Source organism: Callionymus lyra, chromosome 18 (genome assembly GCF_982586985.1).
Source record: "Callionymus lyra chromosome 18, fCalLyr1.hap1.1, whole genome shotgun sequence".
In the NCBI taxonomy this organism is placed as follows: domain Eukaryota; kingdom Metazoa; phylum Chordata; class Actinopteri; order Syngnathiformes; family Callionymidae; genus Callionymus; species Callionymus lyra.
The window spans coordinates 23,217,021-23,320,640 of NC_141835.1; the positions used below are offsets into that span (position 1 = coordinate 23,217,021).

General features: G+C 38.0%; 2 protein-coding genes across 4 annotated transcripts; one reads left to right on the top strand and one right to left on the bottom strand.

Annotated features, from left to right (window-relative positions):
- The first annotated feature begins 8,686 nt into the window (after positions 1 to 8,686).
- Positions 8,687 to 14,393, top strand: dio2 (iodothyronine deiodinase 2). The gene is made up of 2 exons (XM_087779831.1): positions 8,687 to 9,166; positions 10,877 to 14,393. The coding sequence occupies exons 1-2, from the start codon at positions 8,942 to 8,944 to the stop codon at positions 11,465 to 11,467; spliced, it is 816 nt and encodes a 271-aa protein (XP_087635957.1). The 5' UTR covers positions 8,687 to 8,941; the 3' UTR covers positions 11,468 to 14,393.
- A 5,865-nt stretch (positions 14,394 to 20,258) lies between these two features.
- Positions 20,259 to 94,215, bottom strand: nrxn3a (neurexin 3a). 3 transcript variants are annotated; one of them, XM_087780076.1, is made up of 26 exons: positions 94,077 to 94,215; positions 89,837 to 89,934; positions 85,182 to 86,216; positions 80,051 to 80,071; positions 79,590 to 79,616; positions 78,822 to 78,833; positions 64,428 to 64,729; positions 64,157 to 64,180; positions 61,212 to 61,373; positions 48,722 to 49,015; positions 48,494 to 48,641; positions 47,666 to 48,049; positions 44,965 to 45,168; positions 43,551 to 43,577; positions 42,385 to 42,504; positions 42,034 to 42,154; positions 41,398 to 41,658; positions 40,766 to 40,956; positions 40,034 to 40,207; positions 37,676 to 37,795; positions 32,884 to 33,065; positions 31,773 to 31,944; positions 31,142 to 31,231; positions 30,454 to 30,761; positions 30,066 to 30,147; positions 20,259 to 21,067 (listed from the first exon to the last, which is right to left on the bottom strand). In XM_087780076.1, the coding sequence occupies exons 3-26, from the start codon at positions 85,864 to 85,866 to the stop codon at positions 20,763 to 20,765; spliced, it is 4,416 nt and encodes a 1,471-aa protein (XP_087636202.1). In that variant the 5' UTR covers positions 85,867 to 86,216; positions 89,837 to 89,934; positions 94,077 to 94,215; the 3' UTR covers positions 20,259 to 20,762. The 3 variants fall into 3 exon arrangements, with proteins under 3 accessions (XP_087636202.1, XP_087636203.1, XP_087636201.1); XM_087780077.1 differs by lacking the exon at positions 64,157 to 64,180 and having other exon boundaries at positions 94,077 to 94,214; XM_087780075.1 differs by lacking the exon at positions 64,157 to 64,180 and having other exon boundaries at positions 78,765 to 78,833; positions 94,077 to 94,214.
- Between the last annotated feature and the right edge of the window lie 9,405 nt (positions 94,216 to 103,620).

Sequence of the window (103,620 nt, forward strand, 5' to 3'; positions counted from 1 at the left end):
TGAGTGAAATTCCAGTGGATACTGGAAAACAAGGCATTCCTTAGGTCATCAAAAATGAATAATTCAGAAACATTGGCAAGTTTTATTGGCCTATTAACATGATCCGACATAAGAAACAAATGCCACAAATCCCACAAGCGACTGAATGATTATGAACATTCCTAATCTTCTCTCAACTTCAATGCTCAACTTGTGTTGCTCAAGAAATGACGGCTGACAGGAAAAATTTAGGGCGCATAGCTCAGCGGGATACCCCACTGGGGAGTGCCAAATTCAAACTAGTTTTCCAACTTAGAAATATGAAACGTCTGACTTTACAGGGTTTTTTTTAAATGTTTATTTTATCATGAAACTTCGCCGCCTGTTTTATCGTTGTAATTGTATCTTTGGCTGAAGCAATGACGCAATACTGTCAGCAGATGGTGCCAATGTCCTCACAACGTTAAAGGGTACCACAGATGATATCAGGGTGTTTACCATTTTGACATTTTAGCGAAATATGTGTTATTGTTGGTGTTTATTTACAATTTATTTGTTAATTTAAATTATTTATTAGTTCAAACAGAGACATCAAACCAGGTCTTATTACAAATCACAATAATTGCGTGGAAGAAAGGAAAGAGCATCGCTGGAAGTAGTCAGCCATGTTTGTAGTACGACATATTTTAGGATGTCCTCTTCCATTTTACACCAAGTTGCTTGGATAGGATTCCTTTTTGGCTGTACGCCTTAGACCTGACTTAAGACAACGAGGTAGAAAACTAATTAAAATTGCAATTATAAGGTGGTCAGATTTCAAGATGTCAGCCAAATGTTCGACTACATTTTGTCTTGATTGTTAAATTGAAAGCATTTAATATGACCTCACTGCAGGTGTTAATAACTGTATCGTACCAGAATGCTTTTAATCTGTGATGGAGTGTGTAGTTGTGATAAAAATGTGTAATGTTCTAGAAGGAGTTACAGTATGCTTGACGACAGACCACCAAGCTACCTTTTCTTTTGGCTAAAACTTCTTCATGCCTCACCAGACCAGACATTGTTACACTTGATGGTGAAATGTGCCTCCTGGTGCACTCTGTTGACCCAGATCATTACTGTGCTCATAGCATTTCAATCCAGTAGCAACAGGGTGTCTTGTACTGCCCTCAAAATGGATTCATTTATCAACCTGTTGCATTTGGGTCCATTTAAAAAGAGTAAAAAGGCATATGAATGGTGGCATTCTGCAACAATGTTCATACCTTGACAGCAGAACAAAGTTCTGTTCATGAAAAACCTGCAAGACCTCTCCACAACACAAAGAGGAGCTTTTCCCTCACAGCTGGCTCAAAGGTCAATGTGTAGAAGTGTCAAATCTTGAAATATAATCCTTGACCAGTCATTACTTAAGATCATTAATTAATTTGAATGGTTTGAATGAAGGCGCATTTGTCAAAAAGCTGTAAACCACTTGCCACCCTTAAACAAAAGCATGTATTAAAATATATAACTTCTTCATTTGTAAAAATTAAAAAAGCCCACAAAAACACTATAACATAACAATTAACATTGAATATGCTTTTTCGATTTGAGGTGAGCAGAAGAAACAGATTAGATATTATGATTCCAGAAGTATGTTAGGATATCCCTTTGGTTCAGAAGTTGTTTTCCGTTGCCCATGACTATATGTTGAAATATGAAAGTATATAATGTATACTGATCATCTTAAAATCAGGATAAAGCACTTACGGCAGTCATTATTAATATTTAATTATACTCTTATATGTCAAATATTACCGGAACTGAGGCTGTGTCTTAGATGTTGACATGTTAATATGTTATTGCACTTTGTTCTTGTTTTTATGAATCTATTGTCTGTGTTGCTTAAGCTGGACAAACCAATTCCAGAAGGAGATCTCCAGAGGGATTAATAAAAATCCATCTATGCTAAAGAACCCTGTGTCAGTAACATAACTCTTATTAACCATTCTTATTTATTCTACCGCCCTGAAGGGGTGGTAAAACATTCACAAAATTTTACAACTCAATGTTGCAGCCAGGTGTCATAATCAGAACACCCCTTTAACCTCTTGCCACGCTCATCCTGGGTGGCATACTGTATCTCAGACGTCACAGTCACAAGTAGATCGGGAGCATATTGTGCCCATGACCAAGACCTTTAACTAAGTACGTACAAGCTCATGGCGTGAAATGGGTTGAAATCAGAAGAAGTCAAGAGGATAATTACGTGTCTGTTGTTCCCTGATTACACAAATAATGAGAATATGCTGTGGTTTTAAGTATGCCTCACTGATGGAATCTTGGCTTTGCATTATTTGCAGATTTCTTTCTTTTTTGCAGATTTGAGTTATCTCCTTTTATTTTACCAGCAGTTAAATTCATTTGATCAGTCCTGGAAAAGTCAATTGCATTGTAGCGCATTGAACTGCTCTTCCTAATCTGTAAACAATGATGTGGGTGTGTATGTGTGTGTCCCAAAAAGTGCAGTTTTATTCTTTGCTCACACTGAAACATCACTCATCATACATTTTGATTACTTTATCACGGAGGGTCTCTGTCTGGAACCGTCTTCACTCTTCATTATAGATTTGGTCCGGATTGTGGCCTACCTAATATAACTGTGTCCTGATTTGTTGCATATCTAAACTGAACTATACACCCACATGCGTCGTCTCTCATCTTTCAAAGCTATAACACTTTTTACCAAGTTAATGTAAACAATGATTTCTAGTGTCTATCCGGAATACTGGCAGAGAGCACAGTTGGACTCCTTGACCCGTCGTGTCAGACGGGCAGCAAACAACCAAATAAATAGAGACTGGTTTGTTTCATTGATGCTATCAGATATGTTTGATCAAATGGTCAACGTGTTCCTGTGAGCTTATTTTCCTGCCAGGAGATGACCAACACAGAGCCTAGTAATACACAACTTCTCTGTTGTACATTATATTTTTAGAGATGAAGAAAGTCTTTAATAGAACTTAATTAAATTAAATAAACTGGATTAATTTTATAGATTTGACAGAGAATAAATGTAATTATTTAGTTCATTAAATAAATATTCAATTCAATTGTATTTATAGTGCAAATTTATCTCAAGACATTCTTACAGTTTAAATAACACTTTCGGGCAGAACCACTCTTAGTGTGAAAGACCCGCTTATGCATAAATGCTATTGGCCAATAAGAATTTACAGTTATGTCACGTCTTAGATCAAAATGGAGCAGATTCTAAAACTGTGCCTGCTGCCGAGACATGAAGGATTGGACTCCTCAATAGAATTATTGCTCTAGTTCAGTCTAGCTACAGTTCTGAATAATTACCGGAAGTTCTTAGTTTTTTCAATGAGTAAAGATACAATAAAAAAAGTAACTCTTCTTTCTAATAAATTAATTGTTGACAGAAACATTCCTGTTTCCCCACTGGGATTTAAGCCTGTAATGTCCTACTCCATAATCATATTTACTACTATTTATTTTTTTCGCCTCCACATCCTCTGACACATAATTTCAGCCTTCTTATTTCAATATAACTGCACCTGGGTATTTCTTGTACTGCCTCATAAGAAGGTTTCTAATTACATGCTTGTCTTAAACAAGATACATATCCCCTCTGGCAGGTTTATGACCGGCTTATTAATTCCATATCCTTGATTTTACCTGTTAAAACACATCTGCTCACTGATTATCTGCAAATGTTAACTAGCGCCTATGTGTCATTGCTCTCGTTTACTAGTGATGAGCAAATGTCCCCAAAATTTTTACAAGAAAAGAGTGTTCATTTTTCACAATGTGTGTCAGGACATAAAGGTGAGGATGTGCCTGAACAATGCTCCTAGGGAAGGGAAAGGTGTGATGGTTTCATTCTGGTCTTCCTTCAATAGATAGCTGTCACCACTTGTGGTCTGTACAGTTGTGTGTCGGGTAAAGAGGTTCCAAAAATCAAACTTGAAAAGTACACACCTTCTGGTCTATGTTGTCCTGAAATATAATCTAAAACTCATAGATTTTAAATATGAGTTAAAAATAAATTTGAAATAGATTTGTTTTATGCTCTTCCAGCTTTCCTTCTTGGCTTTTCTAAAATTCTCAGCAAGTAAATGGATTAGATGAAATTCTCCATGGCCCAAACCTCCCCGAAGTGCCAGATGTGTACTCGGTAAACACTTTTATCAGCCTGAAAATACATATTAAACAAGCATGTTGATGTGTGGCTGATCCACAGATGTTGATAAGTAATTTCTACACACACAAGCCCCAAATTAGTGTTTTTGCAAGTTCACCAGCAAGTGTGTGAGAAGTGATTGATAACAAAGTTGAACGCTGACATCAATAAAAATGGACAAAAATAAGACGTCATCAACTTCACTCAGTACTACATTCAATCAACAATCGTTATATATACAACAGGAAGCAGGTCTGAGACAGCCATTTTAGGGTTAGACTGGACTATTGCCGTCTCTGTTCACCCTTCAACCACTCTCTGTGTAAACACAGCTATCAGCAAGTGTGTGCACATGATATAACCTTACACACTGTTACTGAGGGTTAATTAAACACATGATGTCTGCTGTGCAGAGTGAGTGTCTGAGCCTCCATGTCCTCTTGCATAAAGTTTACGGTGTACAAAACACATATACACGTATGCACCACACGTATACACGTAGATGGAAAAGTGACCACACAAGTCAAATTCAATCAAAAGTTTGACTCAAAAAAGAATCCCTTCATGTTGGTAAATAAGTTTAATTCAGAAATTAATTCACTCTCAAGTCACATGTCAGTGGACAGGACACACTGATCACACAATTGTACACAATAAAGTAGGTGTGGTAATAGTTCAAATTGAAAATAAAAATTTCACTAATTTTCTACTCAGCCTCATGTCCACTTAGATTTGGGATTATTTTCAGAGAGCGTTCCTTTTTATAGTTATAGGCAAAAATGCAATCTTGATTGTGCTTGTATGTAGTCCAAGAGGTTTTTAAGACTATGTAGAGTTTCTAGGAAGATGTTTCGCCTCTCATCCGAGAGGCTTTTCGATTCCAACTAAGCTGGGGTTTAGGAGCCAGTATATATCCTGCTAAGAGGGAGGAGCAGAGACCAACGGGGAGGGGTTTGGAACAATGCATGGACTGAAACCCATCAGGGTAGAAACACATTAGTGTGCTGAGGCCCGATGAGGGTTGTTTACACCTGGGGAGGGTCATATGTAAAGTCCATGTTGTATTAAAGCCTCGGAATGGAGAATTAAATAACTGCTGCCTGAAGAATTTCCCCATTTAAACACTTGCCTAGCAGCTAGCCTAGCAGTGTCCGGTAAAACAAGCTTAAATGTAGACTTGTTTAAGTTAAGAGAGGGAAAGGGCACAGGCTGGTAGCCTAAAGCTGCGATCTAGAGGGACATGTCGCTAGCTAAAGATGTCAATGAATTGTGGACACACTTGACCCACGGAAGGCACCAAGAGGCAGAGTGATGAGCCGAGAAGAGCATAGAGCAGTCTTCGGCTTAGACTCAAGACTAAGATTTATGACGAAAGGAAAACTGTAGGCCACAGTACGAAAATATGTCAACAAGAATCCTATGATGCTTGGATAGCATATTGACACAAAGTTCGGCCTTCTCTAGGGCTGAAGAATATAACACTATTACCTGGGGAGGGAGTCCAGGGAGATGTGGGACCAAGGACAACTAGGGACCAGGAGTGTCTAGAAGACTGGCAGAAGAGGCTGGGATGATTTTTCTCAGGCACAGAGACTGAAGCTTCTTGGAAGTGTTGTCTGCCTCAATAGTCAATTGAAAGGAACATTCTGTAGAGGTGAGCTGATTAAAGGGGTCGGCGTAGCAAACACATACTGATGAGTACAATAGAGGACCAAGATCAATTTAGGAGACGCAGAAATCAAAACATTAGTTGCCCCTTGACACCGGCCAACCTCAATGCCTCCTTAAACTGCACTCGGCAAGATTGAGAACAATGTGTCAGAAGACTTTAACTGCGATGTCGTGGGTACATGTGACACTCAGACTCTCCGGGCGGATTGTCCACACGAAGAAAAGAGCATCATTATAATAATAGCTAGAGAGATTTACTGGGTCATGACTGTTTTACACAATATTAAATCATAACAGAGAAGACTTTGACCTGCACATCTCAAACTATTACTTTTTACATCAACTTTGAAAACAATGTTGTTCATCTCTGAAAAAGTAGACCCTATGAAAAAGAGAAAGATGACAAGAGCAAAAAAGATTTTGTGACCCTTCTTCCCCTGGGTCACATCCTCTTTGAAACACTGTGAAAAGGATCCTTTCACATGATATAGAGTAGTTTATACAAAAACTATAGTGACCGGTCTGGTTGCTCTCCAAAGAAAACCAAAAAGTGAATGTAAAGTACCCGATGAAGGACAAGACTGGCCACAGGGCTCTGAGTCAGTCTCTTTTCATCCAATAACAACAGTTATTCAAAAGCATACACAGGCTTTGGATGTTTTTAAACACTATTTCCTCACTCTCAGATCTGTTACAGCAGCATTTTTTTTTATTAAATCCTATTAAGTCTGCTCGGATACAACCAATAGACTTTGATGTATCCTTAATTATCCTTGATTTCAGCATGCTGGGGTGAAGGCAAACAACCAGACGTTGAATATTAGGTAAAAAGGGAAGATCTGGCAAGAGGTGTACATGAGATTACATTTATTTGGTATGATTTAATTAAACGACTGCATGAATGAATAAAGGGGAACAATTTAATGCGGATATGTCTGTGACTTCCTTCTCTCTTTTCATGTTCCTCCCGTCGATTTTCTTTCCGAATTTGAATCAGAAATGTGTGTGTTTTGTGTGTATTCCTGCCAACTAACTGGGACAGAAAAAAAAGGAAAGTTGGATGTTTCTGTATTAGCTAGGTGAAGCAGATGAATGACAGATTAAGTCTTTCTTTAAAGTAATTTTTATTTATATTATATATATAAAACACATGAACCAACGGCAGATACTTTGTCAAATTGTGTCAGATTGTCTAAACTTGATTCATAAAACATGTTTTATTCATTAATAATAAACTATAGTTAAAAAACTGTATATGGAAAACCAATGCCAGAAACAAGAATCAGTTCCAAGTGTGAATTTTAAAGTATTTTTTAAATTATTACTAAAACATTAATGGAATGACTTAAAAGCCTATCATGAACATTGGGGTCAACTCCATACTGCCTCAACAAAGCAAGCCTAATGTTTGCCAACAGAGCCACTAGGCCTGCAGCATCTTTCCTGTTTAGGGACACATTGTTACCATTTGATCCCAAATGTGCCAGAGAGTTCTTAAGAGCTTAACGCATGCCTGAGCAATCTAGTGCGTCTGTATCACGAGAGCTGAACACGCAGAACATCATATTCTAGTGCTGCCAGGCCAAAGAGTGTCGCCTACCAGCATGTGTGCTACCAGCCCGATCTCCATTCTCAGCCTATCACACAGGAGAGACAAGGTGGAAACAGAGCAGGAGATTATGTCATCGGAAGCAGGCGCCAAATGAATACACACAAAAAAAGTGCTTTTGATGTTCGTTCAGCACATTTGGGGACACAAAGTCTAATGCACGCAACCTCAATAGCTTCAATTGTGCACCACATGACCTCGTTCTCCTTTTGGCCTCAAAATGTCACATATGTGTGGACCAGATATGTGCTGCTCTGCAGAGGAGAAGAACGATAAGTTCCAAAAAGAGGAGCTGTACGATCACTCATTTACAAAGCTGAAAAAAGTGATGCATGAATTCAAATTTCTGATTCATGTCCTTCAAGATTAGACAGTTGTATTAATTTATTATTCAAGTTCTACAGCAAAGCAACTGGGTGACGAATTCTATTTTTACACAACTAGTTTTGTGTATGTCTGTGTGAGTTTGCATCCGTGTGTGTGTAACCTTGTACCAAAGGTCCAGGGTTTTTCGACACATCCTTCATGATTTCATATTTCCTCATTTGTCAAAAACATTTATCAGAACTAAACCTTAAACCAAATGTTTAAACAACTCCAAAATCAACACAACATACACTAAGTAACTAGGAGCAGGGCGATTATTTTCAGAATAATCTGTTCCTTTTTAGAGTTATAGGCAAACATGTTGCGTCTGGAGGTCACTTTTCTTCGTCTTCATCTTCGACCATAAGACTCACTCAAAAACATCAGAATACATCTGCGGTGCTAGTCTCTTACATTTCACATCTTGTATTGAAGCATGAGAAATTGTTCAGAAAGAAAACGTAGATAAGTGCATGAAATTCTTTAGCCACAGACTCTAGGTCAAAGTTGTACATGTGCAGTAGTTCCTCTTCAATGCCAATAGATCACCATTCAGCTCCGGCCTACTTCCAATCCGTGTCTTGTAATTTACTTTATTTGCTGATAACACAATTTATTTTGTTTTCCATGACAGTAGGTGGTGCTATTCAGCTGCCCCAATGCATTTTCGAACTGCAGAATTAAAAAATAAAATAAAATGAAAAAAATATTTTTCAAAATAGAAATGACAGTGCCTTAGAATGCCTGACTGCAACATAACTTAGTATTTGTATTATTATTTTTAAACAATAAATGTGCAAACGCATTTCGTGTGTGTGCTTGCACGCACGTGCGTGTATGCGAGGTTCACACCCACACAGTAGAAGCTCGGCGTCGTGGATTATCAAGCGTCCGTCTGAGTCAATGGAAGTGGGCTCAGGGCGGCCCTGGAACATCTGTTTCTGACCATTGTAAAAAAAAAAAAAAAGAAAAAAAAAAGGCGCTGGTGTTCCGGTGGGCTTGAACCACTCGCTGAACACACCCCCATGTCATGAATGAGGTGGAGAGCTCGCGACCGCGCGTGGAAGTGTGAGATGACGGACGGTCCGGAGTGAGCACTCGTGTTCCCACAGTCTGCGTCCAGGATCATGGGGGTGGCCAGCGAGGACCTGCTCGTCACACTCCAGATCCTTCCCGGGTTCTTCTCCAACTGTCTCTTCCTGGCGCTGTACGACAGCGTGGTGCTGGTGAAGCGCATTGTGTCGCTCCTGAGCTGCTCCCGGTCCGCCGGTTCCGAGGACTGGCGCCGTATGCTGACCTCCGCCGGACTGCGCTCCATCTGGAACAGCTTCCTCTTGGACGCACAAAAGCAGGTACAACTTGTTTTTTTTCTTCATCATGAGCGCTTTGTGAACTTGGAACAGAACTCCGTGTTCCCAGCCGTGGATCAAAGTGGATTTCGATTTGGACTTGATTCTGGCTGGTTGTTATTGACCGTCATTTTTTTGTGTCCCGATTATTTCCGGAAGCTTTGACTCTAATGCCAGCTCAATATTTTTGGGCATGAGATCCTATTTCATTAAAATAATCTGCCACTAAATTACTTCCAGAACAACAATCTGTGATCCAGATCCCCACTGACACACTTTCCAAACAATGATACATATTTGTGTAAATACATTTTTGTTTAAAAGCAGTGACAAGTTGTTTTTTTTTTACCATGGAAGCCAACAAGTAAACAAACGCATTTAAAACGTACACTTATCTATAGTTGTATCAAGTGAAAGAACAGGCGGATGTGTTTTTCAGCTGAGCTTAAAGCATCAGAAATATGTGCAGAAGAACAGGTGGTGTTATGCTTGCAAACATTTGACCACTGAAGGTTGATTCATGTCTGTGTTTAGCAGCTTATACAAACTTATCATGAATAACATTTGATTTTAGAGATGATCCTTAACATACATGTCAATAATAATAATCAGAATTTCCAAAATGATTTATTTATTTTACTCTGCAAAGTTGCTACTGTTACCAGCAAAAAAATAGAAATTGATTTGGTCTCATCTTCGGGAATTTTTTTTTGGATTGTGTTGAGCCAGGCCACATGTCAGACACCAGCCTGGGCTGCATGCCAGGCAAGTCTTCTTTTGAGCTAGGGTTGGTCACTTAAATCTGATTGTTCAAAGAGCCCGCGACACGAACCTAAACTCAAAAGTTCACGTCTACGATTTTTATATATTTTTTTATATACAAAAACAAATTCACTAGTGATCGATTTGTTTGTTCTGCTCAACAATCTGAACTCTTAAGTCCAAACGTTTGAGTTCATACGTTGCAGGTTAACATGATTTAGTTGGGGAAGTCCTTTGGTTAGTCAGGTAGTAAGAAAGTTGTTATAACTTATTTACAGACTGTTGTTTCTCAGCTAATATCAATAGTGTAAGTCAATGTTGAGGAATGTTCAGGTTAGATGGCCTCCGGAAGCAGAGATTCGAGTTCCTCCTCTTAAGGATGGATGTATGCAGAATAAAACTTAAAAAATAGTCACTAAAACTTACTTACTGACATAAAATTTAAACACTGCCACAAAAAAACTACAAATACTTCTTCACAACATAGGTCTCTACCCCCTCTTTTTTGTATCCGCTCCAAAGGTGCAGCCCGTCGTTACACTTTCATGGCAGAAGCTGCAAAAAAGAAAACGGAATGGAATACTAAATTTTATTTCACATTTTATCTTTCCCATCAGCCGCACCAGAGGACGTTTCATAGGTTTGGTAGTGCATTGTGCTCTCTTTAGGACCCTAGCATAGAGTACTAAGAAGTAGTCTGAGTCTGGATGGTTTATCTGACCCTTTTGGCAGTGAAAATGTCTATAAATGGCTACCTGAGATAAACCTAGGTGGAGACATGCCATTCATCCAAGGTGACCTACTAGGCAAACCAACAAACTGGTTCTTAAATTTGTAATATTTAACATTTGGTATGTAGTCTGAAAATGGAATAAATGCAAATATTTCCTGTAAAGAAGTCACTCTTTCCTATGTTGTAAGCTCTCTCTCTATTTTTCTCTCTGTTTTTAGGTCAAGCTGGGCTGTGAGGCACCAAACTCGAAGGTAGTCAAGGTTGTGTCTGACAATTACAGTTGCGGCAAGGTCAGCAATGGAAGCCACCTTCCCCTGGCCTCCGTGTCCCTGAACGGAGACGAGTGTCGCCTCCTGGATTTCGAATCCTCAAATCGCCCGCTGGTGGTCAACTTTGGCTCGGCCACCTGACCCCCCTTCATTGGCCACCTGCCCGCTTTTCGACGGCTTGTGGAAGACTTCAGTGATGTGGCGGACTTTCTGTTGGTGTACATTGACGAGGCCCACCCCTCTGACGGCTGGGTGGCGCCCCCTATGGGCGCTTGCTCCTTCAGCGTACGGCAGCACCAGAGTCTTGAAGAGCGTGTTGGAGCGGCACGCAAGCTCATAGAGCATTTTTCCTTGCCTCCTCAGTGCCAGCTTGTGGCTGACAGCATGGACAATAATGCTAACGTGGCCTATGGAGTGTCCAATGAGCGTGTCTGCATAGTCCAGCAAAGCAAGATCACCTACTTGGGGGGAAAGGGGCCTTTTTTCTACAACTTAAAATATGTTCGTCAGTGGCTAGAGCAGAGCTATGGGAAACGATAAAAACTGAAAACAGAACGATTTTTGTACAACTGTGAGGGCAGCACTGTGGACCAGCTTGTTTGAGGAGTGTTCCGACCCAAAAAGAAGGAGAAGGAAAGTTGTTTAGATGAACTTGCAGGAAAAAATGTTTGAAAGTGCTGTTGCTGCTACACTAATATTAAGATAAGGTGCACGCTGTCTAGTCCTCCAAACGCACATACATGTGGAGGAGTGTTGAAAGTTGATATTTTATATGAACTAAAATAATTTTTATAGACATTTGGTATTAAAATATTTTATAATGTTGATCCCTCATTTTGAAAAGACACTTTTCACAATTTTTTGATATATTGAAATGCACACTTCTTACCTTTGAGACAGCTTTAATTTGTTAAGATATTATAATGAAAAAGAAAATCTTTCCACTGAAGAAATTTGAATCTTCAATGATTTGAATGATTTTTTTGAAAGTTGATGCTTTCTATGTACCAAGAATGCCCCTTCCATGTAAACAGCAATATCCCATATGTCTTAAACTCCAACTCTGGCCACCAAATGATTTCCAAGTAGATTAGTATTTATGTTGATGTAGTTGATGTAGTGATATATATATATATATAATGTATGTTTAAGAAAAGATTGGAAATTATCAATGTCAATAATTAAACAGTGACTAACAATGAGAATAAAAGTGACATAAAAAGAATTTAAGGGAGTGGGCGGTGAAGGACAAACACAGAGTACATTTTGACAGTCTGTGCCTGCAGAATGAAAAAACAATGTTCCTGTTACAAACAGTTTGGTCAATATACATTTTGTTTGACCCACGACATAGACTGTTCCCTTGAGCGATTCATTTGATACCGCTGTCATTCAGAGGGATCAATAATGTTTGTCCGGGTTGTTTTACTTTCCCATTTCCACCTTTTTGGGATTTTGATCTGCTTCCTTGCCTGCTAACGTAAACACATAGTTCTATGATGTTTTGATGATTTCTTTGATACTAATGAAAAAAACAGGTCTTGCAAAACAATAAGATGACAAGCTGAATACAATTCTAATATTATTTTAATGATTATTATTAAGAATAATAGTTACAAACACGCTAATAAGCTTAATACAATGAATAGGAACCGAGTCTGTATGAGTCATCTTTAAATATGCAACTCTATTTTTTCTAACTTTAAATGTTTTTTTTACTCACTTCATAAGTGTTGTTCAAGCAGCATTGCTATGTTATCGAAAGATTATGTGAGAGCTGATCTTGTGATGATATTTCTCTGACTCGAAAAAGTCTTAATCTGTGAACAGTGATTTTTAAGGATAGTTGCTGTAAGTGGAAGGGAAAGACGTGACAAATGTTTTTGGTCATTCATTTGGGTTTATTAGCCTTGAGCATACTAAGATGAAGGCTCTGTGAATGGATTTAAGGTCAAGATTTAAGAGTCCTTATGGTCATTATCACAAAATTATGTTGAGGCTCTTGAATTAAAAAAATATAAATATAAATAAATAATTCACAAAACAACAAAGAAAAGAGTCAGTGTAAAATGTCTAGCAAACCTTTCATGTTCAGCTTTAGCTTTTTATGTTCTCACAGATTGTTTCAGGATCATTTGCGGTTCTAATTCAACTTCCTCATTCATAAGTTTGTCCAGAGATCACCCTATTGGCAGGGAACCCGCCAGAAGAGACCGGTTGTCAAGCTTAATTAGGGCTTAACCGGGTCCAAATCGCCTTCCTCTTCCCTTTCTTTTCAATATTATACGTCCGTCCCGTCACTTCCTCGACTCCTCCAAGGAGAAAGATTCACTTTGTTCACTTTAGTTAGATTTTCCCACTGACGTCTTCTCTACTCTCGAAAGTTGCCATTGATGTTTGTTGTTGATGAGGTGAAGAGAGGTTGGGCATACAAAGCACCACTTTGACCCCAGAGACGCGGCTAAAAGCCCGTCCAGCCTCTGATTTGGATAAAACCACAAAAGCACTTTGGTCAAGGTTAGAAAATGAACCCTGGTCCAAAAGGGACTTAAGGATAATTGGACCTAAGCCAAAATCGGGTCAAATAGAGAGAAAAGAAATACGGACAGAGGCTAAACACACATTTATGATGGTTGGCTAATAACTTTGTAGCACTTTAGTGTTTTGCACAGAATTTTGTTGTAGCTTATTCCTAATCCAAGTTTAGATCATGTCTTGGAAGCCAGGACCTTGTGAAGGACCAGTGCTTGACATGTGTCCTCAGAAATATAAAATGTCTTAATGTTAAGAATATAAGTTTCATCTAGCTGTCAATGTCTGTGGATTAGCACCAATGCAAGAGGCAGACGCTAACATGTGCTCACTGAGACACACAATATGACCAGACAATGTTAATTATTTATTTCTTCACTACTGAGAAATGTTTCCAAAATTCTGACTGACCGACTTAGATAGTGTGTCTTGTTGATATTAACAATGGAACTGTGTCTATCAGACGAATTTAAGTTGTTGTCAAGATCCTTTCAGAATATGATAATATTTTGGCGATTTTCTTCTTGAAATTTTTTATATTGTTCAAGCCACCTCTGTGTTCTCTCATGTCTGCTTTAGCTCAACATAAAACTCATCTTTCTTTACATTCTTTTTCTATTTAAGTGTTTTGAGTGTTTCAGTCAGAGAGTGTCGAGGATGCTGAGACGGTGTGTCTCACGAACAGATTTGGCATCACATGGATCTTCTTGTCCCGTCTTCTGTGCTGCAGGCGTGTGAATGAAGACCTGGGATGAAAGAGTTTCGGCTCGTCCCTGGTTGGAGAGTACGGTCACACCTGCTCCACGGAGGACAGAATGATGGTGTCAGTGTCACGTCTCGTAAAATGTTTTGTTTGTGTTGTCGATGATTAATTGCTGCTTAGTTGTGTATTTTTTTTAATATAGTGTTAAATAAAGATAAAGAAACCACTGTTTGAAGTCGCTGTCCTGCCTCTTTTTTCCCTAAAGTTTAAAGGGTCAATTCCATATGGAAATAATATCCATCAGGCTATTTAGGTCAATTAGAGGCGTAACGAGAGGCAGTGGGCACGTTCTGTGAGAAAATCAGGACCTTGAAGTGTAAAATCTGAACCTCACAAACTCCTCTGGCTAACCCCCTCTTCATCCAGCCTGACCTTTTGTTTACACTTCTTAACACATTAATCCACAGAGCAGACTGAGAGAGTACAATTGCGTTGATCCTTCTTTTCTCCCCTATAGTTAGTTGAAAGCTTAGACTTGAAAAAAAATACCTAGAAAAATATTGTCTTGTCACGTCCAGAATGAGGTTTGAGGGTCACACATTTTGGCAATGCCCCTTTAAAGTGTAGACAAAAACCTGGTGAGCTTCGAACAGTAGGACTTTATTTAAACGTCAAATGGATCTGAGAGTACGACAGGATACAATGTTGGAAAGGAAGAGACGAATTAGCAACACAGATTGCAGAACCAAGGACAAGAAAGACATTCTTTGAAAAAGTTTCTATAGCATCAATGTACATTTCCGGCTGAACTTTCACTCACTCTCACACACGTACATCAAGTTTGCTATATGTTAACAGCCTGATTTCATACCAGCTTAGCTCTCCATCTAGGATCACAGATACCAGACATGTTGAATCAGTTCGGCCCTGGCCGCTGGTCCAGTCTGGTGTTACTTCAACGTATCTAGGAGTGGTCTGCTCTGACCTAGAAGTTCATGTCCAATCTCCTTGGCTCAAATTGCCAAACTCAAGCGATGGCTAGATGGATAGATCAACTGTTCCGTTTAACCATGGTATGGAGTTCCTTCAAGACAATTTTTCAACACGTTTATTACCACAAGGATGGCTAAAAAGGGTTTTACTTCTTGATGCTCGCCCTCTAACCGAGCTTCGCTATTAGTTTACCTTTGAGGCCCTGCCTTGTCCCTGAGAAAACTCAATGAACCCGCCACCCAGATGGGTGCAGCCAACTTCCTATAAAAGGTGGGGAATACCCACTGAATTTCTTCCCTTTTAACTCAGGACAAAGCTCCTGACAGTGGAAAGAGAAAGATTGCAGCAAGTGTAACACAATGGCAGGTGAAATTGTGAACATCAACGTGTACATGTTTGTGTGTATGACATGCAAAGCTACCCTGGAGAGTGGAGAAACACATCACCTCTGTGTCATTTGCCTATTCCCCAATCATCACTGATTGTGTGGCCTGCCGAGCGATTCCCTGCGGAAGTGATTCAACAGGAAGTGTTCTCGGCTTGTCGAGCCACGCTGCCTCGTCCTCAGAGATCATGAGCTGATTACGACGAAGTTGACTACTGGCATGTTACGAGACGAATCTCTGCACTCGGTTACAATCCGTGAAGGGGTTGATCGCAGCGATGTCCGAAGGGGATTTGTCCCAAGTTGGAAGAAATCTGGGACTACGGGCTGAGGCTTGCAGCGTGAGAGTATTCGTCCAAAAGGACCTTCAGGCGCAACAGCGGAGTGATACCGATGACTCCTTGACTCCAAAGGAAACACACTCAGGGCTAGTGGAGAGAGCACTAAGTCAGGGCCAGAGGGAGTGAGACCTTAAAAGACAATATGTCCGGTGGGACTTGGTCAAGAGGCTCAGGTTGGATGTGCAAGAGCGTACAGTACCAGCTGGAGATCCCACTGAGGGCTTGAAGGCCTCACAGAAGATCAAAGCCTAGAGGCCCCTGTCAAGAACTGCATCACAAGAGGGTGACTACGAATCGAAGAATAGATCAAATTGATTTTAACTCTAGATAGTTGATGTCTGGACTACAGTCTGTTCCAGACCCCGCTGGCTTAGGTCTGACCTGACAACCCTCCCCAGCCTGTCAGAGATGCATCCGTCAACACCTGAGTGTATTGAGTGACATCGAGTTTCCAGCAACTGAGACGTCAGTGAGAGAATGGGCTGGATACACCATCACCTGTTGTGAGCACCAAGAAGTAGAACCCCTGAGTCATTAGCTTCATAGCTTCAGGTTCATCCATTGGTGCGAAGCCATCTAACCACATTTCCCAGCTGCCCGCCCTGTCTCAGTGTCTCAGCTGAGTTTCAGTAGGAGGTAGTGTGGTGGGTATTGCCCACCTCTTATAGGAAGTGGACTGTACACAGCTGGGTGGCCAGTTCATTGAGCTTTCTCAGAGACGAGGCAGGGCCTTCAGTATTAACCCAAAGCGAAGCTCTGTCAGAGGACTTCGCACCAATCAAAGAACCTTAAGTTATGAAGGCAATTACTCAGGGGTTATCATGTCCTGGTTTACACATGTTTTGATAAAATACCATACCAAACCAGTTTTCCATTCACCAAAAAGTTTCCCCCAAACCCTTTGAGCAATAGTATAATCACTGGTCTAAACAAAAATAGCAAATACTAATATTTAAACACCTAGGATGTTATAACTTGTTTTTTTTTACATGTTTCTCTTTTTGACTTTGTCTTTTGATCTTGTTTCACACAAACCTTTTTTTACCAAGACCAAATGTTTTTTTGCTAAACAAATAACAATAACAGATCATTATCCACACCTGCATCTGGATTAAAGACTTCTGGTGTATGAGACTTGGCGCCATCTGACCTCTAAAACATGAAACCGCTTTATGAAGCTTCATCCGCCCATTCACACACCAATTTGCTAATGCATGCTGTTAAGGTATTAGGAGCTTTTATCTTTAAAATGTTTATCCTCCATATTAATACAGGTCACTTACGCATCACTCACATGAAGTAGGAAGGTGTAAACACATGTGAAGGAGCTGTCTCGCCTGCAGTTCAAAACTCAGTGAGAATTCTGACCCGCTCTAGTAGAAGATCTCACATTTCACCGATCCTTAAAACTCTTCACTGGCTGACAGTTTTTTTTAGGATCCATTTTAAAATTCTGGTTCTTACTTTCAGAAAACAATTGAAAACATTGTTTCTGTCTTCTCCCAGTGACCCAACTACAATGTTGTGGAACTTCTGTTGCCAAATACCACATGTACATTTGTTTGGCTCACATGATGTTTTCTGGTTTTATCTTCTGGTAAGTCTTCTGTAATGTCTGACCCACTGCAGTTTGCTGGTCAAGTGACATTCACAGACTCGGATCGTCTAGACCAGGGGTGTTCACACTTTTTCGGTTTGCGAGCTACTTTTATAATTGTCAAGTTCAAAAGATCTACCTTCATCAAATTTGCTCAACGTAAGTAGGTACATACTTTACTCAGAAGACTTGTACTGAATGAAGTGAATGGACTGATAATCAGTCATGATGGAAGGATGTGTGGATTTAATCATCTTCATAGAAATGCTGACTTACATGAATAACAAGAGTCAATCAGCCTGTAGTGTTGAATCTCAGAGAGAGAGTGCAGGATTCATATGTACTAAGAATTGAATTGATTTCCTACTAAAAATAGTCATTCATTCGAACCCAAATGTTGCAAAAAAAATATCCATGTGTAAGAATCTGTGCGTGACACGAATTAAAGCCCTTTTCCTTTGTTCATCAAAATCAAAAAAGACTTCAGACGGGTTCATCCCTTTCCATGCCTCCATTTCAATATGTCGATCATATTAAATTAAGCACAAGACTTAAATTTCTCCTTTCGGTAATCATGAAAAAAACAAATGAAAACATGAATTCCAACTAACAGTTTAAATGTATTAATTTTAAACATGTCTGACATGAATCTCACTATTGTAAATGAGTTCAGATGTGCTCCAGTGTAAATGTTTATATTTTACACACATGGTTATTAACAAGAATACTGCATTTACAGAGGCGACCAGTGGATTATTGAACTTTTAAAACATCTTCAGATGAAGTTTAACAAGAAAAAAACTGTTCATCAGTAACTTCACATCATCATCGCTTTGTTTGATCGTCTCTGAGCGTCCGTAGAATTTGTGGCTCACCTGCACACAGCTGTTTAACATGTTTGGGTTTCAGCGTATTCATATTATATTCGTGAGATAAAGGTAATTTACGAATAGTCATCATGTGATGTTGTGTTAATACAAGTGTGTTTTAAGGATGTATCCTCGATCACATGATCATGTGAGGAAAACCAGCATTTGTTGCGCTTTTATTGGAATCTGCAGGTTTTTATTAAATCACGTGATCTACTCACAACAGCTTCACGATCGACCAAGAAACTTTAAAAGGAAGATGTTTCAGAAAACATAAAAAAAGGCCAAAATGTTACATAGTGCTGCTTTAAGAGACATGGAGGTAGTTTTAGTATTAGTAGCAGTAAATAAATATAGTATTATATAAGCAGATAATTCATTTGCCATGGTTGTAAAAGTCTCAGTAGTAAAATTACTCAGTAATTGCTTTATAGTATTTTTTATTAAAAATAAGTTTTCCAAATATAAATTGATGGCAGTGAGTCAAGTTAGCAGTGATTGTACTTTATCAGTAGTAGAAGGGGGGTAATGAGAAACAGAATACCTAGATCAAAAATAATGAAACAGAAACGAGCAAAAGGAACAAAACGTGTAAGAAAATGAAGGTTTCTTTTATTTGGCTTTATTAGTGTTGGCAGTGCACATTACATTTCCGGTTGTTTTCACTGAGTCAGCACGTCACAAGAGATAAAGAAGAACCTGCGAAAGAGGAACTCACATGGATTACGTCTGCAAAAGACTGCGTTGACTGCCGGGATCCCTGGAGACTACTGCGAAAAGACGGATGTTTAATTTGTGTGTTCTCTGCAAATTCCTCAGATTGTAGATTGTCTAACTTGTGAGGACTTCTCTGTAAATGATGTATTGAAGGTTAAATCTTTTTAATATATAAATCAGTAACTGTTTTGTTTTTCTTTTTGTCATTGCTGAAATCTCACTCATATTTTAGTTCAGATATTTCATTTCAAAGTAAAAACCCAGAGATAAAGATTTTTTCAATGCCAACCTGGAGGAAAAAAACAAAGAAGGCAAAAGCATCTGTGTGAACGGAACATTTCAGAGTCGACAGCCTCCATGGGACTTTATTCTGGTTGTAAAGCATAAACCAGCCCACGACAGGAAAGCCATGATACAGAAAGGGGATCGAGTATCCGCTTGATAGGTAGATAAATATTCATGCAACTTTAGAAACAGCTGTGCTTGTATCTCTAGGCTAACAATATATTAGTATTCCTTATGAAATATCAAGAGTATTCTCCACGTTCTGACTTGAATTCATTTAACAGTTAATAGATTTTCATCATGTTATATGCTGTTAAGCCTGTACAATAGAGGTACTAAAAAATTACAACTGTCATGGTATATGTACAATTTTCTACCTACAAAGTACAATGGCTAGCATGTAATAAAATATGTAAACAAATCTCTCTTTTTTGACACAGTTGACTGTGACAGTAGATAGAATTCACACGTTCACCATTTATTTCTGGATACACATTTGGAACAATGTTGTAGTACTGCATTTGTGTTTTTCCAGACACCGCCATAGAAAAAGAGAACGATGAACCAACATACAGTTTTAAAAGACCACTGGCTGTGCCTAAACAACTGACCTCTACATTGAGAGATCCAGATTTTTTTTTCCATCCCCCACATTTAAACATCTTCAGGGGGGCTTTGTTCTCACTGAATCATCCAGATTTTGACGTAGTCCAACACGGTACTGGACTTTGTACTGGACTGGACCGCTGAGTCAGGATGGCATGCATTTACAATCACCTCGTAACTGTGAGAACCATCACACTTTTCCACAGAGAAAGACACAGTCTTGTCAGATGATGGAATTGCAAGGACTCTGGATCCAAGAGCAAAAATTGTCGCTCACTTTTTGTTTGTTTTATACACTTAATATTTTTACCTCTTGCTTGAAGCAAACATGAGTAAGACACCACATGTGTTAATGTATAAAGCATAGAAATATTTGTTCCATTCAGCAAGTCCCTTTCTTCTGTGTGCCTAATCCCCATCAGTCTGAAGTCTACATGTCACGCACATGCTGAAAATGGTCAAGATAATGACTTTTTTGTTTTCGTTATCTTACAAAAAAATAAAAGCAAAAACAGACGGATATATTTTTTTGTTAAATGTTAAGGATCACATTGCTCTAAAAGTCACTTGGGAGAATGATGTAGCTGGGTAATATCTCTATGCTGATAACGTCTCTGACCAGATAGAAGGTTTCTAAAGTTGCTAGTTAGCCGTCTCTTTATGCTTACAATAGTAAGTGTGCTTTATGTTACAGTACTTGTCAGTTCAACTACTCAGCTCAGTAGAGGGAAATTCAAGTTCCATGTTATACCATCATTTGTCATACCTCCTGGCAAGGAAAGAAGTGTGCTTTCTCTCTCCACTCAGTCACACGTAATACTCCTTATCTTTATTTTTCTGCTTTTTGTTGCTGCCTTTGGAGCTCTGCTGTTTGTCTTTCATCACAGTGCCATTGCTCTGCACAGCTGAATTGGTGATGTAGTTCCTGCTTTCGTCCACCTGGTAGGAGCCTTCATCCCTGTTTCTGTACTTATACATGGCATAAAGAAGGATGAGGATGCACAGGGCGGCGGCCGCCACAATTCCGATGACCATCCCGGTGGTGCTGCTAGATTCCCGGACCACTTCGGAGGGCCCTGGAACTCGCCTGACGCCGGGCTCTGTGGGGAGTGCTGTGGGTATATTATGGAACATGGGGGAGGTTATTAGATGGCCCTCAGCTTGCTGCTGTCTACCTCAAAGGATGTGGGCAATGGAAGCAACACAAGGCTGGACCGGGGTTTTTAGCTCACGGTTATTCATTGTACGGGGAGCCATGGTGAGGGTAGCGGTGAAGGCAGAGGTGGCGGTGGTGCGGCTCTGGTCGGCGGCTAGTGGTACGGCGATAGCTGTAGTCCTACCGCGACTGAAGACAGACGGGGTGTTTTGTCTAAAAGTCTTGGAGCTTTGTAGCCACCTTCAAAGGCCGCCGTGGTCAAGGTCATATCTGTTACTGTGGAGAAGGCCAAGTCAAAATCTTCATCAGCTGTAGGGAGGGCAGGTTTGACTTGATCGCTTCCCCAGAGCCATACCCCGGTTTCACCAAGCCATCATCATCACAATCATCGCTGCCTCGGTCCCACAAGCAAGGTACACCCGCATCAGTGGCATCGGACACGGACTCTTTGGCGGTCTCATTAATGGTGAGGTGGTGTGTTGAGGGAGAGGGAATGGAGGGTGCTTGGGGACTACAAAGGCTAATGGATCCTCTAGTACTTGATTGACTAATTCAGCTCCTAGGGTCAGAGACACACACGTACATTTGTTAGAACTGACTGGTCTAAATATTCATACAGCACCATTTAGCATTTCAAGTTAAGTCTACAGACAGAAGAAATCATGTGAGTTTTCAAAAGGCTTACAGGTGTAAATGTGAGCCAAGGAGGTCCAGCTATGGAACACAGTCAACTCACTTAGCAACCAGCCTGGCCCTTCAATCACCTTAAACCTCCATCTTCACACGTCATTTACATCAAAACATTTTTCCAGTTGCAAAGCTGCTATTTTTGTGAAATGTCATGTCATCTAGTTGAATGGAAATCAAAAAAAGTTTAATTCAAGTTCAAGAAATATGGACATAAGGTATAGAAGACATGAAATAAGTAAAATTTATACTACACTACTTTACTAAAGAATTGATTTATAAATCTCATAAATCTTTTGTCTTTCACCATTTATCCATGGATAAATTCTTTATTTGTCTCCATATGTGAATATTTGCAGAGTTAATTTTATCTATTTTTTGGCTAGCAAAAACATCTGATGCTACATTTACTTGGGGATTTCTTTAAGGACCACAGTACCTCCAGTCGTGTCTGAGGCAATGATGGGCACATAGCTTGTCTAAATTGGTAGTAAAGGGGTCATATTTGGGAGTCATTGAGACATCCGAAAGTTTAACGGAAAGCAACACTCATAAACAGCTCTGCAACTAAAAAAAATGCAAGAACAACCTCAGTTTGAAATGGAATAATGTCAATGGCAGAGAAGATTCTAGTTTCTTGGAAAAGCCTGCTAGTCTTCACATTTTAAATAATTTATGCTAGGGTTCATAATGATATGACAAATTTAAACTAAATGACTTATTGTTTCTGAAACATAGCATCGGTGTCATAAAATTTTGTCATTTAATTTGGATTTTTCCCATAAGAGGCCTCTATAACAATACTTAACACAATCATTTGTTCTCAGCACCAGGAAATGTTATGCAATAGGCACTGCAGAATGACTGCCTTGGTACTTGGTTCTGTTTTTCTATTGCTTATTTGCGTGTTCTCTTGTTGCATATTCTGTATTGTCATCACAAAAAAGTGTGGTTTTGTTTACATGATAACAATGAAAGTTTATGATTCTGATTCAATACATCTAAAGTGCTCGAAAAAATAAAGGGAACATCTATACCTCTATATTAGTTTAATCAGATTTTATCACCCCGCAGTGCTGAATTAGCACTTTGAGGTTTTGTTTCACAACCATCTCTGAATAAAAAAAATGGATCACATGTTAATAAGGTTCTCCATGAATTGCCCATAAAAAAATTGGCATCAGCCAACTCCTGTACAGTCTGAGGTAGATTTCTGTGACTGTGTTGGCAGTGGGTGGATCACATGTGATCATAGGATTTTCCTGCTGCTGGGTTGTCGCACTTATAGTGTCTAGTGATGTGTTGACAAAGCTTCATGAGGCAGTTTCATAATTTTCAGAGTCAACTAGATAGAAGAACTATATTTATGAAGTTAAAACCCTATCTTACTACAATAAACCATTAAGACTTATATATGGATAAAGTTGTTTTTGTTGTTGTATTCTTTAATAACCATTTATGCTTGTGAGTCATTGCTGTGATGGAAAACCCACACACCACATAGGTCAAAAGCAGATCTGCTTCACTTTGCAGGCAGCAACACAACATGAACATCTGTTAACATTCATTCTGCGAAGTTGTGAAGCTGCATAAACTGCGATATAGCAAGATATAAAAATTTAATATATATTTCTTTAACAGCTATTCTATCTAAACCTCACATAAAGTAAGGATGCCACCTACTTACCTCCATTAATATGATACTGCTTCACGAAGCTTCATCACACTAGCCATTTGTCACCCATGCTTTTGAGAAACTTCTGAAGGACACAAAACCTTTTCTTGCCACTATTGGTCATTTCAAATGATATAGTCTTTCATGTAACTGAACTGAAACGACTGTTCCCTTCATATTTTAAAAGATAAAAACAACTTTTATTAAATTTTTTGTCATTAAACTTGACCGATCTTAATTGATTCAGTGTGAGTCGTGACTTGAATCTGCCATTGACACAAAAGTTGATGTTAACATGAAAGAAAGTCTCCAGGAGAGGCGAATGACACATACATTTACATTCACAGCAAACAGTTTGTCGATTAACCAAAGAGCAGTTTATTTTCTTTCAGACATTGAAACACTGTCATCATCGCTCACAGGTCAACAGAGATGCAGTTTGCAACCTTTCACATCAGTGCCATCCTCAGGCATCAAACATATTGCATGTTAGGCTCTCGTGACGTCAGTTCAGGAGAATTCATATTTAATATAATTTAAGGTAAATATTAGATACTCAACTGAATAATAAAATAAAAAAAAGTTAATTAAATAATCCTTAATTATAATGTTTTTTTTATTTTCATATTACTTGCAAAGGAACTTGCAAAGTAAAGTTATTTTTTATAAATGTTACAAGTATATTCATGAAAGTTTTCTCAAATGAATGTATTTCTAATCAGGTGCAAACTGCATCATAAAAACAGGCATTCAGAGAGAGCAAAAGTAGATGTCCACTTACATCAGCAAATTGCCCGCATGATTTAGGCAGGAAGAAAGGAATTTAAAAAGAAAAGGTTGTATAACAGTATTTGGTAGCCATGTTCACCATTATTATTCACTGGAGTGTGTGCTATCTTTAACATGACAATACAAGGGAGGCAACAACACACACATCCACACCACATGACGTAAAAAATAAACACCATAATTCTGTTTTTTATGTTTCACTTTTTCCTTGTAAATAATTTGACGATATCTTTTGTCTTTATTTACAAAAAAATGTATCTACATTTTTTTTTTCTCCATTGGCAATAGACTTTAATAGAATCTAAACTCTATTAGTGTTACAGGTTTTTGCATTAACTTTCATATATTCTTTCAATGAATGGCTGGATCGTTCAAATATCTCTAAAGACAAGGGAGCAGGTGAAGAAGGGGTGGGACCTATGAACATATTACAGAGGAGATGAGGTTGATGAGGGTGAACGTGTAAGTCAGTTGCCATGTCCATGTAAAGGCAGTACGAAGCGGTCGGGCGGCATTAGAGCTTTTGGCTGTAAGGAAGGGATGGGGATATACAAACAATGAGCATATACATGCCCATCTACAGAAAAGAACAGAAGAACTCTAACACTGAGTCTGACAAACCCTAAACTGCAACTTCTTAGCCATGCAAGTTTGTATCTTACAGTCTAAATCAATTTTGTCAGAGTAAAAGCTTTCTAGAAAAGAGTGTAGGATTGGACCTGGAACTGCTTCACCTACTAAATTGTGGGTTAGGATCAGAACGTCTTTAGTTGGTCTGTCTGTGCAGTATGCAACAGTTTTGTATCTCTAATTTGCTGCCAAACTAATACACACACACACACACACACACACACAAGTTAGTCACTGAAGTAGTTCCAAATCCCCCCCAAAATAGGTCATATTAAATAAATGAATGCTTATTTAATTTGCAAATATACATACAAACATACTTGTAAAGCTTTAAAAAACATATCAACCACTGCCTAATTCATTTAATACAAAAAGTATGAACTGTTAAAAAAAGCTACCAAATGAAAAAAAGATGAGAGAACAAAGCCATTTAAATTTTTTGCACACACTACAACCAGATGCACACAATAGAAAACAGACACTTGTGAGATAGAAACTCGACCGGGGCGGTCAGACGGGCTCCTCTCTCTTGTTTCTTGATGACAAATCTAGCAGTTATTCTAAAACATGGACTGACCGTGCAGTCTGGGTGTATGTTAGAGAGAGGGAGACAGTATTGGCTGAGAATGGGTGCCTACTCAATATTACTCATTGGTTTGGATTTTAGTTGAACTGCAGGATGTTGATGCATGCTTAAAGTAAGTTGCATTTAGGGAAAGTACAAAAGAAACAACATAGAAAATCGGGGAAGGGGCTAAAGGGGGGAGGGAAAGGGTTGTGAAGGACTGACTGAAAACACATGATAGACACTGTGTCACAATTCCATTTACAGAAAATTGGAAAGGTTGCTGATATTGTGGAACTGAAAAGCAGCTTGTGTATTACATCTAACTTTCAAGAGATTATAAAGAGGGGAGATATTAATTAAGTATGATCCATAAATGATTGAGCTAAATGATTAAATAATCAACATCCAATTTAAGATCATAAATAATCAGCGCTATATAAAGTTAAAATGTAAAAAGAAAAGCATTATACAATTTAGCAGACTAATAAAAGTCCAAATGAAAACTAAAAAAAGACAACTTGCTAACTGATGTAAAGTTAGAAATGAAATATTACCCCACATTAATCACAATTAAAACATAAAGCACATATTATGATTCTGATTAATTTATCATAATAATTTGCATAATTTGTATCCTCTAATAATGACAGCCTATTTGTTTTTAAAACAGCTACGTTCCATGGTAATATAACGCAGTAAGTGGTATCTTAAACTATTATTGAAAACATAAACTGGGATTGGGACACAGGTCAAGTTGAACATGATGCAGTGGGAGGTAATAAATAAAATAAAACACGTTTTGTTTAACAAACAGGTGAGTAAAATGTGCTATGAGAAATTGTAAAGCTTAAAGCTGATATCGAGTTTGATGTTTATATGAGGCGCTGCTGAAATTGAATATCAGCATTGTGAATTAATTATAATTATTCATGTGCTTCAGTATATATCTGTATATATGATCATATGTTATCTCGTGATATCAGCTTTAAGCTGAGGATGACACACAGATCTGTTGTTTGTCTAAACCCACACAGTGCGGAAACAATCACAAATAACCCAAAATGACTTTCATAAGGTGCCAAAACTAATTTTAAAATCTGATTATGATCACTTCAAATAATAAACTATGTTTTTAGGAATACAACTATCGATAAAGCAATGTCTTTTGATGAAAGAGATCTTCTGTAAGATCTAATCAGATCACAAAATTTAATAACATAGTTTCATGAATTATGGAATTTAAAGTGGCATCTTATGAAAGAACAGAACACGGCACATAGCAGGACAACAACAGAGAACAGAATCACCATTGAAAGCCAAGCACGAACAGTGAGAACACTGAGTTGGACTCTGACTACGCTGGGATGTTTTTCAGGTCACAGTTAACAAATGGTTGCAGAAGAGATGCCGGGTACAAGGACGTTATATGAAAAACAGATGATCAAACACTTGCGTTTAATGATCAGGGTGAATCGTGATTAAAGAAAATTTACAAAAACTACATTCACTGACAAAGAGAGAATGTGATCATGGCCCAAAAAATATTTCATGCCATCTACTGTCATCCGCACTGAGCAAACAACTGATAGAGAAAAAAAGTTAGTTTTTTTTATCCATAAGCAAACAGCCAATTGTTCTCTCAAAATTGTCATAAAATAAAAATGTGGCAGAAAATATTTTCTCGTCATCGTAAATCTACGAGGTACAGATGTGAATACATGCATTCTAGGGCTGCTCAGAGGAGATTGGAATTTGAATATTTAAAAAAATTATGCAACTGTTTGAAGTATGGTGCCTAAGATAGATAGATAGATAGATAGATAGATAGATAGATAGATAGATAGAGAGAGAGAGAGAGAGAGAGAGAGAGAGAGAGAGAGAGAGAGAGAGAGAGAGAGAGAGAGAGAGAGAGAGAGAGAGAGAGAGAGAGAGAGAGAGAGAGATAGATAGATAGATAGATAGATAGATAGATAGATAGATAGATAGATAGATAGATAGATAGATAGATAGATAGATAGATAGATAGATAGATAGATAGATAGATAGATAGATAGATAGATAGATAGATAGATAGATAGATAGATAGATAGATAGATAGATAGATAGATTAATTTAGCAGCTCTATTGCAAATATCCACACTGATCCAGTTCATGCTTTGAAGTGACATCATAGAACTATGTGTTTACATTAGCAGGCAAGGAGGCAGATCAAAACCCAAAAGAGGTGGAATGGGAAGGTAAATCAACTCCCGAATGAAACCAACGAGGTGAGTTTGAAATCAGCAGCATGCTGCCGTCAACGTGAAAAGGATGCCCGGTTGAGATGACGTGAATTTCTGTGTAAACACATGACTGGATGACTGGGGCCCTGTCTTTGTCTTTCTTCACAAATCCCCATCAATCTCCAACTACACAGCACATCTTCGTTTTCAATAAGGATTGGAAAAGATTTGGGAATAACCATTGGTGTTTAGTCGAATCCTTCCTGGTGTGCAAACCCATTGCAGCATATCTTACTTGAGATTTGCACTTAATCTTTGCAACTGTTTACTAAAAAGAGAAATTTGTCTTTTAAAAAGAATAACACAATCAATAAATAATAAGTGTACTTTGTTTTATTACTTAACTTGTTAGTTATATTACATCTGTTTATGGTGTTTATTTTTTTATTAAGAATCTGATTACTATTGCTGTAAGTGTTGTAATTTAAATGATCATAATATAGAATGAAAAGACAATATATATATATATATATAAACTTGCAAGGAACCTCCACCATGTTTCATTGTTGCCTGTAGCCACTAATTTTTGTTCCGCTCTCCAGCCCTTCGGCCAACAAACTTCTGCTACAGCCAAATATTTCAAATTCTGATTCATCCGCCCAGAGAACCTGCTGCCTTTTTTCTGCACCCCAGTTCCTATGCTTTTCGTGAATAGTTTAGTCGCTTGGCTTGTTTCAATGTCGGAGGAATGGCTTTTTGGCTGCAACTCTTCCATGCCAGACTTCTCCGGACAGTAGATGGGTGTACCTGGGTCCCACTGGTTTCTGCCAGTTCTGAGGTGATGGCACGGCTGGACATCTTTCGAAAGGGAAGTAAGCTTGACGTGTCTTTCATCTGCTGCAGTAAGTTTCCTTGGCCGACCACTATGTTTACCATCCTCAACGTTGCACATTTGTTTGTGCTTCTTCAAAAGAGCTTGAACAGCACATCTTGAAACCCCAGTCTGCTTTGAAATCTTTGTCTGGGAGAAACCTTGCTGATGCAGTAGAACTAACTTGTGTCTTGTTGCTGTGCTCAGTCTTGCCTGGTGTATGACCTTTCACATTAAACTATCTTCCACAACCTCAGCTTGGTAGTTTGGCTGTTCCTCACCCAGTTTTAAGCCTATTTTAGCAGATTTTAAGCCTCTAAGTTTCAACCTCCTTGTGAAATTAATGATCATTAGCACCTGTTTGGTAATATTGGTTGATCATACACCTCACTAGAATCCTACAAAACCCCTGACTTTGTGCAAATATACCTATAAGAATTGATTCTGGTTTGAAGGCAAAGGGTAGTAATAACAAATATTGATTTGATTTAGATTTCTCTTTTGTTCGCTCACTTTGCATTTATTAATTATATATTTTTAAAGCATTCTTAGTTTACAGCTTTTTTTCCCAATCCCTGCCTAAAACTTTTGCACAGTACTGTATATCTTAATCCCCCTTCCTGATAATGTCAATGAATACCTGTCAATGAAATACTAAAATATAAGCTACAAGTTATAATAATAATAATAATAATAATAATAATAATAATAATAATAATAATAATAATAATAATAATACCACTTATCTTTTTTTTCTTAATTGTGTTGGAAAAATATACAAAGTTTGCACCCCAGTAAAAAAAATAAAGTTAGGTTTCATTCTCGTCTTGAAAAACTGTGTAACTTAAGATTTTTGCTGGAAATTCCCAAATGTTTTCAGTCTGTTTCTCTACATTATGGATTGACTCAACTGTTTTGGATATTTGATATATATCTTCTAAGTTTTAGTACAAAAAAGACAGAATAACAAGTAGAAGCAAATGTATGACCTAAAGAAAGGAAAAAAACCTATACACAGAAATTCAATGATATCTGTTCTCTATTATACGGACAGACAAGGCAAGTATCAAAATATGGAAAAGACGAAAACCAGCAAAATTTAATGGGGAAACAGAAAAAAAAACTCTTGTATTCTTGAAAATATGACGTTGATAATTTAAAAAAAGGAAAACAAATTGTGAGGACAGTTATTAGCAGCATCAGTGGTTGGTTCACCAGGAAACATATAATTTTGAGATGTATTAGCTTACTTTCCCTCTCTCGTGTCAAAATTTGTATGTGTCCTGCTGACAAAGGCAACCACTTCAGTTGACCCCATGTGCAAGTGTAGCTCATGACTTTCTCTGGTAAACTTCGAAACACTCGAGCATTCCAAAACAAATCTCGTATAGGTTATTTTAGGTTGTTTTTTTGTCTCCATCCAAGTTACACTTTGACTAACCATGGGGGTGTGATGCATTGCTGTGATGGAAGCACACGGAAAGCAAGCAAATGCAAACTAATCTAGCCCACCTGTATGACTGGTCTCACACTCCTCTAGATCCTCGTCGTCACTTGAACACTCCGCAGATGAGACAATGTCATCCGGCGAATGCTTCAGAGAGACAAATGTTGGAAACCGAATTCAGAGCAGAAACACAAGAAAGGAAAACAACCAAGGAAAGACTTTAGTAAATAAGTCATGGTCTGGAATAATATTTTTCTCTATAAAATAAATGGGTTGATAAAGCTTCATGATGCTGTATCATTATTTACGTATCATACACTAGATGTTGCTAGTGTGCAATAGATAAAATAGCTGTATAGAAAGCAAAACCGCTTGATAAAGCTTCATCAGCTCATCACATCACATTGAAACTGTTGAGAAAATTCTTCAGCAGATGTTTAAAAAGTGTCAAACCTGTACAGTAGAAGAAGATCTGTGCTTCCGTGTAGTGGTTGTGGACATCATAGTGGTGGTCTCGATGAAAGTGGTGGACATGTCTGAAGGCATGGCTGTAGTCCTGGAGGAGCCACCTGATCCGGGAACATCACCGACCAACCTTACACTGCCGTTAATCTTGATGTTAGGGTTTCCTTCGGAGGCCATGTTCAGAACTTTGAGGCCGTTGTAATAAAGGCCAGAAAGTTGGCCTTGAAACGGTCGACTGTGATCACTGCCACCAATAGCAACTGTGGCTTGTGTGTTAAAAATGGTCAGTTGACGACCTGCAAGTTGGGAGAGAGGAAGCAAAGAAAATGTGAAAAGGTACAAACCAAAGATTGCAGGAAGAAGAAGTCACATTTATTGGCCACTTCAGCCATTAAATATGAAGTTATATTTAATTTCATTGAAATTTAAAGATCAATCAGAAAGATCAAGAACAATCATGATTGTTCATAATATTTATAGTATTAGTTTAATTGATACAATAAGGTAGGACATGAAGAGGAAAAGAGGATGGGGAAGAAAGGTCAAGGTGCAGAAGGCTAAATGTCCTAAATTAAGACGTTATTGATATAATTATCTTGTACATTTTAATCTGTTGGTTAGTCTATAATATCATTCATCTTCCAGATCAAACAAGTAGAAGCAGAGAAGAAGTTACCTTTTTCTTGTAGCCACTCTTCTACAGGTCTGGAGTATTTGAAAGGTATTTTCTTATTGGCCATTTGATAGCGTTCGATGTCGCTGTTCCCTTTAAAGTTTAGAAAGATATTTATGAAGTCATTTATTGCGCATCAGAGGGAGTCAACAAGCTTTTCACATTTATATGATATTAAAAACAACTTTAAATTATTTTTATATTGTTAAGAGATTTAACCATCAAATCTTTTATCTGACTAATATTGTTTGCTGGGCTTTCTCTAGAAATACAAGCAAATACAAGCAACACTGAACTCCTTTTATCAAACCTTTTTTTTTTTGCATCGTGATTTTTCTCATGCTAAAGTATTTTCAGTTATTTAAATAATTTATTTTATGTTATGTTTTACATAATTGAAAAATAAGAATCAAATGTAGTTTAACAAAAAAATCCCATTAAATTGTCTGACATATTCCTTTATCTAAACCTATACTGCAAAGACAAAGACACAGTTTGACTGGTTCTTTATTTACTATCTTTAGTGTACTCTTATATATTTGCCCCACATCCCATCTATAGTTATAATTAAAACAATAGTCTTGTCCAACTTTCTAATTTAAATTAGAAATTGTTATGATGAAAAAAAGTGTACCTGAAGGGAAATGTTCATTGATGGACCAGTTGTCCACCTGCAGTGTGGCGTTACCACCGTTTCGTGTGAACCGCACCACATGATACTTCCCGTCATTGACAGGCGTGCTGCTCTCCTCCACATTGATGTCCACCGTTCCAATGTTGAACGTCACACCTATCTTGCCTTGTTGCTGACAAAAAGAAAAGAAAAAAAAAAGTATTAACAAAAATAAATGTTTAGCTGGACAAATTAGATCTTCACTTGAAATAAAAGCGGTGTGGACTATTTTAAAGACAAATCAAATGTAAAACCTCAAACAGAAATCTATGTGGTAACTGTTTAGTCTAACTATTATTCCATCACGTCGACTTGCCTACCCTGGAAGTTGCCTTTCTACCTTTTACATTCTTAAACCAACCATGACGTCACAGTTACATTAAAAAAAAAAAAAAAAAAAAAAAAAATGTTGTCACATTTAATACAAAATGAAAACTTAGACAACATCTACCTAACGACATAAATAGTGACATGTTTCGATGCAGCTTAAATGATAAATGTGGTGATGTTTGTATGTGAAGGTGACCTTGTGATGAGGAGGCTATAAAGCAGCATTATATAGTCTTAAATTAATTCTTCCTGCTAAACAGAAAGAGGGAAACATTAGAAAATATATATATATATATGTATTGAGAAATATATGTATATTTGTCAAACTTTTATAAGACAAAAATCTACAAAAGATAAAAGGATCATATTTTTTTTGCCATGTGTGTTGTTGGACTCCAGTAGGGAGCAGCATTGCTCTTCTCTGCTTTATGGAAGCTCCTCTCATTTTGAAGTGAGGTTTTATTTACATCAAATAAAAGAACCAGAAATGGTCATACTCCTATTCGTCCGCAAACTTGTTTGACGCTTTAATAATTTTTTCCTCTGGATATGGAAGTCCCTCTCATCCTTCTGCTTTCTATCACAGATGCATTTTATTATTTTGAGTATTATAGTATTTTATGCCTAAGTTTAGACTGATCATTTCATTTGTAACTATTCCTTGTGTTACTTATACATTCATCCCTTCTATCATTACAATAGAGCAGGATGTTCACATGTGACGACAGGTTTTGTGACTCACAATGTGCAGCATGAGATAATCCCCCAGACCCGAAGCACTGTCGATTCTGACCAGGATTCCATCTTTCAGAGAGGTGCTGAAGCCTACAGTCAGCCTGTCTGTCCTCGTGCTCGGGCGTTCATTGGCTGGCCACTTAAACGTGATCAGACCTCCTCCCTTGCCAAAGATGTAGGTCGTTCCAGCTGAAACGGAGAAGAGGAGACACGGTCAAACATAATCGCCTATTATTGTTAACACATTTATATGATATTAAAAACAACTTTAAATAGTGCCTGCACCATGACACAATTGATACACTTAACATTTGGCTTACCTTGTCTAGGTCACTAAACTGGTCTTGTTTCACTAGTAAAAAGTTGTTAGAAACATAGCTAACACTTGTAGGGGTACTTTGACATCAGTTTCATTAAGTTAAATTAATATGTAATTTACTATGTAACCATAGTTGATTACATATTAATTTAATCAATTGGGTCTGTTTTTCATAGCCTTGAAAGATAATAAAAAAAAACAACCTAAATTCCAGTTATTTCTTTATATTGCCACCTGTTTATTTTACTCTTTTTTAGACCTTTAGTGTGTTTTAGGGTTACCTTTGGTGAAATGTGATTGGCTTGTGATTTAGGTAGGTAGGTAGGTAGGTAGGTAGAACTTTATTGATCCCTCAGGAGGTCTCCTTCGGGAAATAGTTTTTTTTTCCAATTAGCCACTTAGCTTCCTCTACTGGCTGGTAACAACTGCTGAGCCAATAACTTCTTTTTTTTTACCTATGAGAGATTCTTTCTACATCATTGAAAATGACTTCCTTCAAAGTTATATTTTGTTTTTTTGAGGTGTAACCTCTGCTATGGTGTCCTCGTCTGCATTAAGAGGCATCTCCAGAAAGTTCATCTCCAAGTGGCCTTTTTTTTTTTATTCATTATCACTTCATTCTAAGTCTGTAGAATATCTATAGCAACTATTTTGATGGGAAATCCTTGGAAGGAAAATTAATTCAAATATATAAAAAACATCTTATTGACAAAGTTTTAGTTTCTTTATCCACTGCCACTCTTGATAAATTATTTATTCAATAGGGTAGAATGCGTCAACCCTTACCCTGACCTTTTAATATAGCTTGAGACTGAGGAAATATTTGTGGAAATGAGTGTTGCTTGAACTAAATGATCCTGCTCAGGGTGTTCATATATTGTCTGAGTTCTGTCTGGGTCTTACAGATAAACATAAAACATAGAACTGTTAAAGAGATCCAAATTCATAAAATTGTGATGGCTCCAGATCAAACTCCTGATTCTTTTACAAACATGTAAAATCAACACTCTAACTTTTAAAATGAACAGGTCAAAGCCACTATTTAAATCATACACTAAATTCAGCTCCTTAACTATAGCGAAATCACAACCTTGTAGCACTGTCAGTGAAGTCGCTGTCTGAGAAAATTGCCTACCAAGCCATCTAGAAAAGAACATTACTCAATTCACATCAACAACTCAAAAACATCGTGGTGGTTTTTCGTTGGCAAAGTATGTAATGTGACAAAGAAAAAAAAAGATTAGTCATCATTTAGTTACACTGTTACACAAGGAGCGGACTGAGGGAGAGTGAGAACACAATCTTCAAATGATACTGAACAGGAAATTGTTCCCAAAACCAGAGGAAATGATCCCGGTTGATAGATACAATCACAATGTACTCCATGAATTTCTAATCTCCGTTCAGGACCCTCGTGTCTACACAGCGTGAACAATTATTTGTGGGTTTCCTTTAGAATTCAGGTAGAGTTTCACATGAAATACATGTATAAACCGAGAAACACACCTTTACATGCAACACCACTTAACTCAATTGAGCATCACAGCAAAAAATATAAGCACTTAAAAAACAAGAATACATACAAAACAAAGCAGTTTATTTTGCCAGCTATCCTGAAGTGAGGAGAGAAGCTTGTTGAATATTTACAACAATGTTACTGCCTGCACCCAGTAAATATTTTTATATAATTAATAATAATTATTTATACAATTAATAATTATATATTTTTGATTTGAACATTTGTGTTCAATAAAGGTGAATCTTTATTCTAAAAAAGTGTAAATTCTATTTGTTCTGGTATTTTTGTGTGCTTATTAACAATGGTATTTTATATGTTATATGTTTTTATACTTTATATGTTTATTTGTCGAGTCAGAAGCTCCATTGATGGCATATACTTATCAGCGATCACAATCGTCCACTTTGGTTTCGGTTCATTTACTGAACACTGCAACAACAACAGTTGTCTGTGCTAGTCTTAGCTTTGTCCTTGGTGATGTCTGAAGACATCTAAGGACATCCAGAGCTATAAAAACTTAATTAATCTGTGACCTGGCTGTTGATACCAACACAACAGTTATTAATGTTTGAAAGTTAGTACAGTATTGACGCTAAATGAACAGCTGCAAAGAGCATGGGGCTCTGAAAGTAGCAACCTTTATTGTTAAAAGTCAGAACTTTGTCAGTCATTCACCCTATTGTCCAGGCCCATTATCTTGTCAGCTGGAACCACAGATGGTGATTGCGGTTCGGATTATGGTTTTGATGATCTCTATTTATTTAGAGTGCAGGAGACTTAAAACAAATAAACTGGACCAGACAAAAGATACCTCACTTATATGATGATAAATGTGAACCATATGAAGACTTGCTTTTTTGTGGAAAGAAACCCCCAAAATATTTCGGCTCAAAAACAAACTTTTTTCTTATTGCTGCAACCAAACAGGTTTTTATTTTAACAAAAACAATTATGTAATAATATTTGTGTTGATAAGATAATTAAAATAATAAAAACTAAAAACAATATTAGTATTTTTATTTTATTTTGTTTTTTAACAGCTAATTTTGTTTTTTCAGAAACAGAAACTTTTATTGCCAAAGTTGTAACACAACAAGGGAATTTGTTTTGTGGTGTCAGTACAGAATAAAAAAAATGAAATAAGATAAGCGAGAGCCAATACATAGACATCAAACATAGATGAGATCATTGTGCAGATGTTAGTCTGGAGCAGATTTCAGTCTAATAGCGACAATAATCCTGTTTAAGGCAGATCAGTGTGATTCTTGTTTTCTCATGCTTAGTGAAAGAATAAGACAACTATAAAGATAAGGATAAGAAAACATTAATCTACAGGTAAACTGCTCTAACTACAAAAAAAAAAAATTGACAGGAGAAAAGTTAAATATTAAGTATACGGAAACTATTTACACACATTTTAGGCCTAGATAATGCAGGAAGAAATCAAATTTAAACTTGTTTTCGGACTGTGCTGCAGCTGCAATAAGATTCCACACAATGGTTTCGCAATACACTTTCCAAAAACAGCTTCACAGATGGTTCTGTGTAAAACAAACAAGGAGATCCAGAACACAACAAAAAAACACAAATCAGACTTTTTAATTTAAAATTAAACATACTTTAAACCAGTGAATCGGATGATTATTGGCAGCGTCTTCCTCTTCAGTGTTGTACTCTTGAGTGAAGCTTATTTTAGGTTACAGTTTTACATTTCTCTAAATTGACTTGCTTTGCTCTCAGTTTTTCTGGTGTTGATGTGTGTTTGTGTGTGTGTGTATGACTTACTGTCAACAAAAAACACATTCCGGGTGTCTTTTGTTGACAGTAAGCTGCATGAAAAGCAGAAAGCATAAAATGCAGCTGGTGGTTGTTGAAAATATTCTAGACATTACATTTACATTTCACTGCCTATATCAATAAATGAAGTAGTCAAAACTAGTGGTGTGAACTTAGACAATCTTCTTCCTTCAAATGTTCTATTAAACAAGATTTAGCTAGTGGTTTTCCCACATCTGTGTTTATTCGCGTCGCCATCCTTTGCCGCTGTCCAGTGCTGATCTCCTTGACCCACTGAGATTAAAGCATATTATTAAAAACTAAAGGAAAAGCTTTCCTTTGCACCAGGACACTAGAGACACTTACTACCCACAACAGACACCAAGACACCAAAATGAAAATGAAATATGAAAACTGTGTGCTACCATGTAAATAACCAAGCCAGGAAGAAATGGTGAAAGTGCAACCTTTTGTAATGCAACTACCAGGGTTGCTTTCTCCAGTGCCTCAAAATCATAACCAGAGACGACACTGGTTGGCTTTTTCTTTTCCTTTTGAGGTTATTGGCCTCCACAGATAGACAGGATGTGACGAATACGACACAAACCAAGATTACAAGTGAGTGCATCATTGCAAATATAGTTCATACTTGTTCTACAAACGAAAAGGGTTGTCAGTATTCATGATTATTATTTGAAACTAAAAGTATTTTAAATAAGTAAAATAAATATAAGATGAAGAAATTAAATTAAAAAAAAAAAACAGCCAGGTCGGCAGCGCCCTCCATTGGCCAACAGCAACAAACAAACAACCCCAGAGTGCTCACTCCATAAACAAAGCAGACCGAATTCAAACAAGTACACTGTTATAACTTTTAAGATGAAGAAGAACGCACACTTAGAGCTCCTCCAAGTTGTGGTTTTTGGTCGTTGTAACAGTTATTTCCTTTTGAAATGAGAATGGTAATGGAGTATTTTTAAATAAAGAACTTTGCTAGTTAGGCCTGTATTAATTAAGACGAAATTGGGTCACTTTTTAAATATTTAAATATTTAAGGCCTAATATATAAAAACAAATATCGGGCATACGACTTGCCTCCTGGTAACCCTGATTCCAAGAAGTAATGAAAGTGGGTTTTGTGGTTGAAAATCTTCACTGTTAAAGATTCAAGTGAATGTCACTCACGGTCGTTGCACTGGGTGCCGGTGTATGACGTCATGGAACAGTCACAAGTGTAGTTCTCCCACTGTTGGATACAGATGCCCATGTTGGCGCAGGAGTCCTCCTGACAGGTGGTGCTGGGACCTAAACACAGACCAGCACACTTCAAGACCCGAGCCCTGTTTCGATCCGTCACTGAGTCATTGACCAAATCTCCTCTTTGTTTTATAGCTGGGATGACAACTCGTTCAGTTGTGGAGTTCTTTATAATAGAAATGATAAACCTTGGCGTGTTTACCACAGCAGAGACAAACAAAAAAAAGTAAATAACTTTTTTAAATGTAACGGTTGAGGATGCTTGTGAAATATTGCACTATGAACTTTATCATCGTCGCATAAAACAAAATGATCTAAAAATGCACATTTGTGAGACTTGCCTGAGTACATTTTTTGCTGAAACTCTTAAACTTGATGTATTTATATATTTTTTTATCCATTTTTTTTGTTTAAAGACATGACGTGATGTCAAAATACAGGCTCATACTTATAGAGTGGGAACGCCATCTAGTGTTTATTGTGACAATGACAACTGAACGTTGACGATCAGGGTCCTGTATTCTTTTGCCAACAGGTCAAAGCATCACGAATGGACAAGAGAATGGTGTTTGTATAAATGAGCTGATGACGTAAAATAACATAATAAATACATGAAAATAAATAAACAGACCAAAAAAAATGCAGTCATGGATATGATACAATACCAACAAATAGTGATTGATGATTTTATTTTGAAAATAAACCAAGAGAAAATTTCCTGCTGTACATAGAACGAAATGAACATGTTCACATATATGTAGTGCACACCATGGTATTAAAATGACACAAATTCATTAGTCAAACATGGCTGTCCTTACGGTCCACTGCATGACTAGCTGACGAGTATGGCAGGCAGAGTTAAGTACACAACAATGATCACAGAGAAGGACTTCCATGCAAAAAAAGACAAGAAGCAAGCTCAGTCCAGGCTGACGATGATTCAAAGAGAAAAAAAAATCACAGGAAGATGGAAACATTTTGTCCACAGTTTTGTTTTTTCTTGATCGAAAATGTTTCCTGAGCACGATTTAATGCCGCAAGGTGAGAAAAATAACAAAAACAAATAACAAAGATGATAATGTTTGGCAATTCGGCAGGTACTTGAGTCTCTTAGTCACATTGAGCACAGTACAGTAAGAAACATTCAATCCAGTCAGTGTCTATTGTTTAACACGGAATAAAATGAACAGTATACACAGCGATGATTGAGGAAAGTGTCCAGTTTTTATCTGTTGTTAAACTGTATTGAACACTTAAAGCTAAGCTACACTTCCATTGTTCCAATTGTTTGTTTCCCCCATTACTATCAGACATTAGTATTTATACATTATAGACTGTTTTGGCCGTTTTGGTCTTAAAGATTACCCAGTTTGGGCTAAAGCAGCTAGTCAATTTACCTAATTTAGTTTTATTACCTTTTAAAATGTCTCATTTCCATTAAACAAACATCGTTAGCATGCTAACGTTCACCACTTTGACTACTATTGATGTTCTGATTTAGGCTGAGATTTAAGAAAATATATATGTACAGCAGAATATATAAATATTAATTTATCTTGACTATCGCCATTATTTGTCAAGTTTTTACAAAATTGATTTACTAGTACAGCATGTGAAGGCATTTAAGGGAACATTCTGGCAAATCTGTAAGAAAAATAAATAATTTATTATCCAAATATTCATCTTTTAATTATAGAGCTACAATCTCAAGTAATAAGATGTAAAGCTAGAAACTCTTTGTGCAATTGTTCAAGTTTCAAATGTATTATGTTGTTATCTGTTCATCACAAATGGATCATGATCATGAATGTAAGAATAACCTACAAAACCCCAGACCTGTTCATGCAAACAGTTTAGCGGAGAGAGTAATTTAGTTAAAGTATAACTATCTTCAATTGTTTTGGAGTCAGTTATATCAACTCCGATTGGTATTCTTTCCTCTTGACATTTATATCAGCAACAATGTTGGCGACAGGGAGACATTGTACACTTCTTATGTTAGCCTTGACCCAGCAAGAGAGAACCGGCTCCGGTTATAATAACATATCATTTTAAAATCATTTAAAAATTAGCACCAGGCAGTACTGACTAATGCAGAACCAGAGGATTGGGCTCTGCTTGTCTTATACTAACAATGTGTGAACGAGGTAACCAGAACAGTCAACAGAACTGCAGGACCTTGGAATTGATGTAGAGGAGTGTAGCTACTGTTAGCATTCAGCAGGAAGAACGGGCTGCTGGAGTTTGTGCTGTAGAAATCGACGTCGGAACGAAGCGATGGTGTACCTTCACATCCACGCTCAATCTGCCCACTACGAAACAAGGCATCACTTAGGAGGTCTGGCAGACGCCCATTTAGGTCTACTGAAGCCAGGCAGCCCTGAAATCCCTCTCGAGAAGCCACCAACTTTGGGAGATTTCCATACATTCCTGGTCCCAGTCCTGCGATGAATAGGTCACCTGCAGAAACCACAAAACAAGTGGCTGGATAAAGAAATGCTGACGTTTGATTCTTTGAGACCAAATGGCACAACATAGGTGAGAAATCTGAACCCCCAACCACCTTCCTGAGAGTGCCCCCACAAGAAAGTAAGAAAATGTTACTTTTGCCTTTTTGACACACAACAAGAGGAAAGACATTAACTCTGCAGGTGTTTAAGGAATAAACTAAAGGGGATATTTGACAAAACCAGATTCCTGTCACTTCAAGCCTGTAAACACCCCAAATCAGGAGCTGATTCGTTAACCTTCCACACATAAGATCATGTGTACTTGTAACATCTCACCTGACAGTGGGGAACTTTTGAGGTTCCCTCAAGAAGTTAATCGCCCTGGTGGGTTTCTAATCTCCCACACACACATTGACTAGCACATCCCAATAGTTTTCTGCCTGAATGAGAGGTTAAAAGTCTTCCAAAAACTCTACTCTAGTATGAATTTTGAGCTTGGGGTGATTCTAGGATAATGAAAAATCGCAGTCATAGAAAGTGGCAACATTGTGAATAGAAGTTTTTATACCCTTTAAGTCCAGGTTTTTGGCTCCGTTGATGCTCTGGCTGGTGGTGGTTGCATCCACTTTCAGTGTGTGAGTGTTGCTGTTGTCTCGAGTGATGGCCACGTTGTGCCACTGATTGTCGTTCAGAGCTTTCACGCTTTTTCCCTTAATCAGGTTCGGCCCATTCCCAAGGTCGAACACATAATGGATGTACCTGCAAATGACACGAGACATTTTTATCTGAATGTATAACTCTTGTTTATCTTTATTATTTCTCTTCAGAATTTTATGGTAAAAATGTTTCCCAGGACATAACATACACATACAGTTAGTGAAGGTGTATTAATCTGTGTATACAGGGTATTACATGTATTCTCTGAATTGATATAGTCAAAACGTTTTTCAATGTACTAAACGTATGAAAACACTTCACATCATTAATTTTGATAAAACTGTACATTAGCAGCTTTACACCAGTAGTGGGCAGTAATACCCAGCTCAACAATATCCAATGACTAAGTAAGTAAGTAAGTAATTTGTATTTATTGAGCGCTTTTCAAGACCAGGGTCACAAAGTGCTTAAACAATCAAAACAATACTCAATAAAATACACAGCATTTTTATCCATCCATCCATCTATCTATCTACAACTGACCCTTTGACCAGCTCCACAGTGATGAAATCGTTCCCGTCTCCAGAATTGAAGATTATAAAGCCATCAGGAGAGGTGGTCTTGAACTGGAAGAAGAGGTGCATGGAGGCATAGGCCTGCAGGGTTGCCAGGCTCAGATAGCTGCTCTTGGACTTGAACGTGACCGGGTCGGCAATGATTGAGCGGACGCCGAAGCGGGCGTTGAGCTCGCAATAATCAATGTCGCCATTCTTGCACAAGTCAATGTAGAGCATTCCGTTAAATCTGTAAACAATAGAAAGGGATGACTAAAACCTTCATAGATGAGTGAGGGGATTAGAAAACATCTCAGAAACGCTGGCACTGGCTTTTTATTGTTGGGGGGTCATGAGATACGAAAACATATTTTCAGAGAACTTTTAATCATCTAGACATGCTGAGAGATGAAAAAGAACATTAAAGGTCAAACTCATCATACATACCAGAGCAGAAACACACTTTTATGTGTCTTATGTCCATGGAAGGGACGGAAATATTTTCATTATTTAAAACAGAACAGTCATATGTCTACTAGTGTTTATCTTGTATTAAACATAAATGACACCAGGCTCTGCTTTCATAGTGCTGCATTACTGTAACAAGTTCAACACCAAAGTTCACCTGAGACTTTGCAGATGTCCGATGAAACTGGATGGGATACTGGACAGAAACTTCTTCTCTGTCATGATGCCAGTCTCAATGTTTTGGAACTCCAGCCTGGTGTGGTCGCCCACCATTTGTCCTGAAGATTGGGAGGGTGAAGGGGATGGGTTGAAAAGAAAGACACAAAAAAAACGAAAAAGAAAAGAGACCACTGTCTGACACTAACACAAAAGGGCTGATTTAAGGAGGAAATCGCATTCTCAGTATTAGATGATGCAGGCTAACACAACTGAATAGCTCTAGAAGACTTTTCTAAGTCAAAGATTTTCACAGAAACATTCTCTCAGACATGCACCCAGGGTCAAGTACCTTCTGCTACATCAACATCAACGATTAGCTTGTAGGTTTTGCCTCGGCGCACCACCCGCACCGTGTGCCATTCATTATCATTGAGCTTTTGACCGGCATACAGCATCTCTGGTCCCTTGCCTGAGAACAGTGGTGACAAAGTTACAAACATCCTGACTCTCAAACCAAACCTGTGTTCTCTTGTGCCTCTGATTTGTTTGTACTTGAAAACATCTTTCTTAGACAATTTGCTTACAATCTTGAACATAGGTTTGGTTCGTGGAGTGAAAATATAAAAACAAATATGCTGTCAAAGTTTACATTAGAGCAGATTCTCCTCCTGAAAAAACCCAGTATCTATATTTGCTCTCTTGATAGCAGCTGACACTGCTACAAACATTACTATAGAATTGATGCTAGTTCCAACACATAGCATTAATGTTAACACCTGAATTTGTTGTATATTCTGAAATTCATAATTTTGTTTAATCCCTTTAAAAGTATATCAAATAACATGATGACCACCTGAATAGACTTGTAATGCCTAACTCAACCACACAACTCTCAAAAGCCACTTCTACTACGCAACTTCCCCAAGGTTAATTGTGGTCACATTATTTTTATTGTGTTGCCTCTGCCTCAAGCAATTATTTTGATAAATAAAAGATCAAATCTTTTTAGTTTTGCTTTTTAACATGACAGGTTTTATATGATGATTTCAATATATTTGGGAATAATCACATTTGCCATCTATATCGGCCCTCTAGCAAACATCAGGTCACATGCTTGGTGACTCTGACATAACAGAAAAGTAGTTCATATTTTGCATGATGTATTGTTGTTTTAAGCTCAGAGATTGTGTCACTAGTTGTCCCTCTAATTGTGTTGTTACATTGGACTAAAGCTAATTAAAGAGTGCAACATTTCAAATATCACTGCCAGAGTGTGTTGAAAATCTGAATTAAATCGTGTTGGTTTGGTAGTCTAAAGAAATACAGCTGAGCAGTCTACGGTGAGAAATTATTTAACTGTTTGTTTTTTAGACACTATCGTATTGTTCACTTTTGTGGCTTCTTCTGGAGTGACAGTGCGGGACACAGAACCTTTTAGTGTCAGAGAAAGAGACTGGGCATAATCAACATACAGTAGAACAAAGAAGGCAAAATGAAACTTGAGTGTTAACTTACTGGAGTTACAGTTTATCCTGATACAGTCTAGATGGGGAAGAATAAATGACAGATGAAATTGCATCCTTCAAGGTTACTGCTGCAGACATCCAAAAACATAACATCCACCCTTCCGGGGACGCACACATGTACGACAGCAGCCATTATCATGTTCTTGTATCATTTAAGGAACATTAAGATGAAATGAAAGTCAGTTTACAATTGATGAAGTCATGCCTGGTCTGTATGTTTATTTAGCTTATTCAAGAGCTTGCTTTCTATTTGGAGGAGAATATACACTGTAAAATGGCCACCAAGTACCAGCTACATGAGAGTTCCAACCTGTCACACGAGTCATTTGAAGATGTTTGGAGGTGATAAAAAGTGCAAATTTTGAAGGAACTTTTGAAGAGCAATACGACTTGATTTAGCTTTTTGTTTTTGTGTGAAAAACTGAGGGTTGGTCTTCATGTGGCTGGTGGGTTCATGTGTCGTCAACCGCAACAGAAAAGTGGTAGCAAACAGCCACGATCCAATCAGCACCAGTACCATACAGAGGCCTCGGAACCCCAACAACAGATCAGATGTCACTCCTGTTTAATTATCATTACAAACATCTATATAGTTGTATATAGATATTTATATAAAGAACCGTGTACCTATGGGTGACACAATAATCATATATATATATATATATATATATATATATATATATATATATATATATATATATATATATATATATGATTAACTAGTGTAAAATTACGGTAAATAAAATATTCCCCAAATATAATAGTTTGAAAGTGTTTGGGGTTGCAGCCAGCTGCAGGTATTGCTGGGCTCTGTTCTCGGGCTGTTCGCTTGACGGGCCGCAGGCTTAAGGCCTTTGAAGGGGTGAATACCATCTTTTGACCAATAATGAAGGGAATGGAAAAGACAGATAAATGGTAGAAGAGAAGTTCTACAATCCATTAATTAAGACAATCAAAGCCAGGTGAAGGTGGCAAAGTTAAGAGGTGAGCAGTTGTTATCGTAGCGTGAGTCTATGCCTCTGAGAAAGTCTCAGAACTTTTACTCAAGACTTGTTTACATTTTTTGAACTTTTCATGAAAAGTCAGTGACTAATCAAACCATAGTTGATATGAAAATGTGACTTTCTTAGAAGCTTTAGATAGTGACATGGGCTCGACTATTCCAGAGATGAGCCAAACACTGAAACACCATGATGGTAGAACCTGAGGCATCATCCATGACAGAGTTAGAGTAGCTCCATAGTTACCTGTGCAGACTGACACCCATGCAAACAAGATTCTCTTATCTACAGCGGATGAGCAGACGAGCAATGACGGACATTCACACAGAAATAGAAACACCGGGGGAGAAAGGACCTTCTCTCAGGAGTGTTGGCACTCATGATGGTGAGGGGATACAATACCTAAGTTGACTGTTAGTTTGACTCGACTGCCGTCCAGCTCCAGCCGGAGAGTGTCGGCTGAGTTACTGGAAGTGGTGGCCATGAGAAGGCCATAGGCTCTCTGCGAGCGGAAACGGAGGGAAACATCCTCAGCTTCAGTGTGCATGACAGCCGGCATCACCACCTTCATGTACATGCTGCCATCGTAGGAGAGGATGGAGGCCTCTGGCAGACAAAAAAGGTTCAAACGATTAAATATACATGAGAACTGATGACAGAAATATAATAAAAGGTATTAGGAGTTTTTTTTCAAAGTAGTAATTATATTTCTTTTTACTTACTTTTTTTTTAGATCACAGGTGGACAAATACATTTTCTAAGGGGCCACATAGTTAACTTTGACATTTGACACAAAAAAATTAAATAAAATGGTCACGTAACATGAATGAAATAAGAAAAAATAAAATGCAAAATATATTTTGAAAATGTGTTAATAGAGTAAGTAATAAGTAATAAGTAAGTAATATTTGTATAGCACTTTATCTGATCCTGAAAGAAACTGGCACGCGGGGACGCATAAATATTGTCACAGGGCAGCGTGTGGCTTCCGAGTCTGTCATTGGCTGTCTGAGATACATTTGGTCACTAATACATGCATTCTCAATTACAAACAGTAAAGGAGTCATTTTTAGGATTCTGCTATAATAATTTTAATCAACATTCAGTCAGCTACTGCACTAAGGCAGGACTGGTAGATCTGTGTTTAATAATAATTAACAGACATACGCTAATTGCGTGACACTGCACTTCAAATATGAAAGCTAATAACATTGAAAAATGTCTGATGAATTTACCACAATCTGGACTCTGTAATTCTGGAGGTATAAATTAATAAAGTATCCTTTGTGGGAGATTTCGAAAAGGTGAAAAGGTACAGGTAATATCAAAGTGACCCACTGATGCTATGAAAATCACCTCTCTACAAACGTCTGAATTAGATTCAGCAGGAAGTAATTAGGAGGTAGTGGGAGAGGGAGAAAAGCGAGATGTTATCTCATGGTTTCTACATGATATATAAAAAAGCACAAAAGGCAATTTGGGAACAGCTGATGATGTGTTATAACTTAATTGTATTTTTTCGCTTAGGTTAGACAACTGGTCTTCTCTATTTTACCCTTAATAGCATGATATAAAGGAGTCCACGCTGAACAACATCTTACTACTCATTATTAACAGAAAATAAAGAAGTAATTAAAAATGAACTGTGATATAAGTGTAAGTATCATGAGAAAAATAATTCACTATTTAATACTTTGCCTAATAAAGGATATCAATAGCATCCATAGTACAATTACTCAAATTACTTACTTACCTTAATTGTAATTGTACAGTAGTTAGTTGTAAAACCCTTTTTGATGTTATAACTGTCTAATACATGACTTAAGTATGAATACGCTGCTACTTTAGAATAGGGAATTTATTCACAATTACGAATACCTTTTTTGGAATAATTCAGATACTATATATACTAATATATTTTTCCTTTAAAAGAGACGGTATTATTAATAGTGAATTATTCATAACAAAAGAATGGGGAACTCATATTAACTATTAATAAGTGACTTATATCTGTATTAACAGGAAATTCACTACTTGTTAACCATATGTTTAATACTGCCATATGCTAATTACCAAAGAGTCCAGAAATTGTTATTAAATAATGTATGTATTTTTTGTTATTTTGCTAATGGACAGATAAAGAGAAGATAACAAGAAGATACAAAGTTGCATGGACACTGATCTCCATCCATTATTCTTCGGTTGGAGAAATCGAAAACCGTGCCAGGACAGACCAATGTTTATATTTATTTTCTGTTTCAACACTAAAATATATCTCCTTATTAGTCACCAAGTGCGGCTGGTTTGGATATAAGTGAAAAGCTTTTAGCTGGTACCTTTTCTTTCATGGCTGCATACTAGAAGGTGGAAACCGTCTGCAGCACTCGCACAGTTTACCCTCTTAAGGGCAGCCAATTCCCAGTTCAGACAGTCTTTAATCAGTGAAGTTGTTTCAAACACCTCATGGCAGCAGAGAAAAAGCAGACCATAATTTCTCCTCCTGGGGATAAAGAGTGCTGCCGTTGATCAAGCGGCAGAGCAGCAAATCGCTGAGAGCAGGAAATCTATCAAGTTGTCTCAGTGATTGAGTGTCACCTGAATGTCCCTCAACTCTTCTTTACTTATGTCATTAAAAGTAACTGACCAAAGCAGGAACTGCGTCTGCAGTAGCTGCCTATATTTAGAAGTTTCACTTCATGTTATATTTAAAGCTTTAAAAAATGTAGTTTTTATACTTGGGAGATATACTTTTAAATTTATACAGGTCATTTTCCTTTTCAGCTCAAAGAAGAAATTCTAAAAAAGGTTGTTCCTTTAGAGTTTTGGGGTAAATTTTACGGTATCCCGAGATATGATTCAACCCAATAATCCAATTTTAGAATAGTTGTCTTGTTTTATTAAATTCATTTGCTTTTTTCTTCTATATGAATTATATTATTATAATGTATGTATTATATATTGCAATAAAATCTAAAACATAAGTAAGATAGAGTACATTATACATTAAAAAAGAAGGAAGTAGTGAAATACAAATCAGGAGAATGAGGAGATTCAAGTAAGTATTTAAGGCATCTTGCGAATCCTTTTATGAACACAGGATTACCTCTCTCACAGGTCCGTGACCAGTAGCCGGTGCCAGTGCAGTCACAGATGAAGCGGTTCCAGCCCTCCTTGCAGACGCCTCGGTTCTTGCACGGGTAACTCTCACACTGTTTGCCCGGCTGTTTGTTGCACGACGGTTTGATTCCAGCGCCGTTCTGGTTCTCTGCGATCTGACGGATGTCTTTGCTGCGTCCATCGATGAAGAGGTCTCGTATGCAGCCGACGTAGCCGTAATTCAGCATGGCCGTCCACAGCTCGGTGGGCAGGATGAGGTTAGTCCGGTCACTGGGCAACCCTCCAAGGTACATGTCTCCCTCCAGGTCCAGGATCTCGCTCTCACCGCTCGCTGTGAAAGGAGTTCTCCTGCTGTTCACCGAGATGGTACCTGTGGATTGACAGCTGAGTCATCTTCAGCTATCTAGCTGCTAATCATTATACATTCTCCTGCCCAGCATTCATTTATCCATTGATTCATGAAACATACAGTACATTCATCAATGACAGTGACTATCCTTCATCCATCCACCATCGATTATCCAACAACAACATATGTTCATCTATGTATATTACATCCATTCATGCAACTGTATTTTTCTTCAGCAAATAATGCCATCGATGCATCATTCTTATAACTGTTCATTTTTTCACTCATACCCTTAACCAATTGTGCTATACGTGCTAGTGTCTATAGTTCAACTGATCATTCTTCAACTATCCATTTATCCCCAACCATCCAGTGTAATACTTGGTGTTTATTTCATTCCACCGAATGACTTTCATCTATTTAAACCCACATTTCTCATTTTTCTACATACAATGCAAGACTGACCTGATCGTCCGTCCCGTTGGATGTCCACGTGATACCAGGCACCATCATTGACCTTTGTTTGTGTGGCTTTTACTTTAATTGTTCCTGAGCCCATGTCCAACAACAAGTACAAGCTTCCATCAAGCAGCTCCACAGCAAAGAAATCCACCTGATGTTGTACAAATATTTTTCGACAGAACTGTTAGACTTCACTCACGCTTCCTCCGGTCTAAATCTTCACAGACTTACCTTGGTGTTCTTCTGGCTCCGGCTTGCGTCTTTCCGCTCCTGAGGCTTGCCATGCGTGAACAGAATAAGGCCGTTAGGCTCTGTCGTCCGAAAATCAAATGAAATGGATCCCATCCTTTTGGTGTTCCACTTGGGTAAGCTGATAAATGCCTCTGGGGTCTCAAAGGAGATGGGGTCCAGTGTTGCTACGTTCTCACACTTGTAGGACACCTCGCCCTGTATCTTCATTTTAGGATCCACAATCCGGGCTAAGCGGGACAATTCCAGACGTATGTCGTTGTTCTTATACACAACCTGGAACAAGTATGAAAGAGCAGTGAATTAATACATTGTTGTTGCCAACTTTCAACACACCAGGACCTCCTTATCATTTGAATCAGCGAAATCTTATTTTGATGCAATGATAATCTCACATTTTTCGTACTTCTTGACATCAATGTCCCAAACAAAACCTACATTTTCTAAACTCGCTTAGATCTTTGCATAATCAGGCCTTAAAAATTCTTGATCAAAAACCTTGGCGTTACCACCATTGCAACATACTTGAAAAACATCAAATCTTGAGCTTTGACAAGTTGATAAGGTTCTCCACAATCCATCTGATACATAAAATCCTGCATGATGCTGCCCCTCCTCCCCTAAAGACCTATGTTCAGCCACGCTCTCAATTAACAAGCAGAGCTTTAAGGTCAGTGTCCAGGGGCGACTGCAATGTTCCCAAAAGAAAGTCTGCATTCTCTCAATCAGCATGTTCATACAAAGCCATCAAAAAATGGAACGGGCTCCCAGACAATCTAATGAACAAAGCAGATTTTCATCGCTTCTCACGGGCTGTCAAAGACTGGCTTTTAGACCACCAGTCCTGCTCGCACTAATAGTACCAGATAGGTATTTGGCCATCAGATGATACCCTCGTGGGTACCATCTGATGGCCATCGGATTACCAAAGAATCAGTGTAAATTTGTTATCTTGTTCGCACTTACAGTATCAACTGGGTATTTATGCTATCAGTTGGCTAACCTCGCGGGTACATCTCATAGCTTCTACACCATGAATGATGAACTTAAAACTCAAACTAAACTGTCACACTTTATTAACTTCTGCACTTAAAATTTTGCTGTTAACAAGTAGAATGCACCTATTTGTACTGCACATTATATATACATACATATATATGTGTATATGTATGTCTGCATATTTGTTGAGGACTACAGATGGAAATTAGCATTGTGCTAAATCTGGTGCAGCCATATTTATAATGTATCTGCACATTGTCCTAAAATCCAAAATAAAATAAAAAAAATTAAACTAATTGTGTCAACAAAGCATGATACTGTATCAGTGTGTCGCTAATAGAACCATTACATGGATACGATCAATTGTAATCAAATCCTAAAAAATAAATGTAAATCAATATGTGATTTTTTGATAGTCTGGAATTGGTTAAACCTTCTTGTTATTTCCAAATTTGCGGATTTAAATTTGTATTGTATATAATATTGACTGACAAAACACATAATACACACAGTTGATTGATAATAATAGTTTGAATAAAACATAGCTGCTCTCATTATTGTGTATATGTTAGTTCTTATCATAAACAATGGGGTGTTGATTGACATTAACGCTAGTAGTAGTTGGAAGTCCCTAACATTCCTCAGTGTGAGTGTGATTCACCACATACACTGCATACTGATCACTCAAATCAACCCTACGTCAGCGAGGGGGAAAGTAGAGTTGCATCTTCTTCGATCACAGCCATTCTAAATGCCTTCAATAACAAAGGCAGGATGGAGTCATATAAGGGGTGCAAATTGAAATCTACTCGTGTGGAAAATTGAATGCGTCTTTTTTTCCTCTGTGATTGTGGAAGCACAAGGAGAAACCGCCTATGTCCCATATATAATATTATATATAAATACAATGTATTAAAATAAAATACAATTGTTACCATATATTGGCATATAAATTAAAAATATAGCAAAATAAAAAAAATACCTTTAATGTAATTAAATAATATTCATGAACCGGACAACAGACAATCTCAGGAACAGGGGGGGTGTCCAGGGAAAGTGGTCATGATTCTGTCTGCATGCCTGGAATGACGTACAGCTCTTGCAGTGATGGAAGAGGGCAGCCATTCTCTGGAGGAGGTCAAGGACTACAGTGTTGAATGCAGAAGAATAGTCCACATACAGGATCCCAGCACAGGATCCAGCTTTGTCCAGGTGCTGCAGGATGTAGAGCAGGCCCAAGTTCAGAGTATCATTAACGCAGCTGTTGGCTCTGTGGGCGAACTGCAATGGATGCATGAGGGACTCCAGGACGGGCAGCACAAGATGCTCAAAACACTTGATGAAGAAAGTAAGTAAGTTAGTAAGTAAAGTAAGTAATTTTTATTTATATAGCGCTTTTCCAGACCAGGGTCACAAAGCGCTTAAACAAACAAAACAATACTCAAAAAAGTATATACACTTTAAAGATCAAGATAATACTGAGAACAACACAGGAGTTCCAGAAAATCAAGGAAAAGCCTGAACAAATAGAAACGTCTTAAGATGTTTCTTAAAGGAGGAGTCCAGACGAGAAGAAACAAACGCATGGATTACAAGCTCCAGATCATGTTCCGACAACATTTTCCTAAGTTTAGAGATTTTTCTCAGTTTCTGGTCAGTTTTCTACAGTGTCGAAACAAGAGACATGTCTTTATCAAATACAACACCCAGGTTTCTCAGGCTCAGTTTGACAGACTGACCTAAGTCACCCAAGTACTGACTCAACCCTGGAATCTTATCATCAGGAGCAATCACCAGTGTTTCAGTTTTGTCCACATTTAGCTGTAGAGTGTTTTCACTCAGCCATTGTTTGATTTCTAGCAAACAATTGACTAAGTTGTTCAGCCTTTGGGGCTCAGTTGGATCAAAAGAGCAGTAGAGCTGGATGTCATCAGCAAAAATGTGATAAGAAACATCTGGAAATCTCTAAATGATTTTACCGAGGGGAATCAAGTACAGCGAAAACAATAAAGTACCCAGAACAGAACCTTGAGGGACTCCACACAACAGATCTGCCGATTCAGACCTCATTTGATTGGCAGATACACTAAAACTGTGCCCAGAAAGGAAAGATGAGAACCATTCTAACACAGACCCAGACAGTCCCACTTCTCTCAGTCTTCTCAGCAGGATCTGGTGATCAACTGTGTCAAAGGCTGAGGACAGATCCAAAAGAACCAGAACGAAGGAATTTACCAGAGTCAGCCGACATCATGATGTCACTGGACACTTTCAATAAAGCTGTCTTCGTAGAGTGATGTTTACGGAAGCCAGACTGAAACTTCTCATGGATGTCGCTCTGATCCAGGAACAAAGACAGCTGCTCAGACACCACCTTCTCCAAGATCTTGGACAAGAAAGGGAGCTTAGAAATAGGCCTGAAATTACTGAGGTCAGTCGGGTCTAAGACTGTTTTTTTGAGCAGAGGCTCCACAATGGCATGTTTAAATGCATTGGGAAAAACCCCTGTGGAAAGGGAGAGGTTCACCATATTGGTAACCCAGGGGCCAATTACATCAAATACTTTGATAAAAAGCCTACAAGGAATGACGTCATCTGAGCAAGAGGAGGGTGTCATCTTGTTCACTAGTGCCGAAATATCACCTAAAGATACAGCAGTGAAGGAGGACCAAGAGGAGGAGAGGGGCTCAGAGACAGTAGGGGTTCCAAACAAAGGGGGAGAGATTTTCTCTTTGATCAATTTAATTTTGTCAATGAAAAATCTCAACAATGCATTGCTGTCAGCTTCACAGAAGACAGGCGTGATTTGAGGAGCAGGAGACACGAGAGAATTAATCGTGTCAAACAAAACTTTGGGGTTTTTCCTATTTGCTGCTACCAGTTTTCTGATGTAATCAGATCTAGCAGTTTCTACCATCTCATTGTAAGAAGTCATCAGATCCCTGAGGTGAAGTCTATGCACCTCAAGTTTAGTGGACTTCCAGAGACGCTCAGTCTTTCGACAAAGTCTCTTCAGACTCAGGAGATCTTCATTTGTCCAAGGGCACCTTTTTTTCTGAATTTTCAAGTTCGATTTAACAGGTGCCACTTGATCCAGTATTTCAACACAATGACCAGTGAAACAGTGAATCAAACTGTCCACGTCTGGGCAGTCATCAAAGGAAAGATGGTCAAACATAGCAGAAAAACTGTCTGCAGTATCGGCTGAGATGACACGCCTCTGAGACCTAACTTTCAAAGGCTTAGGTTCAGGGATGAAGTCCAGGTTAAACAATACAAGAGAATGATCACTCAGATGGACATCATGTACAGATACATTAGAAATGTCCAGGCCAAGAGTAAAAACTAAGTGTGTAAAATGTGGCCTTTTTGATGAGTGGGTTCAGAAACATGTTGCTCAAAATTAAAGGCTTCTGTTAAAGTTAAAAGTTCTTTAGCAGAACAAGATGTTACGTCATCAACATGAAGATTAAAGTCTCCAAGAATAAGAACAGATTCCATCTGAATAATGGAAGATAAGAAGTCACTAAAGTCTTTCAAGAACACCGCCGCAGGACCAGGCGGACGGTAGATTGACACACAATAGAAAGGTCTTGTAGAACCAACCAAGATCATCTGAGACTCAAAAGAAGTGAATTCCTGTGTCTGAATCACTTTGCAAGAACAACTCTCCCTTAAAACAGTAGCAAGACCACCCCCACGACCAGAGAGGCGAGGCTTCCCCAGAACAGCACTCCCTACTGGACAGAGTTCGTTCAGATGAATAAACTCTTCCTCTCTCTGCCAAGTCTCAGAAAGACATAATAAATCCAAATTAACTCTTGTGAAAATATCATTAAGAATAAAGGATTTATTAGTAATGGAGCGAACATTTGGAAGTCCTACGTTCAGCACCGATGACGTCACTGACGACGCCGCGTCACTGACAGGCGCGCAGAGCGGGATCTTTTGAAGCGAACAGTGGTCACGTGGGTACCAGCTGTCACTGAAGTTCAACTCGGTAGTAAAAGTCGAATTAAAGAGAGGAAATGAAAAAATCTTACCACCTTTCGTTGAGGTCTGGACAGACGGCAGCGCTGATGTGTCGTCACGCTCTTCAGCGAGAGGAACGTCGATCAAACATCGATGACGTCCAATGACGTCAGAGTTGTTCCGAGCAATCGCGACTGCGCGTCTCATCCTGACCTGTACTCCAGACCGACTCGATCGCTTGTGGAAATCGCCCGGTACCCGAGAGATCAAACGATATTCCACAGAGTCCGAGTCGATGAGAAGCGGAGCCGGAAACAAATTCACCGGACGTTGGTAACAGTCGCGGTTATAATCCTCCATCGACTCTCTGATGTTGAAAAGAGCATCACGATCATAGATTCGAGATGCTTGAGACATATCTTTAGTGATATGAGCATAATATCCGGACAAAGTCAAAGCGACAGGTCTGTAGTCCTTCAGTCCATACAGCCTTGTGTTTTTTGACAGCAGGACAATTGTTGAGGGATTTGACACATGCTGACACATGATATTAAGTAAGTAAGTAAGTAATTTGTATTTATATAGCGCTTTTCCAGACCAGGGTCAAAAAGCACTTAAACAATCGAAACAATACTCAATAAAATATATACAGTACTTTAAAGGTCAAGATAATACTGAGAACAACAAAGGAGTTCAAGAAAATCAAGGAAAAGCCTGCATAGGTCTCCAGTGAGGTGTTTAAAATGGAACCTGTTTATCTTTTCTCCCAAATAGTCATACTTAAGCTGTAAAGTGTCTGGAGAGAACTTTTTTTTACAATTTGACACTTAAGGGAAAGACACAGTAGGGTCCGGGTACCCTCCTGATCTTCTGCCTCTTGAATATTCTTTGCATGTCCTCCTCCTTGATGTTGACAACTGTTGGGACCTGAGATGAACGAGGGGGTGGGCTGATGGTTGTTTTCATTCCATCCTCACTCCCCTTTGGACTTTTCAGCCGCGGGTTGTGTGTGAGTTAAAGGATTGAGGGACCGGGCTGCGATTACCGATAATCCACCCGCAGATTTGATAGTAAATCAACTCATCCCTCCAGGTGCGCAGGAAGCCCCTGGGAAAATGCCTCTTCCTCTTTCTGGTTATTTCTTCTCAGAATTTCTCCCCACCCTTCCTTCTATTCTGGTTTCCCTTCATTGCCAGACCTACCAATCTGGACCTCAGTGATATAGGAACAACCAAGCGATCTGGACTGTTAATAATAACAGAGTGGGTGAGAAATTATATTTGCAATTTGGCAAACCTGTCTGAATCTGCTTCCTTAGTTGGGCATGTGTCACAGGCTTAATTTAATTTGGATAAAGACACAGCATGGGAAGATTCATGGAAGACCGCTACAACCACATCTGGTGTCTCATTAATAACCCCCGTACATAGCTTGACTATGTATGACATGTCTCCTAGTTGCTCCTAAGGGGATGAACGGAAATTCTATTGTTTACCTCCTCAGAATTCATTTTTTTGCACTTTGAGAGCTGGTATTTACTCCTATTCAATCCAAAGTATGGCAACATCTGAAGTAACTCAACATCATCAAAACCATCATTAATCATCAGAACCAGAGACCAGAGAATTTGCTAACGAAGCTATGCTATGCAGCATTAAAAAATGGAGGGGTGTGCTACGAAATATTAATAAATAATAAAGCCTAGGCCGAAGCCTATTAAGAAGCTTATCACGAAAAAAAAAAGGATTACCTGGAAAAATGCCACACCACGACTGCTATTAGACCGGGCCCACCGCACGCTACGTGGTAAACCCAAACACTATGACCCTCCTTGCCCAGTTATTAAGAAAATCTCTGCCTCTTGTGTTAAACAAGAGGAGGGTTGATATTTTCCCAGATTTCACACAAGCAGTGGAAGAACAACCAGCACCTTTCACCGCTGTGAAACGAGAGCTTCAAGACTGATGTAGGGTTTGGTCTTCGATACCTAGTGATTCTCCACATAATTCTTCCACGGTCAGGCAATACAAGTTTTCTAATCAGTCTATTTCATCCCCAAAGCTACACACAAGTAAGTTTAGATCCACTGATGAAGGTTTATTTTCGTTTTGTTAGATGGCTTAAGTGGGCATCAACCCTTTTACAGGATGCTTCTACCTGGAAGGGTGGCTGTGCTGTTTAATTTAATTATTTTATGTTGGGATGGGGAATGGTACACTTTCATTGGTTTGTTCTTAGCTCTTGTGACAAAAAAGAATTGACTATCAAAAACATATTGTGGGTAATGGACAATTATGAGTTGACATTATGTTCACCTTAAGCAACAATATTAAGTTCAGAAGCCTGAATTGTAAGGGCCTAAACAATCCAATCCAGCTTGCTGTGTTAACCCATCTTGATAGATCATCCTCAGCTCCAACCACTCGATCAAAATCAACCAAGATAATCTATCACTTCATGGAAGAATTTGGAATGGTTGACCCTTTGTGAACTTTAAACCTGTTCAAAGAACATAATTTTCCCCAGCTGTTCAGCATACTTACACTTACTTAAAGATTTATAAAGTACATAAACGGCTCTTAAATTTGATCTCAGAACGCAAATATGATCCTATTATTGTATCTGATATATATAGATACATTTGTATCTATGAATATATACTTCAGAAAAATTAAATCATTACTTGCTCTTAGAAAAATAATTTGTCTTACGATTTGTATCTTAACAGAACCCCCGATTTGTTACCTTCTTTACTATTCTTTAATATGAAAGCTTTTATTCATGGCAGAAAAATGAACCTAACTCATATATTGAACAAATGACTTTGCCCTTTTATGTGTTGAGTCACCAGTAAATCCAGTTTAGTTTGCAGTTTTTAAGAACTTGATCAATGTGTTATGAAAATAGAGACAAATTAAGTACATTGCTGGCTCGCAGTCTTTGACAAGTTCTGTCCTCCCACTTAGTTCTCAAATTTAGAAGTTGCATGTTACTGTTAATCTACTACAGATTGATGATGGTTTTAAAGACTTAGACACAAACCTGGTTCCAAAATTAGCGATACCAATCACAGTAGTGGAAGCTGAAATGGCAGCAAAATCACTAGACTGGTAAAAGCCCACTGCCAGATGGCTATCTGGCTGAGTTTTATAAAGCATTTTTGGAGAAAATAGCTCCACTACTATATTATAGTCATTTGACTGTGGTTCTCTTCCGCAGACTTTATCCAAAGCTTGTGTATCTTTGTTGTCAAAAAAAGGCAAAGATCCATTACATTTGGGGTCATACCAACCTTTACGTCTACTTATGCAGATTTCAAAATTCTGGCTAGACACCCTACTATCCATCATCGCAATAGATCGAACAGGTTTAACTAAAGGCTGGCACTCTTTCCATAATTCTGGGGAAGTGCTTACTGCTGTATATAACTACCACGCCAAAACGTCCATGGAGATTACAATTTCCGTAGATGCTGAAACAGCATTTGTTAGGGTGGCATAGGACTGTCTGTTTTATATTTTGAATAAATGTAATTACGGCTCTAATTTTATTACTTGGGTTAAAATATTTTATTACTAATGGCTTATATCTCTCTCTTTTTATTGCTTTAACGGTCAGTTAAACAGTTTTTTTTACTCTTGAGTCATTGAGCAAATTCTATGGATATAAAGTTAATCTTGATAAGAGTGACCTATTTAAACATCTAAAAACATACAGCAACAAAATTGAGCACTTACATAAGCATTACAACTGCATCTTGGAGAGGAAAAATTCAACATTTCAGACATGCGAGTTAGGAGAGTTGGGTTTTGAAATTAGTTAGAAATTAACTTCAGCATCTGCTCTGGAAAATGAACATCAGTTTTTCTCATTGCAGATTTGGCTTTTCATTTCAGGTCCTCGTCTAATCTGTCACCAGATTAACATGAATTAATTGTTCGTGCTCTTTACAAATGAGCAGATGAAGTGTGGGATCAGCAAATCTGTGAGTAAGTGCTGATCAGGGAGCGACTCTGGAGTGCAAAGATTCTTAACATCACACACACATCTGAGTTCATTTTACAGATGAAGCTCTGAAGGTAAGCGCTGAAACATAAGAAGAGTAATTGGGATAATCCCCACATTTAGCTAAGCGATTAAAATGTAGCTAGTCAATCTGAAGTTTGTGTCTGTAGGCAACATTTCTGCAATATACTGTAAGTCATTTATTACAGGTTATTTCTATTTTTCAGGGTGAAACATTGGTATTTTGTATTAAACATGAATTGTAAAATGCTTACTCTAATCTAAGATGAGCATTATCTGAGATGAGCGTCTGTTTCGCACATAACACAAAGTATGTACCGGTACCAAATTCTCTGCATCATTTTAATGATCGCGTTTTTTCAGCTTTAAGAAAAAAATATATACTGCCCTACAAGTGACTTATTACATTTTTTAAATATATATATATATATATATATATATATATATATATATATATATATATATATATATATATATATATATATATATTGGATTTTCCTATTTTGCAGTAACAAGAGGGATTGATTATTCAATTCATATGCAGCAGAGTGACTAAACATGTATTTTGAATGTCGATATTATGTTACTGTTACATTGATATCTTAGATAATTATTATTATGATATTTTATCTTATCTTTGTATTATATTCTATATTATTTTATATGTATTATATTTCTACAATCACACCAAATAGTATTTTTGAATATTCCTGGCTTTATCTCTTTACTATGGATCTATCTACATCTGGCAAAAAAATAAATGTTCCAAAACGCTGGTTATTTAAGATCACAAGATATAGATGAAGCAAGATAATTGCTTGTATTATAAAATAGTTTTTTTCAATGTGAACAGTGTTAAACTGCTTTTTTAATTTTTAATTATTGTTCATACAATTTAATCACAATTATTCAACTAGCAAATATTTATCCAAGTATCCAAGTTTTTGCGTTATCTTATTTGTGTTATATTTTGTTATGAATAATAAACAATTGATGACGAGTTCTTGTGAACTTGTGCAGTCCGCCTGGCTGCCCACTAGGAGGCAATACCTCGTCAGCTGAACGTGTGACTTTCATCTGACGTCATTGTATAACAGTGGGAAATTGTAGATGTGAAGCTGATTGTGTGTTTCTATGATTTTTTTTTTAACATACAAACACAATTTGTCTTTTTTTAAAGGCCATTTTTCCTTTATATTACAATGGACAAATAAGTTGTCCTGCTTGTAAATGATTTTACTTGACCTATTTTTGAAAAAAAAAAGATTAGATAAATGCTTGATCATTTATTCTTTCTTTCTGATTTGATCATTTGTTAATGTCAGAAGACGCATCTAACGTATAAAGTTTTACCCTTTTTAACCAATCATTGATGACTTCTAATCTACAGTTTTTAAATGATAACTAAAGCACTGAGTTGAGATGATGGAATTGTCTCGTTCCTGACCAACATTTTGGATAACCTACAACTTACAATCTCTCCCAGTTACAGTTGGATGATCCAACAACAGAATCATATCGGCTACACAATGTGAAAAAAGTCCAATGACAAAATCCAATTTTTACCCAAACATGGTCAAAGCTATCTGTGAAAGAAACCAATTTACCTAATGACAGATAATGACAGATTGTGAGTATGCACAATAAATAAATGCCATTTAAATATCCAGAAGTATAAAATAAAACAATTGAAGAGGGAGAATTCAGTAATCATCAGCAGCAGCAGAACCATAAGCCTGCTCTTCACCAGGTTATGTATGAACCTGCACATACACACTAGCATTTAAACACAGACCAGTCGCTTTGGTTAAGTGACAAAGCCTCCAGGCATAGGAGGAAGATATCACTTGAGCGAGGACTGCCAGTCTCTGATATTTTGCTCATCATCCGCGTTCACTCCGTCCTTTGTAACGCTGAACTTAGGAGCAGTCGGCAGGCTCTGTCAGAGTGGTCGATGGGGGGTAATGACGACAACAATTACTGCAATTATGTGTTATTGTAGGCCATTATGTATTTTGTAGGCTCACAGATTCAGGATTTCTCTGTAATTGCTGCCTCATGAAAGGCAGAATAATCAGGGGCTAGCCAGCTACAGGGGCTAAGAAGGCGACCAGGATCTATTGCCATGGAAACAAAACATTTATCCATAATGCCACTGCGCTGGATGGCACAGAGAAAGGCGCTGCACAAGGCAAATTAGCCCTAATGGTAGGGAGAGGAGGCTGAGTGGAGGCTGGACACAGAGGAGAGCAGGTGAGGGGGTGAAGGAGGCCCCTCCAGAGGACAGGGACAAGCTAGGAACATGACACGTGATCAAAGAAGACTAATGGACCGACGCAGAGAACATCTACCCTGCTCACAACCAAAATAAAAACATGTTTAACATTGCGAGGTTGACACACAAAAATTTTTTCCTTGAATTATTCATTTTTATTTCAACACAAAAAGCAATGACAAATATTGAATACCAGGAAACACTTACAGTATTATGGAAATAACTTTTTGTACAAAATCAGCATGGAAATGTCTGTCTTGGTTAAAAACCAAAATATATCTTTTGTATGATAATGATAAAATATAACTTTTCTGAGTTATTTAAACCATTTTTTGTTTAGTGATGATAAGGCCCTTTTGTTAAAAGTTCTAATCGAATCTATGAAATGTTGGATGGCCTGATCCACACAAGAATTATTTTCTGAAACACCATGACTATGTGACTCTGCCATCAGAGTGTCCAAAATGTGCCTCTGTCAGCAAAAACAATCGTGAAAAAAAAGGGTCAATAATAGTTCGAGCGATAGATGCTATAGATTTGACATCACATGGGGTAGAAGTTAAGATTCTGGGACCTTGTTCTGTTCCATGACAACAAGTAGCAGGACTCAGTTCTAGTTTGTTAATATGTGGATTAAATGTCATCACATTGCACCTTGTTCGTTTTGTATCTTCAATACTTCTACGTAAACAGACATACCTCTCACAACAAGAAGGGAAATCATTTTGGTTTAGTTATGTGGCATATTTATGTGTGTTTGGGTGTGCGCGCATGCATTAATGCTGGAGGGAATTGAAAAGCCTGCCCAGTGTGGCACAGAGTTGCAAGTAGGCCAGAGAGGGATTAAATGGCTACTGCGCCACTTCCCCTCTCTTCACAATTCCCGTATGATCTTTTGTGTGTATTTGCAGACCCTTACACTTGTTACAAATTTATTTTAAGAGGCTTTGATATTCATTGGTGCAAAAACTATATGAAAAAGTTCCTCTAATAATGACTCCAATTTACTCTCAAAAGGACTGAAGCTGAATCTCTTTGGTCGAGAGGTAGTAAGTAAGTAAGTAAGTAATTTTTATCCATATAGCGCTTTTCCAGACCAGGGTTTAAACCAACTCTACTGATGATGCTTATTTATCATTTTATATGCCATAAAACCACAAGTTTTTTAACAAATTAGACAGTTTATAATCAGATGCTTACCTCTTTCAGACAGCCCATAAAGTTGTTAGAGACTGGAGACCCCGGCAGGTCCGCTGTGCTCGGGCTTCCGCCAACGTAGAAGAAGTCGTCAGAGCCCAACATGGTATAGTCCTCCTGGGTGTAGCCCGTGGTAGTCAGGATTCCATCCACTGATATTGTTACCTGATGAAGAGGAGAGGACAGTGATGAAGCATGTAGCAACTGTTAAGCGAGGGGCCTCAGCGACTATTAGATTTAGCACATGATGCATTAAATTTTGATGTGTGGTTAATGCATAAAAATCTTAACATATATAAGTTACAATGATTATGATGATGATTTATATAATTAATTAGGGAACCTGTCATTTGCCTACAGCTAGCAATTGTTCCTTTCCTATACATAAAATGTTCTGGGGGGGATTCATTTTCATCACAATTAGATACCAATAATTTAAAAACAAATTTACTCATACATGATAAAAAGTCGAAATTAAAAAAAAAACATAAACTCATTTAAAGGCATGACAGAGTCGGAACGTAATTGGGGTTTTTCAAGGTTCCCTTTTTGTGTGTGTGTTGTTACTCGCTACATTATTATAGACCTGAGCACTTCAGCCCAAATCTACAGCTTTTCCTTCACTTTCTGAATCCTCGTGTGTAAATTATTTGCGATGAGGATGCATCCAGTGGCCACTTAATTTCGATAAGTCCAGTGTTTCCTGCAGAAAATGTGTGACCAAAATAGTTTCTGTGTTTGTTCTTTTTTGAAACTGCAACTTTGGATGAGTTCAAATATTAAACACTGCGACACCCTGCTCAGGGCTTAGGTGGTTGTTAGTTTTTTTTGTCAGGAGTGAAGGTGAGGGGCACTGTTTGTGGTATATTCCTGGAAAACAAGCATCTTCTGAATATCATCATAATGAATTCCTATTTGAATGAACGAACAAAGAACGGATGAAAATACAAAATACTTTAAGTATTTAAAGTATTTTAATGTATTTTAATATGCCCAACCCCCCACAGCCACCTCTCTCTGTTACATCTGAACAGGTGAGGAGAGAATTAAGGCGACTGAAGATCAGGAAAGCTGCTGGACCAGATGGACTCAGCCCCAGACTGCTCAGGGACTGTGCTGATCAACTCTGTGAGCTGGTCACACACATCTTCAACCTGAGCCTCAAACTGGAGAAGGTCCTGGTCCAGTGGAAGACCTCCTGTGTGGTTCCGGTTCCCAAGGCGGTGCAAGCGAAGGAGCCAAGCCACTTTAGACCAGTCGCCCTGACCTCCCATCTTATGAAGACCTTGGAGAGGCTGGTACTCCGCCATCTACCCATGACGGTGAGCTCTGCGTTGGATCCGCTGCAGTTCGCCTACAGGCCAAAGATGGGGGTGGATGACGCACCTCACCAACAGGCCGCAGTATGTGAGGCTGCAGGACTGAGGTGACCATCTGCAGCACCGGGGTACCTCAAGGGACAGTGCTGTCACCTTTCCTTTTTTCCCTGTACACGGCGGACTTTACCTATGACTCCAGCAGCTGTCACCGCCAGAAGTTTTCTGACGACTCGGCCATTGTGGGCTGCGTGTCTGGGGGGGGCGAGCTGGAGTACAGGTCAGTCATCAAGGACTTTGTCGACTGGTGTGAGAGCAACTACCTCTGCTTAAACACCGGTAAGACAAGGGAGATGGTGATTGACTTCAGGAAAAAGTCCCCACCACATCAACATTGAGCTGGTGGACAGCTTCAAATACCTGGGTGTTCACCTCAACAATAAACTGAACTGGTCTACACATATCAACGCCGTGTACAAGAAGGGCCGAAGTCGCCTCCACCTCCTGGGGAGACTGAGGTCCTTCGGAGTGTGCAGACCACTATTAAGGACCTTCTATGACCCCGTGGTAGCCTCTGCTATCAACTACGCTGTGGTCTGCTGGGGAGCAGGCAGCACGGACCGGGACAGGAAGAGACTGAACAGGCTGGTCACGAGGGCCAGCTCTGTCCTGGAACGCTCGCTGGACTCGGTGGAGGAGGTGGGAGAGAGGAGGACACTCTCCAGACTATCCTCCATCAGGGACAACACTCTCCACCCACTGCACCTGACCGTGGAGGAGCTGGCCAGCTCCTTCAGTGGCAGGCTCAGGCACCCCCAGTGTAGGACGGAGCGTTATAGAAGGTCCTTCATCCCAACTGGTGTCAGGATATTTAACTCTCTACTTTAAATATCCTGATGCTAATCCGTAGTGTGTTTTTCTTCTTGTGTGTTTTTATTTTTTGTTTTTATTTTATTTTATTTTATTTTATTTTTTACTTTATTTTATTTTTTACTTTATTTTATTCTGTTAATAGTGCTAATTTTCTATTACTGTAAATCATTTGTATATTTTTAAGATCGTTTTATTTTTATTTTATTTTATTATCTCTTTTACTTTTTTTTTTTTTTTTCCATGCACATGTGCATTTTCATTGTCCTGCTGCTGCTGTTGTAAAAGTGTGTTTCCCCTCTGGGGATGAATAAACGTTTTCTATTCTATTTCTATTTCTATTTCTAAGTTATTTTCACTTACAATGAAGTTTTTTTGAATAACACTGATAACATCAAAAAACACAAAAGGAGCTTAATGGGACAGTATACTTCCCAATTCACTTCAATTTCTTTGTAGCATTATGAGATACAAAGAAAATATTTTTTCTTTGCAGAGAAGTTCTCAGCCTAGAAGCCGAAATGAAAACTGTACTGTAAGACATTCAGAGGTGAGGACAAATAGAGGAGGGCCAGTTTAATTACTTTCTATTGTTGTGAAAACAACAACACAGTGTTATTGCATTTGAAAGTAGAAACCATGGGGGAAAAAAAACAACCCACATTTAATAGTAATGAAGTTGATAAGAAAAGAAAGACAGGGCACAGCAAACAGATGAGTGAATAAATAAATAATATCTACCAGACAATGGAGAGTGTTTACCATGGCGTATCCAATGCCTGATTGCTTTGCAGGTTAGGCGGATGAAATGTAATCAACATTTGAGTTGTTAATGCAAACAAAACAATGACAAAAACAAATGACAAGTACATGTTAGTTAGAAATAAAAAAGGGATGGATGGTACTATGAATAAATGCATCAAGTCAGAAGTCAGACATTTCAATATCAGATTTCAAAGCAGGCTTATGGCAACAATATGTATGCAGTGGAGGTGTTTTTCTCAAAGTTTGTTTTACAAGGTCACCTATTTACCTGTCGTAGGTTCCGGGTTACTTTGACGTCATGCCAGGAGTTGTCGTTAAACTTTCCATTGACCGGCTCCACAATGGCTTCGAAAGCCCCAGAGCCCAAGTTGATGACCAGTGATACAGCACCATCCTTCAGTGCCAGGTTGACGTAGTCGGCAGACTTGCCCGTGTGAAGAATGAGGCCGTTACGCTGCCACGTCTTGAAGGAGAGAGTGATCTCGTCACTGCTGCTCTGGATGGGGTTCTGGGAGAGGTCGTAGCAGAAGTATTCGGAGCCACGGAACGTGGCCACATTCTCTTCTCGTGCTGTGAGTAAAATGCCAGAAAAACTATTTATATCTGCAACCTTTTTCCTTCGATCACTATCTGAACTCATAGGATACATTTTCTTGCTTTGTCAGTCTATTTCTCCCTCCATGATACTTGGACCTTTCACTTTGTTTCCAGATTCCCTTGCTCAGAGGCACATTATCATTCCATTCTTAAACTTAAATCCATGGTTCCCACACCGTATCCTTATACAAGCTTCAAACTCCAACTATCACAGTGATAGTTGAGATTCTACATTGTATACGCTCTGCCCTGTAACAGGCTCTGGTTAAGAGTGTCAAATCAAAGTCACATTGGCTGGTTAAGAGTAAGGCCTGATAAAAGGCTTTAGGTACACTTTATATATGTCTCAATTTTACCATTCCATGATTACTTTGTTATCCCATCTTTGTATCTAACTGGGGCAGGAGAAGAAATACACAGAGGAAGGTTACCGTAAAGAGAGGATAACACAGAAAAATGGTCTAGTCAGGAGTCATTATCATTGAGGACACCTTCAATTAGCTCCTGTCTCTTAAGCAGAAAAAGTCTGGGCGGAATAAAAAGCCAATGAAAGGCAACAATCAGTACAGACAATGCCACAACGAATGGAAGACATTTTAGAACATTCTAAGACATTTAAAGGGTGTGTTTTATGCAACCCATGTTGGACCATCACCTAAACATATGTTGGAATGTTAAATGAAAAATGCTATGCACATGTAATTCACTCAAACGTATGAGGACAAGGTTCACTTGACGAACAATTTCCTGAAGACTTCTTCTTTATTGCACGATTCATCAACTCTAAACAGCAGCATGACATTTTAGCTCTGCTCGGCCAAGACAACCTGATGATGCTGATAGTTTGACATAGTATATGATGTCTCCAGAGTGAGGTCAACTGTCAATTATTCACTCACTAAAGAGGATTCCTCACACACCCTCCTGTAGGATCTCCAATGACACACAAAGGCTGGTGAGCGCAAAATGTTAATAAATACTTTAAAGAGGTGAAAATATAGCTTTTGGAAGTTCTATAATGCCAATTAAGTAACAACAAATATTTCTTAATGATATTGATGAAAATAACACAATATTTCCATGTAGCGTATCTTTTGTATCACATTATTATGTTTTTAAATTATAATCTCTACACAAACGGTAAGCAATTCTCATGTAGACATTAAACATAATAGGGCTGAGATCATCATGGGCAGAGTTTCTTTTCATTTAATTTTAAAGAGTACAAAGAAGACTACATTAAGGACCGAGAAGGAGATTGTTATTATTCCATAATGCTCTTAATGGCATCCAGACGCCGTTCCCATTCATAGACATTTCTTGATGGATGAGCTCCAATAAGTCCTAAGAGGGGTCATCCATAAAAATGTCAGAAGAACAGTTGAGGGGAGAAAAAGTTATGAACACAATAAATCTCTCCCAAAATGAAAAGATAATCACAAGCTCAACACTTAAACCATAAGAGAGACCTTATTATGTGTTTGTTAGTTTTTCCTTGAAAACATTTGCTCGTATTCAGCTTAGCGGGCCTCAGCAGGACCAGTGTACAGATTGGTGTTCAAAGATAATTTAGCAATAATGAAGGCACTGACTCCCATTTTTTCGCACTTCCTGTTAAGGTTGTGTGAGCAGGTGCTAGAGCACTAGACGCTTCCAGATGTCCAGCTAAGCATATTACTATGAGCAATATTTTAGAGAAAACAATCTGTGTAGTTATAATGCATTTACGGAAACTGCATGGTAAATTTAATTGGATCCAAATCAAAATTGTGCTTGAGCTCATCAATAGGAGACAATGACGACCACCACTTGAGACCAAGGTGTTTTTTCCACTCAGTGTCACTGTTCATTTTTTTTTAACTTTAACTGATTATCTACAACAAATGTAGATAATAACATAATGAAACAGACAAAGTATCTGGTGTTTCATTGTTCTTGAGACCAACTTATCTAGAAAAAGAAACCTAGAAAAATAGGCATTAAAGGGAGGGATGTGAAACTATCTGATGTTGCGGTACAAAGTCTCTCTTTCAGGGTGAAGACAGTAAATTAAATGGTTCCCGGGCATATGGAAGGCCAGAAATACAGCATCCACAGCTCCACCTGAGCGTGTCCAATAGCACAAAACAGCCATTACCATCAAAGAAGATGGCTCAGGGCTGACTTGCAGGAAATGACAACGTGAAGAAGACACAAAATGTCCGCCACGTTCATCCATTTGAAGCTCGCGGGAGAGAAGCATGGCTTGTGAGAGGCTGATAAGATTGTTGGTTTCAGATTGCGACCAAACCATACTTCACTCCGAAGGAGGAGCAGACAGTCTGTTTAGTTGGTTGCTTTTGACACCTGTTCTGTTTCCAGTTCTGACAAATAAACTCTACACACATCAGCCTGTAGTTTTGCTGCAGTGGAAACACAGACTCTATACTTTCCCATTCAAGTCAATAGATGATCAGCTTCTGCTCTGTCAAACATTAGAAAGCTAAATATATATGAGAAGAAGCTGATTATAAAAAAAATATGAACGTGTTGTACGGCATAATTAGAGAATAAAATGTGCGCACAAAAGAACATATTTTACCCTTTTTTTTTTACATTTGAGAGTAAGCTGCCCCTTATATGCATCCTTCCAAACATGTACATGTACATGTATATGTATATGTATATGTATATGTATGTGTATATGTATATGTATATGTATATGTATATTTGCCTCTGTGGGAACCTAAACGGTGCACACATACATTTAGTGGCAGTCGCTGTTGGTATCAATTGCTCTGGGCGGGACAAGCAGCTTTTCATTGGACAGTGTTGATGTAGATCAATGCAGTAAATTAGTCGGCCCTCTGGACACACTCACACGCACCAAAGAAGTTATTATATGCCTCAGTGAGTGCATTATGATCGTGAGCCTACGACATGATGGCCTATGGTGCTCAGATGGCAAAGAGGGGACCGATGTGAAGGATTACTGCAGGTGCCGAATTAAATGCAGTGTACACACACACACACACACACAAACACACAGACAGACAGACACACACACAGAGACACCCCCCTCCCCACACACACACACACACACATCTTAACATCATTTTAAAAGATGCATTGAGGAAAACTTTTTTAAAAATGATTTAAACACACCTACACACACACACTTAGTTATTTTGTAAAAATACATTAACTAAAGGAAAAATACAACATATTAGCAATGTATGATTCAAATGAAAACAAAAACAATTCAGGTCTTATTGTTTATGCTTTTTCCTAAATAAAGGAATTGTGGTATAATTACTGGTTTATGTTTTGAACCTCTGAATGAAATAACTCTTGATGTGATAACACTGTTCATATTTTACACAACACTTCTACTTATTCTTGAAAAAATTGGACTTTCTTAAAAATACTTATTTTCAGATTGATCACAAATTTCACACATTTGATCACATTTCAGTATGTTGTCTGAACTTGCTCAATAATGTCTGACATGCTAATAAATTCTGGTGACTTGCATCTAGACCGTAAATCTGGACACTGGTGTTGACTATAGCAGCTCAGTGTGTGACAGGAAGTGTGACTTCATTCATATGTACATGAGCATCCATGTGCATGTGCTCATCATGCACAAGTGGACATCGTCTCACATCAGCAGTGAAGGGTGACCCACTCCAGCCCCCTCTCCCCACACTCAGTGAAGTATGACAACAGGGTTGACTTCATCCCTGGAGGCTTTTCATTTACTCCGCAACAAAGCCACAGCCTCATGCCAGACACTCACGCGCACCCACATGTTACACACATACTTATTTGCCATTCGCTTGGCTGTCTGAGGTTGTGATGATACCTAATGAAGGGGCTGCACGAGCCATTTCTCAGCCAATGGTCAGCGAAGAATTGGAAAAAAATTAAATTGCTATACCAGCAGAAAAGCAGGCTTTGTGTTGTGGTTTAATTCTCATCAATGCTAGTCTTTTTCTCGTTGTTTTCGTGTGGTAGAAAAACTCAACAAAAAACAGTTACTATTACTATAGCAGAACTGTTCTCCAGAATTGAAAAGGTTTAATTATGGATCCATATACACCAATCTATTAAAGTTGGGAGAGATTTTTTGGCTTCTTTTCACTTTATAAAATACAACATGGGGTTATTTTTAATGTCTATCATCATCTTACTTCTTTGGACCTGGAGATGCTTATATGTTTTTTTACAAAGAAAAATAGATTCATTAATTGTATTTGAATTAAAATTTGCCCTCAAAATTGCCTTGAAATGGACAAAGAAAATGAATACAAAAACCCCAGACACCATTTTTTCCCAAATCACTAGCAACCCCAATGAATAACTGTTTATATTTAATGTTCTGACTACAAAACATACAGCTAATTAATACATATTAAAATACATATAGACTTACGTGTTTTAAAAAATATATTCTTCTTGTTCTTCCAGACATAACCCTCCTCCGTGCCAATGTCTATTACCAAAAAGGGGTGGATTCCTGCCAGATTGACAAGCTTTGACCTAGATTTTAGCAACGTATCTTTCCCCTGATGCATTTTAGACCTTTTGCTTTTGACCTCTGAGTCTATTATGCTGAGCAGCTTTGCAAAAATCTGTGTTTGAACACAATTTATTGTGTTCAGGAAGGATAAAATGCAGATCAATATATTTAGCAACTACTATCTGTTTTATCAAGACTGTGCCAGCAGTAATTCTGTCTTTAGGATGTTTGTTTGAGAACTTCAACTCTTTATGGTTCAGTGTGTTTGTGTTGACAGTGAAATGAACGCTTTGTTATAATAATTTATACTAATGTTATGGTTAAAGGCTTTACCATCTGACATATTTTTTCATGCCATGTGATTAGGCTGACCACACACACAAAATAAATTGTACTAGAGCAGAGTCTGGAATAAAACATACATTTAATAAAATAATGATGGCTTATTATGTATATTTATATGTGTGTCTACAGCTTTGTATTTGTTTTAGAATGCACACAAAACCTTAGTAAATCATTATCAATGATACAAGTAGTAGCCCAAAAGTGTCACAAGTGCACATTGTTTAGTTTTCACAAAAAATAATATCAGAAAATATCTGACAATGTTTTAAAATACATTGAAGAAGCCAGTTATGTGATAACCAGACTCATAGATACGTGATCAGAAATAAATGGAGGATTTTTTGGAATACACAGTGTCAGCTCCACTATGTTGGCATATTAGCAACCAGCAAGCATATTTTTTATTTATGTTTGTGTAAATCCAAAAGCTTGCCCAGTAGTATATAAGACAAGTATTACAACATGACCAGTGTGAGCACACTCTGTCCTTTAGCCAAGAGACATAATGTGTTTGGAGCAGGACAAATGACACAACGCTCAGCCTAATGATAACACAAAATAATATCTGAGGTAGAGTTGTGAAGAGGGCAGGCACCAGGTCCCCACACTGCCTCTGTGCAAGAGAACATCTGCAGTAATGAGATGTGGCAGGACTAATACTGGGTTGTCACAGAGGCCTAATGAGACGACACTTGGGTCAGGAAGATGAGATACCTGTCAGACTGCATCACCAACTGCCGCTTCCTCGGGGAGCCAACGTATTTTGTCAGCATGTGTGTGTGTCTGTACCTGACATTTAGAGATCTTGATGAATGTGGACGACCTTCAAATGGAGTAATTTGTAATATTTAATGATTAACATTCTTCAGAATTAACAAAACTTGGTGAAGTAAACAAAGAACAACAGTGTGCGTACACTTTGTACGATTACCAACTTATTGGCATTAGCATCATGCATAGCATTGAGAGAGAAAATAATCAGAAATCTAATTTATGACTGTGAATTTTATTACTGTGTAATGACATAATTATGGAAACAAAGGATAGTGGCTGAAGGAGCGTCTTGGCCAAGATAAACATTCGACAAATTCTAAAGAGCAACTAATGTGAAACCCAACTCTCCTGGCTCACTCACATGTATCAAATGTTGAAGTCTTCCTCTAAGATGCAATAATAATATTATTATGATATTTTGAAGTTTTTACTAAAACTGATTCCTGTATTGTTCTTACATGGCTGGCCATAAATCTTTTATGATTTTTATGATTCTGATTCTGATAAAGTTCTCCTTCATCTGTAATCTCAAAGAACGAGAGTTGATGAGAGCGAGGCCCATTACGATCCAATTGTGAAGTAATCACCCTGCTTTGTTTATACAATGAGTCACTTTGAGGTGGACACTTCCGCTGTGTGACAAACCCCCGATGTTCACAAGTTTTCACCAATCACAGCAGAGTGGGTGCTGGTTTTAGTAAACAAGAGTTAATCTCCAGTGGGCAGGGCTTAAGATCATTTTCTAATGTAAATATTTCAACTTAAAGAGAGTTTTGTACAAACAGACACATACTGATAAGGAAAGTAGAGGTCCAAGATCAATTTAAGAGAGACTTAAATCAACACATTAGTTGCCCTTTAATAACTACAATCCCCTTAAGATATAAGAGCTCCACTGATTGTGCTGCTTAAGCAGCATGCTCTGTCAGTATACGAGGCTTGAAATAAATCCAAGTTTTTTAATTTAAAAAAACAGAACTAAAACAGTTCACCATGAAGCAGCACTGCCTTATAATAGTGGAAGCGATCAGGAAGCGATATTGTAACGGTGATGTTCAGTTTCAAGTTGAGGATTTTTCACGGGTCACTAAAGTGTCATGAGACTGATTCTGCTTGGCTGAGGACAAGTGTTTGGATTTCCAGGTTGCGGGGAGAGAGTCAGCGTTGTTTTGGTTGTTGAACAATATGTACAGGTAGGCATGCTGCTACTCAGAGTAAAAGACAAAAAACATTAAAAACAATACACATCAGCCCTAAATAAGCCCCAAAATGTTTAATGTATGTGTATATCCCTAATTATTTAGAACTGTTCATATTCTGGTCCAGCTAAATCTTAAGAAAACCACAATAGTAACATTATTGAATGATGATGATAATGATGATGATGATAAGGAGGCAGGGGTTGGGTTGGTACTGAAACAAATACTAAGGGATTTTGTATCACAGCAGGCAAAGCCAATATCATTCACACAGACACATACAATAGGCCTCAGAAGGCTTTTCCTGAGGCTAAGTGGCGTTAACCTCTTTCTCTCTTGGGACCCAGACAAAAGATTCAGAGGACTGCTCATAATCACCCCCCTCTATCTCCCCCTTCCCCCTTTCCTCTGTCATTGCCGCAACCTCAGTGACTGCGTCTTGTGGACAAATACAATACACATATATATATTTAACAAAAGGCCTTTAACTGTGGAGACTTGGTGTCACATGAATTAATAATACTGTTAGCTCAAGCAGATGATCGATGTAGTTCAAGATCATGTTCAATCAAAGTATATCAATATCTTCAATACCTTCAGAAATATGGCATTATTTTGAAGAGCTGAATAAAATAAGTCTTTAAAAATATAGTTTAAAACCCTGACCATTTACAACTCCATTTCTGTGTTTGTTGATGAAAGGATAAATAATCTTTCTCATATTATTAAATGATTATTTCAAGCATGTGGCCATACATGATAGAGAGAAGGGGTCAGATCTTAATAATTCCCTCTGACAGATGTCCAAAAAAATTAGCTTTCACATTATTAGTGCATGGATGATGAAAGTAGGAGCTGGACACTTTAATTTATCAGTCACGCAGACTATACCAATGGGGTATTGAACAGTCCAAAATTATACCCTGTTAATGAAGAATCTTTTAATAAAAATATTTAAAAAAGGAGATACAATGGGCAATGATATGTGATAAGGTTGGGAAAGGAGCCATGGTGAGAGTGTCTGGAGGGAGAGAGATAACATTGCTGTCTGATTCTGTCTGACTGTGTCTCACTGAGCAACTGGCCTAGAGAGATAGGGCCAGGCCCCACCTCAGTAATCTGCCACACTAACACACACACACACACGTGCACACTGAGACAAAGACATACACACTCGCAAATCTTAGCAATAATCAAAATTACTAAGCAAGCCTGGTCATCAAGACTTGCATGGTCTGTAAAACTCGACCGTTAATCCGACAAATCCCTTTTGAGAATATGAATTTAACCATTGCCTTAAACCCAGGACCATGTTTTTACTTTAAAGATGCATTCTATATGATAGTTGAACTCCTGGCCAATCAGTATAGGTCCTGAAATGTCATACTTATAGCATTTAGAAAGAAATGTGGATTGTGTGAGTGGTTTATCAGGTTGAGAATCTTAATGATTGAGTAAAAAAAATCTTGTATGCTTCAGATGGTCATCCAGACCTTTTTTGCTTTGTCCAACCCATTTTACTGTTAAGGTTGGTTTTAAGATTATTGCATATATTCAACTGACGGCATCTCCCATGTCCTCCAGTCTGTGCCCTCAAATACTGACATGGTCACACTGCTAATACAGGTTTCAAAGAGGCAAAAAAATGTCACAAACATTGTGTGATATCATCTGTATTGTAAAAGGGCCAATGATAGCAGGGCAAGAAATACTTCTGCTGTTGTTTTCCATCATAGAAAGAAATCTACATTTTCCTCAGTTATTTTCTCAACTAAATAGTTATCATAAGCCTTACTGATTTAAAGGTTATCCTAATATTCACTGCTTTTTTTTTAACCTGAAATGTATTGTCAGTGTGTTCACCAGATTTGGCAGGTCTTTTTTTCTACTGCTCATGTGGTATTTCCTGACCAACCATTACGCACACCCACAGCAGACCAACAGAAAGAAGATCATACTATGTCATTTCGAGACACACACAGTAACCTCAAACAATCCGACAGACTGAGCCAAAGTGACAACCAAATGGTGCACCACAGAGCAGCAGGTCTGATATTGAACAGGTCTGTTCCATATGGATCTGTAGAGCCAAATAGAGTACAATCTGAGCCAAGCATCATGTAGTGTAAAGTGCTGTGCCGTATTGATAATGTTTTGGTGTAATGGTATTGTTTCATACTTGACTGTACTTGCTATAATACAACCCAAAATATGTTAGTATTTTTAATAAATGATCAGATGTGTTTTTTAATAATTTCAAAATATGATTGTGAAATAACAAAGTAGTATTTGGGATATCTGTTTTTAAGGTGTGCTACTATTTAGACAGGTATCATACCTTGGCTCGTTGATGTTACTTTGACAGAAATCAGATTCAGAGAACTGATTGTATCTGAGCTGATTAACAGTTTAAAAGGAGGAAACATTACCTAGGGCTCAGCCCTCAGATTTGTCACGAAAGAGATCTCATTTATTATTCACAGCATGAATATCAAAAATAATTTACATGAAAAATGCCAGGGGGAACATTTTTGGGCAATGAAATAAACTGATCTACTATTACATGTTAATCTGCAAGTGAGATCAATTTGCAATAGGCCTTCAGCCTTTCAAGCTAGCAGGATGTGATTTGTGCATGTGGGTATATCCACTTAGCATTTCCTCCATTTGATAGACCTTTTCTACAATAAATACTACGTAAAAATGGGTTAGCAATCATTAACTGCCTGACAGGACATCTTCTGTGACCACTGGCAGCTTTATTGTTCCTATTGTACCTTTCCTTGTTAACTACTATATCATGAAAAAACATTTACAGCGCAGTACTTGAAAAAATGATTCATACCCCATTAACTTTTTCATTGTTTCATTGTTAAAATTGTATTGAACTACAATGTGATACACGGAAAAAAAAAAAAATGCGATAAAAAATCTGAAAAACGTAAAATGCATTTGTATTCAGCAACCCTTGTCTTTAAGGGTATGTCTACCAGCTTTGCACACCTAACTTTCGTGCCCATTCTTCTTTGGCAAATAGCTCAAGCTGGATAAATATGTATTGCAGTTTCGTGGTACATCAGTCCTCTTCTGTCCAAACCTAAAGTAAAGTATTGCATCAGGCATTTAACGCAAACAATCTTGAACTCTCAGAGCATTCTTATCCAATGAGAACCCTCCAACAAAGATAAAAGCATCTTAATCACCTATCTTTGCTTTCTGTAGATCATGCTCAACCCCTGCTGCTCATTGGATCGGACATGGTTCATCTCTTAACAGCCAAAGAGCCAGTGCAGTTAGGGCCCCCAGAAGGTCCGATCGCAGTACACGCCAAACTTACTGGTTACTCCAAGGTCCTAACAGTTTTGATCAATTCCCTGCATCCCAGCAGGAGTGCCTGTTTACGGCAACAGTCTCACCTACTTCTAAGCTCATCCATCATACAAGCCTCAAACCTGCTCAACCCTCAGGGCCAATATTAAAAGCATCCAAATACATGCAACACTGCTGCTTCGAAAGCCTCTACTACCCTGTTAAAGCAGTGTTTCCCATTTTTGCAGCAACAACAGGACACGCTGAAGATCCACAGCGCGCCGAGCTCTATTGTCAGGAGATCCGGACTCTTACCTAGGAAGGCAACTGGAACTAAATGGAGAGTGAAAATAACCCAGCTGATGACCTCCGCTGATGCCAAGCTGTCCCTACGAATTTTGGCACCAAGGCCCCAGTATCCTATGCCGGTAAGGGGTTAGTGGCCAACCTGCCCATTACCACACCCAGATTTGTCATAATAAGACCTCCTGCTGCAGACTGTCAACACCTGTACTCAACTCCCTGATGTCAGACAGTTTTCCATTAGGAAGGACCTGATGCATACAACAGCCCAGATCTTTCATGTGGCCTTCAATAGTGGCCATTCATACTATGTCTCCATGTGTGAAGCAGCCAGCTTCCTGCCAACCCACAGCTGAAAATCTCCTTCTTAGACAGGCACAGCAGGAATCATTCTTCAAAGAGATCAAAGATGTAATCTTTGACCAACCCATACTAACTTTCCCTTGTTTAGGATCCTAGACTGCTGACTAGGATAGAGACAATAATACAGGACTCAACCGGGTAGGGGGGATGACTAACTGAGTGGTCGTTCTACCTTGGTTCTCACCGTCAGTGCAGTTGCTGACAGCTGTGTTACAAAGCCTATGTTTTTATTTGGTTCATTGGAGTATATAATGTTACATTATGGTGTGTTTCTTTCTTTTTTTTAAAATTGTAATGCATCATTTGCATATCCCAACAGTGCAGCTAATGTTGAGACGTGTTTTCTACCATTCTCTGCCTGATCTGGTACATTATAGATCTATTGCAGTTTGTAAATGCAAATGGTTAACTCAAATCAATCTTCCTTGAAACTGGAAATCTGCATCTGTATTCTGTATTCACAGAAATACAACTTCCATACCTGCCACTCTAAACCACAAATCTTCCAGAAATAAGTCTTCTTTTAAACCATTTAAAAGAAAATGGCACACAAACATCAACTCCCTCTGGGTTTTTCAAAGCTGACCAGCTACCAGTTGGTCAACAACTTGTTCCTATGGTTGTAAGTTAGATGAAAAGATTATGACAGATTCTTATCACCAGACATAGTAAGCCTGAAGAAACAAAATAAGTCACAAAGAGAACAAAATTGGATGATGAATGTATTATGAATGTAATGAAAGACAGATCTAATCAAATAAATAGAGAGATATGCAGACCAGGGCAATAAGGAAAGTGAAAAAAAAGAGAATCAGACAAAAAGCAGAAAACTTATTGAAAAATATTGATTATGTATTGTAAAAAAAATGACAGATCAATGTTGAAATAAAACATTGTAGAAGACTGACAAAATGAGAAATAGACAGACGGGATAGAATATGGAAAACAAATTAATAAATTAGAGAAGAAAAGAATAAAAAAGGTGCACTTAGCATCCTTAACAACATGCCTGTCACACGTCATCTAGTGGGGAAATATATTAACACTATAAACTGCTTTGTTGTTGCATTTTGCGAATATTGACTGCATTAGTCACATATTCTGCATAAAAACACAACACATCCAGTTTCCTAAACCTTTGTGTGCCTTTGAACCTCACAAGTCGCCCCTGGCACAGATCCGTAGGAGGAGGATGAAATGCACTTCCTTTTAATTATGATAACAAACATATTCTCCTAATCTAGCCTCTTCCCGCATCTACGCCTCTTTCTCATACTGGCTGTTCTGCAATCCCTATCCATGGGGGCGGGGGAATGTTGTTAGAGGAAATCTGGATGTAATCAGTCCTCAGATCTGCGCCATGTTTTTTTCGCCCTGAAGCATGTTCTCGCTCCCCCAGCCCTCCAACCTCCTCTCTCAAATGTCATCTTGGGAACGCTCTGCAGTTTGCCCTATGGCAATTGGACCGTAGGGATTAACAAGAGAACTGGTTACAATTCATTTTGAGCGTGTGAAGGCCGTTTTGCCAGCCACTTAAGCCATTTTGATTTAGGATTGGAGAGACAGTATACAATCTCTCCACCTAAAGAAAGGTCTCTGTCAGTTGGTATCACTTTTCTAATGTCCAACCGTGCAAATTTTTAACTGAATCTAGTGTAGTTTTTTTCAATCTGAATAATTTTATTTCATCAGTGGAGACAATGGTCCACAAAAAACATGGTTTGTTCTATAAATTGTTTCTGAAAATGAATTAACCAGTGAGCTCATTATGACTTCCATGTCATTTAGTTACACAACTAACAATTATAACATTACATCATGGTGATACAACAAATTCCTATTTTGAATCCCCCCAAACTACCCCAAAAAAATGTCATGCAGTGACCACATAGCCACTGGAAGCAATTCAATCTTCAATACGTTTACATCTACTAAATATTTAATCTGCACTTTATCAGAAAACCAATATTTATTCCGACAGCCAACCACTTTTGTAAACAAAATATCAACAATCTATCTTTCTGAGCCTCTGTTGGACATAAGGCCTCGATGTGGAGAGAAGTTGGGCATGAGCAGCATCAGCCTCCGTCCTAATGGCATTGTGTACAGGCTCTACAAAAACAAAATAATTTACCTCAATTCCTTTCCCCCTTGTAGAGTGATACTAAAATTGTTTCATAAAATTGTAATTTATTTTCCTGTAGGTTCTCATTCATCCAATTCATGATTATCCAAGTGGTTCCAAAGTGAGTTAAATGGACTGTATAGAGTTCTACCAGGGTTTTTTTAATGCCCAGACCTGTATATCGGTGAATCGGAACAACCGTTTAACAAGCGTATGGCTCAACACAAGAGAGCCACTACCTCAGGTTAGGACTCGGCGTCCATCTGTACAGCAACGTACAGGTGCTGGCCAGAGAGAAAAGATGGTTTTACAGAGGCCATCTTCACTAGGCTAGAGAATCCTTCTCTCAACAAAGATGGACATCTCAGGCATAACCTCTCAACTCATTGCAGTGCTGAGCTCTCTCCCTAGTAAAGTCTCCAAAAATCCACAACTGGGATCATGTGATGGTCACACCTCACTGGACCTCACCCTGATGTGTATCAACCGACACATTGATTCGAACTCCTTCCGATTGTTCTCTCTTCCTACCCCAGGCAGGATTTACACAGGCTTCTAACCCCTGCTCACTTGTAACTGTGGAAACGTCTCGGATGAGAGATGAATTTCTTTCCTAGAACTCTAAACAGTGCAGTTGACTGACTTTGTAACCAGAATCACCTAGTGGTCAGTTTTGAATATTATGACAGCACACCGAATTGTATTGCTTGCCTATTAATCCTTGTCTGTGTCTGACACTTTTAGGAATCATGCGGTGTACAGTTCGTACAGGTAGGCCCAGTGTAAAACTGAACACTGTTGAATTAAAATAAGCAAAAACTCGTAAGAAATAAGGCTACAAGGGTTTGTTCTTTGTTCGTGAAAGGGGATCCCAGTTTTCACTTGACCTGAAACAGGAAAACTCTTACAGCATTCAATCACTCAGTGGTAGCACACACACAAGCAAACAGCGATTTTCTTTTCTTCTTCACTTAAGGTTGTCTTAATTACTCTCTTAATCCTTGCACAGAGCCATTACACAGGAGATGAGGAAATCACAGAGCAGTACACACACTGAAGACATTTCACTGCACTGCTCAATAAACTCACAGAGCACGCGACGCTTTTCATACAGGCGGAAAAGGATAGATTTTGAAAAAGCTGTACCTTTGCTTTTAGCTAGAAGAGGCGAAGAGGGCAATCCACACAAAAGAGCCAAGTAGGGGAAAAGAGAAACACGACAGTTAGAGATACAGCAACATTAAATAATTAATGTTCGGTCACACAGGAAAACACGAGCAAACACGAGCAAACATGCGACCTCTGAATCGTGTTGCACTTTTTAATAAAACCATGCCCAACAAAATCTTTCAGCAGTAACCTTAGTTGCATCCCGTTTGCAGATTAAATGAATTATTTGCAAAGCAAATTATTACGAGAACTGACTATGTGATATTCCTCTAGTCAAGATCACAGAAACTATGATTGGGGTTTTGAGGGCAACCCCAAAGCAACGTAGTGCTAATATCCACCGAAAATAGTCTAAATTCATTTAAAATGCACTGGTAGAGGACAAGATAAAGCAATGGGATAAAACCTTGGATCAATGCGTTTTGTCCGGTTCAGAGGTTGCAAGTTTGCTCTGTTCATCCTCTAATACTAGAGTCTTGAGGTCTTTGCGGTTATTTCGTTTTAGAGACTTTAAAATAGGTTGTTGTAAGCTGGATTTCCACATTGTGGCATTATTTTATCCAGTGTCAACAACCATTTGGGGACATTGTAAAATATAACTAAAAAAACATTATTTTTTGGTTACAGCTTAATTAATAAGTCAAAACAGAACAACATAACTGCATTGTTTATCTCAATAAACCAAAATCACACAGGCACAACAAAGAAAAAGGTTTGACAGAGAAAAGGTAAACAGAGTCATACCTTGTTCTGCCATCATATGTGCCAGGCCTTTTAGGAAGGAGGAGAAAAAGGGGTCAAATTGAACACATAGTTGACAATACTCCTTGGTATTGTGATGACATGGTTTTTCCAAAGGGGAAAGCATGGCATCAAGTTACTTCTCCAGCATGAAGAAGCACTGTGAGCAGGAGGATGCTCCACCGAAATCAGAATTTTCAATAAAACAGCGTTGAAAAACTTCCACTTTATGCAGTGATTTGAATTAAATCCATTATTAAGTCTGTTGCGAGAAGATAATATGAAAAATTCTAAATATATTTTGATGATTGTTCCCATGTCTAATAAAGCTAAATAAGCATTCATGAAAATAATTATATTTATGTATTTTTCTGTTATTATTGTGGTTCTAAATACCTTTTTAAAACCAAATTTCCATTTTTTTTCATATTGATTTTAAATATTTATATTTCACTGCAACTCACCTGGAATTTTGCTGCTCGGTTCTGAAACAGGTAACAAAGCAAAGAGAGCAAACATTAGAAACACACTTCAATATTTGCATGTTATCTATCATGCAAATCATAAAGGATCAGTGAAGGATGGAAGCAGAAAACTCATGTTGACTCATGTCAAACCGTTTGTTGCTTTAATCATGCATTGACATTAAGTATCCCAAAAGACCAAGCAATAAATATGGGATGGTGACTAAAAAGCCTGAAATAAACCCAAATAATATTCAACTTAGTATTAGGCTAAATTTAAAAAAAAATAAAACAAAATAAAATTTGGTATAAATGTTAAAATTATAACCAATTAATGCAAATACAAACACAGATGTTGAAGAAAAAAAAAAAAGAAACAACTAATGAACATGAAAAAAACACACAGAAGGAGAACATAAGTGAAAGAGGTGTCTTGTATGTAAACATGTGTTATTGAGAGAGGTTAATCAGATATACATTTTAATTAGACTCCAGGATGCACACAGAAGTTGTTTCAGCTGGTTCTAAGATGGTGCCAGCTTGTGAGCTGAACAAAGTGCATGCATCTGTGTTTGGGTGTGTGCTTGTAGGTGTGTGTGGAGGTGTGTGTGTGCGTGTGTATGTGTTTGCGTGCATGTGTAGGTGTGTGTGTTGAGGTGTGTGCGTGTGTGTGTGTGTCTGTGTGCCTAATCTGCTTAATCTCCTTTTGTAAAGAGTGTTTCTCTTTCATTGGGGCTTTTGCACAAAGTTCAATTCAACAGAAATCTCCTCTAAATCAAATGTTTAAGAACGGACACAATCCAAGCTTTAGCTAGATTATCCCAGCATGTGTATGTATGTATGTGAGTGTGCACAGGCAGACAAAAGAAATAATAGCAAATTCCATGACTCAGCTCTTGTTGCAATTATACATTGCCATAATCTTCAGATGAAAAAATAGAATATTTCATCAGTGACGTGAAAGACCACAATTGTTCATATAGTCCTCCCTATATAAATATTGAGAATCAATAGTTGCTTTTTTTCTCTCAGTTTGAAGGGCCATTGTCCTGCTAGTTTAAGAGGCAATCAAACTATTAGCTACTATTATAATTAACACTGCAGTATGTTCCCCTTATCTACAACTCTTTTTATTTAGAACTATTTAAATTAGAAATTATTATAATTATTACTGAAATTTAAATCTAAAATCTTATATATAACGACAGCTTTTGTTTAAATATTTAAGCCTTCTGAAATCTGAAAAAATACACTGCTAAATTTAGTCCTATTGTATCATTATGGAGTCTTTCCTCCAACATATTCATCTTAAAACATCCAAAAAGAATGATACTAGTGAGCCTCTATAAAACCAACATCTGGATCCATCAGTGGACACGACACTTAGGTAAGACTGTGGAGCCTGGTTAATTCAATATGCTGTAAAGGGTGAGTTGAGGATAGGCAGCAGGATTAGAGTAAAGTGGATTACCACCAGGGATGAATCACAATGTGCTGGATAAATATTAAGTCGACTTTCTCTACAAACCTATGCAGATTGTTTTCTCTAAATGAACATGAAATATCAACAAACAAGGAAACGCTGGTGAAATGAAAATTTCCATCTAGATTTAAAAGTGTCCGGATCTCTGGATTTTCTGTGTTGATATGACCATAAGGGTAAATGGAAGATCAGCCAGGAAGTGCTGGTCCTACCATCTGCTCCTGTGAAGTGCCGCAGCTGGTGGACTAGACCAGAGTAGAAACCATAGCCTCAGCATTTTTTTGCAAAATATCCTTCTTAATGTGTCGGTTGATGATTCGCATTTTTTGCTACTTAATCACAAATAATCAGTGGCAATAAGCGGGAGAAAGTGCAACATTACCTCTTTATTTATATGTTTATGCATTACAGCAAAACTGCTATTCCTAAAGAACGAGATTCTTCCCTTCACAACTCTAAATTTGTTAATTGAAATGGCACTTTCAGCAGTAGCAGAAGATTCCACTGGGGGCACCTTTATGACATTAGAAGTTATTTTTGTATACTTTCATTTGCCATGTTTTAGTCTGTTCTTCAATTAACTTTCTCTCTTCCTCTCCATGGTTTTCTATGGACCCTGCTACACTGTTGGCTCTTCTCTCCCTGTCTCAAACCCATCTGCTTCTTTCAATCACTCTGTCTCTCTTCCCCCTCTTAGCTGGTCAAAAGCAGAAGGCCTTGCACACTTGGCCTGGGTCTACTCAAGGTTTCTGCCTGTTAAAATATAGTTTTCCCTAGTCACTGTCACTCATTGTGATTCTCTGGGACATGTGGTCCTTTTTATATAGTGTTATTTAAACTGTAAAGTCTCTTGAGAAATATTTTGGTAAGATTTGCCACTTTTAATAAAGTTGAATTGAATTGTTGGCAGGACCTGCACATCACTTTACTAAGAGGAGTAAAACATTTGAAATTTGAGATATTGTAAAGTTCATCACCAGATTCAATACTGATGCACAGTGTTTAGAAACCACTTCATCAATCCAAATAGTGGAACATAAAATAATTAAATTCCCTTTTAAAAAGCTTCATTTAGCAACAATATTTTTTTCTATAATTCACTTAGCTTTTAACACAACATATTTAATATACTGTAAGTGTAAAAACTGCTAAATAATTATTAATCTCTATCATAATAATCTTGAAGATACTAGTTTAAGATGGCATGGCTAACATTATCATATGCAAAACATAGCTAATTCTATCCACATGTACTTTGCTACCTCAATCACTAATGCATCCAGAACACTGGGTCATACACAAGTCCACACGAGCTGGATTAAGCCTGTTATTTATTCCTCTACAATCAACAATCTGCTGCTTCCATTCACCTATCAGCAGCTCACAGGAGGCAGGCAGAGAGCTAGGGACATAAATCAGCAGTGGGAACTCATCCCAGTGTAGAGGCAATAAAGCAACTCTAGGAAAAGTACCAAGTACCAACACCTCACTGAGTCACGCATCAACAAGCTGAGAACCCGGACGGTGAGGAGTTCTGTGTAGGTGTTTGTCGTGAATGCCTCGTGATGGAAAAAAAAAGTATATTTTTGACTAATGTTTCAAGCTACATTTATTTGTTGCTGTGGTTTATTGTCATGAAAATGATATAAAACAAGACATATATATATTTAGTCACACATTTCTTAATTAAATTTCGCTTCCAATTTGACACGCACGTCTCATTTCTAACATTGAAATGGATGATAAAATCAACCTTTTCCTTATTCCTGAATAAACATAACACATAGGATTCATTTTCTCAGACATAAATACAAGTTAAGTTTATAAATGCTCAAGTCAAACGACTGCTTGAATTGTGATTTGGCGACCTCTAAAAGGCTTTATGTAAAAGCTGTGTCAACAGTGAAAAAAGTATTTTGACTAATGATGTCTGGTCTGAATCAATTAGCAGGCAGAGAAAGTACTATTGTATTTTCTCATTTAAGTGCTATTGATTTGTGTATAATGACTGAGATTGTTGTTCACTCCTCGCAGGTTGGAAAGAAATGCGCATTGATCCTGAATAATTAAGTAGATGGTTATTATTAGAGGAAAAACAAGCTTTGTTGGTCCCAATAAAGTCTACATCACAAGGTTGTTGTTCCAAGGATAAATCATTTTAGGAATTCTCTGAGCGTTGACCGAGGAAAAGACCATAGCGGCTGATTGGGTAAGAATAAAAAGAGATTAAGAAGAATCCTCCTCTCCCAAGACAGTCTTATCAGAGCATGCAGGCCCTGTTATCAGTCGTATTTAGATTAGCTCAGATCAGGGCAACATGCAGCCCTTTGGTGGTAACCTACTGGCCCACGTGATAAGTCAAAGTCAAATAAAATCAGTGCCCACTTTTAAGTGTGTTCCTGTTTATCTGTGATCACACATTTTTACAAAGAACTTATGCAACAATAATTCTAAAGTATCAGGAACAATTCAGATAAATGATTTATTTATATGCTAAATATACTGTATATGTCACTTGTTTAATTTTATTTATCTTATTTTTGTATTGATTTTTATTGATTTAAATGTATCTCATTTATTCTATTTTGTACTGTCAACTATCCTGTGTTGTGTTTACAACACTGGTAATAAACATGTTTGGATTCTCAAGTAATCATTAAAAATAAAAAAAATTAATAATTTTAATAATATTAATAATAATAATAATAATACATTTAATTTAAAAGTGCGTTTTAAGACAAAATTAGTCCTGCGTGATTCCTACTATGGCTCAATGACTTCGATGTTGGGTGATTCAGTGATCTTTAAAGTGAATTCATTCCTGTTTAGCAGCCCATAATAGATTAAGTAAATCTGGTAGTCTCATTTCCTAAAGGGTTAGAAACGTCCACCACTGGAAATCACTTGTTATTTTTAAATAAACAGATTTTGCTTGCATAGCTGTTAAACCTTATTTCAGAAATCCTTTGTGCATTTTGCAAAATGACCCCTCAGACAAACCTTCCTTACACATGAATTGAGTCATATGTTGTTGTAAAACAAGGCATGTCTATTGCAAGAAAAACAAGCTAGCAGTCTAACAGTGGCATTTCTTGGTGGTTGTGATTTTTTTAATTGGACCTTAAAGAGAAAGTTCACAAAAAATTCAAAATGTTATTACTTTTCACCCTTGTGTCATCTTAGGGTTGTGATTATTTTCAAAGTTATACTTTTTTTTATAGTTATAGTCAAAAATGTATATCCATTTTAAAGCAGTCTCTAGCGGTTAGTGGTTATCGTCTAAAAAAGACGCACTTAAAAACATAATTGTTTCGACACCTCAATAATAGGAATTGTACCTGAAAAACCTAAACAAGTTTATATTATATATTTATATATTTTAAGCTTTTTTGTAGCAGAAGCCTAGAGGCTTCTATAGAGACAGGAAACTCTCCAGGTAAATATCGCAAAAGCTTTCAGTCTACTGTCTACACATGGAAAAAAGTATATATACTATGTTTACCCCTCAAAGCACCCACACATAGAGTCAAGAGAATAGTGAAGAGAAAAAAGGCTTGAACACAATTATTTGGCACTGGTTTCTCAATAAGCACATCATCTGCATTTTAGTTTTTAACTGTTTCACTAACATCATTGAATCTTTGTTACCTTCATTGCAGAGGCGTCCCTTGTATTCAGTCTTGGAGCAGTCGCAGATAGGTTCTCCATCTACCACCACGCACACGCCACCATTCTCACATTGGTTGTCGGTGCACCAGCCCTCAGACTCAAGCTGTACTTTGAAGCTTCCTAGGAATTGTGGCTTATTGGAGCCATACTTGAGGTCTGTGATTGAGCCCCGGAAAGGCTGCATGTTCCGCACGGTGGGCAGCGTGAGTGCTCCGCTGCGAATGTCCAGAGGAACGCCGCCCAGGAACAGGTCGCTAACTATTTTCATGAATTGACGCTGGGGCCTCACCTGATCTCCTCGAGCTTGGCCGTCCAACGCCAATACAGTGTGCAAGTTATACCTGCTCAGAGCGGCAGAGTGCCAGCCACCATCATCCACCCGCCTGTCGGACACCACAGTAGTCTCAGCACAGTCGATGCTGAAGCGCAGCTGCAAACGACCCCCAACCACTGCTAATTGCAGGAAGTCACAGTAGCCGCTATCGTCAAAGTACAGCAGCATGGCCTCAGAGGCATCGGTCTTGAACTGGAAACTAAGATCACCACGAATGCTGGCGTCCCAGCGGAGGTAGCGAGCCCACTGGCCCGGCATGCCCAAAAACTCAAGTCCCATACATGCGCTGAGGAATATCTGCAGCTGGATAGAAAAGATAAAAAGATCCATTGTGGCAAAAATATATGAATCAAAAAGTATGTCCACCACTGTTCACTGTAAATGTACTCTTATAATTTCTTATAAAAAATATGATTTTTCAAAGGGACATGGGGAGTTTTTGGAGAACAGTCATGGATTGTTAACAGTCGTAAATCACATTAGAAAATCATCCAAGTGCTGTGGGGCAGTGCTTTCCTTCTCTGGATGAAAGACTGGCTTATTTGTTTTTACACTTCAAAAACAGAAGACTTCCATCATTACAAACATGGTTCCTCTGGTTCTCAGGGCAAATGGCATGTCTTCCTTCATTTTGTCCAGTGGTAGACGTAGTTGACAAGCCGCCTCTCTATGTTTCATCACTGCAGAGGAAATGGGAAGAGGGCAAAGAAAGTCTATTAGTTTCCATACAACCATCAAACAATCCAACACAGGAATATTCAATTATCATATTCCAGATGTTCTTGCAATCTACTAAAACAAAAAAAACGAATTAATCAAACTTTTTAATCATTGTCGAGTGTAAAGCTTACTCTTACTGAGATGTGGATGTATACACTTTGAATCATTATAAAACTGCCATTATGTGATAGATTGACTAAATAAAATATGATAATAAAAGAATAAACATTTCCTAATTTAGAAAAGGTCAATAAAGCCTAGATAAATATTCATATTTACAGAATTAATTTGCCAATAAAAATGCATCTGATTCTGATTACAAGTGCATATCCTCCCCTGATAACTGTGAAACAAATAATTAAATGATGAATTCTGCTTCAGCGACCCCAACAATATTTTTCAATAAATATTCAACAGGAATACTTAAGAAGGAGGACATTTAATTTTTGTCCGGCCCAATGGTGAGTGTGTACTTAAAAATCATTTAAAAAAAGATGTTCCTTTGATGTAACTGCTTTTTTTTTTATCTTTAAAGGGCACCTAACGTGAAAACCTCTCCTGACTTATTCAAATGTTGTCAATGTTGTAAATGTTGAAGTCTTCCTCTCCAACATACAGTTGGTCATTCGTGATGATGTTGCTCTGTTTTGAAGTTATTACTTAATAAAGTTCTCCCCCGTCTGAAATCTTGCAGAAACGAGAATATGACCGGGGAGCCTATTCTGACGTCAGAATTGGGGATAATCCCCCTCCAAAAAGGTCCGATCACACCCATGTATAATGGTTGTGCCGCCTCGGCTGCTTACAGTTAGCTGCTAACATAACATAACATAGCAGGCTGGATCACACAGCCTTTGTTCTGTTTTGCAAGAATGCTCGTCTCTGCTCAGACTCAACCAAGGAAGATGGAATGCATCAATGGGAAGATATTTGTTTTCAAACTAAACTTTGAGAACTCGTGTTTTAACAACAAGACTGGATTCATTACTGCATGTTTAATGACTTCTTTTCCGAGTCTCTACATGGACCAAATGAGGAAACCTAACACAGTACGTTGAGGCAGAGCCTCACCAATCAATGCTCACTCCATCACAAACCTCGTTGATACATGCAATTGACGCGAGCCGGTTGCCGAACTCTGAATATCGCCAATATAATGCTCACACATACGTTTATTTAACTTGGTTTTCCACAGTCTGGCTAATGTCTTTAACCATTAAAGTTTAATGTTTGTAAGGGTCTTATTTAGTTTTGCTGATCGGAAATACAGCCGCGGTGAAAAGGCAAAGCATGAGGCACACACTAATGAGCCAAACTACGTCACTCCATTGAGGTGAAGAGACTTTTAAAACTAAAGGAAATAAGGTGGACTTTTACAACAAAGTAACAGAAGTTTGTGTGGCAAAGAGCCCTCGGGATTCTTCAATCTTGAGCCAAACTTAAATCTGGAGAGTTCTCGCTAAATGTTACTTTAATTCCCCAAACACCATTTAAAAGGAGGAAATCGTCGCTCTGCTTTTAAATTAAGAGCATTTAATCTTCTGCATGTTCCTTGTTATCCTTTACTATCACAGTAATACTATGTTCTGTTTAGTTACACGTTTGCTAATACTTTTTAAATTATTTATTAGTTCATTCGTCTTTTTCTACATCCATTGACTGTTTAAAACGGATTTAGATTTTCAGCCAATATAAAGTCTCAGATCATTAAATATAATAATACATTTATAATTAAAACATAATATTTCAGCTATGACTCTTATGTTAATGTCAAAGATTACAGGTTTATGAAGCTATAAATCAATATCTATCCACAATCGATGACTGCCATAGATGTAGAGGATGTAGACTTACATCCCACAAAATATCAACAACAACTCAATTTAGACTTTTTGAGAAATTATTATTTAAATCATATATTTTTTAAACTTCATGTGTGTGTGAAAAATGCTGATGAAATAACCAGTAGCCAATTGAATAAGCCACTCTTTTGGGTTTATATACTAAAGGAGGCAGGGCCTCACCAACCATGAACCTCACTGCACGTCACTGCACTTTGATGGACTAACTCACTTTATTTAAATGTGCTATTTTCAGATGGTCCTCATCCATGAGGAATAATTGGTTACAAACACAGTGACTGGTGTAATAAACAGGTTATTATATTGTTTATATTATTATTATACTAAATTACGAACGTATTTCCAAAACTCTACAAAGCCCTGGCTTTGGAACCATCTGATCAACCATGACCTGGATGATTGAGAATCTGCACAGACATATTTTTCCAGAATGCTGAACAAAACTCCTCCTGTCTCATCTTACAACATGTCTATGTCTCTCCCATAACCCCTGAAGGGCCTGTGGATCTGGTGATGTGTCCGTACCACCTCAGTTTCCGCTTGATAACAATGGTAAGCAGGTCATCATGTGGGCCGATGGCTTGGGTGATTGGGGACTTCCTCGTTGGTGACACGTTGTGTAGGAGATTCCCATGAGACGTCTGTAGCATCAACCGGTAGGGTCCGGGTTTCACAAGTATACAGAAAGATCGAGATAACCAGTGATCGCAGCAGTCTCACCTTTGATGCCAACATGTTTTTGTCTTTACATATAGGCTAGAGTTTTGCCAGAGCGACTTGTTTGAGCAATTCTGGCACAGACTTCCTGCTTGGATCCTTCATCGGACACAATTGCTCCGAGATATTTGAAGCTGGACGGTGTCCAGTGCCTGTCCATTGATTTTGATCCCTGAGAGGATGCCCCTCTGTTGTTGTTGGTAATTATTTTAGTTTTATCTGCATGAGTTCCCATTCTTTGGGCTTTGGAGATGATGTCCAGCCTTTCAACTAGGGTGGCCTGTTTTTCTTCATCTCCAGCTAGCCCGTAAATGTCATCCGCAAAACGGAGGTTTGTCATTGGTCTGCCTCCTATGCTGACGGTACGTACCTTCATGATACGCCCAGATAAAGATGGAAGATAATGGGAGAGAGAAGGCATCCTTGGCACACTCCAATATGTAATCTAGACTAATGGCACTGTCCCTCATGATATAACTTACCTGCTTGACGTTTGTTCCACTTTTGTCTTTTACTCTTTGTAAAAGACAAAGAAATAATTGCTGGAAATCATTGTTCCCTACAGACGTTTTAGCAAAAAATTACATCATATGGTCGTCATCATTTCTCCTGTCATTGTTTACATACAGGTCCCACCCTCTTTGACCTTCGTCTTCATGAATATTTAAGTCAGTTCGTATCATAATTATCAAAACAATACCACCATCGTTTAACTTTCAGTAAACACTACACAAGTTTGAACCCACGCCCAATGGTCGTAGTTTTTCTTCACCCAATCACATTTCTTCTGCAGTTTGAAAATGTGCATTCATTTATTTTTGGATAGGCTACACTAATAGCTAACAATAGTACACTCTTTCTGTTTGTTTGTTATTTGTTGTTGAGTTAAAATCTGAATTTATATGTCAACATCACAACATTGAGCTTTAGTTTAGTTTTCACCCAATATTCATTATTTAAAAAAAATATTATAGTGGTATCCAGGAAAACCAATGACTAACCTCCAATCAACCCACATTTCTGTATTCAGTGGAACACAATCCAGCATCCGGGGGCAATGGGCAGTGTTATCACACTGCAGCAGAGACGTCCCTGGTGCCTGTGAGTTACAAAGAAACAAAATCAGTGTTTCTCAAGATTTCATAAAATCATTCATTTCAACCAAACAATGCTCAGCATCAAACACGTATCCAAAAAGAACTTCTTAAAAATCATTCAATTAGGCAGTGTTTATTTATTGTTGGACATCTGACATGTCTCTGCGCAACCAGAACTAGCTGAGGTGAAGAAAAAAGCCTGGCAAATAAAGGGTCAGACAGAGCTGGTGCGACAAACACACACACCCAGGTGCTTCCTGAACACTGACAGAATCATGTTGGACTCACCAGTGACATTGCTTGAGGCCGTATATCAGATTTCACACACGTCCCTGAACAAAAGCAGAGGGCTTTGACAGTGCAACACGCTCAGTGTGTGAAATATGCAGCATAATTTTCCGTGGTGTGTGCGTGTCTGTGCGTGTGTGTGTGTGTGCGTGTGCGTGTGTGTTTAGACGTGTCTTTTGTTGGACTATCGAGGACGTCAAGGGTTAAAAGGCTAAACGGCATGCATCATTGTTCTCTGTGAAAGGCCCTTTTCACGAACACCACAGGGACGAGTCCAGATACACACACGCCGACAAAAGGCTGCGGCACTCTAGACGATATTATTGTGTGTGTGCATGCGTGCACGTGCGCAGCGCAAATAAAAGGCAGCAGCAGTAGGTCCCTGTGTTTAAATGGAGGCCACTTGCCAGTTAATGTTTCAGCAGGTGCCTCAATTGCACACTTATCTCTCAGAAACACACACAGGCAGCACTGCGGAGACAAAATGTCGTCCACATCTCATTGGATGGTATCTCTAAACGACAGACCCAATTTCAATCATGGCTGCGAATTACGGATTCCGAGGTAATTTGGCTGTCACAATAATACACCCCCAAAAAAGATTTGTTCAAGACAGTGAACTGGGGCGACTGCATGGATGAAGGAGTGGCAGCTTAAGGCAGTGAGAAGGGAGATAAATGGGTGACAGAGAGTGAAGGGAGGGATGTTCAACCTCATCCACTACTACTCCAGGTCTTATGAACAGTCCTTCCATCATCTCACTCATCATGTTGCATACATGTATTTTTCATTAAACAGCCACAACGCTATTCTTTTCTGGTGAAACAACTTATAATCATTTCAGAAACAAAAATGACTTAGATGTCATTAATATTTAGCTGCTTTAGAAACACAATACATGCTGCAATGTCTTTAAAATATATATTGTATTTATTTTCAACAAAATAAAGAATATTAATAATAATAATGTGTAATACATACAGTACATTTAGACAAAAATACATTCATTTGTATTTACAAAACTGCCATTGACGTTTATTAGTGTGTTAGAATATACTTAATGCCTTTCACCTTAAAAAACAAAAAACCCAGGAAGAGCTGAACCATATGAAACATCCCAGTTTAATTACAGTAGACACAAATGGATATGATACGATTGCTCTGTTAATAACATGAAAACCACATGTTTTATAATAATTGACGACAATAGGTGGGGGTGTTATATCCACCACAGATGGACAGTCAAGACATTCAGTCAAAAATAAAGTATTAAAATAAATGCAAATTATCCATATATATATATTATATAAGTGCAGTCAGAGACTCACATTAAACGTCCATACTAATTATTCTTTTAATAACAGTAGTTATTAATTATTTGCTATTGGTGTGTTGGGTGACTAAAGAACATGGTATCTTTCCTTGATCGACTAAGCATTAAAAAAAAAGAATATGCAGTCCTAGTTTATTGTAATGTTACTTATTGCTTTTTTCATTTTCAGTATATTTAATTGGCAACGATTGTAAATACTGTGGAAAAACATTTACTGGCAACCTTCAATTTTATTCATTGCCATTTTAATGATTTCTACGCATGATTTTATTTTTCTGTGTGTAGATTATCAGGCGATAGAGGGAATTCAGAGGGTTGAGGGGAGCTGTAGCGTGGGCATCATGACACGCCTTCTCTATGTGCTTTTGCTGCAGCCCCCTTCACGGCATTACATCACCCAGTTAGAGAGTAACCAAGATCCCACCAAAACCACGCACGCACAGAAATAATACAGTAACATCACACTTTGTATCACATTAACATTCTACAACATCGCAAATCGTAATACTTTTAACATACAAGAAGCAAAAACACATGGATATCCATGATGCCCAGGAAATACTACTACAACCAAAACAGATAGTTTAGCATATTTACGTTGACTACTGACACACGTGCTGACATGCACTACAATATAATATAAAATATCACAATTTAAACAAAAACCCAACGATATGAACATATTATTCAAACACATACATTTGAACTCTTGTCCAAATAAACACCACGCAGACAGACCGTGACAGACAGACGTACACGCACTCTCCAGAACCTAGACATCCACGCACACGCAAACACATGATGTCAACACAATACGCATTCGTGCACACAAATACACACACGAACGCGCCCAGAGTAATTGAACACCGACAGAAGGAATACATGCTTCATTTAAAAATGCGACGCGGTCAAATGTATCACAAACTCGTTGAAGTGAGTATATATAAAACGCAAATTAAGGAGGTATACATAATACACACATATTTCGATGTTGGTCTTTTTCCTCCCAAATCCTGCGGAATATTTGGCACCTCCCTGCACGGAGAGCAGTTACCTTGAGAGCCCTTGAGGTTTTTTTTTTTTTTTTTTGGTTTTTTTTAACGCGTATTAATAGGTTGCCATTCTTGTTGTTATTAGGCCAACAAAGGATTTGAATCATGAAAATGACAAACGAACAAAATATACAGACCAAGAAGCATCGAAGTGTTGTGGCGCTTCATTTCCCATTTTTTTGAGTCTAAATTGTGTCATTTCATGCTTGACTGCGTTTCAATTGTGATCGAATAATAAGGCCAGCACAGGTGTGTGATAAAAAAAACGTTCAATATGAAGATTAATTAAAAACGAGGTGTTGTTTTCCTTGAACTCGGTGATTGGTAGCATTTTCAGGTGATTTTGGGCCTATTTTGCAGAGAGAGAACGGACGCGTCGCTGGGTCACGCCCATTCTCAAGATTGTTCGTGAGAACGAGAAAAAAAACATGGAAGATTAGGAATTCCCCTCCTGTATAATATATAATCCTATTAACTCGTCAAATCTTACCGTAGACATGTCTATATTTCTTATAGTTTCCACGTTGTAGGAAGAAAAATAGGAGAGTGAGGGAGAGGCCCGAGGGCGATCAGCTGTCCATATGTAAGGCCTTTTTATTCCAGGTGCTAATATTTCTTGGATTTAATTTTTTAATGATTAAATAGAATAGATAAATAGATTCACGGCGCGCTTAAATTAAAACCAGTAAATATTTCGTTTGTTGGTTGACGATGAACGAATAGTACTGCATGGGACCCTCGGTTCTGCTGAAGACGCCATTTAACCGAGACATTGTAATTAACGTGAAATAAAAAAAAGAAAAAAAAAACACATTCGTAAAAATGTCAACTTTTGGGACTTCATCCGAATATTGAATGCAATATGTTTCAAACCAGAACGCCATGCTAACGCACATCCGTTTTTCTATTATCGCTCAGAATTAGTACTGCAGCGGGTGTTATAGATTGGGGGTATAATGGTGGAATGCGCCTCCCCTCCCTCTCTCCAGCTGGTCCACGGTGTCCACCGGTGTAAACACAAGGTCACAGCGTTCCACGCCGGGTCGAAGCCCACAGCATCTAGATTTTAAAGAGCTTTTGGAAGTGCGCACGGGGAGCATTTGACATCTTAACATGAACCCGCAGTCGAGAACAATGCGCGGACACTGGACACCGGCGTGCGCCTCATCCATTATTCATCCTTACATAAACTAGAACTAGAATTACAAAAAGTCACCCGACTTTTGCGGCGTTGCTGGTGAAACATTGAAGGTTTTTTTTTAATATAACAAGCGTGGTTGGGGGGCGCTTTTAACAAAAGGCTACAATTTGGAGGCCAGCATCGACACAATTTCCCTTTTTTTTTATCAGATCGAAATATTAAATATACCGAGAGAAATACGCTGGTTAAAAAAAACATGACAACACATGAGTCCAGAATGAAATCGTCGCTGTCTGTTAAATTCATAACCGAAAAAAAATGACTACTAACCTCAGTTTAAAGCTCCTGTAGAAGGATTCAATTGATATCCACTTTTAAAAGTCCAAATAAGGTGGTATTTAATCCCAAATTTGGTCCAGAAGGGTTTTAGGTCCAGCTACTGACCATCTGGTGCCACTCGTGCAGGTGCGTCGAACACGGTGCATGAGCCTCGCGCTGCTGGCGTCAGGGAGCGCTCGGCGGAGGAGGCGCACGCGCACAACCCTCCAAGCTTTATCGCGGACGTAAGAACGAACACGTGCGCGGCTCGTACACGCCCTCGAATTCAAACCCGCACGCGCCACTTAAAGGCGCACGGGTCACGAGGAGGCCTTGCACGCGCTCATTGCATGTATGCAGCATCAATGTTCCACATCTCGACGGTTACGAAACAGCTGACACGTCCATATCTAAAAAATAAATATATAATGTTACACTGATAGAAAGGACATGTCATCTTTCCATTGAATTGATCATTATTATTCTTAACAGACAGAGACTTCTCCTGAGGGATCAATAAAGGAACTATCTATCTATCTATCTATCTAAGGTGCTGGAGTTATACAATCTCTATTGCAGCCAACGATCTTGCTTCTTTTATTAAATTTATAAATCTCGCTTCAAATCATAATCAATCATTAGCTCTGTTAATAAATGGGCAATCCAATTACACATCTCCTTTTAGTGTGTGTGTAGAAACACAGTGGCAGCATGTTTCCTATCACGTGGAGGGTTGTTCCTCAGTTCAGGAACCTTTTCTAGTTCTTTTATTATTGCGCCTTCCCCGATTACAGATGTGCTCTCCAGTGTGGTCATTTTCGAATGCTTGCTTGGTAGTACTTAGTGTCTTATTCATATTTGTGGACCTTCTTGCCACATGTCAGCAACTCACTGAAACTGATAAATGATTTTCCCAAAAGCACTGAAGAATCCCCTTTTCCAACTTATTTGGAAAGCTTGTCTTCTTAGACCAGTAGTCTGATGGACCATGATTCATTTAACAAAAACAATGTACCGCAATTAGACGTTCCAGCAAAGCGCCATAGTCTGCTGTCATGATAGCTTTAACTTGTGGCCCGGGGACCAAATCGGGTCCCCTATGTCATTTTATGTTGCACATCTGGATGATTGACTGAGGCTCAAAATCAAAGATTGATATGGTGTCTGTCTTTAATATAAGAGACAGAGATGATGGATGTCTAAAATATAAGTAAAACTAAAGTTGAGGTAAAGGGATTTGTTTGATGGCACACACACAGAGATAATTGAGAAAGAAAGTGCCTAAAAAAAAGGAATATCAGCAGACTCATGCTTCCTGAAAGCACATTTTGTTTGGCCTGTGACTGTTTAATCGCCCATTGTATAGGTTGAGATTCAGCCTTAAGCTCTAGAGATTCTTTGTTGGCCATCAATGTTGCCATCTGAAAATGGAGGGTTTTTTTTCTGTGAGTAGGTGCTTCTGTGTTGGGTCATGTCTTTCAGGTAATTGCATTGCTCCGAGCACCTTTTTTGTTTAATTCATAACAGCAAAACTCAGCATTGGCCTGTCTTTGATCTGTACGAGAAAGAACACCCTAAAAGAGCACACTGGGATAAAGCATGCTCAAGTTTTAGCACAACCAAATGTATCTTATAGCAGCAAAAAGATCTGCTGACAGAATGTATCATTCATTGAATACATCCAAGTAATGCCAAATTGATTTATCTGTATGTCAGGAATATAACACATATTATCACATTGTTGATTATTTATTTCATTTTGTTGATTATTTATTTTTATTTATTTATTTTCTTGAATGTCTTATTTAATGTCCTTTCAACCGTCTTCATGTTTTGCATCGTATATTAAAAAAATAATAATAATAATTGAACTTGAACTTGAACTTGAACATCTTTTTTTTTTTTATCCTGTAAATTTAAAAAAAAGGAAACAACAACACACAAGTAGATCTGGTGCAAATGTGACCAAACACACCCAAAAATCATCAAAAGTCTATTTTAAAATTAAAGGAAATAAACGTCCTGAACCAACAATTGTGATGCAATCCCCTTGCACACACAAATTAATTTATTCATTTTCTTTTACAAGGGGAGAACATACGTACTCCACAAAAAAGGTCACAAGTTGCCTCCCTCTTGACCAGGAAGTGAACCAGCAACCTGCATCTTGTGAGGCGCTGTGTGTTCTCAACCCAAAATTGTTCTTTGCATATGGGTGAAATATCAAATGACAGTTCCCACCATCGTAAAATCTGCAATCGGACACCTACTCAATTCCTGAAATTGAATCTTCCATTAGGCAACCAACTGGTATAAAGTTTCCACTTTAACACCAAGTTATTTAACGCTTGACAATATAGTCCTACATACACAATGACAATCTATTACATAAGTGTCCATCAAATGACATAACAAAAGAACGCTTAAAAGCGCTCCTTCTGCTGCCATACCGGTTTATGATCAGTTTAAAAGTAATGCCAAATCATAATAAAGTTGCTTTTATTTTAGCCCTCACCTACATCACTCCCTGAATTCCATTTTCTTCAATTATTTGCTTTCTTTAACCATGTTCCTTGACCGGTTCTAGGGGTGTTCTGCCCCTCGGCTGCTTTAGCTTCAAACCCCTGCTTCTACAGTATGTGGTCACTAAAGGTTTAGGTTTGTACCATAAAGATCGAAGGTAAAGCATCAGAAAAGAACTATGTTGTTATGTAAAGGAAAGTTTCATTGACGCACACTTTTTTAACAGTTTATTGCTACAGAAGAGAGAGGCCAACAGACCTTCACACTTGAAGGACGAACATGCTTTTTTGCATCGTACGGTTCTGCAAGATGAATTTTCTCCACACACCTGCAAAGATCTGGGTGGAGAAACACAGAGGAGATATAGACCGGTTATTTGTGGGCCAGGGGTCGTGTGACACCATCTTAATGGAAGCAAAGTGAGAAAAAACAATTAAGGAGTTAAGTGTTTTGAAAAGAGCAGAAAAGCATCACGCTCCCAAATCAATGCCTATAGATGTCTTCAGGTTAATGTGGCCGAAGGATACAACACCAAGTTATTTTAATTAGTGACGTGTTACCTGGTTCGTAAAATATTCATTCATGGCTTTCTACCTCTTCTCCAAAGTATTGACACAGGGCTAAAGACAGAGCCAATAGAGTCCCAAAATCAGTATTATCTGCACTATTGAAGTAAAACTATGAGTCTTAATAACAACATGTTCACAGTCACTAAATATTTTTTGTGAAGCAACATCTGTGTGGATAAAAAAAAATGGCCTGAGAGAATAGAAAAACATATTTGACAGTTGGAAAATGCTGTGCATAGGGACTGATGTTGATACAGATACAGAGCAGGAATAAAGCCAAGAGAGGGCGAAAATCAATTCGACTTTAATGCTTTAGAAGAGCATATATCCTGAAGCTAAATAGAGTAAGTGCCACAAAGTGTATTGATCATATCAGTGTGTTGCCTCCTCCCTCCAGCACACCAGCCCATAGGGATCACTAGCATGTACTTTCCTGCCCAGTTGTGTATTTAAACAATCAACAGCAAATTGAAATCAATATCTGTTCATGTTTACTTCTGTAGCATATTTTTACAGTACATGCAATTTCTTTTTAGAGGAATTCTCCCAGAGACCTTCATAGGGACATTTAAGGGACCTCTTGAAGTATTCTTCACAGTTCCAACACAGCGCAGCTAAAAACATCAGGGCTCAGTAGTGTTTAAGCCAACAAAAAATTAAGTAAGTAATTTATATTTTTAGAGAGTCTTGTTAGGCCTGAAGGCCCAGCTCTGTGATGCAAGCCTACTGTTGCTAGTTATATCTCTATAGCCTGCGCATCCACTAAAGGAAATGTTTACTTGTGATCTCCTCAATAACCTTTTTTATTTCCAGACTGATTCTAACGGTGATTCGCCATCTGCATTGCATGTTATGGTTTATTATGTGATCATTTGTTTGCAGAGCATATAAAGTTAGGCAAATGTCTCTACCTACGGTCAACACTATTTATTAATTAACGTTTGGCGTTGATTGTCGTTTCTGATGCATTTTTGAGAAGGATGACATTTTAGAATGATCAGCCATATAAGCAGATGGTTTGTTAAGAGACACACAGGCTGCAGTGTCCAAATATCGAGCTCTTCCATAACCGAGAGTGATTACGCAGCAATCTTGATTCACTGCAGCAAATTCAATAGTAACTGTGTCAATCCAAAAAGCTTTCCCACACATACGTAGTGACAAAAGAAGCCGAGAATCCATTAATAATTAGAAAAGAACCTGCTGAGAAAACCCATTTGGATTGACATGACTCACTGTCTTTGAATGATAACCCTTTGGAGCTTGCAGAAATATATTTCTTTATAGTGTGACATACACATCTATGCATAACCATACATTCATGTATTGAAGCAAAAGTGTTGCATAGGCACGTTAACCCCTTGATCAAGACTTGATAGTGTTGCAGATCATTTGCTGTAATGTTTACGTGATTGAGTCAACCACCAATAAGGTGAAAAGCTTGGTTTCATTCTAGAAAGATTAATGTAAATAGTGCACAATGCAATACATGCAGAAAAGTCATCATTGCTAGGCAACACAACTCATTTGAGGAAGCACCTCAACGTGCATGGAGTTGAGCAGAAAGTTGCTCCATGTTTCACTGCAAAAAGAGTCGCCCAGTGTCTTTTTGGATAAAGAAAATTGAGCCCCGTTCACGACCGTCGAATGAACATACAGTTCTGCCTATAACTCCAAAAAGAGACAGATTATTCTGAAAATAGTCCCAACCCTTAGGTGACATGATGCTAAGAAATTTAGGGTTAACTATACGTTTAACATGTGCCTTGAACTGGAATTCAATGCATGGTGACATTTTAAAAATGCAAAATACAACTAAAAAGCAAACTAAAAATAGAATTATTTGTTAACAACTGTGCTGTTGCTGAAAATATAACTTTATATTCTTTTCTATTTTGGCTGAAACAAGTTTAAATTTACCAAGTGTTGATTTTAAAGGTCTGTGCATAATTGAAATTACATTTTTAACCCTACTAAAGTTAAATGCTGTACTGAGTTGTGCGTGTTACTGTTCCTTTAAGAGATGTAACCTTAGAAAGGTGAGGGAGGTGGGAGCACATCTGGGGAGAGCAAGGAGTAGAATAGATGATCTTTTTGAAATAATTGTTGTTGTTCTTATGCCCCTATTGGGTGAAGTTATGTCTTAAAAAGTTTTGTTAAATAAAAGGTAACAGAAAGAGATGCTCGTTTTTCATGCATCATTAAAAACACTACAAAACATTTAAATTACATACCTACATTTATAGCAATAATTACTTTCAAAAACCTCAGTGAGCCACACAAGTGGTCTGAAATAGCCGAATGCGGCTTCGTAGCCCATCACTGTACTAGTTGAAAGGGGTAGGGGAATTCAGCTTGATGTTGTGGATGTACTGCAAAGGGGAACATCCGGCTCATGAACCAACATGTTGATGTGATTAACTCTGATGAACTTTAACATGTTTTAGCTGAGAGGACACGAGTCAGCAAGTGTTACATTCATCATTGGCTTCAAGATTGACTAACAAGACTAATTACAGCACATCTGTCAAGGGGATGGCAGTTCACTGCGAGTGATATATGGGATTTAGACTATGAGTAAAATATCTGCAGTGCTATAAAAACACACACACACACTTTTTCCATCGTTGTAGTCTGTGTGTCCGCTGCTGCAACCAGTGTGGGCCAATGGATTGTAACAACTTATTTATTATTGTCAATACTGGTTACACTCAAATGGCCCATGCAGTCAACACCAACAGTGCAAAATGCATATGTCCCTGAACATATATCTGACTTTAGACCGAGTCCCACTTTAGCCCTTTGCCTGCCTCTTAAAATGAGTGCCAAGGTTCTAGTCATCATGTTGTTCCCTGTTGTTCCCATGACACAAATGCCAGCCCCGCAACTCCTTAACTAGCAAAGAAAAAGGAAATCAAATCCTGTTTTAGGATGAGTCCCAAAAAACAATTAAATCAAAATATAAATTACTTACTTACTTAAAGTAAGGTTAAGAAAGAAAGGTTCCAAAAGCAAATGGATACAATTATCTTTGCACATTATGTTAACATTCTATAAATATTCAAGGTACTGTTTCTTATGTATATGTGAAATTATAATTTTTATTTCAGTTTCCTCCCACAGTCCAAAAACATACAGAAGTTGATTGGGAACTTGTCCATAGGAATGAATGTGTGTGTGTGTGAATGGTTGTATGTCTTTGTGTGCCCTGCGACAGACTAGCATCCTGTCCAGGGCCCCTGTACCCCCATAAGGGAATAAGCGGTAAAGAAAATGAGTGAATGTATTGAATAAATACAAATAATTTTCGTCTTCTGTGGAATATTTGTTCCTCTTCTGTTACACAGGCATCATGATATATTATAGATAAATTGCCCTGTGATGAACAGATAATTCTCAGGATTACTGTGTAATGTTACTATCATTATATATATATATATATATATATATATATATATATATATCATTTTATGTACAAAACAAAATTGTATTGTCAGTGAGTACACTATTTAATATACAGTCATTTGGAAGCAGTTGGGCTTCCCAACTAAACAGTAATACCTAAATAAATAAATAAATATGTATTACTTTATTGAACTGATTTATTTTCAAATATACGTGAAGAGTATCAAAATCAATCACAATAACCACATAACCATAAGTAATTTACCTGGCATAAATGATAAAAATCACCAGACAAAATCTACTAACATACATTGAAACTAATTTTTAATAACCAAAATATACTTCTGAAGTAAATCATGTTTTTTTCAGTGCTGGTAAATGAAGTTGTCTGAAGTGAGACTTTTCAATTACACCATTGCCCTCACGTGGTAACACAGATCACCTCTAGTGCGGCAGCGCCGGAGCCTGTAGATGATGTGCCAAGGATGCTAATTTCAAGCATGGTCGTTACAAATCCGCACATACTACATCCTGTTAAAATTCCCATTAAACATACTTGAATGTCTTATGGCTGACAATATTTATTCAGCCATCACAACACTCAAGCGGGAAAAAGAGCAGAGGGGGAAAACCATCAGACTGAAGCATGAGTTTGAAGTAGAGATTGTCTGCTTCTGCGGGGTTTATATCAGGCTGGAGATGAGATGCTGAAGTCTTGAATTTAATTAAAATATAGCAGTTATAAAGTTATTTCCATTGGAGGACAGTCAAAACTGCAATTATGTTTAAAATATTCTCTTTTCATTGTAAAAGCTGTAGGGAGTATTCTGCATCAATTTTACACTCCAGTAGAAATTTACTTCGGAAAATCTGAAACATTCTGAATGTATTGTTTGCCAGCCATCATCTACCTGCTTGGCCACTCTGTACTCCCATGAATCTGTTTTGTATATGGGCATAAAACCCTCGTCTTGACTATTGCAACAGTTTGTTTTCATGTCTTAACAAGAAAGAGCTGTCTCGCCTGTAGTTAATACAAAACTGTGCAGCGAGAATCTGACCTGCTCAAGTAGAAGAACTTACATTTCTCCGACTCTTCACTGGCTTCCAGTTTCTTTCAGGATCATCTTTGAAATTCTGGTTCTTACTTTAAGATCTATTCATGGTCAGGCTCCTCCTTACATCAGTGATCTGATCGAGCCTTACACACCAGCTCTGGCTCTGAGGTCTGTGGATCAGAATCTACTGATGGTTCCTCGCACACGGTTCAGGACCAGAGGAGAGAAATCCTTCCAGGCTGTTGCTCCTAATCTTATGACATTTTTATTTGTGCAGGCTTTTCCTTGATTTTCTGGAACTCCTGTGTTGTTCTCGGTGTTTGACCTTTTAAGTATATATTTTATTGAGTATTGTTTTGATTGTTTAAGCGCTTTGTGACCCTGGTCTGGAAAAGCGCTATACAAATAAAAATTACTTACTTATTAATTACTTTAGGGGGTGGTTCATATACATTAAAAAACGCATGTACATAACAAGCCAGCTTATCAATTTACAGTAAAGTACATCTATATCAGCTATTTTTAATCTGTATGCTCAATCTTCTCATATCAATGGATACTTCCAGCTCTTTCTTTCCAGCACAACCAGAATTATGAATGGGGTCTTTTTGTCAGCTGTCTCCCTTTATATTTCTGTTTGTAATGAAGTACTAACTTCAGCGTGTCATGTGACTAACAGACAGAAAAGAAAAAAATGAATATAATATGTACTGTTGTGTTCATATATATGATGCAAGATCTTACAAAAAACATGGAGCACTTCAATTAAACCCATTTTAAATTATACAATTATGAGCTTTTTGTCATCATATTACCAGGTTAATATATAATGTATTTAAAGAAAAAAAAAAAAAAGATTAAATTTATGTATACAATGTATATTGAATATGAAAAGGGCAACAATCAGGGTAAGCTAATCAATTTACCCAAAATATTTTAATTTTCAAATCCAATAATAAATAAATAAATAAATAAATAAGGCTTAACTTAGTTGATATCTTGAAATTCTTGTGGGCGCATGATACGAATCAAAACACAAGATATGATTTTTTTTTTGTGGTGTTTGACCAGAGTTCAGAAAATTGTTGCGGGAAAACTTATTTAAACTTCAATAAAGACTTATTTAAGTGTGTCGAGGCTTCAATAAAAGATGGACAATACAGAGTGCAGTATTTGGATGAATTTAACTCAGACCGTCAAACCAAAAAAAAAAGAGAGAAAAAACGGAAGGAACGGACCCGCTGGCTCCATGCTCAGCCCCTCCCTCCTCCAACCAAAATTCTAATTTAATTCATTTTCTATTCACCCTTATATTGACTAAGGGTTAGGATTATTTTCAGAGTAATCTATTTCTTAAAGTTAAAAAAATGTAAGTCCATTTTAATGAAGCAACTGGCGCTCAGTGGTCTTAGTCGCCATCTTCGTCCAAAAGAACACACGTGAAAACATCAAAATACCTCTGTGCTGCTCATCTGTAATGTATCAAGCAACAACATGAGGAATTGAAAAATTGTAGTCTGTCTTCAGATTTGTTTGTAGAGTAAGTTATCTGTCTTTCAGCTGCTATCTGATGTCTTTCCTTATTGAAATAGTGTCAGTGCACATGCACAAGATTTCAGCTGATAGCCTAGCAGCAGGTCTCGCTGCTACCATTTAAGTTGAATGCTTCGGTTGAGCCAAAACTCCTGATCCTCAGGTAAACAGTCCATTGACTTTAGAGTTATTTCTGCCGTCTGTGGATAGATTAAACCTGTGTTTATATGATTATATCCAGGGGGTTACAGCATGACATCATTTACAATTTGGCTACCTGGGATTAACCTAGTAGCCTAGAAGAGTTAGAAGAGGCTTTTTCTCCCCTCAGGCTCTCCAGCCCGGCCCAATTGCCAACCTTTCTCTCTGGTGTTACTTTTGCTGGGCTTACACCAAAGGATTTTCACAGTTCCAGAAGAAAAAATACTGAAGTCTTAAATAATTAATTAGCCATCTTATTGGAGTTGT

Coding starts and splice junctions, on each gene's coding strand:
- nrxn3a (XM_087780075.1), bottom strand. CDS start 85,866: ATGGATCTTTTTATCTTTTCTATCCAGCTGCAGATATTCCTCAGCGCA. Junction 42,505..43,550: donor CAGGATAAACTGTAACTCCA/GTAAGTTAACAC, acceptor CACTGTTCTCAG/GCAAGGGACCAGAGATGCTG. Junction 42,155..42,384: donor TGATGTTGATGTAGCAGAAG/GTACTTGACCCT, acceptor CCCAATCTTCAG/GACAAATGGTGGGCGACCAC.